The 113153-nt window shown below is 39.4% G+C and overlaps 2 protein-coding genes across 3 annotated transcripts; one reads left to right on the plus strand and one right to left on the minus strand.

Moving 5' to 3' along the window:
- The first annotated feature begins 16451 nt into the window (after window positions 1-16451).
- On the plus strand, window positions 16452-46072 carry LOC121386194 (CD63 antigen-like). Of its 2 annotated transcripts, none has more exons than XM_041517026.1 (7): window positions 16452-16990; window positions 33551-33772; window positions 36013-36087; window positions 37982-38089; window positions 39123-39314; window positions 40783-40866; window positions 43038-43198. In XM_041517026.1, the coding sequence occupies exons 1-7, from the start codon at window positions 16943-16945 to the stop codon at window positions 43104-43106; spliced, it is 798 nt and encodes a 265-aa protein (XP_041372960.1). In that variant the 5' UTR covers window positions 16452-16942; the 3' UTR covers window positions 43107-43198. The 2 variants fall into 2 exon arrangements, with proteins under 2 accessions (XP_041372960.1, XP_041372961.1); XM_041517027.1 differs by lacking the exon at window positions 43038-43198 and adding an exon at window positions 45388-46072 and having other exon boundaries at window positions 16617-16990.
- An 11842-nt stretch (window positions 46073-57914) lies between these two features.
- On the minus strand, window positions 57915-100037 carry LOC121386257 (sodium/potassium-transporting ATPase subunit alpha-3-like). The gene is made up of 19 exons (XM_041517101.1): window positions 99682-100037; window positions 92326-92514; window positions 86538-86741; window positions 84191-84304; window positions 79120-79254; window positions 77245-77362; window positions 75208-75476; window positions 74353-74551; window positions 73013-73124; window positions 72358-72490; window positions 71371-71563; window positions 70006-70181; window positions 69278-69414; window positions 68440-68657; window positions 66985-67336; window positions 64571-64745; window positions 62934-63064; window positions 61991-62092; window positions 57915-60773 (listed from the first exon to the last, which is right to left on the minus strand). Exons 1-19 carry the CDS (start codon window positions 99709-99711, stop codon window positions 60653-60655), a joined length of 3108 nt encoding a protein of 1035 aa, XP_041373035.1. The 5' UTR covers window positions 99712-100037; the 3' UTR covers window positions 57915-60652.
- Window positions 100038-113153: the final 13116 nt, after the last annotated feature.

A 113153-nucleotide genomic window follows, 5' to 3' on the forward strand; every position in this document is an offset into this window, starting at 1 on the left:
AACGAACCATTTGGCAACAGACAAGAATGGTGTCTGTATATATAAATAGGAAATGCAGTAACATTAATGTTTGTATGGTTTGCTATTTTACGTGCACCATAATTATAATAATAAACATGTTTGGGTGAATTTCCTTGAAACAAAAAATCTAATTTGAAATGTTTTTTAATTGAAGCAAAGTTTCCAACATGTAATTTGTATCTGAAGATACAATTTTAATTCACAATAATGTTGTATGTGGCAGATACGACCAAAGTGCAAGCATAATCACACTGATTTTGGATGTACATGTATTTAATTATATGTTACGGTGATCAAGTTCCGCCTTTCAGCTGCCTTTGAAGATTTACAGGATTGCCCTAATGTAGGCATTATGGATTAACAATATTGCACTTACAAACGTCATTATAAGTTATTCAGGACAAAGTCCAGTAGAAAAAAGACAATGTAATCAGACGTAAGGTTAAAAGGCGAATAAAGTTAATGTGGCCTCAACATAAACGACAGCAAGATCTATGAACTTTGATTAACTTTACAGTTAACACATATTTGCAACAGAACATCCCTGTCCTGAGTCAGACCCCCGATCCTATCGGAGGCCAGACTTGGGATAGGCGTGTTCGAAACCCTAGTGGTATATGGACTATGCACACGTTAAACCAGTTACTAAGCTAAGCTAAGCAACAGAATGTTGAACGTGAACATGACACAACACACACACACCAAAACATTAGCACAGCAGAGCACGCACAACAGAAGGTGAACATGGCATAGCACACACAACATAAGCTGAACATGACATAGCACACACAACAGACATGAACGTAACATAGCTCACACAACAGGACCTGGGCATGATATATAGCATACACAACAGAACCTGAACATAACAGAGAACTCACAACAAAACCTAAAATGACATGGTACACACAACAGAACCTGAAGAAGAACATGACAGAACACACATACCATGATCATGACAGCACACACAAGAGAACTTGAACATGACATATCACTCACAACAGACGCAGAAAATAATTTAGCACACACAACAGAAACCGGAGGATTGGTCACTTAACACTCAACAAAACACGGAGAAACCACTGCACATAACATAGTCTGGAGATATCACTGAACACATATCATACATAACCTGGAGAGATCTCTGAACACAGTAGAACCTGGAGAGATCTCTGAACACACAACAGAACCTGGAAAGATCATGTTACTCACAACAAAACCTGGGTAGATCACTGGACACACAACAGAACCTGGAGAGATAACTGAACACACAATAGAACTTGGAGAGATCACCGGACACACAGCGGAACCTAGAGAGAACCTGTTCACTCAGTATAACCTGGAGAGAATCCTGCATACTCAACAGGTTGACATGGTATAGTGTTCACTACTTCTGGATTTGATATTCAGTACACACCCTCATTGGAAATGTAAACCCTATATCCTTTGAATGAGCTTCACTTGAACCCGATGTATCCTAAACCAATAAGCTGCTAAACATAGATTTTTCATTAAAGGAAACCAGTTTCACTTTGCTTAACTATTCTGGTTTGTCTGTTGCACTAGCTAATACATCAGACATTCTTGAAACTAGTGAGGTACACCCTGAGGCAGCAGAACCGGGAACTATCTGCAAAAGGACTCCCATGGCGCAAAGAACACGGAAAGAACACTGCACACAACATGACATCAGCTTTTTTGATCACTCATCAGGAACGAATGCTTGCCTAGAAAAAGAGGTTTTGTATGGACAAGTCGTCTGATTCTGATGCACCATCATCAAACAACGAACATGGAGCATTATGTTTCCACTACTTTTAAATGTCTGAAATTCCGATAAACCGCCATAACATAAAAATCGTGCAGTTATATATATTCTTCAAAAACAAAGGGGAACCTGAAATATTAATTATTAAACCGAACATACGTTTTAACCACAGACATCCTAGTAAAGAACGTTCAGGTCTGTTTATCAACACACCGAAACACATTCCATAGTTTGCACATGTTTCACGCAGTTGGCCCGTACCCGTGCGTGGGGTGTCATTCTCGATTTTGACAATTTGCAGGAAGGTCGATTAATGACTGTGTAACATTATTTCTGTCAATTTTTTCATTCTGTTGTTATTGTTTTATTTTTGGTCATTTTTATTGTTTGAATTTGCGATTTACTGATAACAAGAAACCCGTCAACTTTCAAATTTTACTTTGCTGATCATAAAACCTACTGTAATACTGAAATATCGGTTGTAATGTTTGCCCAATTAATTCACTATTATCATATACCCATTCCCCACAGCTAATATACCTTACAATTTTGGCAATTGTAAATTCCTATTAGAGTTTTCCTACTCTATTGAAGAGTGTATATCTTCCTGTAGAATAAGATACAAGAGTACTTTCGTACCAGAATTCTTGAGTTCTTGTAAGAATGTTGCGGAATTGAAAATACTTTTGCCTTGAAGCACAAGATGAACAGCAGTTCTCTTTAATGACCCCCTACTCCATCTGGAACCCTCGCTCGATGCGTGGTCGGTGTGGGATCGATCCCCGTCGATGGGCCCATTGGGCTATTTCTCGTTCCAGCCAGTGCACCACGACTGGTATATCAAAGGCCGTGATATGTACTACCCTGTCTGTGGGATGGTGCATATAAAAGATCCCTTGCTACTAATCGAAAAGAGTAGCCCATGAAGTGGCGACAGCGGGTTTCCTCTCTCAATATCTGTGTGGTCCTTAACCATATGTCCGACGCCATATAACCGTAAATAAAATGTGATGAGTGCGTCGTTAAATAAAACATTTCTTTCTTGTTTTCCATCTGGAACCCAACTTTTTTCAAAGAAGGACATTTTTTATTTAACGACGCACTCAACACATTTTATTTACGGTTATATGGCGTCGGATCTTTTTAAAGAGTATATTTTATGTTGGAACAATTTGACTAAACATGTTTTTTATCTCTTCTATTTGCCTAGAAGTATACAAAAACTGTTTTAAAAACGTTTTAAATCACATTTTATAAAAATATAAGAGAAGTCTGACCAACGAAAATAGACCAGTTTTAAGCATCGGTAAAACAGTGTGACCTGTTGACCCCTGGTGACCTAATTAATCACACAACCATGTAGAAATGCGTATCAATGAGTACCTCATTTTATGACCTTCACTTTGATTGGTAATATTTATTCCTATCATTAAAACGTTCAGAGTCATGTGTCATTATGTTTCCCCTACCCTTAAATATTGGAAATTCCGACAAACTGTCATGTTGTAAAAACTCATGCCTTTGTATAGGAAATGTCCGAACAAAGAAAGAAATGTTTTATTTAACGACGCACTTAACACATTTTATTTACGGTTATATGGCGTCAGACATATGGTTAAGGACCACACAGATTTTGAGAGGAAACCCGCTGTCGCCACTTCATGGGCTACTCTTTCTGATTAGCAGCAAGGGATATTTTATTTGCGCTTCCCACAGGCAGGATAGCACAAACCATGGCCTTTGTTGAACCAGTTATGGATCAATGGTCGGTGCAAGTGGTTTACACCTACCCATTGAGCCTTGCGGAGCACTCACTCAGGGTTTGGAGTCGGTATCTGGATTAAAAATCCCATGCCTCGACTGGGATCTGAACCCATTACCTACCAGCCTGTAGACCGATGGCCTAACCACGACGCCACCGAGGTCGGTCTGTCGGAACAAGTCAACTAAATATGTTGAATTGCTCTTCCAAGTGGACAGAAGTATACAAAAATAGTTTTAAAGATTTGATAAACCACATATAACAGAAAGGAGAGAGAAGTTTTACCAAAACATGGCCCAGATTTTAAGCGCGGGTCCAAAATGGAAGGAAATATTTTATTTAACGACGCTCTCAACGGGTCCAAAATGGTGACATTTTGACCTCAGATGACGTAATTGAAATATTTGAAGAGTTCAGGCGCAAAACGCGATATAAACCATTTTCTTTCTAGTTTTTAGTTAAAGCCATTATTGTATGTCAGTAAGGGCTAATCGTAGGCCCGCTGATTTGCTGCAAAACGTGATTGTATTGGGTGAATCCCGTTTTTCTTTCTTTTTTATCAAAACGCGATATACGCCAATTTAAAAAATCACTTTTACTGAAAATGAAAAATGGATATATCGCGTTTTGCGCCTAAACTCTTCATTTACATTGTTGGAAATTTTATGACTGTATAGTAGACACCGGTAGCGTTAATATAAGGGATAATGTATTATTCTCTCTTGTATATTGACTGAACTACAGACATTTTAGTGATGCCTACCCCAATTCCTTCATGGCGCAGATGTCAACACTGTTATTAAAAAACATCAAACAAAAATTTCGAAACCACATTCAAAAATACCCTCAAACCTTTCGGACTTTTTCGGTTAAATAAACTTGCAATAAAAGTCAAAATATATATACAAGTATTGACCTGTCAAAGTCACAATATAAAGTTATTGTTTTGCTTAAGTTCTAACATCCATCCAAATTCTCTCTCTCTCTCTCTCTCTCTCTCTCTCTCTCTCTCTCTCTCTCTCTCTCTCTCTCTCTCTCTCTCTCTCTCTCTCTCTCTCTCTCTCTCTCTCTCTCTCTCTCTCTCTCTCTCTCTCTTCCTGAAAGAAGGTTAACTTTACAAAGTATAACATTCATTATATATGATATATCAGTATATGAATTGTTCCCATGCCATCATCTGTTTCCTACCAACTTTAACATTGTCGATTATTGTAATTGATTTGGTGTTCGGTAACCTGATCTGATAGCTGGCAGTGTTGTTCATTTCCCCGACAATAAACCATTACCCATACTCACAGAGTCTCTTATCGCAAACTACATTCCAGTTTCTGAGACCAATTAGCGTGATTTATGCAAGACGTGAAGGAAAAAAGGAAAGAAATGTTTTATTTAACGACGCACTCAACACAATTTATTTATTGTTATATGGAGTCAAACATATGATTAAGGACCACATATATATTAAGAGAGGAAACCCGCTGTCGCCACTTCATGGGCTACTCTTTTCGATTAGCAGCAAGGGATCTTTTATATGCACTATCCCACAGATAGGGTAGTACATACCACCGCCTTTGATATACCAGTCGTGATGCACTGGCTGGAACGAGAAATAGCCAAATGGGCCCACCAGACTCGATCTCAAATGACGTCACACGCATGCAATTTGTATGGCGTTGTCATGACATTACTGTCTGAGATTGTAATGACTCTATTATAGTCTCTAGTCTTAGACTCTAAACGTTTAGAGTCTGAGACGTGAATGTCATGGCAACGCCATATAAATTGTATGTGTATGACGTCATTAGAGATTGGGTTTCATAAGCACGGACCCAGGCCTGGTTTGTCCTTGGATTTGGCTCCGTACACAAGTGCACGGCCAGGGAGATCGGAGGTTATCTACGAGATGCTTTCAAGACCATCACACAAAGCTACGGCAACGTCGACTTTGGCATTCATCTCACCAGGCCAGTGCACCACGACTGGCATATCAAAGGCCGTGGCATGTGCTATCCTGTCTGTGGGATGGTGCATATAAAAGCTCCCTTGCTGCATTTGAAAAACTAGCGGAAGAAAGGAAATGGTTTATTTAACGACGCACTCAGCACATTTTATTTACGGTTATATGGCGTCGGACATATGGTTAAGGACCACACAGATATTGAGAGAGCGGAAACCCGCTGTCGCCACTTCATGGGCTACTCTTTTTTATTAAGAGCAAAGGATATTTTATGTACACCATCCCACAGACAGGATAGCACACACTACGGCCTTTGATGTACCAGTCGTGGTGCACTGGCTGGAGCGAGAAATAGCCCAATGGGCCCACTGACGGGGATCGATCCAAAACCGACCGCGCATCGAGCGAGTGCTTTACCACTGGGCCACGTCTCGCCCCTCTACATGGTGAAGTAGCTTTTTGGACTGAACATCTACAACTACAACTTCCCGGATCAAATCCAGTCGCCGTAGACGCCACCTTCCGTAAATGTTTTGCCTCCAGATAAGGGCTTATTCTAGTGCAGCAGATTGGTGAAAATTATAGAAGAATTGTGCCTTTGATGATAAAAGCATGAAACTTGGCATGAAGTAAGAACATACCAAAATAGTTATTTCTAGATATAGGGACATTGCAGATTTTTCCTGTAGTTGCCATGGCGGCCATTTTTCAAAATGGCCGCCATGGTCACAACACAACTTGATGCAGGGGTTTGAATGTAGCTTACTTTTTGTTCTTTACACAATTAATGACGTTGATTTATAGATATGCCTTTTCACATCATGTAAGGGTGCTGATTTCAACGACAAATCTAGAGTATGAGCCAAACGAAATTATAATAATTAAGAAACTATGGTGTCTATATGTTCTTTGCCAATAAATAGCTTATATAATTATAGTGCAAGTATTTACAAGGTTCATATTAAACTGTTTTATAGGTATGTCCATTCCACTTATAGAGGTGTAGTTTATTAAACATCCCAGAGCATATCCTGAATGAGAGAGAATTGTCTATGGGAAAGGGTAGCGTTTCTCCCCATTTACTATATTATTTGTTCCTTAATTAATCATTTCTGAATTTTAATTATCAATTTATAGTATCACCGAATTGAAATAGAGAACAAATTATTATTTTTTAATTGCTTTCATTCACAATATATATGATTTGTTGTGTTATAAGTAGTACAGGACGTACAGTACTAATAAAAAAAGAGTCATGACTGTGTCGTAATTTTGCACCTTCTTACAATGTTTCCGAATGAATACCTGTCGGTGAGTCCATTGGTCTATTTCTCGTTCCAGCCAGTGCGCCACGACTTGTATATTAAAAAGATCATTTGCTACTAACTGAAAAATGTAACAGGTGTCCTCTCAATGACTATTTAACAGAATTACCAAATGTTCTACATCCAATAGCCTGTCAATGCCCTCTAGTGGTGTCGTTAAAAAAAACACCTAACTTTTCTTTAAACTGTTCCATGCATACATCTTAAATCCTGATTAGGTGGCAATAATTACCCTGGATCAACCTTTGTATGCCACTGATAAACGAATTCGTGGTCCCGGCCAGCAACTCGCGATGTAGACAAGTTTATTGTGTTCTTTGGTGCTCTTCATATTGATACGACAGCCCTTAAGGTGGTAAGGGATCTATTTGATGGCAGTGGTTGGACAGATGCCCTTGTACAGGCTGGAGTTGCCTCTGCAGTTATAGCAGATTCTTTCTTAAAAGCTACAAATGTAACACACACTCATAAAGCTCAACAAGTTACAGCTTGTAGCCTGCACATACTCCTACATGGTGCAGCCGCAGACTTGTAGAAGACAAACATCTGATGTGAATCAGAGCGGTGAAGTATCAGAGCTATAGCAAGTCCCCAGTTTTAGTTTTGGTTCATGGTTCTCAGCTGGAAGTGAAAGTCTTGATCTTTGTTCCTGCAATCCAGATGACAAAGTTTCTTTTGTACATTGATACATTGACCAACATTGCCCCATTCTTCTTTGCCTTACATCACACAAATTATGCCAGATGGATTCCAGTCCATTTGAGAGATTTGGTAACACTTAAAGAATATCATCTTCTTTTATATTCCGAATTTTAGAAAGCAGGTTGATGGTCAAGAAGACTTTTCCCTGCTATTTCTTTTGATTAGACCCAACATAACGCTGCTGTGAAAGGTGATGGTGGAGCTATAAGCCTGACAGAGAATCCGACAGTTCTTAGGTGTTGGATGGTATGTGGACCAGAGATAACTCGACTAATAGTTGAGTCATCCATGGAGATGAGTCAGAAGAAGGCAGCAAATTCGGTACATCATGAACAGACCAAACAAACACAGAAATCATTTCTTTGAGATGTCAAGTCACTGACAAATACCATAGAAGGGATCCATTGTGTGAAGGTATTGATAATCTACAGAAACTAGACGCTGATACATTGCAGACCATGCTATTGTTTAAACCATGCGCAGATTTGAGACGTTAGGACAGGATCAGTATGGAATATTTGTGAAAGAACAGCATGTTTTAGAGACAAAATCTATCCAAGAACCAATCGAGAATTTCTGCCGCTCTTCAAACATCCTCCAGTTCGAAATAAATCCAAAGTACAACAGCAAATGTCTGCTCAGTTTCTCAGACTTGACGTTGCTTGTCAGGTAAAGGTTGGCAACTTGGATGAGTTGTTTTAGCATGAGATTCAAGCCTGGCCATCACCACTGCCACATATAGGGAAACTGAGTCTGACCCCTTGTGTACTGTGTACTAGAGGAGCTTATTACATCAGATTGCAATATTAACAGACCTCCTGTTGAGGTAGGCATCCTTGATGGTGAAGCTGTACATAACATGTTGAAACCAGAATTTCCATGAATATGCAGGTCAGATCTTCCTCACATATCTGGTATCACAATTACAATAGGCTATAAGGAATGATGTCATCTGGGATGTTTACAACCTAACTAGTCTGAATTCAAGCACTTTAAACATGAGAGGAAAAGGCACATGGAGCCATTGAGTAAAATTCCTGGAACCTGGCATGGATTACTAAGACTGAACTGTTTTCCTACCTTACCAAGAAATCAGTTCTGTTGGAAACAGAGTGTCAGGTCATTTGGACATATGGCTAATTTTATTTTAATATGGCGAAATTATTCTTATGTCATAATTAATATTATTTTTGAAAATATCTCAGTTTCTACTATGTTTGAAGTTTTATACATAATTTGGTGAAACGTCCTGCACACCCAGCGCTAGCCCTGGCACACATCTTCAAAATGTCCTATGCAAACAGCCAAGAGATGTCGCCAATATAGCCCGATATACCCAAGAGGAGGCAGACACACGAATATTGCTTCATGTAGCTGATGCTGTCAGTGAAGAACACACTGGCGTCTTGGCACCATAGCAACTGTTCAATATCTCTGAACTGTGGGTGGCTTTTGGTACTGGACATTTTCGATACCTGGCTGTCCATGAGATATCTCATGTCTTGGGTTCAGACAGGTGCCTTTCATTGCCCATGTTCCATGTCTTCATTCGGTAGTAAGGGCAATGATGGAAGTTGGGCCATCTGGAAAGTAGCAAATGAAGTCACACTAGTTGTTGGTGCCTTAACAACAACGCCAAGCACCACCTGTGCTTTTCGACCCTCCCAAAAAGAGTACTCGATCAAATACCCCCTACAAAGGCAACCCTTCTACAGTATGTGAAAAGGACAATGTACCAGCCATCACGCTGTTGGGGTCAGATGCTAGTTTGTGCACCAGAACTCCCACCACCAAATGAATAAGGATGACATCAAGGTAACACAACCTTGCCTAGGGCTACCAATGCATGTAGAGAACTCATTAGATATGGTTGTAGAAAAGGAAGTGTTTCAAGGCTGCCATTCCTCATCAGCTTTTAGCTGTTGGCCTAGTGTGCTCTCTTCGGGGAGTGTTCAGTAGTTACTTCTGGCATTGTTAAGAAAGAAATGTTTTATTAACGAAGCACTCAACACATTTTATTTACGGTTATATGGCGTCAGACATATGGTTAAGGACCACTCAGATTTTGAGAGGAAACCCACTGTCGCCACTACATGGGCTGCTCTTTCCGATTAGCAGCAAGGGATCTTTTATTTGCGCTTCCCACAGGCAGGATAGCACTAACCATGGCCTTTGTTGAACCAGTTATGGATCACTGGTCGGTGCAAGTGGTTTACACCTACCCATTGAGCCTTGCAGAGCACTCACTCAGGGTTTGGAGTCGGTATCTGGATTACAAATCCCATGCCTCGACTGGGATCCGAACCCAGTACCTACCAGCCTGTAGACCGATGACCTAACCACGACGCCACCGAGGCCAGTCAGCATTGTTAAGAGGCTTGATTCGTCGCCTGTGCCGCTATAGTTTGGCAAAGCACAAACGACAGCCTGTTATCAGTTTCATTTAACACGTGCGTTTGCCGATTTCAAATTGTAGGGTTCGTCTCAAAAAATTTAAAGAGAAATCTTGCGCTGTACGAAGAACGTTCGGTTGAGGATACGGTCTTTAGTTAAAACCGGTTTGATCTTGACAACGCATTATCGACAGTCGTACCTTCCTATTTCAGAATTGATATTTTATCAAGTGTTAGGCGTATCATAAAATATTGTTTGTTTCCGGTTACCCGACCGACCCTAATTTGAACCTGCCGACCCTAAAACTTTTTCTGTATATCCAAAAATGTTTTTTTAATATAACAACGATTTCCACGAAAACATTCCAAAACTATCACAAGCACTAATTTGGTGTCATTTAGGGGATAACCCTACTGTGTTTTCCGATTTGCGGACGTATATCGGTGGTTTTACTGTCGCAAATTTAGTTTTATTGGCGACCCATTAGCCACGAAATGTTTTGCTTCTAACAATTAGGATTCCTACTCGAGACAGCGCAGAATGTGGTTGTGTTTAGCAAACGTCGAGGTTTCTCCCCCCCCCCCCCCACCCCCCCACCCCACCCTTGGGGCTGTGCTGCACGAGCCAAGTATCGTGTTGAACACAATGGGAGCACGGCTATTGTCACCTTGTATTATGGTGACAATAAACAGAAGAGATCGGGAAGTAGGAGGAGACGTCGTCCCACGGCAGCTCAGGGGGGACCAAACCGGGCGGCTCAACCGCCAGGGGCGGTCCCTCCTGCTTCACAGAAGAAGACGAGACCGGCAGGGGCGGTTCAGGGGGAGCCAAAACCGGCAGCTCAACTGCCGGCGGCGGCCCCTTCTGCGTCACCGTCCCCCACTACTCGGAAGCAGCAGACGCCAGGAGCGGCAAAGGGGGAGCCAAAGCTGTCGGCTAAACCGGCAGTGGCGGCCCCTCCCCCTGCAGCACCAACGCCGATGGAAACAGGAAAAGTGTCGTCCGCACCAACCAATCCACCGGCGTCTCCACGAGTTGTTGCGACAACGGTTGCAGAGCGTGAAGCCAAGAAGAGGAAGGTGTCGGTCCAGGACTTGTCCGACACACAGCCCACGACTTGGCAGATCGCACGCAACAAGCTTCCTGGACGGTACCGCAACTGTGTGAAGGGGGAGTTCACTGCGACCTCTCAGCTGCCAGGCCCCTTCGTCACCAAGAGCTGGAGACCAACACCAACTGGTCAAGGGCGGTACCAGTTCCAGTACGTCGAGGGAAGTCGTACTTACTACCTGACGTCGGAGCGGAACGGGATGTACCGGCAAGGCTTACTGAAATCAGACATGGATAATCCAATCGTCCATCGGATTATCAAGCTGATACTTCCGGAAGACTACTCAGCAATACTTCGGGGAGAGTGCTACATCGACCTGCCTCACTTCTTCCCGAAGTTCCGACCCGATCATCCCATCAACTCGCCATGAGTTCCGCTGCGTACCCTCTCCTAGGACATGTACTTCCTTTTTTAGGGCTCAGTTGGACTTTAAAAACATTTTTGGCCGCAGTTCAAAATTTTATGGGTGTTTTTTTTTTTTGGGGGGGGGGGGGGTTTCTTTGTAAACAGTCCGACGCAGTTTATTTTGGCAGCCCGTCTAAATTGCTCAAATCACCTTAAAACCTTTTCGGTCGAGCACTCTAATTTTATTGTTTGGACTTAAATTTTTGTAGCACATTTTGGTCTTCGGTCTTTGACCTAACTACTAAATTCGTATTCCAAATTCCGCCCACCTCAAAATTACCCCCCCCCCCCCCCCCCCTGGCCCGGACCATATAGATCGGACTTTAAACTTTTAGACCTTCGTTCAAAATTTTATGTCAAAAATATACTCTTCAAAAAAAGAAACGCAAAAGGGTACAAATGGGTTATAACTCCGATTTTATGTTTCCTACCGGTTCATGCTTTGTGAATATAAGGTCATTGCATGTCCCAAACACATTCCCACGGCTACATTCGATAAAACGCAGCTACTGTACAATAAAGTTCCAAAATGTGAATATTCGCAAAAACGCAGCCACGTGCAAACCATGTCACCACTGCACGTGCGTTGTCTGCACGTGCAACATGAACACCGACAGTATAAAAGTGCAGGGCGTTCGCTTGCCTGGCCTCTGTATCTGGCCGACAGTTGACAATCCAGGACATGCCACGTCTCAGTGAACCGCAGAGAAACAATGCCATCGGCCGACTAGACGCAGGCGAATCCAGAACGGCCGTTGCCAGGGCATTCCATGTGTCCCCAAGCATCATCTCCAGACTGTGGGACCGTTACCAGCAACATGGATCAACACGTGACCTCCCTAGATCCGGTCGACCACGGGTCACTACCCCCGGGCATGACCGCTACATCCGGGTACGCCACCTTCGGGAACGATTGACTACTGCCACCTCCACAGCCGCAGCAATACCAGGTTTGCGCAGGATATCCGACCAGACCGTACGGAACCGCCTACGTGAGGTAGGAATTCGTGCCAGACGTCCAGTTCGAGGTGTCATCTTAACACCACAACACCGTCGACTCCGACTGCAGTGGTGCCAGATTCATCGACAATGGCCTCAACTGCGATGGAGACAGGTGTGGTTCAGTGACGAGTCCCGATTTCTGCTCCGACGTCATGATGGAAGATGTCGCGTGTATAGGCGTCGTGGTGAACGTTATGCGGCAAACTGCGTGCAGGAAGTGGACAGATTCGGCGGGGGTAGTGTCATGGTGTGGGCAGCCATCTCACACACTGGCAGAACTGACCTGGTCCACGTGCAGGGCAACCTGAATGCACAGGGCTACATTGACCAGATCCTCCGGCCACACATCGTTCCAGTTATGGCCAACGCCAACGCAGTGTTCCAACATGACAACGCCAGGCCTCACACAGCACGTCTCACAACGGCTTTCCTACAAAACAACAACATTAATGTCCTTCCTTGGCCATCGATATCACCGGATTTGAACCCAATTGAGCATCTATGGAACGAGTTGGACCGACGCCTCCGACAGCGACAACCACAGCCCCAGACCCTGCCCGAGCTGGCAGCAGCCTTGCAGGCCGAGTGGGCCACCATCCCCCGGGACGTCATCCGTACTCTGGTTGCTTCAATGGGCAGGCGGTGCCAGGCAGTTGTCAACACACGCGGAGGCCACACCCGGTATTGACTCCAGATGACCTTGACCTTGGTGGTGTGTCCTATCACTTACTCACAATGGACTAGAGTGAATTGTGAACAATCCTGCAACATTTGGTAATTATCGGACTCACCATTCAATAATTAAATCAATTCTCCAAATGTTACGACAATGTGGTTTTGCGTTTCTTCTTTTGAAGAGTATATTATTAAATAGTCCGATCCTCTCTTCTTTCTCTTATTTATTTTTGGACTGTCCTAAAATGCTCCAAATTATATAAATATTCGGCCGAGCAGTCAATTCCCACTATTTAATTTTTAGATGTAAATTTCAAAATTATCCCCTTAATTTTGTTCTGTCCCGGAGCAAGTCACTGGCTATCCAGAGACAGGCCCCGGGACGGACATGCTCGAAACTCTAGTGGTATATGAGCATGTTAAAATTATTCGCACTCGCACTCTAACAATTAATTGATGGAGTTACTTCCTTCATATTGAAGTTCGGTAACTTTCGTGAGATATCGGGCGAAGAGTCGGAAAATTGTTTTCACGAATATATGCGATCTTTTCCGATTTACTCAACATCTAGCGTAGCGAGGTGTTCCGATTAATAATAATAATAATAATAATAATAATAATAATAACTATATTTAATGATTTACTCCAGCGACAAACTGGCCTTGTAGAAATTTAGTGACCTTCTGATAAACTAGGGGAGGGAATGTTTACCGATACTGATGGCGTTTACTGCCAAATCAAATGATTAAATATGTCAGCAAGATCTCGATGCGTTTCGTTGTTTTTTGTAAGTGGTCACCGGTAACTTCGCGGGTTTCCGCTAAAAACAGTGTCAGAATGACCATGTGTTTGAAGTCCAATAGCCGATGATATTAAAGATAAAAATCAATGTGCTCTAGTGGCGTCGTTAAATAAAACAAACTTTACTTTTCAACATTCGTTTGAGCATCCTGAGCATTTGTACTGCATTTCTATTCATTGGACCAATTGATTGCTTCAAACCAAGTGTGTACTTTAATACTGGATGCATACAGAATAAAACTAACATTGCAAATTATAAAATTGGCAAATCTAACATTTCTTAGATACACTAGGAAAGATAATATTCATAAAAAAAAAAAAATGTCATTGTTGGACAGATAAATATAGAACCCTTTTTTTCAGTTTTCATTAAAAGAAATTGTTATAACTTATTTACTGGTTTCTATCCAATTAAGGTTCAACCAAGTCTGTCCTGGACCAGTACAGAAGTTAAGTGTTAGTATGAGAGTAAACCTTCTGCCTATTATTAAACAGCAAACGGTCTTTTGTATGCACTCTCTCACAGATAGGTTAGCACCATGTTGCCCTCAAAATCAAAATGCCTTGCCTTTTATAAATTTATAAGAAGCCTTTAAACACACCTATGTGGATAGTACTACATATTTCCTTTTTTTAATTAAGTTATGAAATAGATATAGAAAATAAAATGGCCATACGGTTTTTGTCCTTTTGAAAATTGTATAATGGAAAAAAAAGCCCTTATATTTAAAACTGCACATAAAATATGCCCCCAAAACGTCACTTTACCATGCCTTACTTCATTTTTAGGGAAAACAGTGTGATGAATGGTATTGTTGGTTTGCATAATGCATTTCCATACATGCAGAGGATATTGTGGATACCTGTAGTCAACACCTTTATTTAATATCCATAAATAAAATTATTTTCCAAAATAAAATGTTTTTCCTACCTACCTACCCTATATTTTTCCAGCATGTAATAGGAAACCAGTAAAAAAAAAAATCGGCCTTAGTAGAACTTTCAAAGTTTAGTTTGTATACTAGTAACACATTAATCATGTATATATTTTTGAAATAAAATATACTAAAGTAGACAATGAACGTTTTCACTTCTTAATATTACGTGTTAAAATCGACAAATTCAAATAAATATTATTTCGTTTGGAAAGGGTAAAGTTGGGGGGGGGGGGGGGGGATGTTTAACGACATCAAAGATAAAGCATATTGATTTAATAATCATCCGACGCAATACAACCGTAAGTGAAATGTGTTGTTAAATAAAACATATCCTATCCTTCCTTCCATCTGCTGTTGGATGTCTAACATTTGGTAATTTTGACATATAATCTTACAGAGGAATCGGGTGCATATGCAGGGGGAGGGTACTGGAGGTCGAAACCCTTACTTGCCCAAGCTTAAAAAAATTGAAATGTATTTTTGGAGGGAGCATGGTCCCATATAAACTTCGCTCAACACAGTCTATAACCCCAACCCTGCTAAAATCCCTGCACACGCGCCTTGGAAACCCGCTACATTTTTTTTTAGCAATGGATCGTGTATATGTACCATCCCACAGACAAGATATCACACACGATGGTCTTTGTGTATACCCGCCGATGGGGATCGATCTTAGACTGACCGCACATTTCCAAAAAACACCTTTTTAGGTCTAAGTAATGAATAAAAATAACATATAGTCTTGAAAAATGTTACGTAAATCGAACACAGTACCCTCTTCCTCTACCCCTAGAGCGTTACGTAATTAGTAACACCCCCTTACATGTAACGCGTATGCCAACAGATGACCACTGTCAAAATGTCATGGCAAATCCCCCACTCACCGACCCCTGGAAAGGTGTTGTACCATACCTCTGTGGATATAAATATGTTTTGGAGATATGAGACGACCCTTCAATCTAGACAGTTAAATTTGTTCAAAAATTGCGAAATCTCACGTGATCTCTTGTTGGGGAATTCTATACTTGTGATAAGCCAATGAAAACCGAGATCGGTACGAGCCCGTCAAAAGTGTCCCACTTTCAAAATACTGGCTTTGTTTTTGACCTGGATAAGCCAGCGTAGTGAAACCAATGCGGAGTGCGGCGTCATATATGCACCAAACGTATTTGGATTGTCTGTTCTATATGCTTAAATAATAAAAATATTCCAGGGAATGTACTTTTAATGTTTATTATTATTATTATTATTATTATTATTATTATATTTTGTGGGGTTTTTTTATATATATATATATATATATCTTCTTTCTTTTTTTTTTTCTTTTTTTTTTTTTTTTAAATAATCCAATGAATTTTATTTTGGCAGCTAGTGAAAATTGCTCAAACCACCTCAGACCTTTTCGGCCGAGAACTCAAGGTTTATTTTTGGAGACATGGGTAGAATGTTCTCTAAGTTTTAAATTTATATTAAATTCCGCCCACCTCAAACTTGCCCCCACCCCTTCCTATCCCGGACTTAGTCACCGGCCAACCTTTGTGGTATGTGAGTACGTTAAACCAAGTTACCCTGAAACTGTAACACTATCTTTCGCCCATTATTTTTGTTATTAAATACCACCCACCCTACATACCCCTTTTTGTCTTTGTTTCTTTTCTTTTTTTACCAAAGCTACAAAGCCTGTGGCGATAAACACCCCCGTGTGTTAGCTGTAGCAAAAAAAAAAAATATATATATGTCACCTGACGCCGCCACTTTCCGCGGAATGATAATGCGCACTAAGCACGAGACTTTGCTTCGCGACCTACGTCACAGCTCGTGCGCCAGATCTATAGCACGCCCTCTGTATTGCCCAATGCCGGACTTGTCCAGAAATTAGTCATATATCTATAATAACTACAACGTCTGATCACCGGGAAACTGAAACGGAAATTTCGTGCGATTGTTGCAAACACAACTACAAACTAGATCGTGGGTAGTAGCAGACGTTCACTTACAAGCTGAGAATTACAAGTGGAACACTTCAACGTTTTGTGACAAACGTTTTACTCTTTTTTTGGAATTCAAGTTGAAATCTCATCATGGAGTGTTCCAAAATCCTTTTAATCATCATCAATATCATTTTTATGGTGAGTAGAGTCTTTATTTGAATTTCTTTCTTTTTTCTTTTTTTTTTCTTCTTTTTTTTGGTCATACCATTAACCGATTTATTGATTTCATAGGATGACACTGCGTGTTTGGTTTGTCCTTTAGTTTTTCTGAAAACACTAGCAGGGTTTCTGCCAGAGGGTAAAATAGAAATGGGGCCCTACCCGGTAGGACTTTCCTTTGGCACTGTATATAAAGAAAGAAATGTTTTATTTAACGACGCACTAAACACATTTTGTTTACGGTTACATGGCGTCAGACATATGGTTATGGACCACACAGATTTTGAGAGGAAACCCGCTGTCGCCACTTCATGGGCTACTCTTTCTGATTAGTAGCAAGGGATCTTTTATTTGCGCTTCCAACAGGCAAGATAGCACAAACCATGGCCTTTGTTGAACCAGTTATGGATCACTGGTCGGTGCAAGTGGTTTACACCTACCCATTGAGCCTTGCGGAGCACTCACTCGGGGTTTGTAGTCGGTATCTGGATTAAAAATCCCATGCCTCGACTGGGATCCGAACCCAGTACCTACCAGCCTGTTGACCGATGGCCTAACCTCGACGCCACCGAGGCCGGTCTGTCTGTACAAAGAACATTATAAATACTTATAATAAATAGTTAGGGTTAGGTTTAGGGTTAGTGACAGTGCCAGGTCCTCCCCGATGCCATATAACCGTAAATAAAATGACATAGTGCGTCGTTAAATAAAACATTTCCTTCCTTCTTTCGTCTTCCTTAAAATCGGGTGAATAATCATAGATCCTGCTTCGTGTCACAAGGTGTACATGTCTGGGTGACGTTTATTCCCGGAGAAGGAATATCACTACACGGTGGGGGGTTCTGACCCTAAACTCGGAAATGGCGTCATTGTTAAATGCATCAGGAAGTTAAATCGTCATTTTCATATGGTAGCCAAGATAAAACCCTAAAACGACAGCTACCTTATAAACAAAACACGTGTAACAAAATATATTTACATTTCAACTTATTTTCGTGCTTATATCCAATTAAGGTTCAAGCACGCTGTCCCGGGCACATACCTCAGCTATCTGAGTTGGTTAGTAGTTACAGAGAGAGAGAGAGAGAGAGGGGGGGGGGGGGAGAGGGAGAGACGGGGGGGGAGAGGGAGAGACGGGGGGAGAGAGGGAGGGAGAGGGAGAGAGAGGGAGAGAGAGGGAGAGGGAGGGAGAGGGAGGAGAGAGGGAGAGAGAGAGAGAGAGAGAAGTGTCCTTACGCCTACCCTCTGGGCTCGAGCCGGTACCGGGCTGCGAACACTGTAACTACCAGCCTGTTCGATGACACAACCACTGCGCCACCGTTTACATTGGATTATTAAATGGAATTTTATTAGGTAGACAACATTATTTTGCTAAGACAGTTGTAGTTTACGCACACACACTCACACACTCCCCGTCTCTCTCTCTCTCTCTCTCTCTCTCTCTCTCTCTCTCTCTCTCTCTCTCTCTCTCTCTCTCTCTCTCTGTCTCTCTCCCTGTCTGTCTCTGTATGTGTCTGTCTCCCCCCCCCCCCGCCCTCGTTGCATGGGTGTCTGTCTGCCCTCTCTCGCTCTTTCTATGTGCGTCTCTCTCCCTCTCTGTATGTGTGTGTGTGTCTGTGTCTCTTCCGGTCTGCTTCTCTCTCTCTCTCTCTCTCTCTCTCTCTCTCTCTCTCTCTCTCTCTCTCTCTCTCTCTCTCTCTCTCTCTCTCTCTCTCTCTCTCTCACACATACACACACACACATACATACATACATACATACATACACACACACACACACATACACACATACATACATACATACATACATACATAGAGATATATATATATATATACGCTAAAATGCTTACAGTAACAGTAACATTAACATGTATCTATGTATCTAACAGCGTACACGAGCCACTCACAAGTCACAACGAATAAATTAAATGGCGCTTTTCAGTCTATAAACACTTGACCTGCCTTTCGAGTTTCAGTTGCTGGGCACGTGATAAGCCATTTTGTCATTGTTATCTATGGCACTCTATATATCTTGAGACAAATATAATTACGGTATTACGTCCTGGTCGGGTACTGATAGGGGATTATATCCCGATATCCCGACACCAGGATACCCGTAATGTTTAAACATGTATTTGTACCAAACTTCCTAGTTAGTTCCAGGCATTAAAGGGACATTCCTGAGTTTGCTGCATTGTAAGATATTTCCGAGTAATAAAATATTTCTACGATTAAACTTACATATTAAATATATTTTCTTGTTTAGAATATCAGAGTGTCTGTATATTCAGTGTATTTCTGGTCGTCTTAATATTTGAAAGAAGCCCAAACTGGATTTTGTCTTCAAATAATTTCGTACGTACGAAAAAAAAATATTTTAGGAAATAAAATGTAATTTAACGTAGTATAAATATTAGAACGACCAGAAACACGTTTAATACACAGCCACTAATATTTTATGCAGAAAAATATATTTGATATGTAATTACAATCATTAAAAAGTCTGTTAGTCGATAACATCTTAAAATCTTAAACATTGCAGCAAACTCGGGAGCGTCCCTTTAACAGGTCTTGTCTGACCCACGTCACTAACAATGGCTGACATTAAAGGGACAGACCCTAGTTTTTAAACACTAGGAAATGAAATGTTTTATTTAACGACGCACTCAGCACATTTTATTTACGGTTATATGTCGTCGGACATATGGTTAAGGACCACACAGATATTGAGAGAGGAAACCCGATGTCGCCACTTCATGGGCTACTCTTTTCGATTAGCAGAAAGGGATCTTTTATATGCTTGACATCCAATAGCCGATGATAAGATGAACAATCAATGTGCTCTAGTGGCGTCGTTAAATAAAACAAACCTTACTTAGATGGGGTGGGGGCATGCATTACACGTTTGTATCCCCCACCAAAGTTTATAATTTCCTCTTGCCCCTTAATACGACTTAATAGCGTATTTGGTCTCCCAATGTGTATATGGGGGGAGGGGAAGAGGTTTGTTTTAACGACACCATTAGAGCACATTGATGTATTAACCATCGGTAATTGAATGTCAAACATTTGATAATTCTGACACACAAAAGTTTAAGGTTTGTTTTGTTTAACGACACCACTAGACCATTTGAGCACATTGATTTATTAATCATCGGCTATTGGATGCCAAACATGTTAATTTTGACTGTCATAGAGAGGAAACCCGCTACATTTTGTTTTCTGTTAGTAGCAAGGGATCTTTTATATGCACCATCCCACATACCACGGCTTTTGATATACCAGTCGCGGCGTTCTGGCTGGGACGAGAAATAACCCAATGGGCCCACCGACAGGTATCGATCCTAGACCGACCGCGTATCAGGCGTACGCTTTACCACTGGGACGGACACCCAATGGCCAATGTATTTTTCGTGCTGGGGTGTCGTTAAACATTCATTGATCATTCATTCATTCATTTATTCATTCATTCATTCATCACTGGGCTACGTCCCACTCCGGTCCCAATGTAGTGTATGATCTCCACACGTCATATAAACTGGGATACCTAATAGCGATGTATTTTTCGTGATGGGGTGTCGTTAAACATTCATTGATCATTCATTCATTCATTCATTCCCACTGGTCTACGTGCCACTCCGGTCCCATTGTAGTGTATGATCTCCACACATTAATATAAACGTGTGGTTATGCACTACGCCAGTGCAATGCAGAGTCGGACGAGATATTTTGACAAGGTCTCGACTCGTATTATGAATCATTGTCACATGTTATGTCAACAACATATGTATACTGTTACCTTCACTCCCAGGGCAAAGTCCATCCTACTCGGTCAGGGGCAATATGCACGCCTGATGCGCGGTCGATCAAGCATCTAGGATCGACCCCCGTCGGTGGGCCCAATAAGACTATTTCTCGTTCCACCCAGTGCACCACGACTGGTATATCAAAGGTCATGGTATGTGCTATCCTGTCTTTGGGATCAATTGACCTGCTAATCGGAATCTTGAGTAGCCCTACTAAAAAATGTGTTGAGTGTGTCGTTAAATAAAACGCCTACTTTCATTCCTCGCTATCAACTACAAGGGTAGAGAGTAGCCCAGTGCTGAGTGGTACAGCGCTCGCTTGATGCGCGGTCGGTCTGGGATCGACCCCCCCCCCCCCCCCGGGCTGTTTTTCTTTCCAGCCAGTGCACCACGACTAATGTACGAAAGGCCGTGGTACGTGCTATCCTGTATGTAGGATGGTGCATATAAATTATTCCTTGCTACTAATGAAAAATGTAGCGGGATTCCTCGGTCAAAACTACCAAATGTTTGACACCCAATAGCCGATGATTAACAAATCAATGTGCTCTAGTGTCGTCTTTAAACAAAGCAAATTATAACACTATACATGTATGTCAAATATTGCCAAATGTTGACATCAAATAGGCAATGATTAATAAAACAATGTGCGCTAGTGGTGTCGTTAAACAAAACAAACTATAACACTATATATAAAACATGATGTAAAACAATTTAAAATGTAGCGGGATTCCTGTCAAAACTACCAAATGTTGACACCCAATAGCCGATGATTAATAAATCAATGTGCGCTAGTGGTGTCGTTAAACAAAACAAACGTTCACTTTATTAAAGTTAAAAAAAACCTCCTTTCCATTTGGTCATCTGGGACTAAATATACCAAATGTCACCACGAGCTCTAACACGTATTTGCCCGCTTTTACCTGGCTGATTAGAGATGTATACCTTTATAGCATCTGCAATCGATACTCACCATATACTAATAGTAATGTGACGTCGTGTCGCATCTCATGATGGCTTCACTCTATTAATTGCATTTTGCGCACAGTGTACGAGATGTAAAAAAAAATCGGGGAAATTGGTCGAAAGTCTATAAATCGTGACTAAGTAGCATTAAGTAGTCTTTGAATCTGATTTAAAATTAGCACTACCGGTCTACCATAGTTATTAACCAGTGGAGCTAATTTTAATCAGATTGGTAGTCTTTTAAAGGGACATTCCTGAGTTTGCTGTATTGTAAGATGTTTCCGACTAATAAAATATTTCTACGATTAAACTTACATATTAAATATATTTTCTTGTTTAGAATATCAGCGACTGTATATTCAATGTGTTTCTGGTCGTAATATTTCTAAGAACCCCAATTTGTCTTCAAATAATTTCATACGTACGAAAACAATTATGTTTTAGGAAATAAAATGAAATTTAACCTAGTACAAATATTAAAACGATCAGAAACACGTTTAATATACAGCCACTAATATTTTGTGCAGAAAAATATATTTGATATGTAATTACAATCGTTAAACAAGTCTGTTAGTCGATAACATCTTAAAAAGTGCAGCAAACTCAGGAATGTCCCTTTAAGGATAGTCTAAACAGGAACCATCTTTTCAAGTAAACAAAAGCAGATAACATTTCACTTAGCTTTTGGCGTCAAATATTTTACTTGCAATTTGAAAACTGTTGCTATTTTAACAATATTTAGCCTATGGGCCTACAATTTTCACTTCATGTAATTACGATCGTTAAAATGTGACTGTTAGTCGATAACAACTTAAAAATTGCAGCAAACTCTGGAATGTCCCTTTAATAGAAATTGATAAAAGGGTCGTTCGTGTGTGATGACAACGGTGCTAAAGGAACATATTTAACGAGACCTCAGCACTTCTTTACACTACAACTATTTTGTGTTCAATGAATACCTATTTCATCCAGTGGCGAGACGTAGCCCAATGGTAAAGCGTTCGCTTGATGCGCGGTCGGTCTGGGATTGATCCTCGTCAGTGAGCTAATTTGGGTTATTTATCGTTCCACGAGTGGGAGATCAAAGGCCGTGGTATGTGCTATCCTGTCTCTGCGACTGCGCATATAAAAAATCTCTTGCTAATAATGGGAAAATGTAGCGGGTTTCCTCTCTAAGAGACTATCAAAATGACCAAATGTTTGATAGCCAATAGTTGATTAACAAATCAATGTGATCTAGTGGTGTCGTTAGATAAAACAAATACACATTCCACAGGCAGAAATCAACACATTTGTCAGTTCCATGCGGCGGCGATGCAACCTAGCCATCAATTCGCGAGGTGGCCATATCCGATATTAATGTGTGATTTTTGTTGACGTTCCCTCTCACATTTTATCACGAAATTCTTCCTTCTATCGTAAAATGTGGGTCACAATTCTTTTCCAAAAAAAATGCACCATAGAACACTCTCTCAGTAAAAGTATAAACATATTTTGGTTTGTTTTTAACCTTTTGAAAATATCTGCTGTCAAATTTACCAGAAGTTTCTTTTTTGGTTCAGTGTATAAATGGTTATTTCTAGAACAAAACCGTCTGCATGCTTTGTGTGAACAAAGATAACATAATCGTGTTTTTGAAACGAGGCGGTGTTTGAACACTGATAACAGACGAGTTTATACAGGTGAATTTATCGCTGTTCAACACTGAAACCGGCCTCGGTAGCGCAGTTGTTAAGCCATCGGACTACAAGCTGGTAGGTACTGGGTTCGCAGCCCGGTACCGGCTCCAACCCAGAGCGAGTTCTTAAGGCTACTATACCCTCTTCTCTCTCACTAACCACTGATCAACTAACAATTTACCCACTGTCCTGGACAGACAGCCCAGATAGCTGAGGTGTGTGTCCAGGAGAGCGTGCTTGAACCTTAATTTGATATATTATAAGCTCGAAAATAAGTTGAAATGAAAATAGAGGTGAACTTATCGCTGTTTAACACACAACGATATTCCGGGAACTTGAATAAAAAGTTGGGGGGGGGGGGGGGGGGGGGGGTTCTTTCTTTAATGTTTTTTTTTTTTTTTTAACACAAGTTACAGGCGTGGATGGGGGAGGGGAGAGAGGGGGGCGTTAAAACTTGCTCCAACCATTGATTTTCTTGAGTCTCGTGCGGGAAAACCATCTTCAAAAGACTCGTGCCAGAAACTATTAATGTGGCTGTTTGTGACACAGAGGTTAATGATTGATTTTTTTTTATACTACTGTAAGAAAAGTCTCGTGTGTTGTGGCCTTGCATCTCCCCACCGAGTCCTTAAAACGCTCACATTATCGCATAGGAGGGGCGGGACGTAGTCCAGTGGTAAAGCACTCGCCTGTGCGCAGTGGGTCTAGGATAGATCCCCGTCGGTCGGCCCATTGGGCTACTTCTCGTTCCAGCCAGTGCATAACGACTGGTATATCAAAGGCCGTGAAATGTGTACTTTTCGTCAGGAAATGCGGGAATCTATAGAACATCTGTTTTTGGAATGTAAAGTTGTTCATCTGTATGTTTTAAATTGGTTATTAAAATAGTGTAAAAAATATATTTAACCTAAATTTATCCCTTGAACTTGTTACATTTGGATGTACAGTTAATACGTGGTGCAGGGTGTAACATTCTCTTTGAGAATGGCCAATACAGCAAAATTGAAATATAGAGTAAAAGTCAGTATCTATCTGTGATATTTGTATTTTTACACAGTTCTTTACACTGTGTTTTTATTTAAATCTTGAATTTTTATATTGATGTTGATCATCACCTTATTTGTTTGCATTACCATAGTTTGACATCCAATAGCCGATGTATTTTTCATGCTGGGGTGTCATTAAACATTCATTCATTCATTCTTTCATTTGTAAAGATAATACTGACACAGATTTTAAAAAAAAAGTTATTTATTATTATTGCTAGCTTGCAAAATATAGGGTTAAACATTACTCATTTCCAAAACGAAGTTAAACAAAGATATCTGATTGAGAAACATATTCACTCCAGTAAAAACGTTTAACTGCTTTAATAAATTCGTCACCAAGTAGATAATGTACAATTCTCTATTTGATATCTTATCTTAATATTACTTTTGTTCATCAATTTTTTCCATCGGCCTCAGCAGGTCACGTGAAATTGATGTAAAGTAAAACGCCTTCATCGTTGTATACCTATTGTATATCCTACATTTTTTTTTACAGACCACTGACATAAATAATAATACATATGTACATAATCAAAACAAGTGCCTGTCAATCTCTCTCTCTCTCTTCTCTCTCTCTCTCTCTCTCTCTCTCTCTCTCTCTCTCTCTCTGTCTGTCTGTCTGTCTGTCTGTCTGTCTGTTTGTCTCTGTCTCTGTCTCTCTGTTTATATATATATATATATATATATATATATATATATATATATATATATATATATATATATATTATATATAGCATTATGTACTTTCATTTACTCTAGATAATTGTTAAAATCCAGGTCCTTATGAATATATCATCATACCTGTAAGAATTAATAAATGAATGTTCTCTAGTGGTGTCGTTAAAGAAAACAAACTTTGTTTAGCTCTCGGTGAGCTCCGGTACCTGGGTGCGAACCCAGTACCTACCAGCCTCATGTCGGATAGGCTAACCACTACACCGCAGACGTTGGTATCGCACTATCTTATGCACGTAAACATTAGATTAATTACCGCGACTTGAAAGCCTGGTGAATGACTTTCTTGGCATGTTCTTGGCATGGACTATTCTAGAGTTTCAGTCGAGACACGCCTACCTACATTATCAGTAATGTGTGTACAACAGCAGGCGCGTGTGTACGAATTTATGAAGGGGGTGGGGGTGGGGGTGGGGAGGTAGAATATGGCGAGCGAAGTTAATACAGAGGGGTGGGTCGAGTCATGCACACTCCAAAAATATATTTAATGAAGAGAAAATATGGGGGATTGAGTGGTTCGATCCCCGACGCCTCCCTTCCCCCCCCCCCCCCCCCCCCCCCCCATACACGTGCCTGAACAGCTCCTCGGCCCATTTTTTAATCATCAGCTGCCGGGTGTCAAACGAGGTGACAGCTGTCACACGATCTTGTTTAAGAAGAAAGGAATGTAACATATATTAGCAAGATATTAAAGCAGTTTTTTGGTTTCAAATATATGATAGGTGTACATGTTTTAGTTTAGAGAAGAAACCTTAGGCTACATACATCTGAATGACAAAATCGTATCTCTGCACAAAGCAGTCGAAAGGACCGATTGGGATTTTTCTCGTTCCAACCAGTGTATTACAATTGGTCAAATGCCGTGGTATGTGTTTTCCGGTCTGTTGGGAAAAGATCACTTGCTGCATTAGGAAACATGTAGCGTATTTCCTCTTGACTACGTGTCAGAATTACCATATGTTTGACATCCGATAGCCGATGAATAATTAATCAATGTGCTGTAGTGGTGTTGAAAAAAACAACTTAACTTTTATGTCTCAATAACTATATGTTAGACATCAAATAGCCAGAGGACGATCCAGGATGTTGTAAGCGGGGGGGAGGGGGAGGAATGTAAAACAAAAAGCTAAAAAGGATTGTTGGTTTTGTTAAAAGGCACATGAACCGAGCTCCAATGGGGACATTTTGAGTTAAAAGTTAGTTTTGTTTAACGACACCACTAGAGCACATTGATTTATTAATCATCGTCTATTGGATGTCAAACAACTGGTAATTTTCACATATTGTCTCAGAGAGGAAACCCGCTACATTGTTCCATTAGTAGCAAGGGATATTTTATATGCACCATCCCACAGACAAGTGAGCACATACCACGGCCTTTTATATACCAGTCGTAGTGCACTGGCTGGAACGAGAAATAGCCCAATGGGTCCACTGATAGGGATCGATCGCAAACCGACCGCGCATCAAGCGAGTGCTTTACTACTGGGCTACGTCCCACCCCTTTGAGTTACAGATGCTCAGAGTCGGGTTTTCAGTCTTGTATTGTATATTGTTGACATCTGACGAATTAAAAAAAAAATGGCACTTAAAACGGTGGGATAGTTCACGGGACCCCTGTAACTGCAGTCTGGATCCGCCAGTTATGGCAGTAGTTTAAAAATGTCACGCCATCACACCCAACCCCACCCAATTACCCCACCCAATTTTACCTTAAACTCAACATGTATTGGTCATAATCCACCCTATGTAACTGAGTCAGAAGGCGTTTTCAAATAGAAAAAAAAGATGATATCCCTACGCCCCTTAACGCAGTGTTTCCTCAAGCCGTGGTTAGTTGTTTATCATTAAACTGCATTTGTCGCCATGACAACGACCGTATACCTCCGGTGTTAAGCGTTATCTTTGTGACTAATGCTTGGAAACGCGTGCGCATATCGCTTAAATTAGATATTGAATTTGTCCTGTTACAGTGTCGGGGCCGATCGTCTAAAATATAGTGGTATTAATAGCAGGGCTTGAAATTAACTCAGAATAACCGTATTAGCTAATAGAACAGAAAATCGTGTCAGTACGAGTATATGCATTATTGACTATTAATCAGCTTTGGGAGCGGAATGTTGTCAAGCAAATTTTATTTCATTTCATTTAAACTTTTTTTCGTCCTTACATCCAATTAAGGTTCAACCACGCTGTCCTGGGCACACACACCTCTGCTATCTTGGATGTCTGTCCATGACAGTGGGTTAGATGTTAGTGGTTAGTGAGAGAGAAGAGGGTGTAGTGGCCTCTGGGCGGGAGCCGGTACCGGGCTGCGAACCCTGTACCTACCAGCCTGTAGTCCGATGGCTTAACTACTGCGCCACCGAGGCCGGTTTGGTTGGGCAATAAGGTGTTCGCAACTCTTGAAAAACGCCCGCACCTCCCATGAATCACACGGCGGAACCAGAGGGGAGTTGCAGGTGTCCCGCCAGCCCGTTTTAAATGCATTTTTGTTTGTTTTGTATTTTGTTTTGTATTTTGTTTGTTTTTGTTTTGTGGTTGTAATGGGGTTTGTTGGGTGGGTTTTTTTTTTTTTAATAAATTCTTCATTCTCAATACACAAAACAATTGCGCTGAAAAAGCGTCTCTCGGCACCTTTATTTCGAGGGGTGGGAGTTAGCTCAGTCGGTTGATTGCTCGCTTGAGCTGCTTGCGTCGCAGGATCGAACCGAGGTGGTAGATCTATTGGGGGGTTTTCTCGTTCCAACCAGTGCATCACAAATGAACAAATACCGTGGTATTTGCTATCCTGTGGGAAAGTGCATATAAAAGAGCCCAGGACTACGTGTCAGAATTACCAAATGTTTTGACATCTAATAGCCGATGATTAATTAATCAATGTGCTCCAGTGGTGTCGTTAAATAAAACAAACTTTATATAACTTTATTTCTAAAAAAATTCCTGGAAACATCCCCCAAAACCCCTCAGCCCCCCCCCCCCCCCCCCCCCCCCCCCCCCCCCCCCCCCCCCCCCACCACACACACACTACAGATCCTGCTCCTTTTCGGGAGCTCTGCTCTTTTGCCTTTGACAAACTCAAATTATCCTTTTTAGAATTTTGTTACCGCCCTTTATAAAATTCTGGGGAGCGGGACATAGCCCAGTGGTAGAGAGTCCACATGATGCGCGGTCGGTCTGGGATCGATCCCCGTCGGTGGGCCCATTGGGCTATTTCTCGTTCCAGCCAGTGCACCACAGTGCTGCTAAGCAAAAAAGAGTAGCCCATGAAGTGGCGACAGCGGGTTTCCTCTCTCAATATCTGTGTGGTCCTTAACCATATGTCTGACGCCATGTAACCGTAAATAAAATGTGTTGAGTGCGTCGTTAAATAAAACATTTCTTTCTTTCTTTGTCCTATCCTGTCTATGGGGTGGTGCATATAAGAGATCTCTTGTTACTAATGGTAAAACAAACTGTAGCGGGTTTCATCTTTAAGACTGTCAAAATTACCAAATGTTTGACATCCAAAAGCCGATGATTAATAAATCAATGTGCTCTAGTGAGGTCGTTAAACAAAATAAACTTTTATTTTTTTTAATGAAATCCTGGATCCGCCCCTGAAGCTTAATGCCTCTACACGCGCGCACACACACACACACACACACACACACATACGCACATACGCACATACGCACATACATACATACATACACACATACATAAACATATACAGACACCACACACAGACGCAGACATACACACACACACACACACACATATATACACATAAACACACATACACATACACGCACACGCACACACAAAAACACAGACGCGCACAGAGACACACAAACACAGACACACAAACACACGCACACACTCACATACGCACACAAACATACAAACACCACACACACACGGACGCACACACACACACACGGACGCACACACACACACACACAGACACGCACACATACACGCACACACATACACACAGAGAGACACACACAGACACACACACATACAACCACACATACCTACACACAAGACACACACACACACACACACACAGACACACACACACACACATATATACACGCACACACACATATATACACGCACACACACACACACAGTGCTGTCTTAATTGTCGAAGCTACAATATCTATACTTCATGATTTATAAATCTGACAATGTCGGCAAATTTGCGGAAATGTTGAAAAAAAACCCAATTGGTTTCATCTCAAACGTTTGTTACGAGCAGACATCATCAATAAAACACTACCTATAAATTATACATATTTGCCCACATGAAATCGATTGTGTGAAACAAGAGTACCCGTCCTATTGTTACAATATTGATTGATCTGGTCTCGTTATTTCCGGATATAAAGTGGGCGGGACGTAGTCCAGTGGTTAAACCGCTCGCTTGATTGGCGGTCGGTCTAGGATCAATCCCCGTCGGTGGAACCATTGGGCTATTTCTGGTTCTAGCTAATTCTCCACGACTGGTATATTAAAGGTTGTGGAATGTGCTATCCTGTCAGTCGGATGGTGCATATAAAAGATCTCTTGCTGTTAATCGAAAAGAGTAGCCTATGAAGTGGCGACAGCGGGTTTCCTCTCTCCATATGTGTGTGGTCCCTAACCATATGTCTGACGCCATATAACCGTAAACAAAATATGTTGAGTGTGTCGTTAAATAAAACATGCCCTTTCCTATCTAATCCCCGACGGTGGACCCATTGTGTGTGTCGTGTGTGTGTGTGTGTGTGTGTGTGTGTCTGTGTGTGTGTGTGTGTGTGTGTGTGTGTGTGTGTGTGTCGGGTGTGTGTGTCGGGTGTGTGTGTCGGGTGTCGGTGTGTGTGCCGGGTGTCGGTGTGTGTGTGTGTGTGTGTGTGTGTGTGTGTGTGTTTGTGTGTGTGTGTGTGTGTATTTTGAACATTTATGGATCATGTTGAAAAGTTATGACGAATTGGTTCATTGTTGTGAAGAGTCCGATACAATTAGAGCCATGTTATGTACAGATGTCGACTATCTTATCGGCTCGTCCAGAAGTCGAGAGGGAGCGACATCTCTCCACTACTAACCTCGAATCGTACAACACGCCTGACAATCACGGAATGTGTTGTAAGATAGACTGAGACTGTTAGTTTTATCGAACCATTGCGCGCTCTACACCATGTCTTGATTTGGAGAGAGACACATGGGCGGTTGCTAGTATTTTTCTAGGTACAAGGAAAGAAGGAAAATGTTTTTATTTAACGACGCACTCAACAAATTTTATTTACGGTTATATGGCGTCAGACATATGGTTAAGGACCACACAGATATTGAGATAGGAAACCCGCTGTCGCCTCTTCATGGGCTACTCTTTTCGATTGGCAACAAGGCATCTTTTATATGCACCATCCCACAGACAGGGTAGTACATACCACGGCCTTTGATATACCAGTTGTGGTGCACTGGCTGGAACGAGAAACAGCCCAATGGGTCCACCGACGGGTATCGATCCTAGACCGACCGCGCATCAAGCGAACGTTTACCTCTGGCCTACGTCCCGCACAAGTTACATATTAAAGACACGTTACTGTCAAACATACGAGTGTCTGCATGATGTTTATATCAGATCAAATGTCATGTTATATCCTAACGGGCAAATTCCTTAGTCCGCATACATGTAATGTTCAACGCAAATAACATGTTCTGTATTGTTTTTTAAATATATATTTTCCGGGGGAGTATCATCTGAACCGCACTAGGAACTTCATTGCCACTGTCTAAACACATTCCCCCACCCCCACCCCACCCCACCCCCGCCCCACCCATATGTATAATTCCATGTACTCATGCGCCTGCGTCGAGTAACTCTAATATGCTGTTTAAAAAACCCCAAACGAAAACGCCCATGATAAAGATTCAAAGTTATCAGTTTGCAAACAAAGGGATTTGAATGAACGTGTGGTAACGAGTTCGTGTCGTAAAGAATGACGTGGGAACCGCCCAACTAAAATAACCACTTGAAATATTGTAGTTTATTCCAGTTGAGTAGGGTGTGGGGGCATATATATATATATATAGTGGTTGATTCATGACTCTTATTAGTCCCCTACCGGTCCAACCGGAGGTGACTATAGGTTTCATGTCCGTTCTTTTATCTGTCCGTTTATCTGTCCTTCCATCTAACAGGCCTCGGTGGCGTCGTGGCAGGCCATCGGTCTACAGGCTGGTAGGTACTGGGTTCGGATCCCAGTCGAGGCATGGGATTTTTAATCGAGATACCGACTCCAAACCCTGAGTGAGTGCTCCGCAAGGCTCAGTGGATAGGTGTAAACCACTTGCACCGACCAGTGATCCATAACTGGTTCAACAAAGGCCATGGTTTGTGCTATCCTGCCTGTGGGAAGCGCAAATAAAAGATCCCTTGCTGCCTGTCGTAAAAAGAGTAGCCTATGTGGCGACAGCGGGTTTCCTCTAAAAACAGTGTCAGAATGACCATATGTTTGACGTCCAATAGCCGATGATAAGATAAAAAATCAATGTGCTCTAGCGGCGTCGTTAAATAAAACAAACTTTACTGTCCTTCCATCTGTTCCACACATAGTTTTCCGAATGTTTTTTTCTCACAATGCCTTGATATATTGAGCTAATATTTCGTGTATGGCTTTACAATGTACTGTTAAGATCTAGTTTGACTTTCATTTACCCATTTTTGACAGTTATGGCCCTTGCATTTGATATAGTGGGGTCAATCCGCGTCAGTTCACCAAAACAAAGGTGAAACACACACACACACACACACACACCCACACACCCCACACACCCCCCACACACACCCCTTCGATTTTGTTGAGGTATATAAGGTTATTGTTGCTGAAAATGATATGTGGAATTTTAGATTGATCGGACTAATGGTTACCGAGATATGGTCCATTCAGTTAGGGCGATTTTGGCATTTTTATTTCATTTCAACTATTTTTCGTGCATACATCCAATTAAGGTTCAAGCACGCTGTCTTGGGCTCATAGCTCGGCTATCTGGGCGGTTTGTCCAGGACAGTGGGTCAGTTGTTAATTGTTAGTGGTTAGTGAGAGAGAGGAGGGCCTTAAACCTACCCATCGATTCGTTAAAACTCGCTCTGGGTGCGAGCCGGTACCGGGCTGCGAACCGGTACCGGGCTGCGAACCCTGTACCTACCAGCCTGTAGTCCGATTGCTTATCCACGAAACCACTCTGGCCGGCTGAAATATTATCACTTTAGTTCGAGGGTGTAGAGAAGAGGGTGTAGTGGCCGTACACCTGCCCATCGAGTATTTAAAACTCGCTCTGGGTGCGAGCCGGCACCAGGCTGCGAACCCTGTACCTTATGTCCGATGGCTTAACCACGACGCCACCGAGACCGATGATTTTGGCATAAACGGTCTTGATCGCCGATTTTCAAATGAGCATAACTCATAAAGCATACTTCTAGAAAGGAAATTGCATAAGGATTGTAATAGTGATGACAATTTTACCTTTAATTTGATTTCTGAAATATCATTCCTGATATCCAGTTTTTAATGTGACACTAGTGGAAATTTCACTGGCCTAACCAGAGTGCGGGTCATGGGGCTTTCTGGACCTTTCTTTTTGTACAATACCTGATGATATTGAGATGATATATAGATGATATTTCGTATTTTTTGTCAAATATGATTTATATCTCATCGAGTGAAGTTTTCAATCGTATCTCACGAGTCCCACAAGCAAGCGACGAGTGTGATATGATTGCAAACTTCACGAGTTGAGATACACATCATATTTTACAACAACAAAAAAACATGAAATGTTCTATTTATTATATAACTTTGGGAATTTACCTTTATTTTTAAAATGTCAGCGGTAAAATAGTTCCGGCTTACTTACAGTGAAGATAACACTTTCTACAGGAAGGAAATGGTTTATTTAACGACGCATTCAACACATTTTATTTACGGTTATATGGCGTCACACTTTCTACAGTGACGATAACACATTTTAGAGTGAAATAGTGAAATTTTTACTCGAAAATGTGTTATCGTCACTGAGTCACTAATAACACTTTTATTTCACTAATATTTTAAGATATTTCTCTAAATTTTATCTAATAAAATGTTATCATGTACTGTTACAGATCAAGTTTAACTTTCATGATGGTTTGCCCATTTTTCACAGATTTATTGTTCTTGAACTTGGGAGATTTGTTCAGCCCAGAAGAGGACATGTATTACTTTAACGGTGTTCTCAGAATGCTTGTTGTATCTAATGAGTAACTTGTTTCTTTTTACCTTTTTTTTCTCGCCAGATATTTGGTATTGCCTGCCTTGCGGGAGGAATTGTTCTGAAATTGGGCTTTGACGTCATCAAAGAAGCGTTGGTTGCGAAGGGTTCAGACATTGACTTCAATCTGAAATATGCCGGAGAAACTCTAGGAATAGGAATGATCGCTTTCGGCGTTTTCATCTTGCTTGTCTCCTTCCTGGGATGCGCAGGCGCATGTTGTCGTGTCCGCTGCCTGCTTGTCGTCGTAAGTAGTTTCATATATACTTCCGGTTACGGAAATGTGGCTTGCATAACAAAATGAATGATAATGTTAATAATAATAATGCTTTGCAAAGTAATAATAATGCATTGCTAAGTAATAATAGTAATATTATTATATAGTATTATATATTAATAATAATATTAGTATTAGGATTAGGATTATGATTATTATTATTATTATTATTATTATTATTATTATTATTATATAGACTGACTGACTGAATTTATTATTGACGCCGTCTGGCGACTGACTCCAAAAACGTCTAAGTATTAAATTATTTGGCATGTGCGTTCTGTTTTCCAACAGCGAAAACCAATGAAATATGTTAACATCATTGAGCAGTTGGAACACTTCGTTATGTACGCAGTTGATCCGATTGATCATTGTTAATTTCGTATTAATTTTCGGTACCGTTCGGAACTTATCGCTGATTTTAGTGCCGCTAGTGATTTGGCAAAAACCATTTTAATGCACACAACCATTTGGTATATTTGAATTGATATCGATTTGGAGATCATGTATGTAATCGGCCGAGTTCTGAATACTGTATTGTACTATACATAACCGATTGAAGAACACTAAAGTACTAATCAAAATTATACCCAGGTGATTTTCCAGTCTTATATATTATTTATGAAAATCCCTGGAATAAAAACCATACAAATGTGTCAGTATTATCATGACCTGTCACGGTATTCAGACAAGTAGTACAAAAATTAACAATAAATGACCTGTTATAGATAGAAATATGAGATGTATTTACAATTTTACTGCAAAACATATGTAATTTGAAACAGACTATAACACCCATGTCCTTTCCCTGTTTCCAATACAATGAAGTGCAATATACTGCTTTGTCAGATTAAGATTTGAACAAATTATTTATTAGCACATTGATTATATGGATACAACAGAAGTCATTTTGTTGTTAGAAAATTTATATAATTATTTTAGTTTTTTTATTTAATATGCTGGAGTGCTATGTATTCTTACACTTATAACTTGTGATTTCACCTGTCAGGTGTAATCAATATCAACCTGGGTGTTATAGTCCGTTTCAAATTACATAAGTTTTGCAGTAAAATAGTAAATACATCTCATATTTCTGTCTATAACAGGCCATTTATTGTAATTTTTTGTACCGGTTGTTTATATACCATAAGAGGTCATAATAATACTGACAAATTTTTATGGTTTTTATTCCAAAGATTTTCATAAATAACATATAAGACTGGAAAATCACCTGGGTATAATTTTGATTAGTACTTTAGTACAAAATCAAGTAAAGGTTGCTCACTCACTGTTCATACTATCCACATAGTAATCAAACTTGCGAAATGGAGAGTTGATTATTAAACAGTGCGTTACACAGTAGACATTTCAACAAGTACGTAGCGCTCTATGGTGGACCATGGGATGCGTTACAAACGTTATGGTGGAGGGAAGGGGGTTGTTTGTCAAATTTTACTTACCGGCAACATCTTTAAATCAAACGTAAATGTAATTCTTAAAGCATAAACTAAATACCTCCCACTTCCCTCATGCGATCAATTCTGAAATGATCCTCATTTCAAATTGATGATTGAGTAAAAACTAAACAATTTCATATTTTCAAATTATTTATTTAATCCAGCGGCATAAGTCATGTATAATGTTATGATGGTTACAACACGTGCATAAATGATACAAATAGAACAATGTCGCTAGTAACATTTTAAGCTTGGCGAGTAAAATATTTTGGTCCACAAGCCAAAGGAGAGTAAGGTATATATCGCGTATTTGGCTACAAACCACGATTATGTTATCCGGATGGGGGTTTTCTAGTCATTGTCCTTTAAATTAGAAGATACAAACATGTTTTACAGATTTGTGTTTCGCAATTCCTCAAGATATTTGAGTTGAAATTTTGTGTACATCCTTATCGTGTACAGTTGAAGATCAGGTTTGTGTTACATGACGATTTACCCATTTATTCCCAGAGTCATGACCCTTGAACTTGTCATGTTTTTTTGGTTTTTGTTGCTTTGGGGGGGGGGGGGGGGGGGGTTTTTGTTTGGGGTTGGTTTGTTTGTTGTTTTTGGGTGGTTTTTTTGGCAATTGTGTTGATTTCTTTATCATGGCAATCATGGCAATTTCAGAGTTATGGCCTTTGAACTTACGAGATACGAAAATGTGTTGGGCCCGGTAACTCACATGACATTATGCTCTTTTTTTTCTTTCAGTACGCCATCATCGTCATGGTCATCTTGGTTGCGCAGATTGCCGTTGTCGTCCTAGCTGTTATCAAGGGAAGCGAGGTAAGAAGTGCAACCGGTCGCTTGTTCAAGAGGGCGAGAGATCGCGGTCGCTCGCTGACTGTAGCGCGAGCACCCTGACCGTAACAGAGCTAGACGGACATTTGGACAGTAATAGAGGATTTTTGATGGTTTTTGTCAAATATGATTTATATCTCATCGAGTGAAGTTTGCAATCATATCTCAAGAGTCGTGCTTGCGCGACGAGTGTGATATGATTGCAAACTTCATGAGATGATATAAATCATATTTGACAAAAAACATGAAATTTTCTATTTATTATATAACTTTTGGCAATTTACCTTTATTTTTAAAATGCCAGCAGCAAAATAGTTCCGGCTTTCTTACAGTGAAGATAATGCTTTCTACAGTGACAATAAAATGTGTTATCGTCAATGAGTGACTGATAACAATTTTAAAACATACGACTGGCTGCTCCTAGATGATGACCAGGTCACCACTGCCAAAATTAAAATTTGCTTAAAACCTGGGTTTTGAGGATATGAAGGAAATAGAATAATACATTCGTGTCCGTTAGATACCATTTATCTCACGAGTTGTTTTAAAATGTATCTAACGAGCGTAATTTTGTGTTTACGTCGGAGAGTCCGAGGAATGCCCTCTGAAACATTTGTGCTCTTCGGCTACATAGATGATATCGAACGGCCACTCATGTATTATTCTCTATTATAACTGTCCAAATGTCAGTCTTTCTCTCTTACTGTCAGAGTACTCCGGCTAGGTAGACTGTTTTTGCACTGTAAGTAACCAAGCTTATTTGTTTAATTTTGACGACACCACTAGAGCATATGGGTGTATTTATCATCGGCTATTCGATTTTAAACATTTGGTAATTCTGACATATACACTTAAGAGAGGAAAAGAGTAGCCCATGAAGTGGCGACAGCGGGTTTCTTCCCTCATTATCTGTGTGGTCGTTAACCATATGTTTGACGCCATATAACCGTAAATAAAATGTGTTGAGTGCGTCGTTAAATAAAACATTTCTTTTTTTCCCTCGATATCTGTGTGGTCGTTAACCATATGTCCGACGCCATATAACCGTAAATAAAATATGTTGAGTGCCTCGTTAAATAAAACATTCCCTGTCTTCTGTCATACAGCCTTCATTTAACGTCAGTCGCAAAAAAAACTTAGTCTAGCGATGAACTGCAAGCGCTCGCCGTCCGGGGTGTGTTCAGAAGGGCGAGTGCTTGCTTCAAAATTGACGTGATTCCTTGTAGATTGCATCCTCTGAAGATTTTTTTTTATGAAACGTTTGACTTCAGAAGCCGATTATTAATGAATGAATGTGCTCGTCATTTGTCGTTTCTACAGTGGTGAGACGCTCGCCTGATGCGCGGTCGGTCTGGGATCGATCCGCGTCGGTGGGCCCATCGGGCTATTTGTCGTTCCAGCCAGTGCACTACAACTGGTATGTCAAAGGCCGTTTTGTTTGCTATTCTGTCTGTGCGATGATTACCAAATGTTTGACATACAGTAGCCGATGATTAATAAATCATTGTGCTCTAGTGGTGTCGTTAAAGGTGTGTGTGCGTGTGCGTGTGTATGTGCGTGTGTGTGCGTGTGTGTGTTCGCGTGTGCGTGTGTGTGCGCGTGTGCGTGTGTGTGCGCGTGTGTGCGCGTGTGTGTGTGTGTGTGTGTGTGTGTGTGTGTGTGTTCGTTCGTTGGTGTGTTGTCTACCAATTTAAGTACCCACCCAAAAAAGAAATAATAAAATAAATGAAATGAAATAAAATTAAAAAATATTCGGTTCCATGATATACAAATGTCTTATTATTGGGTATAAGTATCTGGAGAGCCCCCTCCAAGCTAGCTCATTTTTCGACGTCCATTTTGGGGTATACAAATACAATGTATTTTTGGTTTCTTTCAGGCATCAGACATTTTGGACAAAGGACTAAAAAAAGCGTTGGATGGCTACCACGAGGACCCCAAGAAAAAAGATCCCAAAGACAAATCTTTCGATGCTCTTTTCTCTACGGTAAATTATGCTTTATAACAATGGTACACAATGGATTTACGAAGTCTGTTTTTCTTGAACGCAGGTGTTAAAGCATAGGCGTACGGGCTCTCATTTTTGCAGCGGTGTTGGGGGACGGATGACTGGCTGGTTTTTGCCCGAATTAAACGAAAGTACTCGAAACTGGATAACAGCATTTCTTCATATTAACATTACTGCTAAACAGCGATGTATACGGTTGAAAACAATCACTACGCATTTTTACATGGATTACAACTAATTTTGCTACTAGAATAATGGAAACAAAACTTGGTAAAAAGGTCTCAGGTTTGCACATTTTGCCCGAATATCTATCGTTTTTTGCCCGAATTGAGGATTTGCTTCAGTACCAGGGGGTTAGTTTTTCCCACACACACTGCCCCCACCCCCGCGTCTCGTACGATTATGTGTTTAAGCATTGTAAATATATGTAATTACACGCGTGTAAGTTAAAACCAGGCTTTTCAAATTGGACCCAAAACGCTGGTGTGTGTGTATGTGCATTTTTCTCGATAGATCGTTCAGTAGAGTTGATGTTTCAGTAGACAACTTAAAGGGACAGACCCTAGTTTCAGCTCGTGGACATGGACACTAAGTTTAGTTAATCTACAAATCTGCAACACAGTTGGACAAGGTTATAACAGAGAGAAGCTAAAGTCTGTGATGTTTTAACGGGGAAATACCGTCCACAAATAGACTAGAGCTTGTCAATGTAACCATCACTTCTCAGACGAACGTGCGTTTTTAGACTTGTAAAAAAAAAAAAAAAAAAAAAAAAAAAAGCATTTTGAGGTATTAGAAAAACCTGGATGGCCAGAACCACTTCAGGTGTATGAAAATGAATATTCTAAATAATAAAATGTAAGTACTTCTAATTTAAATTACCAAACCCGGCTTTAATAACGAAAACAAACGCTGTAGTGTTTTAAAACTAGAGAGTGTCACTTTAAAGTGCTATTGGCAGTTAAACAAAGCAATCATTTACGTTAGCTTATTATTTTTGTTTCTGTTTTAGTTCAGTTGTTGTGGAGTTGACAATTATACTGACTTCAAAAGTCTCAACACCTCATGGGACAATAGAAATCCTCAGAAGAAAATCCCAGTCACCTGCTGCAAGGGAGTGAACTACGAGGACATTACCAACAAAACTTTCGTAGACCACGCGCAATGTCTGACAACCCCAACAAAAGGCAACGCCTACATTGAGGTAAGATCATACATACAATGGCGGTCTTTTTGTTTTCCACGAGCTTTCGCGAGCGTGGCAGCGCTCGCAGGCACTGGTCGGTTCATTAGGCGAGTCGCAAAACGCCCTCTTCCCTCGTTTGAACAAAATGCTGTTCCGTTGTTGTTGGGTGGTTTTAATGGGGTTTTTTCGTTTTTTCTTTTATTGTTTATTGGGGGATGACCGGCCTCGGTGGCGTCGTGGTTAGGACATCGGTCTACAGGCTTGTAGGTACTGGGTTCGGATCCCAGTCGAGGCATGGGATTTGTAATCCAGATACCGACTCCAAAACCTGAATGAGTGCTCCGCAAGTGATCCATAACTGTTTCAACTAAGGCCATGGTTTGTGCTATCCTGCCTGTGGGAAGCGCAAACAAAATATCCCTTGCTGCTAATCGGAAAGAGTAGCCCATGAAGTGGCTACAGCGGGTTTCCTCTCAAAATCTGTGTGGTCCTTAACATGTCTGACATCATATAAACGTAAATAAAATGTGTTGAGTGCGTCGTTAAATAAAGCATTTCTTTCTTTATTGGGGGATGTGTTATTGTTTTTATTCTTTGTTAAATAAGATATTCAAAACTTGACAGATTTAGAACTGAATGTTTCATAATGTAGGTACATGCTTTAGCTGTAATAAGTGATTACTTCTGGAAGTTTTGCATAATAATTTATTATGTAACATTTAGTGAAATATCTTAAAATATCAGTGAAATAAGTGTTATCAGTCACTCACTGAATATTTCACTCTGAAATGTGTTATCGTCACTGTAGAAAGTGTTATCTTCATTGTAAGAAAGCTATTTTGCTGCTGGCATTTTAAAAATACAGTTAAATTGCCAAGTTATATAAGAAATGACAACAGAACTATGCCTAAAATCTACTTCTTTTTACAGCCAGTGCACCATGACTGGTATATCAAAGTCCGTGGTATATGCTATCCTGTCTGTGGGATGGTGCATATGAAAGATACCTTGCTAATTATGGAAACATGCAGTGACTTTCCTCTCGAAGACCATGTTAAGCTTACCAAATACCTGACCTAATCAAGCATGATTTAACCAACAACTATTAAGGGCCTATCATAATTAGAGGTTTTTATTTCCTTACCTCATTGTGATCTTGACATACACGACCGTTACAATACTATCTGTTTGGATATCACGGGTTATTCGATTGGTCCCTTCAATTTGATCATTGGCGGGTCTAAGGGAGAGGCCATGGGCCAGCCCCCTTCCCCCACCCCGTTATGTTACAATAATTATACTTTTTATGTTTTCATTTTCTTTTTACGTTGCAGAGTCCGAGGAATCCTTTGAGAACATTTGTACCCTTCGGCCACATGTTATAGCAACCCTCCCCCAAATTGATTTTCTGTATCCGCCACTGATTGATATTGATATTGTTTTGGTTACCGTGGAAAAAAATAGTAGTTTTACATTTTTACTGCAGGGTTGCTACAGTAGTCTGGTTGATGAAATCAAGAAGTACAAGGGGATCGCCATAGGAGTTGGAATTGTGATCTTTCTGGTTGAGGTACGTGATCCTTGTGACGTTTGAGTTCCCTGCCCAGCTCCCTGCCAAACACCAGCATTAAGGGTTCTGCCTGGGCGGGACGTAGCCCAGTGGTTGTATTTACCATAATTTGACACCCCCATGTATTTTTCGTGCTGGGGGTGTCGGTAAACATTCATTCATTCATTAGCCCCAGTGGTAAAGCGTTCAACTAATGCACGGCCGGTCTGGGATCGATCCCCGTTAGTGGGCACATTGGAACTATTTGAAGCTCCAGCCAGTGCACCACGACTGGTATATCAAAGGTCGTGTTATCCTGTCTGTGGGAAAGTGCATATAAACGATCCTTTTGCTACTAATGGAAAAATGTAAAGGGTTTACTTTCATAGCGTCGTAGCCCAGTGGTAAAGCACTCCACTGATGCACGGCCGGCCTGGGATCAATCCCCGTCAGTGGGTCCATTGGGGCAATTTGAAACTCCAGTTCGATAGACGTCGGTGGGTCCAGTTCACCATGATGTCGCTTTCCGTATGTCTCTTTCAGTCGGTGGGTCCAGTTCACAATGACTGGTGTTTCCTGTCTGTGGGATGGTGGAGATAAAAGATCCTTTGCTACTAACGGAGACAATGTAGCGGGTTTCTTTTCATTGTGTCGTTAAACAAAACCAACTTTTAACAAACTTAAGTACTAGCTCAGTCGGTAGAGCGCTCACCTGGGTTGCTTGGGTCGTAGGATCGAATCACCTTGGTGGACTCATTCTGTGATTTACCGGCCTCGGTGGCGTAGTGGTTAGGCCATCGGTCTACAGGCTGGTAGGTACTGGGTTCGGATCCCAGTCGAGGCATGGGATTTTTAATCCAGTACCGACTCCAAACCCTGAGTGAGTGCTCCGCAAGGCTCAATGGGTAGGTGTAAACCACTTGCACCGACCAGTGATCCATAACTGGTTCAACAAAGGCTATGGTTTGTGCTATCCTGCCTGTGGGAAGCGCAAATAAAAGATCCCTTGCTGCTAATCGGAAAGAGTAGCCCATGTAGTGGCGACAGCGGGTTTTCTCTTAAAAATCTGTGTGGTCCTTAACCATATGTCTGACGCCATATAACCGTAAATAAAATGTGTTGAGTGCGTCGTTAAGTAAAACATTTCTTTCTTTCTTTCATTCTGTGATTTGGTTTCCTCCAGTCCCAACCAGTGCACCACGATTGGTATATCAAAGGCCGTGGTATGTGCTGTCCTGTCTGTGGGGGAAGTGCATATAAAGATCCTTTGCTACTTATGGAAAAATGTAGTAGGTTTAATCTCTTAAGACTATGTCAGAATTATCAAATGTTTGACATGCCAGACTACTAAATCAGTGTGCTGTCTTATATAATTTTCCTTCATAAATGTGACTCTTTCATAGCTGTCAACACTATTTGTATTATTAATATTGGAACTTTAAATTGATGTTGATCATCACATATGGTACTTTTGTTTGACACCCAATAGCCGATCTTTGTGCAGAGGCGGATCTAGAGGAGGCAGCCCCCCCCCCTCCCCCATAATTTTGCGACAGTTATAATTTTCTTATATATTTTCATTCTGTTTTACGATCCCCCTCCAAACCTCCCCCAACTGGGGTGGGACGTAACCCAGTGGTAAAACGTTCGCTTGATTCGAGGTCGGTCTAGGATCGATCCCCTTCGGTGGACACATTGGGCTATTTCTCGTTCCAGCCAGTGCTCCACAACTGGTGTAACAAAGGTCGTGGTATGTACTATCCTGTCTGTGGGATGGTGCATATGAAAGATCCCTTGCTGCTAATCAAAAAGAGTAGCCCATGAAGTGGCGACAGCAGGTTTCCTCTCTCAATATCCGTGTGGTCCTCAACCATATGTCTGACGCCATATAACCATAAATAAAATGTGTTGAGTGCGTTGTTAAATAAAACATTTCTTTCCATATAACCGTAAATAAAATGTGTTGAGTGCGTCGTTAAATAAAACATTTCCTTCCTTCCTTTCCAAATCCTCCCCCAAAGTTCCCTTGGCATTCCGCCTCATGTCTCTGGGGCCCCCTAACTGGATTTTCTGGATCCGCCACTGAATTCTTCCTACGCCTCTGCACTTCCAACATCCAACATCTAACTGGGCGTATATTGTGTTTGTCGTGTTGTGCAACTGTAACATCTCTTATGTTCCTTACTTTCCAGATGTTCGTCGTGTTCATGGCTTGTCATTTATGTCGCTCAATCGGCGAAGATTCGTATAAAGCGGCATAACAGGGACATAATTTCATCTTCTGCTTATGTTTCACACACACACAAAACAAAATAATAATAATTTCAAAAATAATAAAGACTGAAAAATGGCATATCACGTGACTTATCGTCTTATAAGTAGGAAACAACCAGACGCGGGCGGTGGGGGGGGGGGGGGGGGCTGGAGGCTGGAAACCCTGCCCTGCTCCAAGCGAAATTTCATTTTACTTGACGTATTTCCCGTGAAAGCATGACCCAACATCCCCTAAAAACTTCACCAGCCACGGTCTATAATCCGTCCTACAGGAAACGCTTCTTTTTTTTCTTCATATTATGAAGTTTACTTGTTTATTTCTGAGCTGACTGATTTGTAAATCGCACACTAAAATAGTAGTTTTTCGTTATTTCCAAAATACTTTTAATTTTCTTCTTACGTCAAAGCAAACTGAAATTATGGACAAAAATCATTTTAATAGAATGGTGGGACGGACTATAGATCATCATCTCTTCCAGTGCACACTTTATTGCGCACTCGCCTTTAAAGATATACAAATTGTCGTCTGCTTGTGTTACATTACCAAGTCTACCACATTACCAAGTCTACCACATTACCAAGTCTACCAAAGAACCTATCAACTATCTGAAATTAACGCGTCGGAAACGTGGTTGTTGGGTGGGAGTCACTTAACCACACAACTCTGAAGCTAGCGTGGACGCCGAGTATGTACGACTGTAACAACATATTAAATATATTGTTCTAAATAAAATATTAGTGGCTTTATACTAAACGTATTTCTGATCGCCCTAGTGTTTGCAATAGGTCAAACTTCATTTTATTTCTTACTATGTTTTTTTTTTTGAACGGATACCAAATCCATGCTACATACAAATATTAGAACGATCAGAAACATATCGAGTATACAGATACTGATTTTCTAAACAAAACAAAAACAAATTTAATATGCAATACTTGTTGTAACAAAATTTTAGTAATCGAAATCATCTTACAATGCAAGCTTATGATAGTCTCGTTAAACAGTGAGGTATACAAGATAGCGATGTCGGGATAGTTCCGTTCGTCCTTAACCTTTGCAGCAACTGCCCTCGTCTTCAGATCTGGGCCCAGTTTCACAAAACATCGTAAGCCTAGTTTTGCACGTAAACGTAAATCTACGACAAAGCGACAATTCTTATTACTATTATAGTTCAACAAATATAGTTAGAAGAACACATATTTCATCTTCTTTTGTCTTTATAAATACTCCAGCTTCCGTAATGATGTAATTTTATGCGTCAAATTGATACCAAACACGTGCAACTGCACGACCGGTATAACTGCTAGTATGTTATGAAAACAAAATGGCGGGTTTCCCGCCTAAGACTAAGACGTCAAAATTACCAAATGCTTGACATCCAATAGCCGTTGATTAATAAAACAATGTGTTCTTGTTGTGTCATTAAAGAAAACCGACTTTAAAGAGACATTCCTGAGTTTGCTGCATTGTAAGATGGTTCCTACTAATAAAACATTTCTACGATTAAACTCGCATGTTAAATATATTTTCTTGTTTATAATACCAGTGTTTGTATATATAATGTGTTTCTGGTCGTCTTAATATTTGTAAGAAGCCCAAACTGGATTTTGTCTTCAAATAATTTCGTATGTACGAAAACATTTTTTAGGAAATAAAATGAAATTTAACCTATAGTGTTGTCGGAAATAGAATAAAAATTATTTTTGTCGATTATTTCTTAAATATTAAACAGACAGTAAATATTGTTTAATAAAGTGCACAAATCACCTGTTTACCCGACATATTTCTTTTAATTTCAAGAGTAAACGCCACCTTGTATATCAATGAGAGCCAAAACAAGTAAATGCTAAATTAGGTAGACGATAATTAAATAGATAATTACAAAATATTTACTTGTCTGTTTAATATGTAAGAAATAATCGACGAAAATCATTTTCATTTTATTTCCGACAGTACTATAGTACAAATATTAGAACGATCAGAACGATCAGAAACAGATTTAATATAGAGCCGCTAATATTTTTTTGAAGAAAAATATATTGATATGTAATTACAATCTTTAAGAAGCCTGTTAGTCGATAATATCTTAAACATTGCAGAAAACTCAGGAATGTTCCTTTAACTGCTAGTAGTAGACATAAACTGCGATGTTTATTGAAATGGGGTCCTGAGCGCCAAACCTTCAAAGACTTCATCATTCTACTGACGTCATATAACCGTTGATTAATATTCACCCTCTGCACTGACACTTTTTTTTCCAATTTCAGATTGTCGTAATCGGCATGGCGTTCTTCCTGTGTAGTCGCCATGACGACTAGCACGAGCCGTCACTAAGACACCTCTGCACGTGCACTCTAACAATTAACCTGGCACGCGCACGAATACAAAGTAACATTTCATATCGGCGGGAAATTTTGATTAACGACATCTTGATATGAAGCGGGGGGAAATGAAGGCTTGGAAGATTTTTGATGGCTAGTGTCTTACAAATTAAATTGTTTACTGTTGTTTTTCGTGGGGGGGGGGGGGGAACAGCCATCTTGTCTGTTGGTTGGACTTAATGAATCAAGTGATTAAATATGTCGATTTTGTGTAAAGTATTTTTACTTAAATTATTTACTGTTATTTTTATTCTCTGGAAAAAAAACCCCATCAGCCATCTTATTTATTAAGTTGACTAACACAATCACATGATTAAATGTCTTCTGTGTATAAAGTATTTTTTACATAAAATTAAATTATTTACTGTTTATTATTTCTCGGGGGTGGAGGGGGTGAATCAGCAATCTTGTTTGTTACGTAGACTCACTGAATCACGTGATTAAATATGTCGCTTTGGTATAAAGTATTTTTGTTGGCATCGAACATTTGTGATACTAAATGCTAAGAAATTGTATCAAGAAATTATCAGGACAATGTAATAGTAAATAAGTACAATGTAAATCTTAAAAATCGGCATTAACAACAAAAGCTAATTTGTTCATTGTCCCCTGTTGGAAAAATGTAAGCGGGTAGATGTAAAGTTTCAAAACTTCTCTCACTAATCATTAACAACTAACCAATAGTCTAAATAGTTGAGGTGTGTGCCAGGTCATCATGTTTGAACCTTAATATTTACTAATATATCTACATATTACGGTAATAGCTGCACATATTTACATTCACTGTGATATATATATATATATATATATATATATATATATATATATATATATATATATATATATATATATATATATATATATATATATATATATATATATATATATTAGTCAATATTTCCATTGGGTGATGTGTAGGGAGATATTGATCATTGATCTAGCTTTAATTAATCTATATTTGATATTTCAAATACAATGTACATTATTCTATCAGTAAGTTTCTTCAAATTTGCTTTACACCAAAAATAGACGGTATTTATAATCATAGAGATTGGTTGTGTTGCCTGCTGGATTTCTTTGCTTCATAGCGTGTTGTAGTTTTCCAGTTGTTAATCACGTGTGATATCTTACTTTTCCATTGTTAACATTGTAACTGAATCAAGCTGAATATGTAATAACTTAAACCGAGGTTTCTCATTGGATGCAGCTCTTTGCTCAGATATATGGCCGCCATGGCATACTTTTTTACTATCTAATATAAAATTTGTTTTCTTTTCTTAGTTTTATAAAAAAAAAAAAAAAAAAAAAAAATTATTTACTTTTTTACATTATTTTTATTATTATTAATACTATTTATTTACTTTATTATTATCATTATTATTATTATTAATTTTATTTGCTTGTTTATTTATTTGTTTATTAATTAATTATTATATTTTAATTTTATTTTTTATTTTGGGTGGGGAGGTTAAGATAATAAATATTTTCTTCTTTTGGGGTTTTACGTTTTTGGTTTCTTAAAACATGAAAAAAATATAACAAAAGTGCCTTGTTGGTAAATTAACTATATGTTTTGAAGAATCATATACGGTAATTTAAAAATGCGTTTTTGTCCAATGGGAGGCCTCCATACATGCATGGCGGTATACAACCAGTTACTGTAAACATCATTTGTTGTCCATTATCATTACCGTATTTTTTCATCGTTGTTATATGAAAATTCCGTAAAACATTTTCAGTGATTATTGTATCAGGCACGGAAGTAAGTATGCATTGGGGGAGGGGGTGGGGGGGCTGACTGAGATTGAGGACGCAAAGCAAAGTGTCTTAGGTGGTTTGCAGTCATGTGTCAAAAGAGACGATTTTTTTTCTTAATATGTGCAACTTGCTATTAAGGGTATTACCTGCTTTTGCTAAGTATTGGATGAGGGATGAGTGATGGCTTTGTCAAATTCACTAGTTTCTAAAATGTTAAAATGGGAGGTATCAAAGTATTGAAGAGCACTGCTATTACTGATCACTAAAATTATCAGGCGCGAATCCAGAAGAAGGCTTCGATGGGTACAGATCCAAGGGAAGGTGCCGAGGGGGTGTGCCTCCCCCCCCCCCCCCATTCTTCGCCGACGTCAAAGAATAAATAAATAAAAGCCTGTTCTCACACATCTTACCATGCCCCATCCCCTCATAGAGACGTCCGCGTCCGCGCCTGCTTCTGTAAGCAGTGCATTCCTCCAGATATAATTGTTCACAATTTACATATGATCGGGTGATAAATTTCATTTCGGTACTAAAGTACTAATCAAAATTATACCCAGGTGATTTTCCAGTTTTATATATTAGTTATGAAAATCGCTGGAATAAAAACCATAAAAATGTGTGAGTATTATCATGACCAGTTATGGTATTCAAACAACCGGTACCAAACATGACAATAAATGACCTGTTATAGATAGAAATATGAGATTTATTTGCAATTTTACTGCAAAACTTGTGTAATATGAAACGGCCTATAACACCAAGTTTGATACTGAACACACCTGAGACCACCTCTCTGCTTAGCTTAGTACAAGTGATTTCACCTGTCAGGTCATGATAATACTGACACATTTTTATGGTTTTTATTCCAGAGATTTTCATAACTAATATATGACTGGAAAATCACCTGGGTTTAATTTTGATTAGTACTTTAATATTTACATGACAAGCTTTTCTACTAAACCCATATTTTACATTCCATTGTTAGTAAAATGTATACTTGTTGGCATACTGTAAATTGCTATAATTATGTTATCGAATAATTTTGTTCATGTTGATTATTAAACATATTATTATATTTTTTTCTTCGTTGTGAATTTTTTGTTTTTGTTTTATCATTAAATTGTGAAAATTATGTATACTTCCCACATTTTAAGAATGATTTCATTTCACCATGCTTTCATGGGGTTTTTTCATTTGACAAAGACTAAGTAGTTCATTTGTGTTACCAAACTCATTCTCTTCATATTCCATTTTGATATCTTTGTACAGATTTTTCGTGAATCGTAAATTGAAATAAATTGAAATCCATGTTGTACTTACGTGTTTGATTTTTCTTTCTTCATCATGTTCGAGGGACGTGACGTAGCCCAGTGGTAAAGCGCTCACTTGATGCGCAGTCGGTTTAGTATCAATCCCCTTCGGTGGGCCCATTGGGCTATTTCTCTTTGTAGCCAGTGCTCCACGACTGGTGTAACAAAGGCTGTGGTATATACGATCCTGTCTGTGGGATGGTGCATATAAAAGATCCCTTGCTGCTAATCGAAAAGAATAGCCCATGAAGTGATGACAGTAGGTTTCTCCTCTATATATCTGTGTGGTTCTGGCGCCATATAACCGTAAATAAAATGTGTTGAGTGTGTCGTTATATAAAGCATTTCCTCCTCCATCGTGTTCGGGTAGAACTGCGCACATATGTAAATATTTATATCCTTCGCTGGGCCCGTGAATTGTATTTCAAGGTGTGTGAGGGGGTGGTGGAGTGCGGGGAGGCACTACCAATGTGATGACCCTGGTGATGGAAATATTCTAGGCCGGAAGGGCTGAAGTAGTAAGAAGATCTGGATGGTGATGCAGGAAGGATGTAGTTCGGGGTGTTTTGGCTACCGATTTCTTACACGGACTACCAACTGTCTAAACCTGGTAGTCTGCCGGGTTACTAAATGTTTAGCATGTCCAGTCACTCCACAACCAACAAGACATTTAATTTATCGGGTGTCGGAAAATTCAACCACCTTTCAGATGAATGCTTTTAGATGTCACGAGTCGCTGTAACTGTTAATTACATCCCCTAGTCGAGTATATTTGCCAGTGATAGGATTGTTTTAAACATAGCGGACTAAAGTACTAATCAAAATTATACCCAGGTGATTTTCCAGTCTTACATATTAGTTATAAAAATACCTGGAATAAAAACCATAAAAATGTGTCAGTATTATCATGACCTGTTATGGTATTCAAACAACCGGTACCAAAAATGACAATAAATGACCTATTATAGATAGAAATATGAGATGTATTTAGAATTTTACTGCAAAACATATGTAATTTGAAACAGACTATAACACCCAGTTTTATATTGAACACACCTGAGACCAACCCTCTGCTTAGCTTAGTACAAGTGATTTCACCTGTCAGCTTTAATCAATATCAATTACATATGTTTTGCAGTAAAATTGTTAATACGTAAATACATCTCGTATTTCTATCTATAACAGGTCATTTATTGTCATTTTTTCTACCGGTTGTTTGAATACCATAACAGGTCATGATAATACTCACACATTTTTATGGTTTTTATTCCAGGGATTTTCATAACTAATATATAAGACTGGAAAATCACCTGGGTTTAATTTTGATTAGTACTTGAATACAAATAATGTTATGTAATTCTGTGGCAAGGGTTCGTACGGGTGATGGAAAGTCATGGAATTTCCATTTGGGTCCTGGGTTATTTATTCGTAGATAATATACTCTTCAAAAGAAGAAACGCAAAACCACATTGTCGTAACATTTGGAGAATTGATTTAATTATTGAATGGTGAGTCCGATAATTACCAAATGTTGCAGGATTGTTCACAATTCACTCTAGTCCATTGTGAGTAAGTGATAGGACACACCACCAAGGTCAAGGTCATCTGGAGTCAATACCGGGTGTGGCCTCCGCGTGTGTTGACAACTGCCTGGCACCGCCTGCCCATTGAAGCAACCAGAGTACGGATGACGTCCCGGGGGATGGTGGCCCACTCGGCCTGCAAGGCTGCTGCCAGCTCGGGCAGGGTCTGGGGCTGTGGTTGTCGCTGTCGGAGGCGTCGGTCCAACTCGTCCCATAGATGCTCAATTGGGTTCAAATCCGGTGATGTCGATGGCCAAGGAAGGACATTAATGTTGTTGTTCTGTAGGAAAGCCGTTGTGAGACGTGCTGTGTGAGGCCTGGCGTTGTCATGTTGGAACACTGCGTTGGCGTTGGCCATAACTGGAACGATGTGTGGCCGGAGGATCTGGTCAATGTAGCCCTGTGCATTCAGGTTGCCCTGCACGTGGACCAGGTCAGTTCTGCCAGTGTGTGAGATGGCTGCCCACACCATGACACTACCCCCGCCGAATCTGTCCACTTCCTGCACGCAGTTTGCCGCATAACGTTCACCACGACGCCTATACACGCGACATCTTCCATCATGACGTCGGAGCAGAAATCGGGACTCGTCACTGAACCACACCTGTCTCTATCGCAGTTGAGGCCATTGTCGATGAATCTGGCACCACTGCAGTCGGAGTCGACGGTGTTGTGGTGTTAAGATGACACCTCGAACTGGACGTCTGGCACGAATTCCTACCTCACGTAGGCGGTTCCGTACGGTCTGGTCGGATATCCTGCGCAAACCTGGTATTGCTGCGGCTGTGGAGGTGGCAGTAGTCAATCGTTCCCGAAGGTGGCGTACCCGGATGTAGCGGTCCTGCCCGGGGGTAATGACCCGTGGTCGACCGGATCTAGGGAGGTCACGTGTTGATCCATGTTGCTGGTAACGGTCCCACAGTCTGGAGATGGTGCTTGGGGACACATGGAATGCCCTGGCAACGGCCGTTCTGGATTCGCCTGCGTCTAGTCGGCCGATGGCATTGTTTCTCTGCGGTTCACTGAGACGTGGCATGTCCTGGATTGTCAACTGTCGGCCAGATACAGAGGCCAGGCAAGCGAACACCCTGCACTTTTATACTGTCGGTGTTCATGTTGCACGTGCAGACAACGCACGTGCAGTGGTGACATGGTTTGCACGTGGCTGCGTTTTTGCGAATATTCACATTTTGGAACTTTATTGTACAGTACCTGCGTTTTATCGAATGTAACCGTGGGAATGTGTTTGGGACATGCAATGACCTTATATTCACAAAGCATGAACCGGTAGGAAACATAAAATCGGAGTTATAACCCATTTGTACCCTTTTGCGTTTCTTTTTTTGAAGAGTATATTTTGAATTGCAGGTGTTCAAATACGGCATTTCCAACCTTACAGAGCAGAAATTCCCAAAACAGTAGGGTGGAGTGGGGTGGGGGTGGGGTGGGGACATGTTTTGTGGGTTTCTGTTGTATTAGTTGTACTATACGTGGGGATCAGAATCGATCTGATTAAAATTAGCTCTACTGGTCTACCAGTAGATCTAACAGCATTGCGTAGATTCCTATGTCCAGGTGACATTTCATCTATAAATAACAATTTAAATATCGACCAATTACACTTCGCCTTTTATAGCGTTATTCGGGAGCATACAAATTCTAAAAATATCGGGCGAGACTATTTATGCAATAGGCGAATTTGTTGGTCTATTTCAACATTAAAAAACAGGGGGAAAAGTGCAGTAATAAACTCTGGATTGTATACTAGTATAAACAGACTTTATGGCTACACCATCACGGTTTTTGTTTTCGTCTTGAAACAAATTTTATATTGAAATTAGTAATTCACCCGAATCATTTCATATACCCTCGGCATAATCCCGAATGTTTTCAAATTCGTTTCAAATCACTGGCATAATTTTGCAAGTAAGGTTTTGATTGGTCGAATGAAAGGTCAGATGGACATGAGCTCCAACGGGGTGCTGTTAGATTCACAGGTTATAGTAATTAACCAGTGGAGCTACTTTTAATTAGATTGGATATTAGAATATAAATCTCAGTGATGTCACGTAAACTTTCAAACAGCTGACTCATTGACGTAACTAACTTTGATAACGTTTGATTAAACTATATATCCCTGAAGAGGACGTGGCGGAAAACTCCTTGATGCAATGATGGCTGACGACATTCTAGGTGCTACTTGTCTTAATTTGTGTTTCGTTAATTAACGTATCTGGCAATTAGTACTCCCATTCCTGGTGTTAGATAAGATTATGATACATCAAATTAAACTGTGTGCGGTGATGAATACAGCTATCTAAACAGTAATTATTAACAACTACATGTAAACATGCATTTAAATGATAGCCTTTGTGCAAAGCCCAAATAAGAAATAATTTACCCAATTAATTATTTAGTACAACCTAACTACAACTCCCAACTAATATCCTGTTGCCAAATCACTCTACAGTGGGGAAGTTACAAAATGTAGCCAAAATCAAATACTGGTATTCATAAACTCGGATTCCTTTACATGTATTACACCCCTCAGCCTGGCAAAAGAAACTTTTAACACCAACTGAGCGTGGAAATTTTCGTTAAGTTATACACATTCCTATGCAGGAAATATATAAACACAATAAAGTGTCTCCACACACAAACATCTATATAAATGTTTGCATAGGAATAAAAGCATAAACAAATGTCAATGTTTATTTCAGAACAAGTTATTAAAGTCATTGACACAATATACGTCATTCATCACTGGGTGGAACAGGATAAAGTATCTGCAAACACGTTTGATGATCCTGGAAGGTGTTTCATTTGCAGACCGTATCCTTGAATCATCAGACTCCATCTTAGTATTCTTTGGTTGGTGTGCTTCACACGGTTAATACACGTCAGTGGATTATTGTCCGTGTAGCCGATGACATCATAGTGGTTTGCTTTCATGTAAATGTCTAAGTATTTCAGTGATAATATTAACGCCAATGCCTCTTTCTCCACTGTTGAATACTTCTGTTCATGAGGGTTAAACTTCTTGGAGGAATAACTAATCGGGTGATCGAGGCCATCATCGTCTTCTTGAAAGAGCACTCCACCCACACCAATACCGCACGTGTCAACTGCAAACAGTATCTGAGTTTTGTCAAATCAGAGGCAGACAGGACGGGCGCACTGATGAGCATGGTTTTAAATTGTTTGAAAGCGTTGTCACTCTTCTCACTCTACACAAATTAATTTGGTTTGTTTTCCCCATCGGGTCAGTCAATGGTGCTGCGATTTTAGCAAAGTTAGGACAGAATTTTCTATAATATCCCGCTATTCCCAGGAATCGTCGGACTTCCTTCCTGTTAGTAGGTGTAGGAAACTGGCTCATGGCATCAACTTTTGCGGCCACAGGGGTTACATGACCATAACCTACTTTATATCCCAGAAACAGTATCTCTGCTTTAGCGAACTCACACTTGGCCAGATTTATGGTTAAGTTCGATTCAGCTAGTCTTGGTAAAAAATTTCTGAGAGTGATTAAGTGTTGTTCCCACGTAGTGGTATGAATGACAACATCGTCCAAATAAACACTAACATTTTCAAGTCCGTGTAGAGCAAGGTTCATCAGTCTCTGGAAGGCTGCTGGTGCAGTTTTCAAACCAAACAGCATTACTCTGTACTGTTACAGTCCTTCGAGGGTACAAAAGGTAGTAACATTTTTAGCACGATCAGTAAGATGAACCTGGTGGTATCCCTTCAATGAATCAATTTGTCGTTATGTAACTTGCATAACCTACACTGTCAATACAGTCGTCAATTTGAGGAAATGGATATGAATCTGCTTGAATCAGGTGATTTACACGTCGTAGGTCAACACATAGGTGCTTGGTTCCATCCGCTTTAGGAATCAAAATATATGGTGAAGCTCACACACTATTTGACGATTCTATTATGTTCTTCTCCAACATCTATTTTATTTCAGCCCGAACTACATCTTTCTTCTCCGGACACATACGATATGGTGGTTGTCTAACAGGTTTTGCACAGGGCTTCTACATTGTGGTAGCCCCACTCCCATGGCTAGTGTTGGGCTAGTAACTTACTACTATAACTAGCCCGACGGCTAGTGCAAAAAAACAACCTCGTCAAATACTGCATTTAAGTCTTATTTTGTAAATATTAATATCCTGCTCCCTCTTACCACCCCCAATCTAAGAGGTTTTAAGCTCTATCTCCCTCTTTAGGTGACATATCTGATTATTACTATTAGTAAAATTGTATATATTTAAACAGGGTTTCTGCCAGAGGGTAAAATAGATAGGTATTGTGCCATACCCAAATACTTTTGCAAAATAAATTTCTTTAAGTTAACATTTTGACCAAATTAATTACTCTTATCATTACTGTATGATTTTCTTAATCCTAACCCTAAACTTAACCCATTTTCTTTCTGAGGGAGGACCCTCCATATCCCTGTTGACTGTGGTTGCATTCAATTCCGTAGAACTAACTGAGATGGTGTAAATGGGATGGTATGCTGTAGACCGTGTATTTGTTTAATGGTTAAAATACTCATAACCTGTTTAAATAATTTTGACATAAAATTTGTCCTTTGATCCGACTGAAATTCGGACGGTAATCCTACTGAAGTAAAGCACTTGATCAGTGCCGTAGCGACCACTTGTGCCGTAGCGACCACTTGTGCCGTAGCGACCACTTGTGCCGTAATCTTGTGCAATGGAATAGCCTCCGGAAATCTCGTTGACGTACACATCATAGTAAGTAAGTATTGATTTCCCTGTTTTGATTTTGTACCTGAGAAAATGCTTCACCCACTATAGGCTGCAATGGAAAGAAAGAAAGAAAGACATTTTATTTAACAACGCACTCAACACATTTTATTTACGGTTATATGGATCGTTCCAGCCAGTGCACGACGACTGGTATATCAAAGGCCGTGGTATGCATTACCTTGTCTGTGGGATGATGCATATAAAAGATCCCTTCCTGCTAATCGGAAAGAGTAGCCCAAGAAGTGGCGACAGCGGGTTTCCTCTCTCAATATCTGCATGGTCCTTAACAATATGTCCGACGCCATATAACCGTAAATAAAATGTGTTGAGTGCGTCGTTAAATAAAACATTTCTTTCTTTCTTTCTAAACTCTGCATGGCACCAGTATCTCTTAGAATGGAAACTTCTGTAACTAACTGATTATCGGTTTCGCTAATATTCCCACTGGACATATAGGGCCGATATCCTTCATGCCCCCCCCCCCCCCCCCCCACACTTTTAATTTGATCTCCCAACCAAGACTTTGCAATTTCGACTTCGGTTTGTATAATCTGGCGAATCCAACTGGTCCCCCCCCCCCCCCCCCCCCCCGACTTCTTAGTCTCATGTCCCATTGTCTGTTAAATGTCCCTTTGTCTGTTAAGATCCAGTGCGCCACGACTGGTATATCAAAGGCCGTGGTATGTGCTATCCTGTCTGTGGGATGGTGCATATAAAAGATCCCTGGCTCCTAATCGAAAAGAGTAGCCCATGAAGTGGCGACAGCGGGTTTTCTCTCTTAATATATGTGTGGTCCTTGACGCCATATAACCGTAAATAAAATGTGTTGAGTGTGTCGTTAAATAAAACATTTCTTTTTTTTTCTGTTAAAACACTGACCAATCAAACGCCCCGTTTTCTTACAAATAGTAACATGTTGGTGTGAATGGCTCTGCATCAGCTGATAGGGGGCTACGTGTGCCTTGTGCATTGAAGCTTGACCGAAACTCTCGCCCGTTGTTGTGACTACCATTATCTTGGGGCGATCTTGTGTTAATACTACTCCCAATTGTTTCGGTTACTTACTTGATTGGGATCTCTCCACAAAGCTCTTCTTTATACATTTACCTCGGAATAAGAGTGTGGTACTTGATGAATTAACATAACATTGTCAGCTGCTACCGTGGCACCAGCCTTTTTGGCGCAATGGTTAAGCCATCGGACTACAGGCTGGTAGGTACAGGGTTCGCAGCCCGGTACCGGCTCCCATCCAGAGCGAGTTCTTAAAGGCTGAATGGGTAGGTGTAAGGCCACTACACCCTCTTCTCTCTCACTAACCACTAACCAACTAACTAACCCACTGTCCTGGACAGACAGCCTAGATAGCTGAGGTGTGTGCCCAGGACAGCGTGCTTGAACCTTAATTGGATATAAGCACGAAAATAAGTTGAAATGAAATAAAATGCTACCGTGGCCTCATTTAATATGCTAATCCCTTGGTCTTCTAAATGAATTTTAATAGGTGTGGGAACCCCATTTTTAAAGTCTTAATTCTCTTAGCGTTTTGTAATCTCCTTTCATGTTTTGTGTACGCATCCAATTTTTATACAACTCTTCCTTTTTTCCAACAAATTCACAAAACGATTCGGAATCATGTTTCTTTAAATAACAGTACCAGGCTACAACACACCGTGTGCCAGACTATAACAAAGATACAACAAAATCACATACCCTGCCGAACCATAATAGCGTCACCCCAGGACATCACTCGACTCCTCAAAGGCCCCTACACTGGGTGCTCTCATCTCCTATGACATAAATCTAGACTGCCGACAATTTGACACGGGCCGCCACACTTCGTGCTTTCATCTCCCAATCACATATTATAAATCTTCAAACCGCTACCTCAGTGATGTCACGTAAACTTTCAAACAGCTAACTCACTGATGCAACTAACTTTCATAAGGTTCGGTTCAGCCAATAATAACCCTGAAGAGGATGTGACGGAAAACATCTCAACGTAATGATAGCTCACAACGATCTAGATGTTCATTCTTTATATATCTGGTAATTAGTAGTCCCATTCCTGGCGTTAGATAAGGTTCTGATACATCAAGTTAAAACTGAGAGAGGCGACGAATACAGCTATCAAAACAGCACTTATTAACAACTAAAGGTAAACATGCATTTAAAGGATAAAACTCAAATAAGCAATAATTTACCCAATTAACTAATTAGTACAACTTAACTACAACTCCCAACGAAGTTCCTTTTGCCAAATTACTCTACAGTGAGGATTGGCATAAAGTACGTATAAAAAATACATTAACAAAATAAAGTAGGAAGTTATAAAATTTAGCCAAAATCAAATACAAGTATTCATAAACTCAGAATGATTCCCTCACATGCATCACAGTATGGTTGCAAACTAACCAATCACTTTGCAGTTCTAAATGTATCATGGGTCAAACTATGGAAATAAGTGTACAAAAGGTTTTAGGTAATCTCATTTCGCCATCATTTACGCCTGAAATGGAGAGTTTTCTCTCCCCGCATCCCCACTCGTGTCGTACGCTTATGGGTGTATACAATAGCAAAGAACAATATTACACCACCAAGTGACTAAGGTTATGTCAACCTTTGAGTGGAAAAAAGTAAAGTGTTTTATTTAACGACGCCACTAGAGCACATTGATTTTTTTATCTTATCATTGGCTATTGGACGTCAAACATATGGTCATTCTGACACTTTTTTTTTTATAAGAGGATACCCGCTGTCGCCACATAGGCTACTCTTTTACGACAGGCAGCAAGGGATCTTTTATTTGCGCTTCCCACAGGCAGGATAGCACAAACCATGGAATTTGCTGACCCAGTTATGGATCACTGGTCGGTGCAAGTGGTTTCCACCTACCCATTGAGCCTTGCGGAGCACTCACTCAGGGTTTGGAGTTGGCCTTTGAGTGGAAGTCTAATTAAAAAACCCCACAACACCTCTGATTCTAATAAGACCTTTATTTCGTTTAAAGAAAATTGTACACATATATTGAACTGCTAGATGAAAGACAAAACTCCATATAAAAATGTACCCACACACTACATCATGTGGTGAATAGAATTCAGACTAAAATGTACTCTATCTTTCTTCTAACAACAAATCGAAAATTAAAAACAGGAGCTCCCGGGTCAAAAACGTGTCCTCTCTGCGACAAGCACGATTTTACACCAAATTGCTTTAAAAAAAAAATCTTACTGCCACTCCTACGTGGAATGTAAGTACCATCAGATTTTAATTTGACTGGATGGTGCACTGTCGCCAAGACGGACCCGCCTTAAGGAGTTCACTCTAGCAATGAAATGAACATCACGGATACATTTTCCTCTCCTGTTGCATATAATATTATAAACATTATACGTGGAAACTGATTTGTCACGTGCCGCCTACAGTTTCCCCATCATGCACCAGCCTATTTTTTAAATGCTTATCCACATTGTGACAACATAGAAATCTCTGAAGATGTTTTAAAGTCTCAATAATCTGGCTTTTAAACGTTAAAATCCTGTTCTAAAACGAAATGTTTAAAAATGTACCAAGTATTGCTATATTTACATTTAAACACACCAAGTCTGGTTAAATAAGGACTGTACAAACATCTGTAGATTTATTTTCAAGGGGAGGGGAAACAAAAGACCTTTGATATGTGATGGTTTAACAGCGTTAATACAATAATGTCATACTAGATCCGGCCAGAGTTTAATTAACTATGCATCACTGTTAGTTGAACCTAGTAAATGCTGGCGGCTCAAGATTTTAATAATAAACTTACTAACATCTTTACTAACAAAAGTTCTGGTTATGTCGGTGTAGTTCTGTGCAACTGTCCTACAGGAACTTCATGAATATTAATGACTAAATGACATGATAGCTAAAAATCTCAAAACATAATAATAATAAGCTTTAAAAACTGGGAAATGATCAATGTCGCAGTGGACTGTCGCATCTGTAACCATGACAACAAACATTTCCCAGACAGCTTACTTTTATAGTGATGGTGCGAATATTCTGTCTATGCTTTTTTTTCTTTCTTTTTTTTTTGTGAAGATTAAGACGTGACATGACCAATATAATACAAAACACAACCAATAAGTGAGACATTAACACGACGAAACAGTTTGTTTTAAGAGATAGGGTGATTAAAAATTATATAAAACAATGCTCAATGCTATAATAATATACAGACAGGTGTACTTGAACCCATGATTCCACGACAACCTACAGTCAAATACAGAAATACAGCAGAACACAAAACTGTCTTCTTATCAGCTGTACCAATGCTTGTGAACCAAAATATTTTATAATAAAAAAAAAAAATCATATCCAGAGATTCTTATTTGAACTGTTAACACATGCACAAGTTTGATACTCTCAATTTGCCATAAATTAAAAACAAAAGGTAACCCATTTAAAAACAGAACGCACATGCACGACTCTAAGATTCTAGATACACCGAGTGAAATCAAAAGGTGGATTAACCATCACAAGAACTCACATGGAATGTAGACGGGAAAGTCTGGAACATATATACAGTTATTATTTTGTATTATCACTTGTGTTCTATGTGAAATATATGTACGTTACGACAAATTATCCTCGCTAATAACGCCACTATGAGCTAACCACCACACCAAATGTAAATCATTAATAACCTACTTCCGAGACCACATCTACTCCTAAATTAGCATTTCATTTCAGACTGGAGAAATCGAACATATTAAAAAAACCCACATTGGCCTCAATTTTAATAACAATTACTTAATTTGTGCACAGATAAAACTCCCAAGAATATTTAAATACAAACTGTCACTTAACTAACAAACACGTAACTAAGAAAATTGTTGGATTACAGTCACTAATGCATCAAGTGTCTCTTTTTGAGCTGGTGTTGTAGTAAATGTATCTAATAATCGCTGATGAAGCACGATATCCGATGAACAAATCTCAAGGATGAATGAACAAAATCTACTTCATCACACCAACTTCGTACGAAATGGGAGAAATAATACACATAGCTCAACTCTTTATTTTACATACATATTTCTTCTCTTTTTTTTCTTATTTTATAATACTCTCATCTCAGTGTATTAAAAAAATGGCAAAAGGTATCAAACGCACAATACATGTCATAATAAAAATCTTCTTGGTCTAAAACTCAAATGTAATTATTCACAAACAAAAGAATAGAAAGTAAATATAATTCTGCCTACAAAGTGGAGTTGCGCACCCACTACCTAAGTGTCTACATTATCCGGGTTACACATACACACACAGTGTCTTATACACAGCAAAATACAAGCCCATTAAACCATTAGTCGGTCTGGATCAAACAGTTTACACAGAATGTCACAATTCATATTTGAATTAATTTTTTTTTTACAAATTTTACAAATGACTCGAGAGAGAGAGAGAGAGAATCAATTGTTCGAGTCCCATTTTCACCAGTTATTAAACAACTGAAGGAAATTCCAGTTTGGTTAAAATTCACAAGTAACGACAATGAGCGCAAAACCCACTACGACAGAATCTGTCGTCTTCACGTCACATCTGATGCATTTTCCTTGAACAGAAAATGCAATACCGTCAAGAGTTGTCTCTTCTAAATTGTGCCCCACCCAATAAAAATTCTCGAAACACAAAATTTTCTTTTTAAAACAAAATAGCTATTAAAAACAATGTCTCCTTAATAGTAGGTCTCTCTTTCAACAAATCCTCCAGGATTGCGTCGTAGGATGAACTTACGGCATTCATCGTAAACGAAGATAGTCAAACTGAAGGGGAGAGCTGGGAACCACCAAGATAACCTGAAAAAGAATAATAAGTATACAAAACATAATGAAGGAAGGAAATGTTTTATTTAACGACGCACTCAACACATTTTATTTACAGTTATATAGCGTCAGACATATGGGTAAGGACCACACAGATATTGAGAAAGGAAATATGCTGTCACCACTTCATGGGCTACTCTTTTCGATTAACAGCAAGGGATCTTTCATATGCACCATCCCACAGACAGGATAGCACATACCACGTTTGCATTATCAACTGATGTTTAGTTATTTTAAATTTTATAACTTTTTAACCACAATTTGATTCAGGAAATTAAAATTTATAAAACCTTATGTAAATCATTATAATGAATTGGAGATTTGACGGAAAAAAAACTATTTTCTAAGGGAATTCCCTTATTTGTGTATTGATACATTGGGTAAATCATTGTGGAATAGAGTTCGACTGGGATTTTTAAATATCGTTTTGTATAATGGCAATATTAATGCAAAACGGTTTTGGTGCTTATCATCGCATGAACGTCAAATATATAACGTTCAATTCTTAAATAATTATATCTCCTCAATAATATCCACCAGACCCGGTCTTCCGCCAAACAAATGCTGACAGTAATCAATTTCACTACAAGAACTAAACTATACCCATCAATTTCCAATTACATCGTTCATCCACTGTTGACAACAATTTTTAAATGTGAGTGAATTTGTTTTAATAATAATAAGAATAACAAGTAAAAAAAGAAAAAAGAAATTCAACTAATTTGTATTTTCCTCCGTGACCATAATAAATATTCAACAACTTTCCTGGCTCTGAAGATAAATTTTCAAATTTGCTCTTTTTCCAGGATCAGCCTTCTAAACGGGAAATTACAACAGACCCCATCAGAAGAAGTTTGTTTTGTTTAACGACACCACTAGAGCACATCTGATTACTTAAGAATCGGATATTGGATGTCAAACATTTGGTAATTCTGACTCGTAGTCATCATAAGAAACCCGCTACATTTTTCCTAATGCAGCAAGGGATCTTTTATATGCACTTTCACACAGACGGGAAAGCACACACCACAGCCTTTATCCAGTTGTGGCGCATTGGTTGGAACGAGAGAAAACCAATCAGTTGAACAGATCCATTGATGTGGTTCGATCCTGCGACGTAAGCACTTCAAGCGAGCACTCAACCGACTGAGCTAAATCCCGCCCTAGACTCCCATCAGAGCATTACTAACCTGAGGTGTTGCATACGAAGGCCTTGGTCTAGACCAGGGCAGTAGGTGAGGAAGGCGGCTAGAGCAGTCTCGAAGAACAGCGCAAACGTCAGACGATGGTTCCTGTGAAAAGTAAAACATCACAATATAGAAAAACAAAGGAAAGGAATGTTTGTACACTTTAATTTTGTTTAACCACACCACTTGAGCACATTGATTTATTAATCATCGGCTATTGGAAGGAAGGAAGGAAGGAAGGAAGGAAATGTTTTATTTAACGACGCACTTGACATTTTATTTACGGTTATATGGCATCCGACATATGGTTAAGAACCACACAGATATTGAGAGAGGAAACCTGCTGTCGCCACTTCATGGGCTACTCTTTTCGATTAGCAGCAAGGAATCTTTTATATGCACTATCCCAGACAGGATAACACATACCACGGCCTTTGATATACCAGTCGTGGTGCACTGGCTGGAGGGAGAAATAGCCCAATGTGACCACCGATGGGGATCGATCCCAGACCGACCGTGCATCATGCAAATGCTTTACCACTGTGCTACGTTCCGCCCCTGGCTATTGGATATATCAAACATTTGGTAATTTAAGAGAGGAAACCTGCTACATTTTTCCATCAGTAGCAAGGGGTAGTTTATATGCACCATCCAACCGACAGAACAACACATGTATACCATGGCCTTCAAATGATATACCAGTCATGGTGCACTGGCTGGAATGAGAAATAGCTCAATGGGTCCACCGACAGGGATCGATCCTAGACCGACCGTAATCAGGCGAGCACTTTACCACTGGGTGCGAATGATCATATAATGAGAACGCCCCTTTAGTGAATTGATATACTTTATATCAACATTTCACTTAGCAAATGTCAGTGCGTGTGGATGTTTCGTAGGACCCATTTAGTTCCCATCCGTTTCATCACCATAGAGATAGACTTACTTCATTCCTTGCTGGAAGAGGGACAAGCGTCTTGTTTTACAGATGATCAAATCAGCCCACTGCACGATCACGATCGACACAAAGAAGGCGGTATGACATGTGTACTCCAAAATCTTTCTCTGGCGGTATGTCTACAAAAAAATAAATATCACACATGTACTCAATCTTTCTGGCAGATGTCTACAAGAAAATAAATACGACAGATCAGTGACAGAATAATGCGGAATCTTTCATTAGTCCACCAGACAAGTATCTAGAAATCTACTTGACCATCAATATTTTCACTTGTCCAAATAAATGTTTTATATTATTCCAGTACAAGGACCAAATTTTTTTTGCTCAAATTGAAACTGCATTGAACATTTTTTTACTTGTCTATTGGACAACCACTGAGGAACATTTTGCATGTCAGAGCAGATTTTCACTTGTCCGGACAAACTGACAAGTGCTTATTTTGAACACTGCAGATGAACTACAAGCATTCCGAGTGTATTGCTGAAGCAATACATGTACCCCCTCTCAGGCCCAACAAGATTTCTTATCTCCAAAGTTCATGGGCCACAACTCTGTGAAAATGGGGTAAATTAGCCATGGAAGTCACACTTGATCTGTAACAGTACATGCATGCTAAAGCTATATACACAATTTCAGCTCAATATCTTGAAGCAATTTGGAAAAAATGCACGGAAACAACATTTTCGTATCTTTTAAGTTCAAAGGCTATATATATATGTATTTATTATCCACATGATTCAACAGAACAAGAGTTAATAAAAACCATACACAGCTTGTGTAATAACAAGAGTAATGAGGTAATTTTGAGAAGCCACGTCATAACATGACATTGCTTCCCCAGTCCTAGCTCAGACTGCATGTGAAATATGACGTTATTTCGTTGTCTCTTTCTAGTTGTGGCCGAAACATTTTGGGACGGTCCTTGTTATTCATTTGAAAAAACAAAACAATAATAATATGAATAAAGAAATTATTACACTGGAGTACAAGTTGGATTGACTTTATGAAACTTGTATCAGGATTCATGTATTACCCCCGCTTTCACTCTAGCAATACAAGAATCCGGACACTCATTTCGTGACACACAAGCTCATATAACCTTGCCTGCGATTGCCTATGGCAATCGGCAATGCCGTGGAGATCATTCTCAACGGCAGATTTTTTTAGCTGTGGACTATATTACAAGTTTTTTTCAAGGCATGTTTTTTGTTGCCATGGACATTTTTTTAATTGCAGAGGTTGTATAATAATCTCTATATCCCGCCCCTCAAGGAATAAACAGAAAATGTTTTATTTAACGACACACTAAACACATTTTTTTATGGTTATATGGCGTCGGACATATGGTTACGGACCACACAGATATTGAGATAGGAAACCTGCTGTCGCCATTTCATGGGCTACTCTTTTCGATTAGCAGCTAGGGATCTTTTATACGGACTATCCCACAGACAGGATAGCACATACCACAGCCTTTAATATACCAGTCGTGGTGCACTGGCTGGAACGAGAAATAGCCCAATAGGCCCACCAACGAGGATAGATCCTAGACCGACCGCGCATCAAGCGAGCACTTTCACCACTGGGCTACATCCCGCCCCCACCGCTCAAGGACTACATACCCATTCCTGTCCGTATGAATCCTCGAGATCGTTTATTCCATGGGAATCCCACTCTTCACGCAGACCGAGCAGACGACCAATCCAGAATCCGTTCTCTCCCATGATGACAAAGTACACATAGAACCCGGCCGACGCCTGGATCATGCCGATCTGACCGTATGCCATACTGATCAACCTAAATAAAACAGACAGAAAGAAATGTTTTATTTAAAGACAAAAACAACACATTTTTTATATTACGAATATACAGCATCAGATATATGGCTACCGGACATGAAAAAGCTAAACACAAAATTTCATTCAGCTCAATAAAACTTGAGGTATTGCAGGCAAAAAGGTCCGGAAAAAAACAATTTTCGTATCCCCTAAGTTCAAGGGCAATAATTCTGTGAACAAGCATTCTGAGAGTACTACTAAAGCAAATTATATTCCCTGCAACAACCAACAAATTTTAATATCTCCCAAGCTCAAAGGCCATAACTGTAAAATTTATAAATTGCTATGAAAGTCAAACCTGATCTTAACAGTACATGATAATGCTATATACAAACTTTTAGCTTAATATCTTGAGATATTGCAAATAAAAAGTCCGAAAACACAATTTTTCGTATTTTCCCCCCAAGTTCAAATGTTGCAGTTACGTCTATTTTGTGAATATGAATATCCTGCCCCACCCTACCCCCCAATGTTAGTGTTTTTAAGCCCTATCTTCATCTTTAGGTGACATATCCCATTATTACTATTATTTAGTAAAATTGTATTAACTTTAAAGTAAAGTAGGGCTAGTTAATCTTTAATCACAACTTTAAAGTAAAGTAGGGCTAGTGAATCTTTAATCGTAACTTTAAAGTAAAGTAGGGCTAGTTAATCTTTAATCGCAACTTTAAAGTAAAGTAGGGCTAGTTAATCTTTAATCGCAACTTTAAAGTAAAGTAGGGCTAGTTAATGTTTAATCACAACTTTAAAGTAAAGTAGGGCTAGTGAATCTTTAATCGTAACTTTAAAGTAAAGTAGGGCTAGTTAATCTTTAATCGCAACTTTAAAGTAAAGTAGGGCTAGTGAATCTTTAATCGTAACTTTAAAGTAAAGTAGGGCTAGTTAATGTTTAATCACAACTTTAAAGTAAAGTAGGGCTAGTGAATCTTTAATCGTAACTTTAAAGTAAAGTAGGGCTAGTTAATCTTTAATCGCAACTTTAAAGTAAAGTAGGGCTAGTGAATCTTTAATCGTAACTTTAAAGTAAAGTAGGGCTAGTTAATCTTTAATCGCAACTTTAAAGTAAAGTAGGGCTAGTGAATCTTTAATCGTAACTTTAAAGTAAAGTAGGGCTAGTTAATGTTTAATCACAACTTTAAAGTAAAGTAGGGCTAGTTAATCTTTAATCGCAACTTTAAAGTAAAGTAGGGCTAGTTAATCTTTAATCGTAACTTTAAAGTAAAGTAGGGCTAGTTAATGTTTAATCACAACTTTAAAGTAAAGTAGGGCTAGTTAATCTTTAATCGCAACTTTAAAGTAAAGTAGGGCTAGTGAATCTTTAATCACAACTTTAAAGTAAAGTAGGGCTAGTGAATCTTTAATCACAACTTTAAAGTAAAGTAGGGCTAGTGAATCTTTAATCGCAACTTTAAAGTAAAGTAGGGCTAGTTAATGTTTAATCGTGGCTAGTAAATGTTTAAAATCACTGATCCCATGGCTAGTGGATTTAAAAACAATTCTAGAAACCCTGTTTCACGAAGGAAGGAAATGTTTTATTTAACAACGCACTCAACACATTTTATTTACGGTTATATGGCATCAGACATATGGTCAAGGACCACACATAAATTGAGAGAGGAAACCCGCTGTCACCACTTCATGGGCTACTCTTTTCGATTAGCAGCAAAGGGATCTTTTATATGCACCATCCCACAGACAGGATAGCACATATCACACGGCCTCTGATATGCCAGTCGTGATGCACTGACTGGAACGAGAAATAGCCCAATGGGCCCACCGACGAGGATCGATCCCAGACCAACCGTGCACTTTATCACTGGGGCTACGCTACACACCACCCACCCCCCCCGTTTCATGACACCCCAGCACAAACATACACATAGCCCTGATTAAATTTCCCCTGCGCGTGCTGTAACCTTGTAACCTCACCGTGGTGCAGGGGTGTAACATTTTCTTTGAGAATGGCCAATACAGCACAACATTGAAGTTTTGAGTAAAATTCAGTATCTATCTGTGATATTTGCGTTTTTGCACAGTTCTTTACACTGTTTTTGTTTAAATCTTGAATTTTTATATTGATGTTGATCATCACTTTATTTATTTGCATAACCCAATAGCCGATGTATTTTTCATGCTGGGGTGTCGTTAAACATTCATTCATTCATTGATTAAATTTCTATCTGTGAACCGACACCCACCTCTCATTGACGAGTTTATCATTGATTGGATCTCTTGGCTGTCTCTTCATAATGTCGTTCTCGGCCTGTTCGTAGGCGAGGGAAATGGCCGGCACCATGTCGGTTCCCAAGTCGATACAGAGGATGGTGATGGTTCCGAGCGGGAGGGGGATGTCTGCCAGGATGAACAGCAGGAAGGGGCTGATCTCAGGGATGTTCGACGTCAGGGTGTACGCGATCGACTTCTTCAAGTTGTCAAAGATCAGTCGGCCCTCCTCCACGCCTGTCACAATCGAAGCGAAGTTGTCGTCAAGCAGGATCATGTCGGCTGCCTGTTTGCTGACGTCGCTACCGGCGATACCCATAGCAACACCTGGAAATAGAAATTGATAATAATAATTAGCTGTGTACAATAGATGTTAATAGAAAATCATTTCTTATATGATATATACACTTAACAACATAATAATGTTTTATGTCATACACGTTAATACTAAATCATTTCTTATATATTATACATGTAAATTTAAATCATTTCTTATATGTTATACATGTAAATATAAAATCATTTCTTATATATTATACATGTAAATATAAAATCATTCATGATATACATCAATCATTTGTTATATGTTACATATGTTAATACAAAATCGTATTTTATATGTTAAAGTTGTAAATATGAAAAAAATAATTGTATGTTATACATATAAACACAAAATCATGTCACACATCTTAACCATGTAAATACAAAAGCATTTCTTTTCTGTTATCCATGTAATAACCAAATCATTTCTCACATCTTTGATTTGAACCTATTTATTATCACAAAATAATAATGGTGATGGACGGGACAATATGCAATGGCCATACTAAGACCTCTTCAGAAATCATACAAAATACTGGAAAGAAACAATTGTTTGACGAATGCTTAACACACAATCTTCAACTATATAGCTTTTTGGTGTTTAACATACGGTTAAAGTTTGTTTTTGTTTAACGACTCCACTAGAGCACACCGATTTATAAATCATCTGGTATTGAATGTCAAACATTTGGTCATTCTGGCAAATAGTCTTGCACCATCCCATAGACAGGACAGCACATAAAATAGCCTTTGAAAAAAATGTTTTATTTAACGACGCACTCAACATATTTTATTTACTGTTGTGTGTGTCAGACATATGGTTAAGGACCACACAGATATTGAGAGAGAAACCCACTGTCGCCACTTCATGGACTACTCTTTTCAATTAGTAGCAAGGGTTCTTTTATATGCACCATCCCAAAGACAGGGTAGTACATACCACAGCTGTTGATAACCAATCATGGTGCACTGGCTGAAATGAGAAATAGCCCAAAGGGCCAACCGACGGGGATCGATCCCAGACCGACCATGCATCAGGCGAACTCTTTATCACTGGGCTACGCAACACCATACTTATTTCTACATCTACCAGCAGCAGTTTCTCTTACCAATATCGGCTTTCTTGAGAGCAGGCGAGTCGTTTACACCATCTCCCGTTACCGCGACGATCTGGCCTTGACGCTGGCAGCCTTCAACGATAATCAGTTTCTGTTGGGGCGAGGTTCGTGCGAACACGATCTCGCTGTGGTTTCGGATAATCTCGTCAATCTGCGCCGGGGTCATGTCACGAAGGTCGGCACCGTGGATGACAGCGGCTTTCGCTTCTCTGGAAGATAAAATTATTCGTCAGTTTTATATTCATTTCCACATGTTAAAGGATTAGAAAATACATCAAACAAGGAAGGAAGGAAGGAAGGAAGGTAATGTTTTATTTAATGACTCACTCAACACATTTTATTTACGGTTATATGGCGTCGGATCAGGGACAAAGTTACAAAGTGTGTTTTAGTCTTACACATGTGTGTAACTACATGTACCTACAATGCTTATGGATTTTTATAATCAATCTTCGCATCGCAGTGTTGGACAAATGTTTGAGAAAGTCACTAGCCCTCACAGAAAGTTTGGCTAGTGCCCTATGTATTATAGAAATACAGTTGATAATTTCCACTAGCCCAGAGGAAAAAATCACCAGCCGGGACCGAGAACTAGTGTATTTTTCTAACTCTACATCGGTGGAGTGAAACCGATCACTTTACGATTATAATCAATCATTGGGATATCACTACTAGACCGTACACAGATTATATTACACAAAAAAAAACGCGTTCATCAATTTACAGAGGTTCTTTTCTGTATTTATTATTGAAAAAGGACTGCGAAAAATGTCGTTTTTAAGTGAATTCTGGTTTAGAGAGAGTCCGGTTTTGAAAGGCTTCACTGTACCGTGGATCAATGTCTTCAACCGGGACCCCTCGGATCTGGGCAATATCGTCAACCGTTTGGCTTCCTTCAGAGATGATTCCGACACCCTTTGCAATGGCCTTTGCTGTGATTGGATGATCACCTGTCACCATGATAACCTGTCAATGAAAAGAATGATTATTTAATGATACTGGCCTCTGAATAACTACGAGAATATCATTTCATTTGTGCATCATTCACACACAAATCTAATTTTTGAGTAAGGTTATCTATTTTTCCTTCACATATTAAATTGTGGACATCACTTACACTGACATGATGAGTTAGGCAAAAAGTAAAGTTTGTTTTATTTAACAACACCACTAGAGCACATTGATTTTTTATCTTATCATCGGCTGTTGGACGGGACGTCAAACATATAGTCATTCTGACACTGTTTTTTAGAGGAAACCAGCTGTCGCCACTTCATAGGCTACTCTTTCCGATTAGCAGCAAGGAATCTTTTATATGCACCATCCCACAGACAGGATAGCACATACCACGGCCTTTGATGTACCAGTCGTGGTGCACTGGCTGTGACGAGAAATAGCCCAATGGGCCCACCGACAGGGATCGATCCCAGACCGACCGCGCATCGAACGAGTGCTGTACCACTGAGCTACATCCTGCCCCTTAGTATGAAAGAAAGCGTTCCCTGTGGGACAGACTATAGGTTCGAATCCTATCAGAATACACTTTTATGATCTCACCTTGATGCCGGCACTTCTACACTTTCCGACAGCGTCCGGTACAGCAGCACGGGGCGGGTCAATCATCGACATGAGACCGACGAAGCGGAGGTTTGTCAGAGGGAAGTTGGGGTCGTCGGCATCGTACTGGAATCCAGGAGGGAAATCTTCAATCGGGAGGAAGTAATCACAGAATCCTGAAAAAACACACAACTCTTGTCAGGTTAGCTCTACGATCATTAAAAACGTTCATGATTAACAAAAGACATAAGTAATCACCAATTCAGCACAATATTTAATCAGAAGGTATTAGGAATGAAAAATAATGCTGTTTAATGGAAGAAGTCATAGAATTGATAGATATAGGTTTCTTTGTTTTGTTTAACGACACCACTAGAGCACTTTGATTTATTATTAATCATCGGCTAATGGATATCAAACATATGGTCATTTTGATAGTCATAGAGAGGAAACCCACTAGAGTTTTCCCATTAGCAGTAAGGGATCTTTTATATGCACCATCCCACAGACAGGATAGCATATACCACAGCCTTTGATAAACCAGTTGTGGTACACTGCCTGGAACGATAAATAGCCCAATATGCAGGACTAAATCAATACAAATAGTAAATGAAAACATAATATAATAAATGTTGAAACTTGATTTAGGAAGTATTAAAGGTATCCATACATAACCATGTCTAAAGTTTATGTTGTATTTGTGCAATAATAATTAAAAAGGAAAATATGAGACAAACCCAGGGTTAATGTAACAAGGCTTTGAACTGGGCCCTGAACGACAAAACCGCTATCTGTGATCAAGACTGTATCTCTGCACAATGCAGAGTCAAGTGGCAGAAATTAAAGGCGCAGGCCCTAGTTTTAACCCATAAAAATGTACACTAAGTTTAGTTAATTTACAAACCTGTAGCTCATTTGGATAAAGTTACAACAGAGTGAAAGAAGAGTCTGTGACGTTAAAACAGGAAATATCCTTAAAAACAGACTAGAACTCGAATCAATAAACAGCTACTTCTCAGACTCAAGTGCGTTTTTAAAAATATAAGAAATGCAATTTTTGGTTCTACAAACACCAGGATGACCAGAAACATTTCAGTTCTAAGGAAATGGATAATCTAAAGAATAAAATATAAGTAATATTTGATTTCAGTGATCATAAACGGCTCTAATATGCTATAGTGTTTAAAAACTAGGGTCTGTCCATTTAAGAGTAAAAACATTTTTTTTTTTAAATTAGTCCACAGAGGATGATTGATCATGCGATCCATTGCACCTCGTCCGAAAGCTCTACCACCAAGCTATACTCCACCAAATACCCAGGGATAATCTCAAAGAGTTAAAATAAGGCTGCGGTTGACAACATACCAAGTACTCTCTCTCCAAGACCTCCCAGCTCCATGTATGCGGCGTTGAAAGCCTCTCGGAAGTTGTCGTCCAGCGGAATATCTTTGCCGTTGAGCAGGACGGTGGTACACCGGTCCATGATTCTCTCGGGTGCTCCCTTCATCACAAGAATACAACGCGGGTCGTTCGGGTCCTCGGTCTCGTGGATAGATACCTGAGTGAAGACAGGAAGGAATGGATGAGTGAATCATTGAATGGATGGATGGATGAATGAATGAAGACAATAACAAATGTTTTATTTAACAATGCACTTAATAAACTTTAATTGACTTTATATTGCATCAGACAAAGTTATAGACTGTATTAATGAATGAATGAATGAATGAATGAATGAATGAATGAATGAATGAACAAACGAACGAATGAATGAACAAATTAATGAACAAATGTATGAATCATATTTGGATGAGTAGATAGTACAATGCATTCACCTAGGTTTTCTGTCTCATGGATAAGATATGAATGAATGGATGGATGGATGGATGCATTGACAAAAACAATTTTTTTTTTAAATGGATGGACAACAAACATATGACAATCTGAGCTAAAAACTTTGTTTTGTTTAATGACACCACTAGTGCACATTGATTAATTAATCATCGGCAATTGGATGTGAAACATTTAGTAATTCTGACACAAAGTCATCAGAGAAAACCCGCGGACATTTTTCTTAATGCAGCAAGGGATCTTTTAGATGCACTTTTCCACAGACAGGAAAGGGAATGTTGAACATCTCAGGACATTCTACAAGCTATTTGGAGTCTTAACACAGGGTTATTTTGACTTGATCTATAAAGTGAGAGAAAACCTGCGACAATCAAACATGCTAGCCATATCAAATAACAAGGGAGAGAACTCAGGAATTGTTTTTTTTTTTTTTTTTAAAGAGTAACTTTGAAGAGGGCTACTCCTGAGCTCCATGAATTGCTCAGTTCTTGCAATACTCACCTGGTATTTGTTAGAAGAGTTGAATGGAATTTCGGCAATCTTCTTGTTTCGGCGACGGAATTCGGTCACATGACCAATGGACAGCTCAACGCATTTCAACAGGGCAGACTCTGAAGCATCACCATTACATTCCCTGGGGAAAAAACAAACAAAATATATATAATACATTAGTTACTAATTTATATCTAAAATAATCTTCCATCAGCCAAAATAAATTTGAAATAATTCGGCCTAAGTTCATTCCAAATGCTTTATATTTAACACGTTAGGCAAGACAGTGATCTAAAAAAAGGGAAAAAAGCAGGGGGTTAGGGGGTGTTATTTAGTTGGAGGGAACATACAGACATCATGCATGGGTAGAAAACTCAGGAGAATCTGTTTAATTGCTTAACTTACGGTATATTGTGGGAAGCCATATATGTCCGATGCCATATAACCGTAAATAAAATGTGTAGAGTGCGTTGTTAAACAAAACATTTCCTTTCGGGGAATGATGGGAAACCAAAGTGATAGCCGACCCACTAAATGGCGAGATTTGTTTTCATCCCAGGATTTTTCAAACCTAATATATGTATTAAGTAAAAATTAAAACTGTCTTGGTATATAGTAATTAGGACTTTAGCTGACTTTTTTCTAAGTACGTAATCAGCCTTACCTCTTCAGGATGGGTACATCTTCCTGACCAGACTTGAATTCAGCTCGGTTACACAGCATAGCAACACGGGCCAGGTTCATCCAGGTAACATCGGTACGGGAGTATGTCGCATCTGGAAAACATCAAAAGTTGACACTACAGTTTTAACTGCTAACAATGATAATTTAATTATCTTTGTTATCTAAGTTAAAATTATTATACAATACTTAAATTAATTTAATTTTTTTACAACAGTTTAGATCTAACAAAAAGCTGAAATCAGATAAACAGCGAAACAAGAATTTATTGGAATTAAATGTCTTGTGTATCATATAAACCGATTCAGCAAATAAAAAAATAATTTGTGATTTAACATTCAGTATAAAATTAAATGAAATATTTGTTTTGAAATCATGCATTCAGACAAACATCCATAGATGCAACTATAAAGCAAGTTTCAGTGATCAAGGACTAAACACACTGAAACTCAATGATGGATCTTAATGCCAAAGTACACTAAAACTCAATGTTGGATCTTAATGCCAAAAGACACTAAAACGCAATGTTGGATCTTAATGCCAAAAAGTAAACTAAAACTCAATGTTGGATCTTAATACCAAAGTACACTAAAACTCAATGTTGGATCTTAATACCAAAGTACACTAAAACTCAATGTTGGATCTTAATGCCAAAGTACACTGAAACTCAATGTTGGATCTTAATGCCAAAGTACACTAAAACTCAATGTTGGATCTTAATGCCAAAATACACTAACTTAATGCCAAAGTTTACGCCATCGCCACAGATGGAAAGTCATACCTATATCTTGCCTTCTGACCTGATCTAGGTGAGAGAAAACTCACTTCACTGTATCCTGTGTATACACAGACTATCGAGATATTCCCATCTCCGTGGAGATTAAACCTTGATTACCCACATCTTAGTTCATATCAGTGTTATGACCTACTAGAACACCTCCACGTCATACGATGATGATACCATACGACCATATCAGAACATAAATCAAACGAGATCAGTCATATAAATTAAAATCAACTATCGATAATAAATAGGTAATTAAACTCGCAACCATTTCATATCAGGCCAAATTTACGAAGCCCGTTTTTCTTGAAGACAGGTGTTTAGTGCAAGGTAAATGTATGTAGTTACACGCGTGTGAATCTAAAACAGGCTTTGTAAATTTGGTTCATGATGTTCGTATCACTCATGAAATAATGTTCATTGTAACTCGTTAAAGTTCATGACACTAAAAATGATTTAACTCTGGACATAAAACATGGAAGCTTGTTTAACTAACATCCTATAAAAATGCTACACACACGAATATTACTGAGACTTACTTGACTGTTCGTCGCTGGTGTCGGCTTCAACGATGCGTCCATCAAACCACATGTGGGCGACGGTCATCCGGTTCTGGGTGAGAGTTCCGGTTTTGTCCGAGCAGATGGTGGAGGTGGAGCCGAGAGTCTCGACAGCCTCAAGATTCTTCACGAGGCAGTTCTTACTGGCCATACGCTTGGCTGTCAGAGTCAAACACACCTGGAGAAAACAAACGGAATAAAATTAATTTACAGTGACACAAGAGACAAGGACTGGAATGTGAAGGTGGAGAGCAAAACATGTTCCAAGATCACAAAGAATAGAGTCATACGCTTGGCTGTTATTCAAACACACCATTGTAAGCTATGACGTGACTATGACAGGGCTCGACCTTAGCGGTAGCCCAGGGTATTTTGGCTACCAGTTTATCGATAGGGCTACCAAATGTCTAAACCTGGTAGTCCGCCAGGCTACTATACTTTTTTTGCATGTTTGATTTAACACCCGATAGTCGATGTGTTTTTGGTGCTCATTCAGTAATGTAAATTACTATAAATGTAGTTTTCATAAAAGTATATTTTACAGTATACTGATCATGATTTAAAAACAACCTTCAACAAAATGTTTAAAATTAAATGATTTTAAAAAAATTATTTATTAAAATTATGGGGTACCAATTTTTACTGAGAACTACCAGATTTTACAACCTGGTATCCCTGTGGGCTACCACTGAAAAACATTAAGGTCAAGGCCTGTATGACGTGTGCTGCAGTGACTTTATAGCCTATGATGGTTTTACAATTTCATAGCACTAAGATAACTTCGAAAATATGAGCCCAGGGTTTTTCAAAAATGGAAAGTCTGCTGTTACTCACAGTGACAGTTGCGAGGAGCCCCTCCGGGACGTTGGCAACGATAATGCCGATGAGGAAGATGACGGCGTCGAGCCAGAAGTATCCGAGGATGAAGGCGATGACGAAGAAAGACACGCCCAGGAAGACGGCCACGCCGGTGATGATGTGGATGAAGTGGGCAATCTCCTTGGCGATGGGCGTCTCTCCCACCTCTAGGCCAGACGCCAGGTTAGCGATACGACCCATCACAGTCTTGTCACCGGTCTTCACGACCACGCCACAAGCAGTTCCTGAAACAACAATTGTAAACAATTAAACGTCTTGCCTACCATTCTAAAAAAAATTAAAAGAAACTTATGGAATGTGAGAAAGAAAGAAAGAAATGTTTTATTTAACGACGCACTCAACACATTTTATTTACGGTTATATGGCGTCAGATATATGGTTAAGGACCACACAGATTTTGAGAGGAAACCCGCTGTCGCCACTTCATGGGCTACTCTTTCCAATTAGCAGCAAGGGATCTTTTATTTGCACTTCACACAGGCAGGATAGCACAAACCATGGCCTTTGTTGAACCAGTTACGGATCACTGGTCGGTGCAAGTGGTTTACACCTACCCATTGAAAATCCCATGCCTCGACTGGGATCCGAACCCAGTACCCACTAGCCTGTAGACCGAAGGCCTAACCACGAAGCCACCAAGGCCGGTGTGGAATGTGAGAAACTGATCTAAACTTGAAACTTAACATGAAACCTGTATCTCTCGTTTTTTTACTTCGTAAAGTAGAAAAAAAGTCAAAGATAAATAACATCTATAACATCTGTGTGTACCATCTACTTAAAGGAAAGTTGCGGTAATCCAAATGTCTTCTGACCAGGGTTAAAAAAAGTTTGCTTGTCTATCTGTCGCCAATAGGCATAAATTGTAACCGACAGGTTAAAAGAGAGAAATATTTTATTTAACAATGCACTCAACACATTTTATTAACGGTTATATGGTGTCAGACATATGGTTATGGACCACACAGATATTGAGAGAGGAAACCCGCTGTCGCCACTTCATAAGCTACTCTTTTCGATTAGCAGCAAGGGATCTTTTATATGCACCATCGCACAGACAGGGTAGTACATAACACAGCCTTTGGTATACCAGTCGTGGTGCACTGGCTAAAATGAGAAATAGCCCAATGGGCCGACCGACGAGGATCAATCCCACGCCAACCGCACATCGAGCGAGCGCTGTACCACTGGGCTATGTCCCACCCGCCGACACGTAAAGCAAATAAGCACCTGTCGCTGGCTCAATATAATTATTGCCCAAGGTTTTTGCTTACTAAGACTAAACTAAATATTGTCCAAGATGTTTGCTTACTGAAAATGAACTATAAATTACAACCATAACTTGGTGCTTTACCTCAGGTAAGTAGAAATTGCTCAGGATGAGTATAATTTAAATGATGCCAGTCTTCTGGGAGATTATGTTTCAATGTTCATTTTATTCTTAAAAACAGAGAATAACTATAAAATCTTAAAATATCTAATGGTTTCATCCCCATAAACCCCAGGCAACAACAAATTGCTGGGTATTACTACAAATTAAATGATATGTGGTTTCAAGACTGATTTCAACATCATTTCATGATTTGTAAGCTTGCCCGATTTACGGAAGTGTTTTGGGTTTTTTAATTATGCCTCTTACTGCACGTCAAAGTAATGTTTGGTTTCTTTAACGACACCACTAGAGCACATTGATTCTTTAATCATCAGCTATTGGATGTCAAACATTTGGTATTTTTGACATATAGTTGTCAAGAGGAAACCCGCTACATTTTTTTCTAATTCAGCAAGGGATCTTTTATATGCACTTTCCCAGAGACAGGATAGCACATACCACCACCTTTGATATACCAGTCGTGGTGCACTGGGTGGAACGAGAAATGGCCCAATGGACTCACCGACGGGGATCGATCCCATACCGACCACCCATCAAGCGAACGCTTTGCCTCTGGGCTACGTGGCCTGCCCCTCACGTCATAAAAACGAAGTTGTACAAACCTTCGACACAGTTGGTAGAGAAGAAACAGAGATTTCGGGTTTCCAGCGGGTTCTCGTGGGTGAACTCGGCCGTCCTCGTCTGGGGTTCAGACTCTCCAGTCAGGGAGGAGTTGTCTACCTGCAAACACAGAGCATCATGTGCATAAATGAGTGGTATATAAAATATAATCATCATCTAGTTAACCTTCTGACTACTGCAGGCGAGAAAGAAAGAAAGAAATGCTTTATTTAACGACGCACTCAACACATTTTATTTACGGTTATATGGCGTCAGACATATGGCTAAGGACCACACAGATTTTGAAAGGAAACCCACTGTCGCCACTACATGAGCTACTCTTTCCGATTAGCAGAAGGGATCTTTTATTTGCACTTCACACAGGCAGGATACCACAAACCATGGCCTTTGTTGAACCAGTTATGGATCACTGGTCGGTGCAAGTGGTTTACACCTACCCATTGAGCCTTGCAGAGTACTCACTCCGGGTTTGGAGTCGGTATCTGGATTAAAAATCCCATGCCTCGACTGGGATCCGAACCCAGCACCTACCTGACCGATGGCCTAATCACGACGCCACCGAGGCCGGTCTGGAAACACAGAGCATCATGTGCGTAAATGAGTGGTATGTAAAATATAAACTTCGTCTAGTTAACCTTCTGACTACTGCAAGCGAGATATCTCGCCCGACGTCACGCCAGTCATACTGTACACTGTATACAGTGCATTCCCCAATTCATATTTCCCACCGTTTTGCACACGACACTCACCGGACACGTTTTTTCTTAACAGGAAATGGTTTAGTTTACAGCATGCAAGCTTTTGTTTGTTGTTTTTCAGTAGAAAATAGCTTGGAATTTTGAGTTCCAAAAGTGGTTTCCGGCAAGTATTTTTGCTTCACAACAATAGCAGCACATCACGGTCATTTTCAGGGATCGATAGCGGATTGTGACAGCTAATTTGATAATAAATTTGATCATTTTACCAACAACGAAAATCACCAAATATTGCAATATGAATCGTCGTTAGTTTAAAAAAAATATTCTGGTCAGAAAACCACTGGTATTGGGAATAATGGACATAAATACGGGACAGCTGGCTGCAAATGCCCGTAAGGAAACGCAACTTTTTATATTTTTTGCCTAATTTTAATCAACATTAACTGATCTAAAATATCATAAAAATTACAAAAACCCACGAAAATAATACTTTATTTTATGTATTTATAAAACAGTAAAAATAGTAAACTTATACCCACTCAACATGTTTTTTGTCCAAAATTAATCCAGTGTCTAAAGGTTAATCAGTATTTGTCTCCGCAGAACCTCGACAAAAAAGAGAGTAAAGTTTGTTTTATTTAACGACGCCACTAGAGCACATTGATTTTTTATCTTATCATCGGCTATTGGACGTCAAACATATGATCATTCTGACACCGTTTTTTAGAGGAAACCCGCTGTCGCCACATAGGTTACTTTTTATGGCAGGCAGCAAGGGATCTTTTATTTGCGCTTCCCACAGGCAGGATAGCACAATCCATGGCCTCGGTTGATCACTGGTCAGTGCAAGTGGTTTACACCTACCCACTGAGCCTTGCGGAGCACTCACTCGGGGTTTGGAGTCAGTATCTGGATTAAAAATTCCATGCCTTGACTGGGATCTGAACCCAGTACCTACCAGCCTGTAGACCGATGGCCAAACCACGACGCCACCGTGGCCGGTGAGCCTCGACAAATACCGATTAACATATTAGACTCGGTTGATATTTTATATATTAACAAATACTTGCGACGAATCCTCTATTTATAATCTTTTATGTTTTTATTTCGTATCCTCAAATTATTTCCCCGACAGAAAGCCTGACAAATAAGACAAACCTTGCAGCCGTGGGCGGAGATGACCCGGATATCTGCGGGAACACGGTCTCCGAACTTCATCTCGATAATATCGCCCAGAACCAACTCCTCCGCTTTTATGTTGAGCTTTATACCACCTCGTATCACTAACGCATACTGCAAGGAGCAAACAAACACTAAAAATAAGTAAATAATGGAAAACAACATAATTTAGTGTCATGATCATAATAGAGCATATCAATCAGAATTGGTTACATCCCAGCTCATGATTTTTAGAAAAGTAAGTGTTTACATCTTTTAAAACAAAAAAACAAAAATAAATTAAACAATTTCACAACATTCCTTTATGTACTGCATTTATAAATTCCTTATCAATTCGCCCCCTTCTCCTCTAAAGTAATGCTAGAGTAATGCCAAATGCCTGCAGAAAGTTGGCCAACTTTCTGCTGTCACGACTTCTACAATGTTGAGTTGTGAAAACACTCAGACAACTGGGCCTTATGTTGAGCTGTAATGTGTGCTCAGACTAGAAACAAATGTCTGGCCTTGTTCATTTTTTTTCTAATCGGATACACCGGCCATCGTAGAAGTCAGAAGAGTGCTCAGTCTAGCAACTGGACAGTCGTAGAAGTCGTGAGAGCAGAAAGTTGGCCAACTTTCTGTTGGCAGTTGATAGCCTGAGCCAGGCATAACACACAACCAGCTCTGGTTGTCTATAATTGATATTTAGTTTGGCATTTGTTCATGATCATTCAAAGTCTAACTCTATACATGACTGTTATATCCGGCATTTTTTCATTTTTTTCATTTTCATTTTTTAAATTAATTCTGTTACAATGTAATAAATCTACATTTTGTGACTTTTACAAGCCACTTACCAAAGTGAATTAATACTGTCATATCACTGTTTAACAGTTTTACGCATATTATGAAATAAATCCACGAATCCATGCATACATAGGGCAAAAACATGTTAGCCAGTTAGTAACAAAATTAGTAGAATTCTGGTCTCACTGTGGAAATTTTATATCAATACATTGTCAAGTGATCTAGAATTGATTCTCAACATCTTAATTTTTAACCAAAACTGAACTGAACACAACACAAACATGTATGTCTTACACAAATTAAAATGAACTGTTTACGAGGAGGATCAGTGAGTGTGTATTAAAATCAAATTCCATTCAAAGGTTTCGTTTTAAAACTGGAACTTTAATATAAGTGAAGACTTTGTAAAAATATTACAGCTACATGTATCTATATATTTTAAGTCACAACAAGAACTAAAGTACTAATACTTGTACAACAACACCAGTACATTTTGTTTTTCTAATCAGTGAACAACAAGTTCTAAACTAAAGGGAAACAAAATCTACATATCTTAACAACAAAATTATTTAATTTTGCAGACAAAATGTACAATTGAAAATACTTAAAATAAAATATGATGGAGCATATTTTTTTTTTTTTTGCTCTATAATGATGTGATGATTGTTCTCAAATTCATAATCAACAGTTGTGATAAATGTTAACAGTAATTTGTTCTACAATTTAGCTGGCATGTGTGCTTGCATGCACATTTTCTTCTGTTTTGTTTTGTTGTTGTTAGTTGTTTTGTTTTTTATTATATTGAGGGGTTTTTTTCCAGGTTTTTTTATATTATCAAAAGTTGATCAGTTGGCGATGATTAAAAATTAGGTTCCCAACACTATCGCTCCCACTAAACTTACAAGTACTTCAAATTCATACTAATAACACTGGATACATTTCAATATATTTTCTATTTTTGAGATATAATTTTTTAAATTAAGACAATAGGATTTGATACTTTTACGTATCTTAATATTTCTGATTAATAGGACAGCTAGGGTTTGACACATGATACAGACAATATTTAAAGCTGATACACGACAAAACATCTATATCATAGTTAACATACCTGACACCGAATAACACTGAAAACAACTTTCCTAATAACCATAACATCATCAACATTCACTACAGTGATCATGTTATATTTTGGGTTTTTAAAACCGTTTGCTGAGAAAAACAGTATACTCAATATCAAACACATTTTATTGATGACTGACATTATTAAGTTTATTTCATTGATCAAGTTTTATTATTTTGTTACCTGCTTGCTAAGAAACCCAGTAGACTAATATAAAACTCCTGTTCTACTAATGACTGACAATATCCAACTTTACTATCCATTTTCCTGTTTGATAAGATATCCGATTTCTACCCTTACAGAAATAGCATTCAGTGTTAAAAGGGTTAATTGTTATTCACGTTAATTATGTATCATTCCACAATACAGCACAACATATTGCCAGTGTCAACACTGAAACATACATGTAGATCTGCAAAAATTTCCATGGTTAGAGAACAGTGCACATTCATAACAGCTGCATCGACCTCCATTCTATTCATTTTTTAAAAACAGATAATAAGCAGTCAGTTTCAATTGTTACAACACAATGGCACCAATTCTCTTCTTGGAATGTATACTGATGGACAAGAGACACATTACATTTTAAACCAAATTTAATTCACTACAAAAATATTTAATGTCTGTATATAGAATATAATAGATCGATGTTAAATGACACCTCAGCACAAAATACTGAGATATCAGTGGCGAAGGGAGGTGCCAAAATGGGGGGGGGGGGGGGAGAGCACACATATATAAGTCATCGCTCCTGCCACTGGATCAAAACAACTTGCCCTCCCACCCTGCTTCCTATTCCAGTGAATGTATGTGTGACTGGACATTAATATTGTAGGATAGAATGTCAGCAACATGACACACTGACATTTGTTAATTGTTGATGAAATCTGCTACATTTTTCCAAAGGATCATTTATATGCATCATTCCACCGAAAATTAAATGAAAGTTTCTTTTGTTTAACGACACCACTAGAGCACATCTAATGTAGCAAGGGATCGTTTATATATGCACTTTCCCACAAACAGGAAAGCACATACCACGGCCTTTGACCAGTTCTGGTGCACTGGTTGGAACAAGAAAAAGCCCAATCAGTAGAATGGATCCACCGAGGTGGTTCAAGAACAAGGGAAATGCACATCAGGGTTAAAATTAAGTTTGCACTTAAAATAGGTTTACTTAACAGCAAGCAGGGCTCGAAACTCACCAAAAAATATGGTGGCCCCAAAAAATAAGAATGGATGTTTGCAAATTACGGTAAGCGAACCATGAACCACGAGAAATGTTTTAATGTGGAATAAACATATGCAGTACAAATATTAATAGTGGAACATATGTTATAGCTCTAAAGATGATCGCCCAAATAATATTATTTGGGTAACTAACGCCATTATTTTTTAATATTAAAGTCACCCAAACAACCTGGCCACAGACCGTTTCGAGCCCTGACTTGTAAGTACTCTATTCTGTGAAATGATAAATGGTGTATCAGCAGTGTTCGAGATTAACGGTATCCTGAGGATACCAGAATTTAATTTTGGATACCCGACTTCAATAACCCAGTATCCCACTGGGATACCATATAATGTTGGTTTTTTAATCCTGTGTTTTTATTTTTCGCTGAAACAATGAAAGTCATCGTTTAAGTAACAGTGTCGTCCAAGTTTGTTACGATGTTATTTATGAATTTCATTTAAGTACGAGACTAAATTCTTAGGTGGGATACCAGATTTTGAAATGTTAGTATCCAACTGGGATACTGTGCAAAATGTTTAATCTCGAACACTGATCAGTCTGTAATTATCCTTAATCCTTTGTCAAAAAAGCAGTTTTTAATTTATACTTGCATTACTTTCGGTTTTCAATATATTTATTATATTTATAGTATAATATTAGTAGCCATTATATACTCGATCAAAATGATTTCTCACACACAAATAAATGTATTTCATTTCAGGGTGTACACATGTTCATAATTATACCAGGAACACTGAACTTGGAATTTCATTGTTTTTCTTCTTTTGTTACACAAGACTCAAAAATTAGAATCCTTTGAAACTTAAGGACAATTTTCAGTTCAGACTTAACTGTAGGCCTATATGGTATATTAATCTAACTCATAGATTGCAAACTTCAACAAGTTAATGTGAATTTTTTTTTTTATATTTCATGAAGTGGCACTTCATGTCATTATGTTAATTTCCTTGTCATAAAAGTAGGCTTTAAATCTAATTTTTTAAACATGAAAAAAGAAGACAAAACTGGCTTTTAAAATATGAATTAAAAAATAAAGCAAAAGTGCAGATGAAAAAGAAAAGTAATATAAGATAATTTGTTTTTAAATTTAAATTTAAATTACAAAAATGTATACAAGGTGAAAGCAGTTTGGCCAGTTTGCCTTATTTACATTATCACATCGAATGTTAAAAGTTTGTTTTATTTCGCGACACCACTGGACCACATCGATTAATTAATCATCGGCAACTGGATGTCAAACATCTGGTCATTCTGACTCGTAGTCATCAGAGGAAACCTGCTACATTTTTTTCTAATGCAGCAAGGGATCTTTTATATGCACTTTCTCACGGACAGGAAAGCACATACCACAGCCTTTGTCCAGTTGTGGTGCACTGGTTGAAACAAAAACAAAAACCAATCAGCTAAACGGATCCACCGAGGTGGTTCGATTCTGCAATGCAAGCACCTCAAGCGAGCACTCGACCGACTGAGCAAAATCTCGCCCACACATCGAATGTATTCACACCTCAGGCGACAGCTCTAACCACTAGGCCTCATATCTTAGTCAGTTGATTAAAAAAAGGCAGGATGATAAATAATAAAAAATTATAATAAAATTTATTGGAAATGAAATCATTGGAAATGTTATATATGTATCTTGATATTTGACTACAGTTGTCTTAACTGCTAGAAAACATTGTCAGAAAAAAAAAGTATTTAGTTTTAAAGACAAGAAAAAAAATGGGGTATGGGCTATTAAAAAAAAAAGATTAAAAGTTTTAAAGACAAGATTTTTTTTTTTTTAATTAAATTAAAATGATTGTAAATGCTCAACAGAGTATATGTGTAGTTTTAATGAGATGTCCTAATAAAGATGAAACCTCGTTCTGCGTCGATTGTTTTACCTGTGGAATAAGATTCTTAAAGGACTCCATAATCCGAGAACTCTTCGCCTCTTGGTAGTAGGAGAAAATGCCTGTGACGACCACGACAGCGGTTAATACTATTCCTAAATATAACTGCAACGAAAAATGCACAACACATCCGAGAATAAATACAAGATTCAGACAACGACAAACAACATCCAACAATGTTAGTTAGCAATGACAACAATGTGACGTTTCAAACACTACCGCCACTACTACTACTATGACACCAGCGACGACAATGATGATGATGACAACAGCTACAGACAATGTTCATCGGCGTTTTTGTCACTACAAACCTGGGGAACCATACTTTTGAAAGAGTCCATTATTCTCGAACTCTTTGCCTCTTGGTAGTAAGAGAAACAGCCCGTTACTACGACGACAGCGGTTAAAACTATGCCTAAATATAACTGTAATGAAAGACATACACAGATTAGTCAGGACGAGTCGAGAAAAACAATTAAAATGTAGAAATGGAAGCAAAAACAAGAACAAGCAAGCATATATTGGATTAGTGTTTCTATCATCGCACGTGCAGTGTGTTGTTTGTTTTTTACCTGCGGTACCAAGTGTTTGAAAGATTCCATAATACGGGAGCTTTTCGCTTCTTGGTAATAGGAAAAGCAGCCAGTAACAACCACCACAGCGGTTAATACAATACCTAAATATAACTGTAAACAGAGGTCATTAAAATATTACTCAACTCAAAAACTATATTAAGAAATATTCAAATACATGTGTATGTAACCCCGATTGTGGGTGTTTATTCTGCAAATAAAGATCTCATAAATAAAACATTACACACATACATGCAGGGGTGCAGAAAGTACTCGCCTGCTCACCAAATGTGAGTACAAATTCCAACAGATGAGTTAAAAAAGGCAACTACCAGTCCAACGAGCGATCTGTCTTTTTGAGTTGGTTTGCCACGTGATGTTGATCACTTACCAGGTGTTCTTAATGATGTTTTGTCAATATATCTATACATATCATTTGAAGTGAAGACACTGTATATTATAATATTAATAATATATTATTCTATAGACTGACAGACTAAAAGAAATTATTGCGGGCTAGTAAATATTAGTTGGTTCTGGTCCAGCAGGCTAGTGAAATACGTTCCATTTCTGCACCCCTGACACATATGAAAAAACCCAGGACTTGAGCATTCAGTGCTACAGATTAAAATGAAGTGTTACCTTCCACCTATACATGTATTAATAATAAAGAGACACTATTGGATGTCAAATATTTGGCATGTGGTCTTCACAGAAATCCTGCAAAAAAATGTTTTGGACTTAGCAGCAAGGGAGCTTTTATATGCAGCACATACCACAGAACAGCACATACCATGGCCTTTGATATACCAATTGTGGGGCACTAGCCAAGGTGATTTGATCCAGTGACCCAAGCACCTCGGGTCTACCTTCTACCAACAGATCTACATTGTGAATCATGCCCATTTTAAACATGCCATTGAAAAAACACTGAATGTAGTCCAGGCAAAAAAAGTGCCGTTGAGAACTAAAAACTCCACGGCATTGCCGATTGCTGGGGTTGCTGTTAAAATCATTAGCTTCTGTTCTGGACACCCAGCCCAGGTCACTGAAGTGTGTGCTCATGACAGCATGGTTGAACCAGTCCTTACCGGTTTGATGTGAACAATTGCTCCCAGTCGTGTGTGCTCGTTCTTTCTTTTTTTTCCTCCTTCGGGCATTTCCGGACGATTTGCTCGTCCTAACGTGGGCAAAAACACTGCTCGCCTTGTTACATGTTAAATTACAGGTCTAGTTGTGGGTGATCAGCAACTTTCGCCAAATCATTGACATACAGGTAAATTTCAAAAATTACAAATGCCCAGTTATTTTCAAATAAAATAATAATTATTACATGAAATTTATCTACAAAATTAAAATACAATTCGCAAATTGTTTTTAAAATTTGCAATTGGCGAAGTTGGTGGATGCCAGAGCTAGCCTGCAATTTATCAGGATTTTATTTACTCAAAATTACTGTGAATTTGACACTGAAAGTTAACTGCTCGTCAACATAGTTCCAGAAAACCAGTTTATTGTCCACCATCAATTTTCAAACCATAAACACTGGTTGAACATCAATTTGACATAATAAGGGTAAAAATAAGCTTTAATCTTCCCTCTATCCACTATTAGTGACTGGTGAAACAATAAATATAACTTTTACATGAATACACTTACAGTGAATCCACCAACGGGGATCGATCCTAGACCGTCCCGATCAGAATCAGTGATAGTATGCCTTTAACTCCACAAGGTTTTGTGATGCTTTTCACGCTCATACTTACATTATCACCCGGTGCATCTTCCATGGCCGACATCTGGATGGAGTACGCTATATAGCAGAGGATGGCTCCTATCCACAAGAGGAGGGAGAAACCTCCAAACAATTGTTTACAGAACTTCACCCACTCAGGGGTAGTCTTTGGAGGAGTAAGCTGATTTGGACCATCCCTAAGTAAAATTTCTTTGGCTCTCTCTGGACTGTGACCCTGGAAGATTAAAACAAAAATTTAAAAAATTTAAAATTAGAATACATTTACATAACAATATACTAATTAGTGATATATTAGATATAACAGGGTTATGTAAACATGTCAGTCCTGTATAGGCTGCAACATATGACAGGTCAGGCTTCAAATATTACCACGGCAAAGATGGCAAACAACGTCAGGGCTTTAGATTGCACCGAAGTTGAGGTGATAAAACGTTGTGCCCAACTATATATGCCCAAAATTAGGCGTATCATAAAATATTGTTTGTTTCCGGTTACCCGACCGAACCTAATTGAACCTGCCGACCCTAAAACTTTTTTTGAGAAGAGTCGGAAAATAGTTTTCACAAATATATGCAATCTTTTCTGATTTACTCTACATTTAGCGTAGCGAGGTGTTCCGATTAATAATAATAATAATAATAACTATATTTAATGATTTACTCCAGTGACAAACTGGCCTTGTAGAAATTTAGTGACCTTCTGATAAACTAGGGGAGGGAATGTTTACCGATACTGATGGAGTTTACTGCCAAATCAAATGATTAAATATGTCAGTAAGATCTCGATGCGTTTCATTATTTTTTGTAAGTGGTCACTGGGAACTTCGCGGGTTTCCGCTAAAAACAATGTCAGAATGGCCATGTGTTTGACGTCCAATAGCAGATGATATTAAAGATAGAAATCAATGTGCTCTAGTGGCATCGTTAAATAAAACAAACTTTACTTTTCAACATTCATTTGAGCATCCTGAGCATTTGTACTGCATTTCTATTCATTGGACCAATTGATTGCTTCAAACCAAGTGTGTACTTTAATACTGGATGCATACAGAATAAAACTAACATTGCAAATTATAAAATTGGTAAGTCTACCATTTTTTAGATACACTAGGAAAGATTTTTTTTTAAATGTTATTGTTGGACAGATAAATATAGAACCCTTCTTTTCAGTTTTCATTAAAAAAAAATTTTATAACTTATTTACTGGTTTCTATCCAATTAAGGTTCAACCAAGTCTGTCCTGGACCAGTACAGAAGTTAAGTGTTAGTATGAGAGTAAACCTTCTGCCTATTATTAAACAGCAAGGGGTCTTTTGTATGTACTCTCCCACAGATAGGTTAGCACCATGTTGCCCTCAAAATCAAAATGCCTTGCCTTTTATAAATTTATAAGTTACCCATGTAAAAAGAAGCCTTTAAACACACCTATGTGGATAGTACTACATATTTCCTTTTTTTAATTAAGTTATGAAATAGATATAGAAAATAAAATGGCCATAAGGTTTTTGTCCTTTTGAAAATTGTATAATGGGGGAAAAAAAAGCCCTTATATTTAAAACTGCACATAAAATATGCCCCCAAAACGTCACTTTACCATGCCTTACTTCATTTCTAGGGAAAACACTGTGATGAATGGTATTGTTGGTTTGCACTGAACTAAAACGACCTTCCTGCACTCAGAAATGACACAATTCCTCGTTGTGCCCAAATGAGTGAAATCTAAAACTGTGGACATACACATGTATGTATTTGCCCTCCTAACATGTCATTGTGCCCCCAAAATCTTCACACGTTGTCGACAGCAAGAACAATGTTGTGGCGCCCTACCTGGTTTTCCACTACCCTGGCCCATGCAATACATGCTGTGTATGTAAGATAATAAAATTATCACCGGAGAAAAATATGATAAAACATGATAAAACGTGATCAGTGTTTTTTCTTCTGTTTTTTTGGTCAAGAACTATACATGTAGCCACATGTATATTACAGCCATTATTGATCAAACAAAATTCATCATAAAGCTGACAACATTTTGCGATCAGCCTGAACCCTAAAGAATTTCATCACAGCTATTTAATATTCTATCACACCCCCTGCTCGTGGGGCTACATGTATAGATTTACTAAGCCATGGATTTTCACACACAAAAACATTATACTTGTATGCAGTACAAAAAGAGTATTGATCTGACGGCACTCACTCCCAGGCCTACTCAATACACTCAACAGCAAAAGAAACACGAACGTTCATTAATTATTTTTTTTTAAATTCACTTTTGATTGCACCAAAGAAACCGGCCTTGGTGGCGTAGTGGTTAAGTCATCGGACTACAGGCTGGTAGGTACAGGGTTCGCAGCCCGGTACCGGCTCCAACCCAGAGCGAGTTCTTAAGGGCTCAATGGGTAGGTGTAAGGCCACTACACCCTCTTCTCTCTCACTAACCATTAACAAACTAACAAATAACCCAATGTCCTAGACAGACAGCCCAGATAACTGAGGTGTGTACCCAGAACAGCGTGCTTGAACCTTAATTGGATATAAGCACGAAAATAAGTTGAAATGAAATGCACCAAAAATGAGGCGATAAAAATGTTGTCCAAAATACAAACGCCAAAATTAAGTACAAACATGCTGACCTCAAAATATTTCACCTCAAAACCACTGAAATATTAAACTTTAATCAGATTAAAATAAATTGAAATGCATTTTTGAACATCCGTAACTCTTCAGCAGTTGTTAACAATATTACTGCATTAAAAGGATCTTCATGTGCTCAGAACAGATAAAATAAAAACAACCAAAATAACCTTTTCGGCCAAATTAGTGAGATCTAAAGATCTCATAAAAAGGTCTGTCATTTATAAAGCTTGCTTCATCATTTTTTAAAATTTGAATCCCATTAGAATTGTGTCGATTAAAATTATCAATATTTTGTGAACATTTCACTGAATTTTCAGGCCCATTTTGACAGTCTATTTAGTATTTACCAGGGCTTCTAGATTATGGTAGCCTTACTCACATGGCTAGTGATATTCAATGCTGTGCTAGTAAATAATTACTATTGCCATGCCCGACGGCTAGTGAAAAAAAAAAAGCGATCAAATGTTGCAGTTAAGTCTATTTTGTAAATATGAATATTCCTGACCCCACCCCAACCCCCAATGTTAGTGTTTTTAAGCTCTAATTCCCTCTTTAGGTGACATATCTGACTATTATTATTTAGTAAAGTAGGGCTAGTGAATTTTAAATAATGGCTAGTGAATTTTGAAAATCACTATCTCATGGCTAGTGGATTTTATAAAAAGTTCTACAAGCCCTGATTTACTGACTGAACTGTAACAGTAAAATATTTATACAGTAAATAAAATAGCTGCTTATCTATTGACATTCAGTATATATACATGCATTGACTGTTGTAGAACATCAAAGGCAGGACCACAAAACAGATCTATGACTTATATGCACTAAATAACCATATAAAAAAACTGATGGCATGCAGCCCTCAAAATAGGATGTAATCAGTGTAGCCGATTAGTAGGTTACGTGGCTTATCTCTGTCATAACCGATTCACTACTGTAAGTTTCGAAATACACACACACACACACACACACATTGTATCAACCATACAAGGCAAAAAGGCAGCCTATCACAATTCATGGACCGTAGGCTATTAAACGTGGGATAAATAATTAAACAAAACACTAGCAAAGTTATCGACTGAACTGAGCATTATGTTATAATGCCACAGAGCTATTTGCGCTTGACAGTATGTTCGTGGGTTGTGTTCGTGGGCCCTCAAAAGCAATCTCAAATCATGACAAATTATGTCATGGAATTTATAATGAATAGATCAAATATGACACTTAAATTTTTGGCCATTTAATTCCCATAAGATGAAATCCTGCAAGATTAAAATGCTACCAGTAAGAAGTGTTAGCATAAGAAATATGATAAACTTACTATAAGTGTTACAAACATGTTATTACTTTTCGGTCTTATTTGTCACAGTAAATGCCATCGCCAGAGAAAATCATGAAAACCATACATTGCGAATAAAGATGATCACAAATGAAGTATTGGCTGCGGTAAAATACCAAGATGTAACCTATATAAGACCTGGGGCCTAATTCACAAAGCTCTCTTAGGCTCTGCTACACAACAAAGCATCCTCTTTGCAAGTCCTTTAGCATTGCACTGAAAGGTCGCACAGTTGTGAGAGTGTAGTGAATTAGGCCCCCTGGGCCCCGTTCCACAAAGCGATCTTGGCCCTAAGATCACCTTTAGCTACCTTATGCAGTAAGGTGATCTTAGTGCTAAGATCGCTTCGTGGAACAGGGCCCTGACCTACATAAACAAGTATCGTACACTGTATGTATCTTTTGCAACTTATTTGGAGGGCTGTGACTATTGCATCTATTGCAAAATTTAGTAAAACTTGGTATACATATAAATACAGGTATCTGTACAGAGTTTCTGCCAAAAATATTTTTGGAGGGTATGGCGCTATGGAAATGAATGCAACCACAGTATGGGGGTCCTCCCTCAGAAAGAAAATGGGCTAAGTTTAGGGTTAGGTTTAAGAAAACCATTCAGTAATGCTAAGAATAATTAATTTTGACAAAAAGATATCTTTAAAAAAAATGGTATGGCGCCATAACCATTTTACCCTCTGGCAGAAACTGATATATTAATGGAAAAAGAGTTCCTGTGCATCCATTGCACTTGTAAAACTTGGTAGGTATACATGTACATGTAAATGTATGTTTAACAGTAGTGGGGGGGGGGGGGGGGGGGGGGGGGGAATTCCTAAAATTATTTACTGTTTTTTGTTGTCTTTTTAGAAGTTCACACTGACATTAACTCTCTTCCTCGAACAATGTAAGGTTTATATGCTTAAAGAAAATGTTTCTTGTGAGCAACTCCTAGTCACTGCCAGAAAGACAAAAAAGTGTTTTGTTTAACGATACCACTAGAGCACATTCATTTATTAATCATCGGCTATTGGATGTCAAACATTTGGTAATTTTAGAAAATTTATTTCTAATTTTCATCATTATTCATTCTAGTACCAGCACTACGTCAATGCTATACGACCCTGAGTCATAACCTACACTGCAGAATTATCTCCCGTTGTCGGATGTATAACGTACACCCAGGCATGGGCAGACCTACATTGCCAGTGGGTAAAATGGGTATGGGGCCATACCCACATGTTTTTGCTGATTTTTGTTTTTTTAATCATTACTGTATGATTTTCTCAACTCTAACCCTAAACCTAACCCATTTTCTTTCTGGGGTAGGCACCCAATACCCCCTATTGACTGGGGTTGCATTCAATTTCATAGCACCATACCCAAATATTTCTTTTTGGCAGAAACACTGATTGCGGTTGTATAGCATTGTTGTTGTGCTAGTACGTTAAATGGAATAAGACTATTTATATATATATATATATATATATATATATATATATATATATATTCAATTCAATATATATATATATATATATATATATATATACACACATATATATACACATATATATACATATACACATGTAGTCTTAGGAGAGGAAACCTGCCACATTTTTCCATTAGCAGCAAGGGATCTTTTATATGCACCATCCCACAGACATGGCCTTTGATCTACCAATCGTGGTGCAATTGGCTGAATCGAGAAAAAGACCAATGGGCCCACCAAATGGGATCGATCCTTCTATTCCTAGACCGACCACGCATCAGGCGAGCGCTTTACCACTGGACTACGTCCCGCCCCACCTCCGAGAAAGACAAATTCACCTGTTCTGGGTCTGTCCCGAGTCGCGCATACAACTCGTCGATGGGCAGTTTGTGTTCGTCCATCTCCAGCTCCTGTTTGAGGTCATCGAGATCCTCCTTCCCCTTCTGCTTCTTCGATTTCTTCTTGTTCTTCTTTCCATCTTCCACAGCGGGCGTCACCGCGTAGCGGTAACTCTCCGCACGTGGAGTCTGAAACAAATAAAATAAATAGTAAAAGATTTTATTATAAATACATTTATAATAAAGAAAGAAAGAAATGTTTTATTTAACGACGCACTCAACACATTTTATTTACGGTTATATGGCATCAGACATATGGTTACGGACCACACAGATTTTGAGAGGAAACCCGCTGTCGCCACTACATGGGCTAATCTTTCCGATTAGCAGCAAGGGATCTTTTATTTGCGCTTCCCACAGGCAGGATAGCACAAACCATGGCTTTTGTTGAACCAGTTATGGATCACTGGTCAGTCCAAGTGGTTTACACCTACCCATTGAGCCTTGCGGAGCAATCACTCGGGGTTTGGAGTTGGTATCTGGATTAAAAATCCCATGCCTCAACTGGGATCCGAACCCATTACCTACCAGCCTGTAGACCGATGGCCTAACCACGACGCCACCGAGGCCGGTCTACATTTATAATAAAACGCAGAAGAAACACAAGCGGTCTTGTGATATATTATTGCACACTATAAACTTTTACAATAAATAACATGACAAAACAACTTGTATGTGGTTCTGTTCATTTAATCATCCCAGCACTATCTAAATCACTAGTTTATTTTACTCAAAATAAATGAGAACCAATCATAGCAATTGCTCATCTACATAATTTCAGTAGAGCAGTTTATTGCTCATCAAAAAAAAAAAATCAAACCATAAGTACTACATGCATGTAAACATTTCAGCCTGGGGTGTCAGTTATGACATCACTGCTAAGTTAGATGTGACATATATGCATGTGAGTGCATGGGTGAATTTTTTTTATTGGCCGCGGGGAGCTCGTTTCATACCATATTTGTGACACATCTAACTCGTCTTCGTGTACATGTACATTTCTGTGTGCAATGAATGAATGAATGAATGGACAAATGAATGAAAAATGTTTTATTTAACGATGCACTCAACACATTTTATTTACGGTTATATGGCATCAGACATATGATTAAGGACCACACATATATTGAGAGAGGAAACCCGCTTTCGCCACTTCATGGGCTACTCTTTTCAATTAGCAGCAACAGATCTTTTATCATCTTCATAAATCAAGGCTAATATTCGTTCCTCGTATTCAGCCTTGATACATGTCGTCAAGAAATCATGCCACAAAATGCTTAAATTTCATTAGATGTGATGAGATCTAATTGCAACGAATCGCAACGCTCCTTGTAGATTCCCTTGTTATTGTAAACAAAGATGGCAGCGTCAGCATCCATGGAAACGTGTCGTGTTTGTCACGATATGTTAAAAAAAAGGTTTCGGCGGTTAATTTTTGATATTGCTTTCAAGATTGTCACATGTTACCTATGCTGTGATTGGTCAGCGATGTCATCGTGTAAGGGACATAATCGGTGTTACAAATTTTCTTCCAATAGAGGGCGCTAGTAGTGGATATCAGTAATCTTGCCTACATGTATCAAGGCTGAATACGAGGAACGAATATTAGCCTTGATTTATGAAGATGATCTTTTATATGCACCATCCCACACAGGATAGCACATACCACGACCTTTGATATACCAGTTGTGGAGCATTGGCTGGAACGAGAAATAGCCCAATGGGTCCACTGACATTGTATTTGTAATTTTATGAGGCCTGCTTGTGATGATCGGTTAAAATTATCCATGATTAATTGTTACAGAAAATGCTATTTAACCTTCTGGCTACTGCAGGACTGATATCTACTAGTATTGGGTATGTCCTGCCCCTTGATGATGATGATGATGATGATGATAACTAGTTTAACGTGCCCATATACCACTAGGGTTTCGAACACGCCCATCCCGAGTCCGACCTCCGATAAGGTCCTTGAGAAATACCTGCAAGTTTTGAGTTGAAAAAGTGGTTTTTGGCACTTATTTTTCGCCTAACAAAGTCTGAGTGTCGCTACCATTTTCTAGAATTCATCTATAGCCGATCTTGACAACTAATTTGATAATAAATTTGACTGTTTAACCAACAACGTACATCACGAAATATTGGGGTATGAATCGTTGGGTTTCCAAAAACAATTCTGGTCAGAAAAACAGTTATTGGGATCAATGGATATAATTATAAATGCAGGACATCTGGCAACAAAAAAAGTAAAGTTTGTTTTATTTAATGACGCCACTAGAGCACATTGATTTTTTTATCTTATCATCGGCTATTGGACGTCAAACATATGGTCATTCTGACAGTTTTTAGAGGAAACCCGCTGTCGCCATATAGGCTACTCTTTTACGACAGGCAGCAAGGGATCTTTTATTTGTGCTTCTCATAGGCAGGATAGCACAAACCATGGCCTTTGATGAACCAGTTATGGATCACTGGTCGGTGCAAGTGGTTTACACCTACCCATTGAGCCTCGCGGAGCACTCACTCAGGGTTTGGAGTCGGTATCTCGATTAAAAATCCCATGCCTCGACTGGGATCCGAACCCAGTACCTACCAGCCTGTAGACCGATGGCCTGCCACGACGCCACCGAGGCCGGTCGTCAGGCAACAAATGCTGTTAAGTAAATGTGACTAATGATTTTTTGCCTAATTCTAATCAACATTAACTGATCTAAAATATAATATACATTTTAAAAAACCATGGCATTTCATTTACGGTTATATAGTGTCGGACATATGGTTAAGGACCACACAGATATTGAGAGAGGAAACCTGCTGTCGCCACTTCATGGGCTACTCTTTTCGATTAACAGCAAGGGATCTTTTATATGCACTATCCCACAGACAGGATAACACATACCACAGCATTTGATATATCAGTCGTGGTGCACTGGCTAGAGCAAGAAATAGCCTTGTTTTAATGAGTATGACATGTAAACAAAAGAAATACAGTAATATGTATTCAGTGTAAACTCAGCTATCTGTAGGGTCTTTACCAGTGACCATGACAATCTATAGTCTTAATAAATTCAATCTTTCTTTAGTTTACATAAATTTTTTAATTCTAACCAACTTAATAATCTTAAGGTTGACCGGTTGATGCAATTATTCAACAGATTCCCAAAACACACTCTCACTCACACACACACTCTCTTCACCTTCACCCCCCACCCCCCCCCCCCCCCCCCCCCCCCCCCCCCCCCCCCCAATATATATATATATATATATATTCCCAAGTATTCTGCCATCCGAAAGCTAAACAGACATTTGGACGGTCAGGCATCGAAATAAGCATTGTGTCTGGTAACCCATTTACAGGTTACCACAAAATATAGCCTGGTAACTTATAGGTTACCACAACAAACTGAAAGTTAGAATTGAATTCCTGTTACTACTACTTTTAACGCGGACGTTCTGAAATTTTATTGGTGCGCGCAAACATCGGTACAAGAAACGAAATCCGGAAGTAAATTTATCTAGTGGGTGCTGCTTAAACGCGGAATAACTATAACTGCTTGCAACTGCACAAGTGCGTGCGAACATCGATACAATTTCTGATGAGAAAATGAAATGCAGAAGTCCAGAAGGCATTGCCTGGTTTACGTTCAGAAACAAAACTACCGTTAACTTTGAAATTATTTCGATGCCTGGACGGTTATAATCGCTCTCTCGATAAGAGATAACTGTTACATAAACATTTTCTGCCTACCACTGCATAGGCAGATTCCCGCTCTAGTACAATATTACCATCATTTGTATATTTCATTTTAAATACCTTTATAACGATAATTTTCCAGTTCGCCAGTAACAAATATTGCACATATCAATCACTAATACACACACTACAGGAAGAAACCCATCAGCACCTATATGTCTTTAACCAGAATATTATTGAACGTGGATGCTATTGGGTTTCTTCCTGTAGTGTGCACAGTGCATATTAGCAGGGCTCGAACTTAAGAATTTGTCTCCCATTGCAATTTCTAAAAGAATTGCCATGGGTGAAACAGTCCGACAGCAATTTTGATGCTGCCTATAGATGGCAATTTTTTTTAAAGTGACATATGCAGCAAATAAACCTGACTGAAAGGCTATCTTGTTATATCTAGACATCTTTTAAATGTGGCAGATAATGTACACCAGGTGTATACATTTCGCCATTGATGAGGAGCTTTATCAACAGCACAAAAGTGCCATCGGTGATGCTCTCTACCTATGGCAATTTATATCTCAACGATGGCAATTGCCGCCAGTGCCGCCGTTAAGTTCAAGCCCATTATTAGTGGTTAATATGTGAAATATTTATTATTCGAAAATTATCAATATAACTGTATTTAAAGTTAAAGTTTGTTTTCTTTAACGACACCACTAGAGCACATTGATTTATTAATCATCGGCTATTGGATGTCAAACATCTGGTAATTCTGACAGTCTGAGAGAGGAAACCCACAACATATTTACATTAGTAGCAAAGACATCTTTATATGCACCATGCCAGACAAGATTACACATACCATGGCCTTTGATATACCACTTGTGGTGCACTGGTTCGAACGAGAGATATCGCCCTATATGGGCATGGTATTTAAAGTCAAACATAGCGTTACTGTTGTACCAGAGCAGAAATATTTGCCTACACAGTCATAGGTAGAATTTCTGTGTTTTCATTTATGGAGTTATTTCTAACAGAGCAAATCTAACAGAGCTATATTTTGTTGTAAGTCCCTGACATATGCAACGGCAATAATAACTGATAATTGGTAGGGATGTAACGATTTATCGATAAGTCGACATGTCGCGATATTTCTCTCTACGATACGATTCACGATACATGCACTATTGTGTCGATACTTACGTTTTTTTTAAATCGATATTTGTCATTGAAAGTACCAGTATCGATTTATTTAAAATAAATGGACGTTTTGTCAAAGTTAAGTCCAATATGTCCAAATGCAAATCGCATATCCCGCCTTAGTTTCCATTCCAGTTACCGATAACCAGTCCATGCACAGCTGTATATAGCGTTAAGTTAAATTAATTTTGATCGGCTGATATACAAATAATTCAACACACCTGTGAACCATTTATGGTTGTTTTCTTTGCAATCATCACGAATATTATAAGTCTGAATTTATTTTCATTGTTTGTGATCTGTTATTAATACATTAATCATTTTCTAGACCAACAATTCAGCATTTTTTTATTGTAAATTTAATATCGCGATACTTATTGTATAGTGAGGTGAATATTGTGATACGTATGGTATCGCAACCCTACTGTATCGTTACACCCCTAATAATTGGGTGGTGCATTTTCACCATGTTCAATATATATAATGCATGGCTTCTAGATTATGGTAGTCCTACTCCCATGGCTAGTGATATTCAGTGTTGGGCTAGTAAATAACTACTATTGCCATGCCCAATGGCTAGTGGAAAAAAACACAAAAAACACTAAGTCAAATGTTGTAAATATGAATATCCTGCCCCCCCCCCCCCGTTTTTAAGTTCTGTATCCCCCTTTAGGTGACATATCTGATTATTACTATTATTTAGTAAAAGTGTATTAAAGAGACATACCCTAGTTTTTAAACACTAAAGCATATTTGTTACTATTAGAGCCGGTTTTGATAACTGGAATCATACTTTACATAAATTTTATTGGTTAAATTATCCATTTCCGTACATATGAAGTGTTTTTGGTCATCCTGGTGTTTTTAATATCACAAAATGCATTTCTCATATTTTTTTAAACGTGCGTGCATCCGAGAGGTAACAGTTATGGAGTTGAGTTTTAGTCCGTTTTTAGAGGGTATTTCACCATTTCAAAGTCACAGACTCTTGTTTCACTCAGTTGTAACTTTATCCAAATGTGTTACAGGTTTGGAGATTTAACTAAACTTAGTGTTAATTTCCATGGGCTGAAACTAGGGTCTGTCCCTTTAACTAAACTTAGTGTTAATTTCCATGGGCTGAAACTAGGGTCTGTGCCTTTAACTAAACTTAGTGTTAATTTCCATGGGCTGAAACTAGGGTCTGTCCCTTTAACTAAACTTAGTGTTAATTTCCATGGGCTGAAACTAGGGTCTGTCCCTTTAACTAAACTTAGTGTTAATTTCCATGGGCTGAAACTAGGGTCTGTCCCTTTAACTTAAAAGTAAAGTAAGGCTAGTGAATTTTTAATCGTGGCTAGTACATTTATTGGTAGGACTTTCCTTTGGCACTGTTACGTATAAAGAACATTATAAATACTTTAATAAATAGAGTTAGGGTTAGAATTAAGGTTAGGTTCAGTGACAGTGCCAAAGGAAAGTCCTTCCCATTTTTTAAATCACTAATCCCATGGCTAGTGGATTTTAAAAAAATTCTAGAAGCCCTGCATAATGCAAAGATTGTGTGGGGGATGATTAATTTGATAGATTGCTGCAAAAATTGGCATTTGCAATAATGATAATGAATCTTTATGGAAATCTTTTGGGGTGGGGGGAGGTAATGTGCATACTAAACTTGTGTATTCTGGTCAGAAACATGTATATTTAAATGTTTTGGGGTATATATAAGCAAAATAGCTCATGCACAACCTTTTTCCTAAACACCAGTGGAGTGCAACGTTTTTCCTTAACACTGGACACTACAGTTAATCATAATGGATGTGTATTTGCTTGTAGTAGGTAAATAAATGCCGGGTTTCGGTAACATAATGTAACGATTAGAAAACCAGCAGTGGTTTATGACGATTGCCTATACGTTTTTAAGACACCAGACGAACGGAAGGTTGATTTAGGGATAAATCTGCCAACGAAAATTACGTCCAAATCCGTAGAGGTCCACTAAACATTCGTGACCTTCAACACTTCTTTGACCGTATTATAAATATTCATAAGGTTAACCTCGCTTGCGTATCTTTGAATCCGGCTCGTCTAGAACATAACATGCGAGGCATTAGCGTATTGCTTTAAGCGTGGTCACTGCAATAAAGAATAATAAATAAATGTAGCTGTGTCGAGTTATGTGACCGCAACTTAGCCAGCAGGACAATTCACGAGACGTATTAGGACCTCCGAGAGGAGACGCTATAATAAATCCCACGCCATTACACTTGGCCAATTCTGCCCCAGTGCACGTTTCATCCAAAACTAAATTATTTCTAATTTGGTGTACACATAATACTGTAGGTAGTTCGTGTAGCGAAGCAATAATAAGCATCCCGGGTGCAAATATAAAGCTGAATATTACAATAATCTTCTAGAGGTCTTACCTGATCCTTTTTCACCCTACTGGACGCCATCTTCGAATGGGCGGTGCTAAGATCCGTGTGACGTAAAAACGAAGTCCCGAGCCGTCAGTCAATTGACGTCAGCTGGGAAAATTCCTGGATTGCGAAATCGCACTGCACAGTATTATATTCCCAATTGTGAAATTAATATTTCCAAACTATTGAGAAATAAATTCCAAACAATTCCGTGCTGTTTGACGCAATACAAACACAAAATACACTTTTCTAATCTTGGATCAGCACCATGTACCGGCGAGTAGAATTATCACGAGATTGTCACGTGATCCATAGAGAAATTTGACTTTTTGTTGAAAAGGTATAATCCCATTGAATATCCAATAGCCTCCAAAGGACCACTGCTGCAGGGGTAACTTTCGAACTCGTTTGTGTGTTTTATACCCTGGAGGCGTTGCCACCTGTCGCTTCGTATTTGATTGACACCCGTTTGCGTTGCAAGCTTGATTTAGGTCAAGTGTGTACCTGAAGCGTGCATTGGAAACTATATAAAAGTTTGTACCGTATTTAAGCTAGGTTTATCGTCACAGTGAAAAAAAAAAAAACTGTTATAATTGGTCGTGTAGTCCTAACACATTTAATTTGACAATTGTACATTAAACACAAAGGTAATTAGTTACAAAAACATAATTAAAACGACATCCATATGGCATGCAATTAGATTAGCACGTATTATAAAGTTAATTAGTTCGGCTGTTCATATACATACGGGTTTTAACCCCCTAACAGCCAAAACAATGCGTATGTTATATAACACACAATGTGTAAAATTGTCATTAAAACCGGTAGTCATTAGCACTAATGCGTTATTGATAAGGTGGGGTTGGCATTGTTATAAATACTCGGGGGGGGGGGGGGATTGTTATAAATACTCTAGGGGGGTGTCTCTGGATGGATAAACACAGTCCCTACCCCCCCCCCCCCCGCGCCACCCCACTCGCAACCAGGTCCGTACCGTACCCAACCTAGTTGAACTGTGGAAGTAGGAAAAAAACAACAACAAAACACCCCACAAATAAACAAACATTAGGCCCGTAGAAACGATATATCTGGAGGGAGTGGGGGCACATTCTAGTGGAGGAGGCATATTCTCTAACAGAGGGCACAAGCTAGATTTTTATCTGTAAATAGAGTAGCGCGAAAAACGTAATTAAGTGGGCACAGTCTTCACCCCTCCCCACCCTGGTTCCTGGGAGCCTTTGTTTGAACCAGCCCCCGAATACGCGCCTGGGCCTGAACAAACAAATAAATAACCTTACATAATCACTGGCGTCGGAAGCGAGGGGAGGGGGGGGGGGGGATAGAGCATGCCACCCCCTCCCCACACACACACTTTTAAGAAGAAGCAATGCTTTATATATATTTATACATGTATTTATATATATGTGTGTATGTGAGTGTGTGTGTGTGTGTGTGTGTGTGTGTGTGTGTGTGTGTGTGCTCCCCTCTCCACCCCTTTTGACACCTTCGTACGCCCGTGAATTAATATTTTTATACCCAATAGCCGATGTATTTTTCGTGCTGGGGTGTCGTTAAACATTCATTCATTCATTCATTCATTTTAATATTTTTATTTTTGTTGTATTCTGCATGGCGGGGTCTGCTTCAGCTTAGCCTACTATGTTACCGTTAGCATGGTGAGTCCGGAAAGTCTATAGAAAGAAAACAGAAAAAGTATATAGATAGACAGACAGAAAAACAAACGAGGAAAAGAAAGAAATCCTCCATTTACCAACGCATACTCAGCACATTTTATTTACTGTTAAATATGGCGACACACATGCGGTTAACGATCACAGAGATAAATAGAGAAGAAACTCACTGTCGCCACTCAGTGGGCTACTCTTTTCGATTAGCAGCAAGGGATCTTTTATATGCCCAGATAGGACAGTACATATCACGGTCTTTGTTTAAAAAAAAGTCGTGCTGCACTGGCTGGAACGAGAAATAGCCCAATGGGCCCGCCAACGAGAACCAATCCCAGACCGACTGCGCATTAGGCGAGTGCTTTACCCCTGGGATACGTTCCGCCACTGGAAAGTTTACAAAGAAAGAAAGAAAGAAATGTTTTATTTAACGACGCACTCAACACATTTTATTTACGGTTATATGGCGTCAGACATATAGATAAGGACGGAAAGTTTACAAGTCAGTGCGCGAGTGTGGGTAGGAAACATGAAGGTGTTCATGATCTTTTCAAACCAGGATCGAGTGTAGGGAATTCTATGGGGGTGAGGGTATATAGATTGTGGCGAACGACGTTTTTAGGGAGGTTAGGACATACTCCCAGGGAAAACATTTACCCCCCCCTAAAAAAAAAAAAAAAAAAAAAAAAAAAAAAAAAAAAAAACCAACAACAAACAAATAAACAAACAAAAAAATAAAACAAGCAAATTCGCTTTGATCCCCGAAACACCCGTGTCTGCAAAAAGTTTAATTCGTTGTGGAAAATTGGTGTTTGGGTAAACTACCACACCTATTAACATTACCCACTAATATTACAATGGCAAATATCACAGTTTATTTGTTTACTCTCTCTCTCTCTCTCTCTCTCTCTCTCTCTCTCTCTCTCTCTCTCTCTCTCTCTCTCTCTCTCTCTCTCTCTCTCGAGCACATTGATGTATTAATCATGGGCTACTGGATGTCAAACATTTGATAATTGTGACATATAGTCTTAGAGAGGAAACCCGCAACACGTTTCCTTCAGTAGCAAGGGATATTTAATAAGCACCATCTCATCGACAGGATAGCACACACCACGGCCTTTGATGTGCCAGTCGTGTTGCACTAGCAGGAGCGAGAAAAAGCCCATTGGGCCCACACCTGGGGATTGATCCTAGTCCGACCACGCATCAAGCGAGCACTTTACTACTGGGCTACGTCCCGAGACCAAATACCTGATCGACTCTAACCACTCGGTGCTAATTCCCATAGTTCTAGAACACCAACCGATTGCGCTCCGTTTTATCACACCCCTCCCCCCCCCCCCACCAGAGGTGCTGGCACGTTGTGACGTCATTAATCCACTTACGGAATTATGGAAGATTGCCGCGATCGTGTTGACGCCTTATTCCCGCGTACTTTATTAAAAACTTGTCCGCATATAGTCCGACTTGTGCAAACGCATACACAGCGGACTGGGCGGCAAGCACTTTCGAGGGGAAAATCCATTTCTTATTGGAAGAAAATGAACTGATTCCGACAGGGGATCAATCACATCGATTTGCAATAAGCCAGATGGCATGCTTCTTTCGGCCATGTATCTGGCTCTCTCGGGAGGTCGGGATGTAGCCCAGTGGCAAAGCGCCCGCCTGATGATGCGCGGTCGGTCTGGGATCGATCCCCGTTTGTGGGGCCCATTGGGCTATTTTTGAAAATGTTTTCGTCTCTGTCTGTCTCTATATCTGTTTTGCGTCGCAGGATCGAATAACCTCGGTGCATCCATTTACCTGATTGGTTTATTTTTAACGTTACAACTAGTGCACCACAACTGATCAAAGGTTGTGGTATGTGTTTTCCTGTCTGTGGGAAAGTGCATAAAAAAGATCCCTTGCTATATTAGGAAAAATGTAGCGGATTTTCTGTGATGACTACGTATAAGAATTACTAAATGTTTCACACTATTCGTCTCTCACTCTCTCCCACTATCTGTATTTGTCTCTCTGTCTCTGTCTCTGTCTCTCTCTCTCTCTCTCTCTCTCTCTCTCTCTCTCTCTCTCTCTCTCTCTCTCTCTCTCTCTCTCTCTCGCTCTCTTTCTTTCTTTCTTTCTCTTTCTCTCTCTCTCTCTCTCTCTCTCTCTCTCTCTCTCTCTCTCTCTCTCTCTCTCTCTCTCTCTCTCTCTCTCTCTCTCTCACACACACACACACACACACACACACACACACACACACTATCTACACTAACCACACACCACACACCGAGGTTTTTTCAATGCTTTAGCCAGGATTTCGTTAAATAAATCAAATGTACTCTAGTGGTATCGTTAAACAAAACAAACTTTAAACTTTCGCCGCTTAACAAGTCAAGCATTACAATTTCATCGGTTGCTATGTAATCGGTTATTTCCGTACGAAGCACATATCGTGTTGCGTCGCCTTTATGTTCGATGGCTACTTCACCACCGAAGCCGGTCAATGCGCCACGATTGTTCAATAGTGTATGCTGGCCTTTAGCCAAACCAACACGCCGATGTCAGAGTACCCCAGGCGATTCTTTACTGTTAGACATTTACTCTGTGCTCGCAGCCCCTAGGGTTTCCAGGGCTGTCGATAGTTAAATCGGGCCCTGGAGCTAGTCATCATACTTCAAAAAACGATTTGTATTTTTGTTCTCCATGCTATTACTGAATGTCGTTCTATACTACACATTTAGGCCTCTATTTCTCGCTCCAGCCAATGCACCACGACTGGTACACCAAAGGCCGTGGTATGTGCTATCCTATCTATGAAGTGGTGCATATAACGGTCGGGCTGGTGATGCTCACCTGCACCTACCAGTGCAGGCGGTCCCTCCTCCCCCCCCCCCCCCCCCCCCCCCCCCCCATCTTTCCTGCCCCGGACGGAGGAGCTGGCCAAGGCCGGCTCTTGTGCCCAGAACAGGAGTGCGCTACAACAGCTTGTTCTGAATGTGCACATAAAGCCCTATGACCTGACCTGACCTGACCTGACCTAATCGAAAAGAGTAGCCCATGAAGTGGCAACAGCGGGTTTTCTCCCTCAATATCTGTGTGGTCCTTAACCATATGTCCGACGCCATATAACCGTAAATAAAATGTGTTGAGTGCCTTCCTTCCTTCCTTTAGGTCTACTCATAGGGTTTTTGTTTGTTTGTTTATAACGACACCACTAGAGCACATTGATTCATTAATCATCGTCTAAGCAGCTATTGGATGTCAAACAATTGATGATTTTGGGAGGAAACCCGCTACATTTTTCTATTAGCAGCAAGAGATCTTTGATATGCACCATCTCACATACAGGATAACACATACCACGGTCTTTGATATGACAGGAAAGCATATACCACAGTCTCTGTGCATGTATGCATTTAACCAAAGTCAGAACAATTCATGCTACGAATAAATACATTTGGAATGACCTTTGACCAAATTATTTCAAATTTTATTTGGCTGTTGGAAGAAAATATAAATTCGTTCGTACAAAATTATTTTAAGCAAAAATCAATATTGAGATACTTCAGAACATTACGAAGGAAGGAAATGTTTTATTTAACGACGCACTCAACACATTTTATTTACGGTTATATGGCGTCAGACATATGGTTAAGGAACAGAACATTACGATGTCCAAAATGCATTGAATAAAGAGATATTCATATTATAAGCAACAAAAGGTAAGTATATTGCAATTTTAATAATGTAACAATATTTAACTTGCCGAAAACGTTTAGAAATGGCTACTGCCTACAAATTCAGTATAGTAATTTTAAGACTACGATTATTTGGTGTCAAACATAAGGTTTGTTCGACAATAGGTCGAAAGAAAGTTTGGTTTCCCCATTGGGCTATTTCTCACTCCAGCCAGTGCACCACGACTGGTATATCAAAGGCCGTGGTATGTACTACCCTGTCTGTGGGATGGTGCATATAAACGATCCTCTCTCAATATCTGTGTGGTCGTTAACCATACGTCTGACGCCATATAACAGTAAATATAATGTGTTGGGTGCGTCGTTAAATAAAAAAAAACATCATTTCCTTCATTTGGTTTCCATACAAATATGTAAAGCATTGATCGATGGATCGATTTTTATGGGAACACAATCGCTAACGTTCTCTGTGGAATCGGCGACGGATCGATAAGACTGAATGATCCCAGTCTGCGTCAGTCTGTGTCCGTGACAGATTTTATGTAAACCAGACTAATAGATTCTGAATAACCAATGTGCTGAGGTTTAGTAATCAGAAACATTCCTTCCTTTACCTAATAGTCATTGAATGATCAGTGTAAATGGTGGTCGTTATGCAGAGACTTTTTATCATTAAAAAAATCGCTCGTTGACGTAAATGTGTGACCATTGCCGATTTTATGGCAACCAACCTCTAATAGATGATGATAAAACAATGTGCTCAGGTTTAGTTATCAAAATCATTCCTTTCTTTACCTAACTGCCACTGAATGATCAGCGTAAAGGGGGTCGTTATGCAGACATTTCTTATCATTAAAAAAATTGCTCGTTGGCGTAAATGTGTGGCCATTGCCGATTTTTTAGCAACCAACCTTTAATAGCAAGGACATGTTTTGTTTAATGACGCACTCAACACATTTTATTTACGGTTATATGTCGTCAGACATATGGTTAAAGACCACATAAATATTGAGAGAGGAAACCCGCTGTCGCCACTTCATGGGCTACTCTTTTCGATTAGCAGCAAGGGATCTTTTATATGCCCCACCCCACAGACAGGATAGTACATACCACGGCCTTCGTTAAACCAGTTGTGGAGCACTGGCTGGAACGAGAAATAGCCCAATGGGTCCACCGACTGGGACCGACCGCGTATCAAGCGAGCGCTTTACTACTGGGCTATGTCCTTCCCCAAACAATCTCTAATGATGATTAATGTGTTGAGGTTTAGTTATCAAAAGCAATTCTTTTCCTTCGAAATATTCGCTGAATCATCAATGTAGAGGGGTGTCGCTATGCAGAAATGTTTTTCTCATTGAGAAATCGCTCGTTGGCTAAATAGACTGACGGAACAGGCCACTAGTTTGAAAATAGCAAATCAATGGCTGTTAGCGGAATTGGAAATGGCATGACATTCGGTGTAAGCTGCTGAGATTGGGAGAAGATTTGACAACGAATTCTATCATTAACTGAAGTTTAGTCGTAATGCGACGAAAACAGACAAACAATGAAGGCGAAGGAGAGAGAGAGAGAGAGAGAGAGAGAGAAGAGAGAGAGAGAGAGAGAGAGAGAGAGAGAGAGAGAGAGAGAGGGGGGGAGAGAGAGAGAGGCAGACAGACATACACATACAGAGAAAGAAAGAAATACGTTTTATTTAACGACGCACTCAACACATTTTGTTTACGGTTATATGGCGTCAGACATATGATTAAGGACCACACAAATATTGAAAGAGGAAACCCGCTGTCGCCACTTCATGGGCTACTCTTTTCGAGTAGCAGCAAGGGATCTTTTATATGCACCATCCCACATACATGATAGTACATACCACGGCCTTTGTTATACCAGTTGTGGAGCACTGACTGGAACGAGAAGACACACACATACACAAAGAGAGATATTTAAAGGTACATACCCTAGTTTTTAAACACTACAGCATATTTTTCACTATTCGAGCCGTTTATGATAACTGAAATCAAACATTGCTTATATTTTATTGTTTAGATTTTCCATTTCCGTACAACTGAAGTGCTTCTGGTCATCCTGATGTTTCTAACACCACAAAATGCATTTTTCATATTTTGTAAAACCGCACGTGCGTCTGAGAAGTAGCTATTTTTAAAGGATATTTTCCGGTTTTAACGTCACATACTCTTGCACCTCAGACAGACGCGCTACCACTAAGCTCCCCCCCCCCCCCCCCATTCATTTCAACTTATTTTCGTGCTTATATCCAATGAAGGTTCAAGCATGCTGCCCTGGATACACACCTCAGCTATCTGGGCTGCCTATCCAGGACTGTGGGTTAGTTGTTAGTGGTTAGTGAGAGAGAAGAGGGTGTAGTGGTCTTACACCTACCTACTGAGTTATTAAAATTCGCTTTGGGTGGGAGCCGGTACCAGGCTGCGAACGCAGTACCTACCAGCCTTAAAGCCTATGGATTAACCACCACACATTCTGTGTGTTGCCCCTCGTGCGGACGCGCTAACACTAAGCCGTTTCTAATGAAGCAAGAAGTCATTTGATTGGACAGTCGATCGATGCACCCTAAATGGCCGCTAAAACTGAGATCACATGCTGTGCAAACCAGTCCATAGCAAGATGCCTTGCAAACAAATAGTTCACACGGTATAAACCAATAATCGGTCAACATTTAATATTCGTTAACTTTTGTTCCTTTTGGTCTCTGACTGCCTCTGTCTATGTTTCATTCTCTGTGTCTGTTTTTTTTCTATCCGTCTCTGTGTCTGTGTCTCTCATGACCCTGCCTGTGTCTCGCATATAGAATATCACTTGCTGGTAATGCGGAAAACATGTAGGTTTCCTCTAAGTCTATGGGCCGAATATATGAAGCCTCTCTTTGTTAAATGCTGGTGTGTATTTAGTTACATGCGTGTAAGACATAACAAGACCTTGTAAATTCGGCCAAAAGTCAGTTAAAAGACAGAGAGAGAGAGAGAGAGAGAGAGAGAGAGAGAGAGAGAGAGAGAGAGAGAGAGAGAGAGAGAGAGAGAGAGAGAGGAGTGAGAGAGAAGAGAGAGAGGGAGAGAGAGAGAGGGGGAGAGGGGAGAGATGAGGGAAGAGAGGGAAGAGAGAGGGAGATAGAGGAGAGAGAGGGAGGAGAGAGGAGGGAGAGAGGGGGAGAGGGAGATACAGAGAGAGAGAGAGAGAGAGAGAGGGGGGGGGGGATGAGGAGACAGACGGAGAGTAGCACATATCACGGTTTTTGATACACCAGTCGTGGTGCACTGGCTGGAACGAGAAATAACCAAATAGATTCATCAACCAGGATCGATCCTATACTGACCGCGCATCAGGCGAATGCTTTATCACTGGGTTATGTCCCACCCGGAACGAGAACGTACCCATTTGATCCACCAACGGGGATCGATCCTAAACTGACCTCGCATCAGACGAGCGCTTTACCACTGGGCTACGTCCCGCCCGGAACGAGAACGTACCCATTTGATCCACCAACGGGGATCGATCCTATACTGACCGTGCATCAGGCTACCTTTTTACCAGTGGGCTACGTCCCGGCCCCTATGCAGACTGGAGCCGATCATGGTAAACGGTCAATGACATGAAGCTAAATATCGATCTTCCTATTCTCGTTAGTACTCCGTGTTTGCCATTTGTTTGTTTTCGTTAGCATCACAATATCGTAGGCAACGCCACGCCATATAGTATCTCAAACCAGAGGCGCATCCTGTGTGTGTGTGTGTGGGGGGGGGGGGGGGGGCAGTGGAGTGGATCACTCCCCCTAAGTATATTCAAGAGCCTCTTCTTTTCTGGCTTAAAAACAAACAAAACAACAACATTCATTGGGTTTCCTTTTTCTCGAGTTTGCTCATTGTCCCCTTTACCGTTATGCTAGGATCAGACTACCATCTGCCAGCAGAAAGTTGGCCAACGCGATGGAATGAATGAATGAATGTTTAACGACACCCCAGCACATCGGCTATTGGGTGTCAAACTATGGTAATGCAAACAAATAAAGTGATGATCAACATCAATATAAAAATTCAAGATTTAAATAAAAACACAGTGTAAAGAACTGTGCAAAAATACAAATATCACAGATAGATACTGACTTTTACTCAAAATTTCACCCGCTGTCGCCACTACATAGGCTACACTTTCCGATTAGCAGCAAGGGATCTTTTATTTGCGCTTCCCACAGGCAGGATAGCACAAACCATGGCCTTTGTTGAACCAGTTATGGATCACTGGTCGGTGCAAGTGGTTTACACCTACCCATTGAGCCTTGCAGAGCACGCCCCCAGGGTTTGAAGTCAGTATCCCTGAAATCGCTTTTTTTATAATTTAATATATCTGACATTGATATCTGACATTATTATATTTACTCAACATCGAAATATATGCCCAATATCTCTGCAATCTATTTTGGAACCCCCCCTTTTCAAAATCCTATGTATTTGAACCCCCCTCAAAATCCTATGTACGCCCATGGTATCTGGATTAAAAATCCCATGCCTCGACTGGGATCCGAACCCAGTACCTACCAGCCTGTTGACCGATGGCCTAACCACGACGCCACCGAGGCCGGTTACACCACGGTGAGGTTACAGCACGCGCAAGGGCCAACTCGACGGTTGCGTTGTAATTTTCCCCACCTCCCTACCTTTGATGGAAAGAAAGAAAGAAGTGTTTTATTTAACGACGCATTCAACACATTTTATTTTACGGTTATATGGCGTCAGACATATGGTTAAGGACCACACAGATTTTGAGAGGAAACCCGCAGTCGCCACTCATGGGCTTTTCTTCCGATTAGCAGCAAGGGATCTTTTATTTGCGCTTCCCACAGGCAGGATAGCACAAACCATGGCCTTTGTTGAACCAGTTATGGATCACTGGTCGGTGCAAGTGGTTTACACCTACCCATTGAGCCTTGTGGAGCACTCACTCAGGGTTTGGAGTCGGCACCCCCCTAAATTTTGCAACAATTATAATTTATTATATATTATTTTTTTTTATTTTTTTTACAATCCTCATCCAAACCTTCCCCAAAGCTCCCTTGGCATTCCGCCTCAAGTCATTGGGGCCCTCCCTAAATGGATTTTCAGGATCCTCCACTGAGAACGTTGGCCACCGGTTCGCTGGCAGTTGTTAGTCTGACGCTATACAGGTTTCAGGCACGGCGGAGCAGGGTGAGGGCAATAATTCTGAATCAAACATATTATTGGTTGTAAATCTTAAAGGCATACTGTCACGGATTTAAGGACGTTATTTCTCTAAAAATGGATAATAAATAAAACTTACATTAATTGTTGGAAACTAAATCTAGCTATCGCATCATCTTAACTGAACCACGATGGAGTAAAATCCATGTCAACCCTCTCGGCAATTTTAGTTTTTTAATTATGGACCATTGCCATAATTACATTATTTTTACAAAATATCATGTTATGAAGATGGTTGAATAAAGTACATTTAGGGACGAATTATATTATTTTTGTTCAGGTAATACTTTGTTAGACCATTAAATAGGTCAGTGGTCTGTGACAATATGCCTTTAAGGCAGAGATCAATTTTACTAGAATGCAGGAAATTGCATTTCAGGACATCTAGTTTTCAAAATTTTACAGGGGAACATACCCCCGAACCCCCTAGAAACTGTGATTTGCGCCCTCGATTTCAGTCAGCCTCCCTCCCCAGTGTCTACTTGTTTCCGCCGTGCTTGGGTTATAGCTAAAAGACTTCGGTATGTGGTTTAGTTATATTGGTATAATTATAGCCTTGTTCACTTTAACAATTCGGAATGAAAGTGATTTGTTTTACACCGATTTCAAAGCGTTTCATAACATTGTAGTGTGAACAGACAATTCGATTTTTACCTGATATTAGATGCAAAAAAAAAAAAAAAAAAGGTTATCTGACCAATCTAATTAAAATCAGCTCCACTATTACATGTGGATCTAACAGAAGCCCGTTGGAGCTCATTTCCAGTTGACCTTTCATTCGACCAATAAAAAACCTTACTTGCAAAATCATGCCAGTGATTTAAAAAGAATTTGAATACATTTGAGATTATGCCGAGGGTATACGAAATGATTCGGGTAAGTATGCCGGAAACTAATTTCAATATAAAATTTTATATAAAATTCCTTTTAAGACGAAAAAAAACAAAACGTGATGGTATAGCCATAAAATCTGTGTATACTAGTATACAATCCAGAGTTTATTACTGCACTTTTCCCCCTGTTTTTTTTTTTTAATGTTGAAATAGACCAACAAGATCGCCTATTACATAAATAGTCTCGCCCGATATTTTTAGAATTTGTATGCTCCCGAATAACGCTATAAACGGCGAAGTGTAATTGGTCGATATTTGAATTGTTATTTATAGATGAAATGTCACCTGGACATGGGAGTCCATGCAATGCTGTTAGATCTACCAGGGTAGACCCAGTAGATCTAATTTTAATCAGATTGTATAGCCTTGTTCACATTAACAATTCGGAATGAAAGTGATTTGTTTGACACCGATTTCAAAGCGTTTCATGACATTGTAGTGTGAACAGACAATTCGATTTTTACCTGATATTCGATGCAAATTTTTTTTTAAAAATTAAACAAAAATTAAAAAGAAGAAGGAAAAAAAGGTTATCTGACGTAATACGAATTCAGGGGCGGGACGTAGCCTAGTAGTAAAACCCTCGCTTGACGCGCGGTCGGTTTGGGATCGATCCCCGTCAGTGGGCCCATTGGGATATTTCTCGTTCCAGCCAGTGCACCACGACTGGTACATCAAAGGTCGTGGTATGTGCTATCCTGTCCGTGGGATGGTGCATAGAAAAGATCCCTTGCTAGTGATGGAAAGATGAAGCGGGTTTCCTCTCTAAGATTATACGTAAATAAATGACCAAATGTTTGACATCCAATAGCCTATGATTGGTAAATCTATGTGTTCTAGTTAAACAAAACAAACACACTTTTTAATCCTAATTCCCGTGTTAGTCTACATACGCACCAAGGTGTACAAATGTAGAAATGTTTTATTTAACGACGCACTCAACACATTTTATTTACGGTTGTATGGCGTCGGACATATGGTTAAGGACCACACAGATATTAAGGGAAGAAACCCGCTGTCGCCACTTCATGGACTACTCTTTTCGATTAGCAGCAAGGGATCTTTTATATACACCATCCTACAGACAGGATAGTACATACCACATACATTTGATGTACCAGTCGTGGTGCACTAGCTGAAGCGAGAAATAGCCTAAATGGGCTCACCGACGAGGATCGATCCCAGACCGACCGCGCATCAAGCGAGCGTTTTACCACTGGGCTACGTCCCGCCCTCGCACCAAGGTGACGTCATATTATGACGTGGCATTATGTGGACACATTAAGATTTGATTACGATATGGGCAGATGCAAAGGTCCAATCACAATTTCACGGAAATCGCCGAACGAAAGATATTTATACGGACATTGCGAAACAACCTGGAAACATTGATATCAAGAGTATAGTCAAAAAGGAAAGTATTCAAAAATGACTCCCCATTCTCGTTTGTGAAATAAGACTAAAATGCACGCTTCTTCCGTACGCTTATTAAAGGCGCACACCCTAGTTTTAACTCGTAAAAATGGACTTTATTTAATCTACACACCTGTATCACATTTGGATAAAGTTACAACAGACTAAAAGAAGAGTCCGTGACGTTAAAACAAGGAAATATCCATAAAAACAGACTACAACTCGAATCAATAACCGCTACTATCCAGACGCACGCGCGTTTTTAAAAATATGAAAAATGCATTTTGTGATATTAAAAACAACAGAATGATCAGAAATACTTTGGTTCTACGGAAATGGATAATCTAAACAATAAAATATAAGCAATGTTTGATTTCAGTGATCACAAACGGCTTTAATAGTGAAAAACATGTTGTAGTGTTTAAAAACTAGGGCCTGTCACTTTAAACGTTTATAGAAATGTGTTTCTATTCCTGAATTAAGTGCTCGAAGAGAAAACAACAATGCCATGGTTGCCTTTTTTTCCCAGCATGCATTGTGCCAATAAGTATATGAAAA

The sequence above is a fragment of the Gigantopelta aegis genome, chromosome 12 (assembly GCF_016097555.1).
Source record: "Gigantopelta aegis isolate Gae_Host chromosome 12, Gae_host_genome, whole genome shotgun sequence".
Taxonomy (NCBI): domain Eukaryota; kingdom Metazoa; phylum Mollusca; class Gastropoda; order Neomphalida; family Peltospiridae; genus Gigantopelta; species Gigantopelta aegis.

Coding starts and splice junctions, on each gene's coding strand:
- LOC121386257 (XM_041517101.1), bottom strand. CDS start 99,711: ATGGCGTCCAGTAGGGTGAAAAAGGATCAG. Junction 63,065..64,570: donor ATTCATACGGACAGGAATGG/GTATGTAGTCCT, acceptor ATTTTTTTGTAG/ACATACCGCCAGAGAAAGAT. Junction 60,774..61,990: donor CTTCGTATGCAACACCTCAG/GTTAGTAATGCT, acceptor ATTCTTTTTCAG/GTTATCTTGGTGGTTCCCAG.
- LOC121386194 (XM_041517026.1), top strand. CDS start 16,943: ATGGAGTGTTCCAAAATCCTTTTAATCATCATCAATATCATTTTTATG. Junction 39,315..40,782: donor AAGGCAACGCCTACATTGAG/GTAAGATCATAC, acceptor TTTTTACTGCAG/GGTTGCTACAGTAGTCTGGT. Junction 40,867..43,037: donor TTGTGATCTTTCTGGTTGAG/GTACGTGATCCT, acceptor CTTACTTTCCAG/ATGTTCGTCGTGTTCATGGC.